This window comes from Hyperolius riggenbachi, chromosome 3, assembly GCF_040937935.1.
Source record: "Hyperolius riggenbachi isolate aHypRig1 chromosome 3, aHypRig1.pri, whole genome shotgun sequence".
In the NCBI taxonomy this organism is placed as follows: Eukaryota; Metazoa; Chordata; class Amphibia; order Anura; family Hyperoliidae; genus Hyperolius; species Hyperolius riggenbachi.
In genome coordinates, this window is record NC_090648.1 from 49,889,584 (window position 1) to 50,033,762 (window position 144,179).

A 144,179-nucleotide genomic window follows, 5' to 3' on the forward strand; every position below is an offset into this window, starting at 1 on the left:
GAGTTCCCGGGGCCCCAGGCTGGCGTGTGCACTATTGTTTTTAATTTTAAGGTATATAACTAGGACAAGATTTCTTCCATGGGGTTAAGGATCGGAAAAAGTGTATACCTTTATTCCAGACAACATTAAATGTATCCTAGAAACATTTTTTTTAGAGTTGTCATTATTATAAGCTTTTCAAGTTTTGACCATCCTTACTGTGCTAATAGCAGAATATTTTGGACTGAGATTTGCAGATTATTTTGGGTCATGATTCAACAGTTCTTTTTCATCAATTCATTGGTGTTGCTAAAAACAGAATTGACACTTTTGTAATAAGCTGGAATCATTGTAATAATATTGGATTCAGCAACTGTTATTCTTTAGTTGTGCTGGTAGATACATGAAGGTAATAGACTTAAAGGATACCTGATATGAGAGTGATATGGAGGATGCCATATATATTTCCTTTTAAACAATACCAGTTGCCTGGCAGTACTGCTGATCTCTTTGGCTGCAGTAGTATCTGGATCACATGCCTGAAACAAGCATGCAGCTAATCCAGTCAGACTTATGTCAGAGCACCTGATCTGCATGCTTGTTCAGGGTCTATGGCTAAAAGTATTAGAGGCAGAGTATGAGCAGGACAGCCAAACGCCTGGCATTGAAAGGAAATAAATATGGGCAGCAACCATATCCCTCTCATTTAAGGTGTGTTCTGAATTTTATGTCCAGCATATCTGATAATATTAAATAATAACAAATGCATATGCAGGATTAAAAAACATCAAACAATGCAACTGTAGACACACCTACTGGTGGTCGACTACTGGTAGTAATTATATTTTCACTAGTGGTGCTAATGGTGGTTTGTTTTGGCGATGATGCTGAAGTCTTAATTGCTTCACCAATGATTGTTGTGGTCATTTCGGTACTTGTATTCAGTTCTGTGGACAATGATTCATTTCCACCTGTGAAAAAAAGAGTAATAAGAATAATGGACAGTGACTGTGTGTGGTTCTATTCTAGAATATGAACCTGAAGTTGATTTTGGGTGTCAATTAGTTATTGCTGCTTTGTTTTTGTTTTTTTGGTTGTTTTTTTTTTTTGGGGGGGGGGGGGGCTGGGGGGGGAGTTTTCTTTTTTTTTTTCTTTTAAGAGATGCTTGAATTAGCACTAGTAAAATACTACTGAAATGCTACTGAAATGCTGTGATGATACATATTTTACTTTCTATCAGATAACTTCAAATGAGACAGGAGGTGAAAATAAACTGTTAAAAGAAACAATTGTATCTATACTTTTTCTCCTAAAGAATTTTTTTTTTTAGATATTTCTCATTCTTATTTTATATTTTAATCTGTTAATTTTTACTGTTTCATTGTCTCTACTCAATGGCACATTTACTGAAGTATGCCTAAAATCTAAAAACTATCGACCTTTATTTATCTCTTTTCTGCTTTGAGGATCCATTTTCTGCCAGAAAAGTATTTTATGGCTGTAATTCCTTATCAATAAGGGTTACGATATATTCCAACCAGATCCCGACCGGACAGATACTGCTACTTGCATTTCTGATGTTTAACTCTTTCAGGCAGAGAAAGAAGTTGCACAGCATAGTTATTTGTGTGCTTGGCACTGTACATACACATGTCTATCTCATCATGTCACATGTCACTTCGGGTTTCCTTTAAGTAGATGCTGGGAATAACCAAATTCATCTTGTTGGCAGAGCGGAGGGTGCGTGGAGGGGCATCAAGTTCCAATAGATATGCTATGGATTTGGGTCTCATGTATCCTTTAACTCTGTTTCTCTTTTTGAATAACAGTCCTTATTGAGTTATTTTGCGGTGGGTTTTCTCAGCTGCCTAAGATAATTAAGGATATCAAGCACTTACAGAGCTGCAAACATATGAAAGTATCTTATCAGGAATTCATATCAACAAGAAAAAAAAATCTTTGTTTGCTTGTGTCAATTTTCTGTGTAAGTCTTTCCAGTATCATTCAGAGCCTAAGGGCTCTATTCACAAAACTGCTCATACTGTACATGATGTATTTCTCAATTAACTGATAAAAAATAACCTTTCAGCAAATTTACAAGCAAAATAATCACTCAAAGTAAGCTGTTCCTGATTAATTTAATTTCAATATTACTGTTCTTACCTTAATTATATTATGTTTTTGCTCTTTGGGAGCTTAAAAATTTAATGGATACAATAAGGTTAAAACAGAGGAAAAAAGGTGAAAAAGATTTTTGAATCATGCCCAAAGCATCCAGAGCTGTGGAAAGACCAGGAACTTGGCCAAGGGACCTATTTATAAAGCAATGATAGGCTGACGTGTCTTATTTTGCAATAACATACTCATTATAGCATAATTAGGCAAACTCACGGTGTGAAGACTTTTAATTAAACAAATTATTGATTATTGATTATTGATATTGATAAATACATTTTTGCAGAGTGTTTTAAAATCCAGTCAAATTAATGATTTGGTGTGTATTGAGGTATTGAATTTCATGGGGTCCATAACCTCGTCCTTGGGGCCCATATCCATGCCGGTGTTTAGGAGAGACTGAGGAATGGAGAAACACCTTTCCTGATTCTGTCCCATCACTTAATTTAAGCTATGCCAAAAAATGCATGAGGATCTCAGCCCTTGAAGACTGGAGTAAGACACCCATGGGTTCATTGAAAGTCCAGAAATATGGCCAGGGAACCTAATGCAAGATTTGTAAATTGAAGAGCATCCTAAATGCTCGTGTATTGCCATTTAAATCTGTATGAGATTTTGCAAGTTGACTAACATAATTGTAACCTTCACTCAACATTTATCTGTAAAAAAAAATGTATAACTCAAAAAACATCAAAAAATGTCTGTAAATTTGGCATAAATGAAAAAAAAAAATAGAGGATTTCTTATGCCAAGATGATAGCTACAAACTACAACTGCCACATGCCCAAGTTAATTTTTTGTTTTTGTTTTTTTAAATGAGTAAGAAGAGGGTGACTCACCAAAAGTACCTGAGACAAGTAACAGGAATAATAAGTGTTGTCCCCACTTGATTTCCATTGTAAGGAATCTGTCAAAGCCCTGGCTGTATCTTGAAGGAAACCCAGTTGTCCTATTTCCTTCAGAAACTTTTAAGCAATCATCTGTGTTTTGTGTGTTGTAAGTTGCATTTATAACAGAGTTTGATAGTGACTAATGGAGGAAGAAACGTGACAAGTAGTGTGTAGTTTCTTAGCTGCAGATGGGAATTTCAGACAAGGATGTAATTTTGTTTTATTGAGCTCAAAGGTCTTCGATGTGGTGAATTAAAGATACGCATCCCCCTCATTTCATCCTTTTTTTTTATGCTATCACAGAAGCATTCTCATAACTTTGCACATTGGGAGTTTTTAAACTCCATCATAAACTCATCATAGGTTTATATTGACTTCTTACAGACCAATGTTTAACTGTAAGCAAGATGGTTTTGTTAAAGGATGTCACCCACCAGCTATAATCATTAACCCTTTACCAGCCAATTTATTTAGAGGCTCGCAAGTGCTCCAGGCCAATTTATTTTAGTTGTTTTATTTATTTTTATTTTATTTTATTGCGACTAATTAGTACTGCTGACATTTCAGGAGCACTTTTACAGCCACTGTTTGAGAAAATCTAGGAGGAACATCAAATTCCTGCAGACTGGAAAAAGGGTGTCCTTGTGAAGCTGCCAAAAAAGGGGGACACAACGGTGTGTGAAAACTGGCGGGGATCACACTGATATCTATTTCCACTAAAGTACTGCAGAGGTCGGACAATCAAGAATTGGGTCAATAAACCTGACATTAGGGTGTAGCAAAAGGAAAAAGTGCCCAACAGTTGTAGAAGCACCACACCATGCATCAATTGCAATTGTTGTAATGCTATCATCAGGGGCAACTCGATCTTGCATCCACAGACCGGCGTGCAGGTGCCTATAGGGGGCAGGTTTTCCTGCTTGAGCGCTTATGTTGTTGTATACGCACTAAAGTATCCCTGTGGGCAGGTGTACATCATGAAAACGGAGTGAACTGTAAAGGAAAGAATTCAAAGGCATAAAAGGGATATCACCCATTTTGTGCCATACAGCGGCCCAACTTAGATGGTGTGTGCTGGATGGAGTGCAGGTGCCTCCGAGAGGGGGTGATAGGAAAAAATTGCTATTGCAGCTTGAAACAAGGTGGATTAGGAAATTTAACTGCATACAGCCTAATGGCCTGAATCAAAATTTGAGTCTAAAGTGCTTTTTGTAATGTTCTTCCTCCCTGTAGGTTCTTCAAGGTCGTCTGTCGATAGCCAATACAGGACTTTGTGGAATTGGTATCGTTATAATGCTTAAAGTTAGACATTGGATATGTAATTGTTATAAAGGAACTTTCATATTGTTGAACTATGCATATTGGGGTGGCCTAACTCAGTTATTTTTTGAGGTAGACACTCGTGTGTAGTTCCTCTGATGTTGTACATATGTGTCTTTTCCTGTGATGTGAATTGATCAGATGATGTTGTGGGTGGGGTATAAAGGTGTCACTGGTGAAGGGTGTGGCACATCTGAGAAAGGGCTATGCCTGAAAAGTGTCTTGTGCCTCTATTTGAGCTGGTTTCTGTCAATACAGTGATTGAACAAGCCTTCTGAGTGCGGTCTCTGTGGGTTTTTGTTTTTGGCATTGGCGGTGCGCAGGAGTGGTGTACCTGTGGGAGACCAGCATCGGCATCCAGGTTCTCTGGCCTGACATAAGGGGAATGGTGGTGTGAATTTTCAATTGCACGTCCAGAAAAAAGGCTGCACGTTTCAGCAGCAGCGTCCGTAGTCCCTGCCAGATCGTCTCCCTGCCCCTTGCAGCCTCCTCTTACATTTTCTGCAGGGAAGAAATAAACAGGGTGGTCCATACCCGTGCTCTCTGCCTGGTGTGTGTGTGTGTGTGGTGTCTCCAGAGACACCACACACACACAACCAGCAGGGAGAGAGCATAGGGGCGGGCTGCCCTGTATATTTCATCCCTGCAGATGTAGGGGAGGGGAGGCAAAGTAGGAGAAGCTGGAGCCAGGTGCACATGCCGCCTAAGCTGTTGGCTCCACCGCCACCTGCTGCAGGGAAATGTTACTTCTGGACTTGGCCAACCAGCTCTTGTCAGCCTCCCACATTTTCATAAACACCTATATAGATTACGTTTTGTTTTTGTATGGTAGAGTGATAGTAAGAGCTTGGATACATACATTTGTTCTTGACATTAATTCCTCACCCTAACATCATTTTTTCATTTGAATGTGACCCACAGGTGGTGTCCATGTTTGAGAGTAAGGGTTACGATCATGAATAGTACGATCAATAATGGTGTTTAGTGAGCCTATATTTAATACATTTTACAGAGTCACATCAATCCAGTGTTGCCAACCGCCCATAAATTTACGGGCATACCGTAAATTTTGTTACAAATTTAGCTGCCCGTGAATTCTGTAAGGAATTCAGTAGCATCCCTAAGGGCGGCCGCCCTTTGAGCAGGAGGGGAGCAGCACAGAGAAGAGGGAGAGCTGTGGACACAGTGGGGAAGGGAGGCCATCTCCCCCCTCTTTCCCTCACCTTAGGGCTCTCTCTCCCTCGCTCTCCCCTCCAAAACTAAGTCTTGTGTGGTGGCTGGCAGGGGGCGGAACTTACCTCCGTCTCGCTCCAAGCGCCTGAAGTTCTGGTGCAAATTCAGAGATCATCCCGCGCCTGCAACGAGACAGAGGTAAGTTCCGCCCACTGCCAGCCACCGCACAACAATTAGTTCTGGAGGGGAGAGCGATGGAGGGAGAGCCCTAAGGTTAGGAAAGGGGGGGAGATGGCCCCCCTTCCCCACTGTGCCCACAGCTCTCCCTCTGTTCTGCGCTGCTCCCCTCCTGCTGGGGGCTCACCTGGCTACCTATTCTGGGGACATATACCCCTGCCTACATATACTGGGCACATATACACCTGCCTACATATACTGGGGGCATATACCCCTGCCTACATATACTGGGGACATATACCTCTGGTTACATATACTGGGGACATATACCCCTGGCTAGTGGCTACATATACTAGGCACATATACCCCTGGCTACCTATACTGGGCACATATACCTTTGGCTACATATACTGGGCACATATAACCCTGCCCTGGCTACATATACTGGGCACCTATAACCCTGGCTACATATACTGGGCACCTATACCCCTGACTACATATATTGAGCACATATACCTCTGGCTACATATACTGGGCACATGTACCTCTGGCTACATATACTGGGCACATATACCTCTGCCTACATATACTAGGCACATATACCCCTGGCTACCTGTTGTGGGGACATCTCTACCCCTGGCTACCTGTTCTGGGGACATCGATACCGCTGGCCACCTATTTTGGGGACACCTATAGACCTGGGGCTACCTATTTTTGGGGAACCACTGCTGTCAGATTAAGTGTATTTTTAGGAACTGCTGCCAGATTATGTGTATGTTGAGGGAATCACTGCTGCCAGATTACATCTATTTTTAGGGAACCACTGCCATATTATCTGTATTTTTACATGGATTGTTGGTGAAATGCTGCCAGATTACATGTATTTTGGGGGAAGGGGAGGGGAGAACACTATGGCAGAGCTCAAACTTCCCCGGCAGACCTTTTACAGCACTACTAAAATCAAGTATATTTGGCCCCACCTATGACCACGTCACATTTTGTTGCATGACCACGCCCATTTTTTGGCGCACCGCGCTCCACGAGCGGCGCAGGGGATTTTTTCAGTCAAAACAATCTTTTATCAATACATTTTTAGGCATTTGTCAGTAAAAAAATAACGTGAAAGGTTGGCAACACTGCATCAATCAAACATGCATACAACTGTTTCTGTCTTTAGGCCCTCATCAGTGCATTGCATGGATTGAATGGCTCTATGTGATGTGGCTTTGACCAAGAGTACAGAATACCCAGAAAGAGTGTGTGTGTGCGTGCGTGCGTGCGCCATGTGCGTGTGTGTGTGTGTGTCAGAGTCAGAGTCCCCACACATAACACAGTTGGTCACTTGGTGACCGAGGTTACAAATCCAGGAAAAGTGGGCGGAGCATAAAACAGCCAATCAAATTTCAGCCGTTCATTTTAAATGGGAAAATGTAAACTGCAGCCATTCTTAGACTGTTAATCACAGAGTTCTCAAACTTGACACAGTTGGTCACTGGGTGAATGAGATTAAGATTCAAGAAAATGGGTGGAGCCTACAACAGCCAATCAAAATTCACCTATTGATTTTCAAGGGGAATATTTAAACTGCTGCTATTCTTACACTTTTAATGGCAGAGGCTTCAAACTTGCTAAAGTCGGTCATTGCGTGACTGGGGTCCAAATTCACTAAAGGGGTGGGGCCACATACAGCCAATCAGATTTCCTTGGTGGATAAACTGCTTCCATTCACACATTTTTGATGCCAGGAACCTGAAAGCTCACAAACTTGGTCATTGAGTGACTGTGTGTGTGTCAAGGTTACAAAAAGTGGGCGGAGCCAAAACAACTTTTACTGGGAAAATATAAACTACAACCATTCTTACGCCGTTAATGGCAGGGTTCTCAAACTTTGCACAGTTGGTCATTGGGTGACAGATTAAGATTTTGGAAGGTGGGTGGAGCCTACAACAGCCAATAAAAATTCACCTTTTGATTTTCAAAGGGAATATTTCATCTGCTACCATTCACTTATACGGGTAATAGCAGATGCCTCAAACCTAGTACAGTTGGTCACTGGGTGACTAGGGTCCAAATTCAGGAAAGGGGCGGAGCCACAAACAGCAAGATTTGTTTATTTTTCAATGGGAATATACAAAGTATTGATACCAAGGACCCCAAAGCTGATAAACTTGATAATTGAGTGACTGTATGTCAAGGTTACAAAAAGTGGGCGGTGCCAGCAACTTCATTTTTTATATTGCAGGGTTCCGAAACTTTACAAAATTGGCCACTGGGTGACTGGGATGAATATTCAGAAATGTGGGTGGAGCCTACAACAGCCAATCAAAATGTACCTATTGATTTTCAAGGGGAGTATTCACATTGCTACCATTCTTACACTGTTAGTGGCAGAGGCCTCAAACCTGATACAGTCAGTCATTGGGTGACTGGGGTCCAAATTCACTAAAGGGGTGGAGCCACAAAAAGCCAATCAGATTTGTTAGATTGATTTCAACCATTCTGTTATTGGCAGGGTTCTCAAACGTGACACAGTTAGCCACTGGGTGACTGGGACTAATATTCAGAAAAGTGGGTGGAGCCTACAGCAGCCAATCAAAATTCACCTTTTGATTTTTAAGGGGAATATTTACATTGCTGCCATTCATGCACTCTTAACCTCCTTGGCGGTAACCCCGTGTGTGACACGGGGTAAGCCGCCGGAGGGTGCCGCTCAGGCCCTGCTGGGCCGATTTTCATAATTTTTGTTTTGCTGGATGCAGCTAGCACTTTGCTAGCTGCGCCAGCACTCTGATCGCCGCCGGCCCCTGCCCGATCGCCGCTATCTGCTGCGGCGCGGGCCCCCCCCCCCCTCCAGACCCCAGCGCTGCCTGGCCAATCAGTGCCAGGCAGCGCCGAGGGGTGGCCCGGGACTCCCAATGACGTCCCGACGTCAGTGACGTCGGTGACGTCATCCCGCCCCGTCGCCATGGCGACGGGGGAAGCCCTCCAGGAAATCCCGTTCTATGAACGGGATTTCCTGATCGGAGATCGCCGAAGGCGATCGAAGCGGGCGGGGGGATGCCGCTCAGCAGCGGCTATCATGTAGCGAGCCCTCGGCTCGCTACATGATTAAAAAAATTTTTTTTTTAAAAAAAACTGCTACGCTCCCTCCTGGCGGTATTTTTCATACCGCCAAGGAGGTTAATGGCAGTGGCCTAACATCTGCTACAGTCAGTCACTGGGAGACTGGGGTTTAAATTCTGAAGGGAGCGGACCAAAAACAGCCAATCAGATTTGTTTAATTTCAATGGTAAAATGCAACTTATGGATGCCAAAGAGCCCAAAGCTCATAAACTTGGTCTTTAAGTGACTGTATGTCAAGATTAGAAATAGTGGGCGGAGCCAAAAACAACTAACTTTTTACATGGTGAAATGTAAACTGCAGCTTTTCTTACACTGTTAATGGCAGGGTTCTCAAACTTCACACAGTTGGTCACTGGGTGACTAGGATTAATATTCGAAAAAGTAGGTGGAGCCTACAAGGGCCAATCAAAATTCACCTATTGATTTTCAAGGGGAATATTGAAACTGCAGCCATTCTCACACTGTTAATAGCAGAGGCCTCAAACCTGCTACAGTTGTTAAGTGTTTGGGGTTCAAATTCAGTAAAGGGGCGGAGCCAAAAACCGACAGATTTCTTTGCTGTATAAACTGCTTCCATTAGCACAATTTTGATGCCAGGAACCCAAAAGCTCACAAACTTGGTCATTGAGTAGTGACTGTGTGTCAAGGTTACAAAAAGTGGGTGGAGTTAAAAACAGATTTTTCTGGGAAATTGTAAACTGCAGCCCTTCTTCACTGTTAATGGCAGGGTTCTCAAACTTAGCATAGCTGGTTACTGGGTGACTGGGATTAATATTCAGAAAAGTGGGTGGAGCCTAAAAATGCCAATCAAAAAAAATCACATGTCACTTTTCAAGGAGAATATTAAAATTGCTGCCATTCTTGCACTGTTAATGGCACAAGCCTCAAACCTGGTACAGTTGGTCATTGGGTCACTGAGGTTCAAATTCAGAAAAGGGGACAGAGCCACAAACAGTGAGTCAGATTTGTTTAATTTCATGGGAAAATACAAATTATTGATGCCAAGGACCCCAAAACTCACAAACTTGGTCATTGAGTAGTGACTTTGTGTCCAGGTTACAAAAAGTGGGCGGAGCCAAAAACATATTTCACTGGGAAAGTGTAAACTGCAGCCCTTCTTACACTGTTTATTTCAGGGTTCCCAATCTTTGCCCAGATTGTCACTGAGTGACTGAGATTAATATTCAGGGAAGTGGGTGGAGCCTATAATAGCCAATCAAAATTCATCTGTTAATTTTCAAGTGGAATATTTAAATTGCTGCCATTTTTACACTGTTAATAGCAGATGCCTCCAACCTGCTACAGTTGATCATTGGGTGACTGGGGTTCAAATGCTGGACAGGGGTGGAGCCACAAACAGCCTTTCTGATTTGTTCAATTTCTATGGGAATATACAAATTAATGATGCCAAGGACCCCAAAACTCACAAACTTGGTCTTTGAGTGTTTTTGTGTTAGGGTTAGAAAGTGGGCAGAGCCAACACCAGTCAAATACATACCTGGGCAACGTGGGTCATCAGTGGGTGGAGACAAATACAAATTTCACTGGGAAAATGTAAACTGCAGCCATTCTGTTAATGGCAGGGTTTTTAAACTTTGCACAGTTGGTCACTGGGTGACTGGGATTAATATTCAGAAAAGTGGGTGGAGCCTACAAAAGTGAATCAAACTTCACCTGTTGCTTTTCAAGGGGAATATTTAATTGCTACCATTCTTGAACTGTTAATGGCACAGGCCTCAAACCTGGTACAGTTGGTTATTGGGTGACTGGGGTTCAAACTCAGAAAAGGGGGTGGAGCCACACACAGCCAATCAGATTTGTTTCATTTCAATGCAGATTATTGATACCAAAGACCGCAAAGCTCACAAACTTGGTCAGTGAGTAATTGTGTGTTAGGGTTAGAAAAAGTGGGCGGAGCCAACACCAGCCAAATACATACCCGGGCAACGCCGGGCAATTAGCTAGTTAGTAATATAAATGAAAAAATAAATACGATTGTCTCTGTGAACCTTTACATCTATATAGTATTGTAAAAATGTCAAGGAAAATGAGGAAATCCACGTGGTACACTCTAAAAAATATTTGTAGCCCATGCTTAACAATGTACATAGTTTATGTGTTATCACTTTTATAGAGCTGTAAAACTTCAGACAAGAGTCCTTATAGGAGTATTTTTACATGAAGTGTTTGTGCAGCCACTGCTGTACATAAGTGGACTTTGAATTCTGTTAAACCTATATGACTGCAATAGATGCCTTGTATGTCTATATCTTTAACTGTTCAGTGGCCACCATGACATAAACAGTATTTGCAGTTAGAACAAGCCAAGGGCTTAGCCCCTCCTATAGGAAATGAAGACAGAAATGGCTGAGAATAACTTAAAGAGCAAGCAGGTTCTCAATATGGACTCACACAGCATACTTATGGGGACATTGTTTTCCCTGTTCATTTGTTTCACACCCATGACCCTTACTTAGTTCACTTTTTTCTACTAAGTATATATTTTTACACCTAATCAATAAAGTGCATATTACGCCACCAGAACCAAGAAAATTCTCAAAATTTTTATTCACCTGTTTGCCGGTACTTTTTTCAATTGCAGAGTGCTAAAAGTTATTTGAAACAAAAGATTACATTTTATTTCCTAGAAGAAAAGAAAGAATAGTGCCCTAAAGAATGAGTGGACTGCATCTGCACTAAGGAATGTGAGAAACTGGAAGCAGAAATAAGTGGCTTGTGATATAAAGTCAAATATAAAAAGTTTTACAAACATATAAGCTCAAAAAGAAAGAGGTAGAAAGTAGAAAAGGTAGAGAATATAGGACTTTTACAAGATCAGGCAGAAACTTGATTGTGGAGGACAGAGCTAAAGCAGACATTTTAAACACTTGATTTGCTTCTGTCTTCACCAAGGTGATGCCTTTAGCTCATAATATGGCCCTGGGATGTTCCTCATTCAGCATGAATTGCCTAACACAGGAAGGTGTGCAGGCTTGGTTAAATAAGATCAAAACAGACAAGGCACTTGGCCCAAATCGCATCCACACCCGGGTATTAAAGGAGTTGAGTTCAGTTACCAATAAGCCACTTTATTATTTTTTGTGATTCTCCATCAAACAAACAAACAAACAAACACAGAACACTTATATCGCGTTTTTCTCCTGGCGGACTCAAAGCGCCAGAGCTGCAGCCACTAGGACGCGCTCTATAGGCAGTAGCAGTGTTAGGGAGACTTGCCTAAGGTCTCCTACTGAATAGGTACTGGCTTACTGAACAGGCAGAGACGAGATTCGAACCCAGGTCTCCTGTGTCAGAGGCAGAGCCCTTAACCATTACGCTATCCAGCCACTGTGGGTCATCAAGTGGGTGGATAGCGTAATCACTGTGTATCCATCAAGTGGGTCAGTTTCTTATGACTAGTTTACGGTTGATATTTCACCTTATTCAAGAAGGGAAAACAATCAGAGCCAGGAAACTAGAGACCTGTAAGCTTAACATGAGTTGTGTGGAAATTGTTTGACCGTATCCTAGGGCATGCTGTACAAAATTATGCTGCACAAAAACATCTTCCATTTCAGTTCAACAGCGTGTTTTTACTAACATGTTTTTTCATCAACATGCTCAGCTTTTATGAAGTGATGAATGAAAATGTAGATTTTGAAAAAGCAAAAGATGTAGTATATTTGGACTTTGCTAAGGCTTTTGACACTGTTCCCCCACAATAGCCTGGTGCAGGAGCTGAGGATACAGGGGCTAGGAGAAATGTTGTGTATGTGTATAGAGAAGTACACTTTTTCTTATGTCTAATTGTTCACCTAACATGTAACTCCGCATCACCACTGGAGGGAAGGTCTCCAAGCGGAGCTGAAGGGTTTAACTTCCAGCACACACAGAGCCAACCCCAGCCTGGATTAAGCATGTGAGCAAGCGTCATTGTGGCACAAAATGGTTGTGGTTGCCTTGCCACCCTTGTACCCGCCTCTTGCACCTGCTTCAAAACATGATGCTGGAATCTACCAGCACGGATTTTGTATGCTGACATTTTTTTAATAAAGCCGATCCGAGAGGACAGTGCCCAGACTACTCCTTTCATCAAACTGTATTACTTCCTGCTTCTCAGTGTTTACACTGCTACATTTACACTGGAACGGCACAATACACAGAAGTGGCAGGTGAGATCTTGGTGATTTGTATAGGCTGGTTGGTCCTCTGTGTTGCCCCATGCTGGGTGCTGGGCTTATTTCCCTGCATTTTGTAAAAGTAATGCATCTCTCGCTGGAGTATGCAGGAACACAAAAAATAAAAAAATGCAAAGTGAAGTGAAGGTACTAGCTAACCGTGTGTACACCTCACCGACAGAAAAAATAGGGCTGTCTTAAACAGCATGTATAGTTCACGTTTGATGTGAATGGCATCCATTCACTGGTAACTGTTCTGCCCTGACTGCTTGTAGGCCCTTATTTAACTCCCCTTTTCTCCTGAGCTTTCACTGAGAACATATTTTTTTCATCTTCTTTTTAACCATTTATGCCACCTGGACGTGATTGCCACGTCCAGGTGGCTGCTCTAAAGCTGGTGTGGGCTCCGGCGCTGCCCCCGGTAGCCCGGAGATCAATGAATGGGAACATTGTCCCCTTTCATTGATCTAAGTCCCCGACAGAAAAACCGACGGCTTCTCCTTGAGAGGCCGCAGTCCTTCTGACAAAAAAAAGTTTTACTTCACCTACAGGGCTAATATATATATATAATATAATATATATACATATCTCTCACTGTGACCATCTTGTGGCCAAATAGTAAAACTACATCTACATACATTTTTAAATAGAATAATCTCACATTATTACATTTAAAATTAACTGTTTACCTCCAACACCAACAATTACCCAAATATAATTTTGAATGAGAAAAAAAAAATTACAATTAAAAAAGAAAAAAAACCTAAATAGTTACCTAAGGGTCTGAATTTTTTTTATTATGCATGTGAAGAGGGTATATTGTGAATTTTTTTTAAATTATAAGCGTGTAAATAGTGATGACGCAAATAAAATATTGGTGCCATACATTTCCAAATAAAATATTGGTGCCATACATTGTGATAGGGACATAATTGAAATGGTGTAATAACTGGGAAAAATGGGCAAATAAAATACATAGGTTTTAATTATGGTAGAATGTATTATTATAAAGCTATAATGGCCGAAAACGGAAAAATAATGAAGTATTTCTACTTTTTTCTTAATATTCCTGGTAAAATGCATTTGAAAAAAATAACTCTTACCAAAATGTACCACCCAAAGAAAGCCTAATTGGTGGTGAAAAAAAAGAAGGTATAGATCAATTAATTGTGATAATTAGTGATAAAATTATTGGCGAATGAAGAGGAGGTGAAAATTGCTTGGATGCATCAAGTGAAAAATACCCGCGGGCTGCAATGGTTAAAATAACTTTCCTTTTTCTTCCAACCCTGTGCATCACTACTACGTATTAAATTGTACAGTGTAGATTCCTCACAGAGTTTAGAAAGTCGTGAAATTAAAAAAAAGGAATCAAGGTAGGGACATGAAATAAAGTATTAATGCTACCTCAGCTGGGTGATATGAGAATAATAGCAGTAGGGGGTGCAGTAATAGATTCTAGGAGAACGTTGGCCATTATTAAGAATTATTCTGCTATAATTTCAGGTTTGAATACTAAAATGTTGGCCATTTTCTGGAACCACGGGAGAGCAAGAATCAAAAGGGATAACAATGTTCATGTCTAACAATCTTACTGCCACTAAAAGCTCACAGGGCTTTATATAATATAATCAATAATCTTTTATATAATATGTTCAATAATCTTTCAGCTTGCATAACCCACCAGTCTCTATGAGCTTTAATCTCACACGCTCTTCCAATGCAGCCCCACTGTGCCATTCTCTCCACTCGTTAACCATTACCCAGAGGATCCAGTTCAAACTCCTGACTCTAACATACAAAGCCCTCCACGATATGTCTCCTCCATACATCTCCTCACTAATCTCAAGATATTGTCCCTCCCGCAACCTTCGCTCCTCCCAAGAAATTCTCCTGGCCTCTAAGCTGATTAACTCCTCTCATGCTCGCATCCAAGACTTTACACGAGCATCACCCCTTATCTGGAACTCTCTTCCACAGCTTGTACGTCATGCTCCAAACCTGGGCATCTTCAAACGCACTCTTAGAACACACCTTTTCACTCAAGCTTATAACATTCTATACCCTTATTTACTTATCTGTCATAATGTAATCAGAGGCAAAGGGTCACTGCCTCATCCATCCTCCACCCCCTTACCTAGTGTGTCCCCCACAACCCATTAGATTGTAAGCTCGCAAGGGCAGGGTCGTCCTCCTAATGTTTACTGTTTTTGTAACAATATTTGTGCTGCTTGGAACTCTGCTGTACATTTGTTAGTTGTATCTATGTTCCCCTTGTCGTCTTATTTTGCTTTGTAAAGCGCTGCGGAATATGTTGGCGCTATATAAATAAAAAATAATAATAATAATCTGTATGATGGTGCTTGCACACTACATGCAGTTCCGATTTGTGATTTTTAGTCGGTACTGCATGCCGCATTTTTTCTGCATTTTTGTTCTTCTTTTCATAGCATCTAGGGAAAATTGGAATCGCAAATCGGATTTGCAGTGTGCAAGGGGCCTAAAACCCTACCAATACTTGCACCTCATGAGACATCATACAATATCACAAACAGAATCATATTGGTTATTTGAGAAAAGTTCTGCTATGATCCATACAAGCTCCTGAGATGTGAACATGCATACACATTATGCGCGTTTACACCCCCCCCCCCCCCAAAAAAAAAAAAAATAACTGGAACAGACAAATAAATGTGAGTGAAATCATAGTTTCTGTAATAATCAATGTATGCAGTTTGAAGTTGTTTAACAAGATGAGGAATAGATTGTCCTTTTTCAGATTCATCGGAGGAGGATTAACATCAAATGGAGCACTAGGCAAGTCAGCATATTTGTATCTCCCTGCTGTCCACCTGGCTTCTTTGGTAAGATAAAATTCGGTCTTACGTCAGAGCTAACCTACAGAACATAGCTTCAATAGCTGAATTCCTTCCATTTGACCGATTTCTAAAACCAAGGGGAGAGAGGCTGTCTCTCTCGGAGATCCAAAGAGCCATTGCAGCAATAGGGATGGAAGAGAAAGCAATACACAATATGAACAGCTGGTTGAAAACATTCCAGATCCCCCACCTAGAGAAAATTATATTAGAGGGCAATAATTCAGTTAGAAGGGTGGTAGTAAGTGAGAAGTGGAGGGAATCACACCTGCTGATGATTTATAAGGCAAAATATGCCTTTAATATAATTTACACGGTTCCAAGACCGGGGTATCTGGACCATTGCCCCAAATGTCACCACCCTCAGGCCAACATGGTTCACTGTATTTGGGACTGCCCCTCAATCCAAACATTCTGGGAAGCAGTCTGTATTTTTGCAGGTAAGTTGGGAAAATGTCCCATAACAAAAGAGCCTTTACTGCTTTTATTTAATGCCGCCCCTGCAGAAAACACATCAGAACAATCTAAAAAACCACAAGACATTATACACATAACAATGTTAGCAGCATGGAAAACAATCTTCAATAGGTGGATATACTCAACATCTCCCACTTTGTGGGATGTTCACGAGGAACTAAGTAATCTAATGCTAATGGAAAAACTGGATGCAACTATGAACATGGACCAAGGAACAAAACAATTCTTCAGTAGATGGAAACCCTTCCTACTGCTCACAATGTCGGATTCGGATCTACACCATCTTGTACAGCCCTTCAAATATACCTCATGGTATGCAAAGGTGGACCTTTCTGCCTCTCTGGGCAGGCTAAAATTAAGAACCTGACATATCTCCATCGAAATTGGCCATAATACCTTTATTATTAGGTCTTAGGAGATGTTTCACTTGAATTTATTCCAGCTAAGCAGGAGTGACCGGGGGGGGGGGGGGGGGGCAGGTTGGGGAGAGGGTGGGGGGAGGTGGGAGGGGTTTAAGATGTAATACCTGTTTGACTTGCAGTATACCTTCACTGTGAAGGTCATTTCAGCTGTCATTCTTTATTGAAAAAGTAATAAAACATAAAAAAAAAGATAAGATGAGAAGGAATTGGGATCAGGACAGGTGGCAGCCAGTTCCCCAGACACCTTCCTGGCTATAGACACCAGCCTTAGTTGCCTTATGGACATAGACAAGCTCCATCTCAGAGACATAGACCAGCTATCACAGCATTTGCTTGATTGAACTGTTAATGTTCTTAATTTAATATTGCAGAAATTGAGTGCTACATTGTCCCTGAGAGAATGAATAACCTCTCTAAATATTCTCTTCTCCCGCTCTTCTTTGTTGGTTTTCCTCTGAAGACATCTCATGCTGAGGATCCTGCTTCCAATGATTAGATTGCACCTGTAGTAAAATAAACACTGAATGTAAAACTTCAATCACCATACAATGGCCCTTGTCACAACAAGTGACGAGCAAAGATGGCCAGATTAGCTTAGCCAGAATTGCTGTGAAAATGTGCATAGGATAATTAGTTCCTTAAAGTACCGTGGAAGATTCCAGTGCAATAAAAAATAGATGGTAATGATAATAAAAAATAATAATGTTTTAACACAGCTAAGACTTTTCTGCATGTTAGCAAAGTTTATTATTATTATTATTATTATTTAGAAGAATTATGGGAAATACAATTGCCAGCTTTACTCATGTAATGGCTCAATGTTAAAGGAATACTATTGATTAAATATTTTTTTTAATTGCCGTATGTTACGGCACACATTACCACAAGTACTAGGAGCAGTTTCCTTCCTCACACAGCTCTGCCTCTCTGCTGTAAAATCCTCCCTCAGTTTTTAGATACAAACGTGTCGGGATCTTAGAGGGCTAGACCATGTTCCTGCACAGGGGGGGTTGCTATCAACTCCTCAGTGTATAGTTTAAAAATCACCTTGCTAAAAGAATCTTATTCAGATGGCGGTAAGGGGTTAAAGATTCCAACAATGTGTGTTCCTTGTCTTTTGTTCTCTGTACAGATTCTGATAATGCCTTTGTAAACAGTCTCTCCTTAATCAAAAGCAAGCCAGTCAGTCAGTCAGTCAGTGAGTCAGGAATAGTGTATACACATCCCCCTGCTAGTTATATTTTAGCAATATTACAGCTCATCTAGTTACCTTTTACCACCTCAGATCAGCCTCCTCCTCATGTCTCCCGCATGCTGTGACACAGTGAAGTATATTTGTGAGCTGTGTGAGGAATGAAGGATGATTTTTAAGCAGGGAGAGAGGGAGGTAGAACTGGGTGAATAAATAAGGTGCCCCTAGCACTAGGTGTAATGTGTACCCTAATATAGAGTATGAAAAAAAGTATTTTTAATTGATCGTGTTCCTTTAAGAGCATTTCTCAGGTTAAGAGTAGCTGCAGGCTTCCACTGCTGATTGTTGCTATACACTGCTCTGTTGGAGTCCATGTTCACAGTGCTGTTTTTTTCTAGCAGCTCAGATGAGCACTACAAACCCCAATGCTACTCAAGCCCGCAGCACTAGCAACTATCGGGAACATCTTCTGCCCCGCCGCTCCTCGCCGACACTTCATCATCAGTTTAATAAACAAATGAAAATCCTCCTCAGAGAGGATTCTCATTGGTCCAGACTGAATCTATGTCCAGTCAGAGTGGCAGCACCACCTGCTGGTTGTAGCTTCCAACTGCATTGGTCCAAAACCAGTTAAAGAACAACAGAGTGCTGGCGCAGAGCGATTGGGTGGTAAATGTTCATGAACGTGCTGGTAGGCAGGTGGCAGCAGGGCCAGAGTGCACAGCTGAGCTGCCAGAAATAGTCGAGGTGGGTTAATGACAAGACTGGTGATTGCAGCAAAGGATCTGTAGGGAGCTCCAGAGGTCTTCTTAGTAAAGGAGTCATCCCAGTGCCAGGTTAATGCAGCAGAAAACATGTGTTAGGGGCATTAGACCTGCTCTACAGCAAGTCTAAGATAACGGTCATGTTTGATGGGAGACATTGCATAAAATGGGAATAGGATAGGGTGTAAGTAATTCAGTGGGCAATAAATCACCCAAGCAAGTTTTGTACACGCTACTGGATATTTTGTATCATTGTATGAGGCAACATTAACATCAACTGATCTATCATAAGGCAATGAGTTAAGAAATAGAATAGGCCTCTATGTGTTCTAATTTGATGATACTTACTTGAACTGGGATCATTGTTTGTGGCTGTACACAGTCTGCTGCAGAATTTTGTAGAATAATTGTTCAGCATGGAGAAGTTGGTAACACATTTGTCTGTCCTGCTTGCACCATATTCAAGGGATTTTTCAGTATTAGGGACTTTTGGCAGTTCTAAAGACAAGAGATAAATTTCCATTCAAGCTCTTGACATCATCCTATGTTTTTAGTGGTCAAAATGTTTACACTACAAGGATTTCTTAAAGGTAACCTAAGGTGGAATAAAGGTGGTCAGTTTAACTTACCTGGGGCTTCTTCCAGCCCCCTGCAGTCCTACTGGTCCCTTGCTGTCATTCCACTCTTCTGCCTTCAGCCGCTGTACCCCTCCAAAAGCTGGCCAACTGGACCAGTCTCAGGTTACTGCACATGCGTGGTCCCGGCTGCGCTCCTCCTCAATTGAACTCTTGGAGCCTGGAGCATTCAGCACATGCACAGTGGTACTTCAGCAGTACAGAGCACAATCAGAAGGTGCGTGACCAAGAGCTTTCAGAGGAGCAGCATTCAGAGGAGCACAGTGGCTGAAGTAAAAACAGTGGAATAACTGCAAGAGACTAGAAGGACTGCAGGGGGCTAGAAGAAGAACCAGGTAAGATAAACTGGCCACCTATATTGCACTTTAGGTTCGCTTTACCATGATGACATGACACAGAACATTTATATTGTGCTTTTCTTCTGGCAGACTAAAAGCGCCAGAGCTGCAGCCACTAGGGTGCGCTCTATAGGCAGTAGGAGTGTTAGGGAATCTTGCCCAGATGCGTATCTGGAGGGATGCAGGCATGGCACGTGCCCCCGGCGACCTCCCTCTTCAATCATCAGGGGGGCGCAGAGCTGCTGACAGCATTCCTGAGTCTAAGGGAATAACAATCATCCAGCAGCCTGCCCTTCTCAGCCTTTGTCATATATCTACATTAGAAGCTATTGAGAGGTGAGCACCGAAGTTTTCCCTCACTCCCTAATGTCTCAGTCCCCTGAGATAGCAGCAGATGCCTCTGGTCTGGAGGTTACAAGATCTCACATCCATTCAGCTCTGTCATTCACACATTCCTCAGCCTTATCTCAGTGTGCTGTTTACTTACTTTTGTTTATGGCACTCTCTGCACTTTAACCATTACGCTGCTGGCATCTCTGTGGCTAGATTTAACAACCTCTCTCTTGTACAGTGTACCTCAGTTGTTAAAATGCATTATATTTCTAGCTCAGTACCTATCTACTGATATTTAATAGGTTGTCAGGCTTTTATTATGTTATAACCATCACTGTAAATGTGTCATTGCTTTCATTTATATGAGAGTGGTGGCTGCCAAATGTATTTCCTTTTAAACAATACCAGTTGCATGGAAATCCTGCTGATCCTTCTGGTCACTAGGGTCTAAATCACACACCTGAAACATGCATGCAGCTAATCTTGTCAGATGTGTCATAGACATTTGATCTGCATACTAGGGTCTATGGCAGGGATCACACTGGTTTTTCAGTTTTCAACTCGGCTTTTTCTGCGCACATTTTCTGCACACCAAGTGTGTTTCTATGCAGAAAAACGTGTGCTTTTTTTCACAACAGCTAATGTAATTGATACAGAAAACTGACAAAATGTGCAGAATTATCATGCAGAATGTCAGGAGGTTTTTTTCTGTGCAAGAAAAACACATTAAGTGTGAACTAGGTGAACTAGCCCTTGATTAACATGAGTTTTCAGTTTTTCTGTGCAGAAAACGCGTATGAAAACAGGCAAGTATGTTCCCTGTCTTAAAGTATTAGAGGCAGAGGATCAGAAGGATAGCCTCATTTATTTCACATTCTAGTAATTGTGTGTGCGTGTGTGTTCTGAATGCATGAAGGGGTTACCCTGTCCAAAAAGGTTAGACAGGATGCTGTTGATTGTAGGTGTGTGTGTGTGTGTGTGGGGGGGGGGGGGCCTGGGGGGCGCAATTTTAGTATTTGCCATGGGCGCCACTGATCTTGCCCAAGGTCTCCTCCATGAATAGGTGCTGGCTTACTGAACAGGGAGAGCCAAGATTCAAACTCTGGTGTCCTGTGTTAGAGGCACAGCCCTTAATCCGTACACTATCCAGCCACCCTTTACTCTTTAAGGAGTAAAAGATGAAAAATTTTGATGGGAAATTAATTCCAAGAATATGTTCAGTCATCCCTTCTTACCCTTAATGTATTTATATTAGGACACACCAGGTTGAAACATTCTTGTGAGCTTGGGACTGGGAAATATGAATTTCCACCACCATGACCGAATTAAACTCCTTCAGATGAATACATGAGCACCACTGTTTTGGAGGGAAGACCTTGCCGGGTCTCCTCTCTATGTCTTCTGTTAGGGCCCATTTCCACTAGCATTGTGGATGTGAGGCGCCCCCCACAGGCACTTCCTGTTGTCTTCCGTACAACTGGATGAGGCGTCATGCGGCTTCCGGTCAACTGCTATGGGGAATTGGATGCGTGCTGCTAAAACCTCCTAATTTCCCCTGGGTCACATTGTGCCGAATAGCATAAGTCAATTCACGTCAAATGAAATTACTCCATTAATGTGAATTGGTTGCAGTTTCTTTGCGTTGTGATGTGGTGCGGTTTCCACATTGCAATGTGTGTAGTGGAAATGGGCCCTTACTGAGTGCTGTGAGCCCAATGGTGTCAGTAATTTGACTTTTTACCACTGTTACAGAAGCTGTACAGGAATTGACACACGATCCCTGTTACTGATCCAGATTGTTGTGTCCTTAGTGCAGGGCCAATTAGATGTTCCAGGAGATTTTTAAGGCTTCTATGGATGTTCCCTCACAAAATGTGATAAAGAAAGAAACCTTGAGGAAGGAGTGACCTGGACAGTGAAAAAAGCATAATCTATTTATATTATCAGGCTCAATTGGTAAGTCCTAATAGGTTCCTGCAATCCAAAAGGCTTACAGAGTTACTGATCTCCTATACTATTATGCCCCAGGAACAGTGGCAAATGCCCCTTTACCAAGCTCCTACAATGCCCAGGGAACAGTAACAATGCCATACCAGGCATGGGCTTCCGAATTCCGCGGAAGCTAAAATTCCGAAATTCCACCGGAATTGGGGTTTCCGAAAGGGTTTCGCGGAATTCGGAAATTGCAATCCGGAATTCGGAATTCCGGCAAAATCGGAATCGGAATGAATTGACCAATCAGGAGATGCGGAATGAGATGACCAATCATAATCAGCGGAAAGTTACCGAGCTAAAATAACGGTTTCAACATTTTTTTTATCCAAATTTACAAAATACAAATCAACTTTATTAACAATAGACTGTTATCAACAATATTGATGATCATCTTACATTTCAGATACAAAAACGATATTTCAAATGAGCGATTGAGTAATTCCTCCTAAATTTACAGAAATCCGTTTAAAAACACGGAAAGTGCACGTGGCGGAATACCGCGGAATGTAGCGGAATTCCACCGGAATGTAGCGGAATTTTGTTATGGCGGTATGCGGAATTATCGCGGAATCGGAAATTGGCTCTTCCGACCATGCCTGTGCCATACCAAGTTTGTATAATGCCCCAGAAACAGTGACCATGCCATTACCATGCTCACATAATGCCCCAGAAACAGTGACCATGCTATTACCAAGCTCCTGTAATGCCCCAGGAACAGTGACCATGCTATTACCAATATCCCATAATGCCACAGGAACAGTGACCATGCTATTAACAAACTCTTATAATACTCCAGGAACTGTGACCATGCTGTTGCCAAGCTCCTATAATGCCCTAGGAATAGTGGCAATGCTATTACCAATTTAACATATTGCCCCAGGAACAGTGACCATGAAATTACCAAGCTCATATAATGCCCCAGAAACAGTGACCATGCTATTATTAATTTCCCACAATGGCCCAGGAACAGTGACCATGCTATTACCAATTTCCCATAATGCCACAGGAACAGTGACCATGCTATTACCAATTTCCCATAATGCCACAGGAACAGTGACCATGCTATTACCAAGCTCTTATAATACTCCAGGAACTGTGACCATGCTGTTGCCAATCTCCTATAATGCCCTAGGAATAGTGACAATGCTATTACCAATTTCACATATTGCCCCAGGGACAGTGACCATGCTATTATTAATTTCCCACAATGGCCCAGGAACAGTGACCATGCTATTACCAATTTCCCATAATGCCACAGGAACAGTGACCATGCCAAGACCGAGTTCTTGTTTAATGCTCAGAGAACCTGCCTATCTGGATTTTTATTTTCTATTAAAACTTTTAGCAAGATTAAAGTGCAAATCAAGAAGTGCAGATTTACACATTTTAAACATATAACACTAGCACAGTTTAACACGTATTCTTGCAGCATTTATTTTTAAGTTGTTTTTATTTACCATATCAAGGCTACAAGTACATGCTCCCTTTAAACTATACTTATAACTAGTGTTGGGCGAACATCTGGATGTTCGAGTTCGGTGTGGTTCGGCCGAACATGCCCCTGATGTTCGGCATGTTCGAGCCGAACCTCGAACCCAACCCGAACATGTCCCTTTGGGGCCCCTATAGGGTCCCAGCATAAAAGGAGAGCATGCCCCGAACGCGGGGGGGGGGGGGGGGTCGGAAATGCCTCCACCCCTCCCCGCTAAGCTCTCCCTTCTGCCGGTACCCTATAATTAAATTTAAGTGCCCAAAAGTACCTGAGGAGGAGGAGGGCAGGAAGAGGGAAGCCGGAGTTCTTGGGCACTAGTACCATCTGGTGCTTCCGCCCTCTCTTGACGCACTTCCTGTTTACATTTGAAGTCGCGTCAAGAGGGCGCAGAAGTACCGCAATGACGCGAACGAGGGTACGCGTCATCTACATGATGACACGGTCATCTTTCATGTTCTTACCTGATATGCTTTACTCCTTGGCTCATTGGTGAAGTGATAAGTTCCTTTTGTGCATTGCATTAAAAATGTATTATTATTATAATATTTTAAAGAAAGCCATGTAGCCAATTTTAGGTAACAGTGCAGCCATGTGATAACATAACAGGAAAGGTGCTTATGTTCATTGGACAAAAATCCTTGAAGATCTACAACCATAGTCCTGTTTTCCTGTGTGTGTGTACGAAAGGTCGAACATTTACCTCATAGACTGGATCTTGACATCAGTAACTTCTGCTACTTTTTCATAAAGCTTTTTTATCTGAAGGACAGAAAAAGGATAAAGGATTTTGAAGACCCCTGAAAACATATTCTGGATTCAAGGAACATTCCATGTATATACAGTACATATATATATATATATATATATATATATATATATATATATATATATATATATATACCGTCTTTCCCGAAAATAAGACAGTGTCTTATATTAATTTTTGCTTTTAAAGATGTGCTAGGGCTTATTTTCAGGGGATGTCATATACTTCTATTAGGTAGTGTCTCTCAGCAACACATTTCATGTTCCGTTGTACTGTGATTTTCATGGATTTAAAAGTATGCTGTGTACGGATTAGGCACCTGCCCTGTCATCCCTGCACACAGCTGATAACCTTGCTGTGTGCTGGGATGACAGGATCAGTGCCCAATTGGCACTGCACCATTGTGTCCCCACTTAATGGCTGCCTCTTCCTCCTCTTTAACTTCCGCTAGGGCTTATTTTCGGGGTAGGGCTTATATTTCAAGCATGCTCAAAATTCTAGCTAGGGCTTATTTTCAGGGTAGGTCTTATTTTCAGGGAAAGAGGGTATGTATGTATGTATATATATATATATATATATATATATATATATATATATATATATATATATATATATATATATATATATATATATATATTTATATAGATTAATAATAATAACAACGACATGAGTTATACAATTTGCATACTTATATCAATTATTAATTTAATATGAAGCTAACCACTTCAGCCTTCAGCGTCGTTTCACCTTATGCATCCAAGCAACTTTCATCTCCCATTCATTCGCCAATAACTTTATCACTACTTATCATCACAATGAAATTATTTATATTTTGTTTTTTCGCCCAACATTTAGGCTTTCTTTGGGTGGTACATTTTGCACTGTCCGAGAGAATACCAGGGAAATGAATCATACACTTAGTCCTTAGGACCAGACCTGTGGGTACATCTAAAACAAGCAATAAACTAGACGTAAAATTAGTAGTTCAGGGTGCTGGATCGGTAATATACTATCACTTGCACAGGTTCCAATGTACTCATATACTACTACAACCTCAATGTAGAGGTCTCAACATAAACATGAATGGAGGTCCTTGCTCATCCCCTACATCCAGTCAGGTGAGGTGTAGCTATTCCATTCAGTCAAAAGAACCTGTTAAGCAAGCTAATGGGTAGTTGTACTGGCTGCCCTGATTAGCTAGTCAGCATATGCTACCAGAGAAGCCATAAATTCATGTACATACTAAACCCAAAGCAGCAGAGGAGCATATATAAAGTGAGGGTGCCTATTTACAAGGTGCTTGTATAATGAGTCTCAACATGTTTCACCTAAACGGCTTTTTCACAGAGTGCTATACATATATACAATGAACGGTGCCACCCCCACCAACAAAGTGTCCCCCCGCAATAGTCCAAATCAGAGCTGAGGCACCTCGTCTGGTGCATGTTTAAATACTGGAGACACATTAGGTACACACGCTATGGGTGTGTCTGTATGTTTGCTACAAACCTGTTTCCAGGACCCCATTCGCCTCCCATGCGTTCGGATACCAGGCGTGCAGGTGCCCTGTATAGCATATGTTCATGCTCCGCATGACATCGCCGTGTGACCCGCCGGAGCACTTCCGGGTTCACGTGTACGTCACTTCCGCATTACGCGTTACCATGGCAGCCCGCCCGCCGCTCTGAACAGAAATGCGGCTGCCATTGGATGTACGCCTGTTGCCATGGCAGCAGTGACGCTGTGACGCTGGCAATTTTTTTTTTGGGGGGGGGGTAAATTTGTAGTGTGGGGGGAACAGTTAGGCATCAGGAAGGGGGGGTTAAGATTAGGAGTCAGAAAGGGGGGCACAGGCATGGAGGGGTTAAGGGCTAGGCATTAGAGGGGGGAGGGTTCTTTGTAAGAGTAGGGTTAGGTTTAGCTGTAGTAAAATATCTGCAGCAATTACCAATATTGTATCAGAATGATCATTGTAAAACAAAATATCTAAATGTTAGTGACATTCTACCATCGGCAATTTCCCGGTGCTCCAAATTTCCAGGCGCCCTAATCTTATGTTACAGATTCATTGTAGGGGTTTATGCACATCTATATCTTTGGCCAATTTAGTCCTCCTCGTTCTCAATCCTAAACCGTGCTTCTTGGGGAAAACAAATATTACTTAAAGGAACACTATCAATTAAAACAACTTTTATCAGTCAGAGAACAGAAGACAAGGAACACACATTTTTGGAATCTTTAACCCCTTACCACCATCTGAATAAGATTATTTCAGCAAGGTGATTATTCAACTTTACACTGAGGAGTTGATAGCAACCCCCCTGTGCAGGAGCATGGTCTAGCCCAGTAATGGCTAACCTTGGCACTCCAGCTGTGGTGGAACTACAAGTCCCATGAGGCATTGCAATAATCTGACAGCTCTACGCATAACTCGGAGAGGCAGAGGCATGATGGGATTTGTAGTTTTGTCACAGCTGGAGTGCCAAGGTTAGCCATCACTGGTCTAGCCGTTTAAGAGCTGTCCCTTTTGTATCTAAAACTGACAAAGGATTTTACAGCAGAGGTGGAGATGTGTGAGGAAGGAAACTGCTCCTAGTACTTGTGGTAATATGTGCCCTAACATATAGCATTTAAAAAAAACCAATGCTTTAATCGATAGTATTCCTTTAATAGAAGAAAGAAATATTGCGTCGAGTTGCAACGGTTCGACTTGACCTATTTTGTGTAAAGAAAGAAAGAAAAAAAATCCATACAGTAAACTAATTAACAGCAATAAAGCCAACAGTTGTAAGACAGTTATTAATTTACCTCCATCAGAAAATTATTTTCAAAATCTTTGTACTTTTGTGAGTTTTTGTCCAGGAGCTCCTCTGAAAAATTCTCATTGACCGTAATTCTTACTTGAGCCATTAGAATTGACTTAGCTGTAATAAGAGAGAGAGAGGGAGACTCATTTTTATTGATATCATACCTGTTACAATTAATACTTGATACAATCATCTCGTAACGGTATTCTGGAAGCTTTGCAGCTGTGATTATAGCCACTTTCCATTGGTTAAACGGAGATTATTGTCTTTATTTGTACTTTGTGAAGTTTTTTGTGAAGTTATATGACCTACATTGTGATTATTTTTTTTTTGCATCCCCCCCCCCACACCCTCTTGAAATAATGCTTCATCATAGTGCACAGTGCTGCATTCCATAAAGGGGCCTGGCTAGGCTGCCCCTTAAAAGAATCATCTAACCACTAATACTAAAAACCGGCCCTCCCAAGTTCACTTCCACAGTACCAGATTTCCCACTTTCCAAATATTAAAATTAAATATTCATCATCACTAGTTATTGAATTTACTGATTACATTGAGTGGTCGTAGAGGCTTGGTAAGCAAGATGCATAGAGCCACAACTGTTTTTCTAGAAGAAAAAATGTTCATATTCAGGCACCCTTTTTTAGGCCTCTTTCACGTTTACCCTTTTTTAGTGCATCACGGTACATTCCTTAGCTGCTCCCCCTTCACAGTTGGCCACACTTCCTGCACTGTGATGTGATGCAACAGAAGTGCTTCCGAGACGCACAGGTAATGCAGAATGCAGTGCGTTGAAGAGTGGTATGATTAGCACACAATTGCATTGGAGTAAATAAACACCTTAAAGGACACCCGAGGTGACATGTGACATGATGAGATAGACATGTGTATGTACAGTGCCTAGCACACAAATAGCTAGGCTGTGTTCATTTTTTTTCTTTCTCTGCCTGAAAGAGTTAAACATTAGATATGCAAGTGACAGTTTCTGTCTGTATCTGGACTGGGTCAGACTATAGCATAACCCTCAGTGATAAGTAATTACAGCCATAAAACACTTTTCTGTCAGTAACTGGCTTCCCTGAGCTGGAAAGATATAAAAAAGGGTCAATAATTCATAGATTTGAGCTCTAGCATACTTCAATAAAGGTGTCATTGAGCAGAGAAAATGAAACAGTAAAAACTTAAAAACTAAATTTAAATATAAAATAAAACTGTGGGAAATCTAAAAAAGTCATTTTTAGGGGACTGAGGATAGATACAATTGTTTTTCTCATCCGTTTATTTTCACCTCAGATGTCCTTTAAAGAGAATCTGTACTGTCCGATTTGTACAATAAAAAACATACCAATCGAGTCACTGTGATATCCTGGGTCACTCTTTGCCGTTTCTACGGCTCCCCACCGCAATCCTAGCTTTTAATTGCCAGTTTTAGGCAGTGTTTACAAACAAAAAACATGGTCGCTAACCAGGAAGTGAAGTTTGTGTATAGGTGTGTGCATCAAGCACCAAGTGAACCCTTACATACCAGGCTTAGCAGATAAGGCCTAATTGGCTTATTCATGAGGCATAGCTCAAGCAAGTCTGCATTTGCTTTCGCATGCCAGGATAGGCAGGGTTTTGCCAACTAACACACCGCAACATTTTTGCCCTGCGGGGGATTCGTTCGCGGATCCTGGGGGGCCTCCACGTGGCGATCCTGGATAAGTGCTAAATGTTGCATGAACTAATCCCCCCGCAGGGCAAAAATGTTGCGGTGAGTTAGTTGGCAAAACCCTGCATATCCTGGCATGTGAACGCGAATGCAGATTTGCTTTGAGCTATGCCTCATGAATTAGCCAATTAGGCCTTATCTGCTAAGCCAGGTATATAAGGGTTCACTTGGTGTTTGATGCACACACCCTTGTTGCAATAATATATATATATCATGTTACAGTATACTACAAGTTTTTATTACATTGTGAATTATCTGCACTCCAGTCTGGGATTAGCAGGTGACAGGCAGCAGCTCCTTCCCCCCTCAGCCTCACAAACTCAGAAAACTGAGAGCAGAGACCTGTCTGTGAGGGTTAAACAAAGCACACACACACTCAGAGCCTGCAGGGAGCATGGAGGAGGTGTGCATAACTTCTCCCTATCACAGCAGAGGAAGCACATTCCTCTCTGGGCCGACAAAGCTTGACAAAGAAAATAAGATTAGATTTATTACAGGGACAGTGCAACTAGAAAAGGCTGCAGTAAGCCAGACCACATTAGAACAGGTATAGGAACTTATAGGATAGAAGAAATAAGGCTGAACATTTTGTTACAGAGTCTCTTTAAGAATATATTTACAGTTTTGTGGTAGCAGTGCCACACGCATGTGTTGATTGTTCAAAATACTTCCTGTCAGGCAGGAAGCACATCACTGAGTGGAGGGCAGAGCTTCACAAATCACACTCTCTGTGCACTCTGCTGCAGAGTTATTTAAACATGATATGGTGCAGTGCTATTGTCCTGCAACAGGAAGGATCACCTGCTGCAGGACAATGGCACCACACCAGGGCCCATATGCAATTCACTTTCTCTCCTGAGTTTTCTCCTAGGTCATATTTACACATCTTGTCATAAAAAGCCTTTTATGTCACCAGCAAGCAAGAAAATACACACAATAATTTTTATAGTAACTTTTCACCTACTTTTGGGTACATTTCCCATTCTAAAATGATTAAAAGTTATTGTAAAAAGAATATGAGAATTATCTCCTAGGAGATAACTCAGGAGAAAGAGTGAATTGTATATGGACCCATGTGTGAAACCGGCCTTAGGAAACTAGTTTTTCTTTTCTTTGTTTACATAGTGTTTGCCTGGACCTCACCCTCACCTGTTGTGCAGTCCTTCGGATCACCTCCTCCAGCACAAGGAGATGGAGTAGTAGATGGTTTTTCTGTAAATAGAAAATGTTGAAGAAGAGAATATGAGCTATGCCAAGATCATTATTCCAGAGGGCAGTCCTTTCCGGAATAATTGTGTATTAAAGTGTACCTGAAGTCATGTAAAAGGTGAAAACTGTATACCTCAGTAGACTGAAGCTTCTGCAAATTCCCCCAACCATTCCAGTGCTGGTTTCTTCTAAACAAATTCCACAAAATTGTTGAATGTCAATCTCATGGCCCAGCTCCTATCTGTGTATGGGCACAGCAATACTGTGCATGCACAAGTAGGGCTGGGAACAATTAGTAAAGAATGAAAGTTATGCACAAGCAGCCTAGTTCTACTGGGATGGCGAGGCCTGTACTAATACAGACTTTATATGGCCAAGCTCACATGCAGACAGGAGAATGTCCGTGAATAAGGATTCCGGACAGCAGTGATGGGATCGGGTGAAGATCTGGGAAGCATCTGGAGCTTTCAGAAACTTATCACTACTTAGGTAAGTGTCTGTTTTAAAATAAAATAAATAAAACATAAACTTGCAGGGAAGCTATACTTAAAGGGGAACTGTAGTGAAAATAATGTAATGAATAAAATGTCTTATTTTTACAATATTAATTTATAGATTATTTAGTCAGTGTTTGCCCATTGTAAAATATTTTCTCACCCTGATTTACAGTCTAATATATCACAGGTGGTGACATGTTTAGTTTTGCCAGGTGATCTCTATGGAATGTTTGTTACTGAGAGCTCTATGCAGAGAGGAAGATACTGCTTGCTTGGCAGTTGGAAAAAGTTGTTATTTCCCACAATGCAACGAGGTTCACAGACAGCAAAGTGTCAGGACCATGGCCATGACATCACACTGTGGGAGGAGTTTCACCTCCTTTCCAATGATTTATTTGAGAAAAGGTAAATATTTTTCATGGATAAAAGGGGGTATCAGCTACTAATTGGGATAAAGTCTAATCGTTGGTTTCATTGCCTCTTTCAGTTCAATTCCCTAACCAATTTTGCAGACTGTAATCTTTTAATGCTAAATTTAAAATTCTCAGGGTTTCAAAATAAGCATGCATATCTACACCCCACCAAGCCAGCAGAGTATATTAAACACAACAAGGAAATTGGGCAGCAAGTTAAATTTGTAATAATTGTGAGGACACTAAAATTGATTTTTAAAACAGGTTATTTATGTCATCAAACAATTCCACTAGAGAACACACAGCGTTTTATATGAACAAATTCACTTTAATTTTTCAATCACCAATCTTCAAAGTTGCGGACATAGGGCCTGATTCACAAAGCGGTGATAACTCAGTTATCACGCCTAAAAGACTTTAGGCGTGATAACCTTTGCACCAGCAAAGTTATCACCGCTTTGTGCTCTAACTCGCGTGAAGTTTCCACGCGTACGCGCGCGCGCAAAGTCCCATAGGGCTTAATGGGAGCTTCGCGCGAAGCGGGGGCCGCTGCGCGCGCGCGTGCGCGGTTGCGCGCGCAAAACTTTGCGCGCGGAAAATTCCAGCGAGTTTCTTCTTATCATGCCTAAACTGAGTTTAGGCGTGATAAAGGGGTTTTCACAGGCGTAAAGTGTTTGCACCGCTTTGTGAATCAAGCCCCTAGTATGCAAAAGCACTTTCAGAACTCCAAATCACAAAAGTGACTGCCTAGGTTATTTATGGCACTGATTTATATTGCCCTCCTCCTTCTTTAACCATTTCTGCCTCCCGGACGCGACGCTCACGTCCGGGCGGCTGCTGAGCTGCGATCCCGCGATTCGGCGCGCTCCCACGTGCTCCCGCGTGCAATCGCGGGCACGCCCCCGTGTCCCCATGGTGTCCTCCGGTAGCCCTGGGATCAGTGAAAGGGAACATGGTTCCTGATCACCGATCCCTGCCCCCCGCAGAAAAATCGAAGCGCTCACCCGTGAGGCTTCAGTTCTTCTGCCCGGAAAGATTTCCGCATCCCCCTTGTACTTCCGCTTAGCGAGAAGTACAGGGAGGGAAAACAAAAATGAAGGTGGCCATCTTGTGGCCAAATAGTAAAACTACAGCTACACATTTATTACAATACAGTTTACACATATAACACCATTAAAAATTAACTATTTATGTCCCACACCAAAATATTACCCAAATAAAATTTTTAATAGAAAAAAAAATGACAATTAAAAAAAATAAAAAAGACAGAAATAGTTACCTAAGGGCCTGTTCAGACTATCTGCGTATGAAGAATGCATTTAAAATCAAAGAAACGCAAGTTGAAAAACGCATGCGTTTTTCTTGCATTCTAATGCGTATTCTATTGCGTTTTGCACACACACGTGACCCAGGGGAAAAAAAGAATTATGGGAACCGCAGAGGAAAACGGACGCTAAAAACGCAATAGTACGCGTTTTTGATACGCGTCCATAGACTTTCATTGCGTCCGTTTCTATGCGTGACGCACAGAACTGCATGCAGCAATGCGGATGAGAAACGTATGCGTCTCATACGCATACATGTGAACTAGCCCATTCAAAAGCATTAGGAGCCGTTCCTATGCGTTTTTGGTACCCAGACACGTTCCCTGAAAACGTCTAGGAACGCGCATAGTCTGAACAGGCCCTAAGGGTCTGAACTTTTTAAATATGCATTTTAAGGGGGTATTCTACAAACATTTTTTTAAATTATAAGCTTGTAAATAGTGATGGACGCAAAACGGAAACAATGCACCTTTATTTCCAAATAAAATTTTCTCGCCATACATTGTGATAGGGACAAAATTTAAATGGTATAATAATCGAGACAAACGGGCAAATAAAATACATAGGTTTTAATTTTGGTAGCGTGGATTATTTTGAAGCTATAATGGCCGAAACCTGAGAAATAATGAATTTGTTCCATTTTTTCTTATTAATCCTGTTAAAATGCATTTACAGTAAAGTGGCCCTTAGCAAAATGTACCACCCAAAGAAAGCCTAATTAGTGGCCAAAAAAAACAAGATATAGATCAATAAATTGTGATAAGTAGTGATAAAGTTATTAGCGAATGAATGGGAGGTGAAAATTGCTCTGATGCATAAGGTGAAAAATCCCCGCGGGCTGAAATGGTTAATATGTAGCATTTTCTCTAAAATGTAAATGATTTTAACAATGCATTGTAGTCTTACAGTGGCTGAATTTAAAAAAAAAGTCTATGCCATTACATTATAAAGAGAGATTGATAAAGTTCATGGCAGGGATATGGGGATAACCATAAAAGTATCCATACTCTAATGTATAATAAGTCCTTTTCAGATCCCTTACCCAATTGAGGTACAGTAAATTAAAAGACTGCAGTGCCAACATGTACACAATGTTCTAGTAAGCAAGAGGAGTTTACCACGTAGCTACTGCAGGAGTAAATAAGTCTCACCGTTGCCAAATGGAACAGGGCTTCCAAGCCCTATCCTCAATTACCACAAATACTTCAAGTTTTATGGAAATCAACAGAGGTACTTAACTATCAGCTCTGCTGAGACACTAAATATCCCACCTGTGATTATATGTTGTTTCCTGAAAAACATGTACTGTTGGTAGACTTTGAGGACAGGATTCGGAAGCACTGAAATAAAATGTGTGTATGTTACAGCTAGAACCCAAAGTCTGGCCACTTTGTGATCTGGGCAGCAAACACGTGAAATAGCCAGCTGATACAACCAGAACAAGAAGAAAAGCTTCCTTTTGGACTATGGCCAGCATAATGCAACATGACCAGATCTGGACAGCCAAGTCCCGAAGCTACAGCTTGCTATAATGTAGGCTATCTTTCGATGCCATGCCCAATAGAGCTGTCTGCCCAAAGAAGCTACCTGCCCAAAGAAGTTGGAGATGCCTGTGCAAGGTAATGGCATTGTCCTACATTGGGGACACCTGGGCTGCTTACTGTCACCTCCCCAGTCATTACTGTGCCATGATGTTCTCTGCCTGAAGCTGTGCCCATGGAGCTGCATCTGTTCATAACTTCATACACTGTTAGTGCATTTATCCACCCCACGGGAAGGCACTAAGATGCCACTGAAAGCTGTGCACAGCACTTTGGGTATTGGTTGGCCAGATCCCAAAGTGGCCACCTGGCCTTAACATATACAACAATGGCTGGTATTCTTCTACAAGATTAAATCTTTACCAGAGGTGGTTGCTGTTGTGGTTGTTGATGTTGAAGTGCTGATGGTCGTACAGTCTCCACCAGGACAAGAAACTGGGGTAGTTGAATTAACAGGAGGAGGTGTCACAGCTGAAACAAGAAAATGTGGAGACCTGAGTGTTATAAAAACTGTGTCCACAGTCCAAACCAGTTTTCTCTATTTCTGAATGCAGAGGTGAGAAGGGAAACCATCTGTACATAGCCAGATCTTGTAAATATCAGGAGACTTAGCGCATCAGTAATAGGGGGCAACATGGGTAGGTTAACCCCTCAAAATAATAATATAATAATATATATAATTCTCTATTTACTGTTTTAAAATCCGGAAAGAATCATAACACCAGGGGGGTTAATAAAGCTTTACCAGAGGTCGGTGCTGTGGTTGTTGATGTTGAATTGCTGATGGTTGTACAGTTTTCACCCAGACAAATGACTGGTGTGGTTGGATAAACAGGAGGAGGTGTCACATCTGAAACAAGAAAATATGGAGACCTGAATGTTTAAAAGGCAACTGTGTTTAAACCAGTTTTCTCTATTTTTGATGCAGAGGTGAGATACGGAGTCCCCTGTATGTAGCTCTATCACCGGAATTTCCTGAACCTCTACAGTTATTGTAAGCTCAATACAATCGCTGAGGTAGTGTCTGTCACAATTATTTACTGAATTGCTGAACTGTTCTCTCTCCATTACCCTAGCTTTACATTCTTTATTAACCCTTTCGGAACAAGCTGGCTCTTGCCCCTTTAGGATCAGCGCCTTTTTTTTGTTTACTTTTTCTGCTGTAATCATTGTGATTGGCTCACACACTGCCAGGAGCCAATCAAATTAGCTAATGACTGGCTTACAGAGCTCAGCTAGTGTGTTGTCTCCGTGTCATGGGGGTCGCCATGCAAATTATGTAAATCACATTAGCTGCATCTGACACTCTTTTTATTAATCTAATGGTCCACTACCTTCAGGAGGGAGGGAAAGAGCTGAGAGGTCTCTCAGATAGGAAATCAACAAAACAGGAAAGGAGGATATCTTAAAGTAGACCTGAACTGACAGGGATTTCAAGGGTAGAATGTAATAATGATGCCTATAAGAAAGGGCGCCCCATTCACATCAATACAAATCTTTTTTCTATGGGTGTATAAAAAGGGTGCCCCATAAATAGAAAATATCTATATTGTTCATAAAAGTATGCTGCGTAAAAATAAAACAACTATATCGCTTGTTATATTTAGCTTTCATTTCCATACCAACTGTATATTTTACAATAACACATTATTTAAAGGACGACTGTAGGGGGTCAGGGGAAAATGAGTTGAACTTACCCGGGGCTTATAATGGTCCCCCGCAGACGTCCTGTGCCCGCTCAGCCACTCGCCAATGCTCCGATCTTGCCGCTGGTTCACTTCTGGAACTTCCGACTTAAAGTCGGAAAACCACTGTGCCTGCACGGTTGTGTCCTCGCTCCGATTGATGTCACCAGGAGCGTACTATGCAGGAACAGACCATACGGGGCCTGCGCAATACACTCCTGGTGACGTCAGCGGGAGGGAGGTTGTGGCTGCTAAGGCGCAGTGGTTTTCCTTTAAAGTCGGAAATTCCAGAAGTGAACCAGAGGCGGGGCCAGAGCATCAGTGAGTGGCTGTGCTGGCACAGGACGTCTGTGGGGGACCATTATAAGCCCTGGGTAAGTTCAACTCAGTTTCCCCCAACCCCCCTACAGTAGTCCTTTAACAAATAATCATTTATAAAGATGTATATTTGTTTGTAAAATTGTTCCCTGTACTTTCTCAAAAAAAAAAAAAATTCAACTTATTGCACCACTAGTAGCTTCTGTGATTCTTACCTATGTTATAAATTATTGTTTTTCAACAAACTAACTTAATCCTTTCCGGATGTTGGTAATTGAAATCTATACCCTGTTTGGGACCTGTTATCACTACCAGGGCATAGATTTCAATTACTGCACTACATGCTACCACCGATCACGCCACTCTCCTGTCACTGCAATCCACTCGCTCTGTCATCACAAGAACTGGTCAGGAGCCAATGAAATCAACTCCTGACCAGCTCATGGAGCTCTTTTGTCATAGTGATGGCAGAGCAAGTGGGCTTAAGCGACAAAAGAGAGTGACGGGTCCACGTGACATGACATCGGTAAGCCCTGTTTTTGTACCAGAAAGTCTCTAGTCCTTAGGAGGCTAGAGACTGCTTGCAATAAAGTGGTTAGGCACCACAGGGGGGGGGGGAGGGGGGTTAAGGTTAGGCAACACTGTGTGTGTGTGGGGGGGGGGTGTTAAGGTTAGGCCCCACCATGGGAGGGTTAAGGTAAAGCAACACTGCGAGGGAGGGTTAGGTTGGGCACCACCATGGGCGGGGGGGGGGGGGGGGTAAAGGTTAGGCACCAATGGGGGGGAAGGTTAAGGTTATGTATCACCAGGGGGGATTAAGGTTAGGCAACATCAGAAGGGGGGTGTTAAGGTTAGGACTAACAGGGGATCGATCTGTGTGAGAGTAGGGATAGGTTAGGTCCTAGTAACATATCGGTAAATATAACAGATATTTTACTTTATGGATTAAGTTGATTAATATCTGTAAATTAATCAATATTTTATCACTTTTCCAGGCACCCATTTTGCTAGGCATAAAACTAGAGGTTCCAATGGGGAGAGGTAGAATATCAGTATTATAAACAATATTTTACAGCATATCCTGGCGCCCATTTCACTTAACGGTAAGTTTAATATCATTTATATCTGGTGCCCTTTATATCAGGAGCCATTATTATACTGTATGCTTGGGTTTCAATTAGGGGCTGCGTCCGATTCTGAACGGCTCCTGTTGTTCTGCTAAGCCCGAATTGCTAAGCCGTGCCATGCATGGCTATAGGGATTTGGTGCATGCTGCAGAAATCCACAGCTTGCCGTCCCGATTCATTCAGCAGTGTGATCTGGATGGCAAAGGAATTGAACAGATAGGCAGCGTTTCCCCGCCCCTCTCGCACATGGGGAAAAGCTGCAGATTCGTGCCAAATTTGGTAATAGTAGAAATGGGCCCTAAACAATACTGGTTACCTGACAGTTCTACTGATCATTGTCTTCTAATACTTTTAGCCATATATCCCAAACCAATTTGGAGACCAGATATTACTCAGTGAAGTCTGACTCGATTATCTGCATGCTTGTTTCCGGTGTGGTGTGTGATTCAGACACAATTGCAGCCAAAGATTAGTAGGAATCCCAGGTGACTGGTATTGTTTAAAAGAAAAAAAAAATATGTCTGCCTCCATATCCCTCTCAGTTCTGGTGCCATTTGAGGGCAGTAAATGAAAAGCAAACATATGGAAAGGCAAACACACGGTATGCATATACTACTGCTACCTATCTAACCTACGCTGGGGGAAGCTACCTATCTAACCTACACAGGGGGAAGGTACCTATCTAACCTACGCTTGGGGAAGCTACCTATCTACCCTACGCAGGGGGAAGGTACCTATCTAACCTACACTGGGGGAAGCTACCTATCTAACCTACGCAGGGGGCAGCTACCTATCTAACCTACACAGGGGGAAGGTACCTATCTAACCTACGCTGGGGGATGCTACCTATCTAACCTACGCTGGAGGAAGCTACCTATCTAACCTACGCTGGGGGAAGCTACCTATCTAACCTACGCTGGGGGAAGCTACCTATCTAACCTACGCTGGGGGAAGGTACCTATCTAACCTACGCAGGGGGCAGCTACCTATCTAACCTACGCAGGGGGAAGCTACCTATCTAACCTACGCAGGGGGAAGCTACCTATCTAACCTACACAGGGGGAAGGTACCTATCTAACCTACGCTGGGGGATGCTACCTATCTAACCTACGCTGGGGGCAGCTACCTATCTAACCAACGCAGGGGGATGCTACCCATCTAACCTACGCTGGGTGATGCTACCTATCTAACCTACGCTGGGGGAAGCTACCTATCTAACCTACGCTGGGGGAAGCTACCTATCTAACCTACGCTGGGGGAAGGTACCTATCTAACCTACGCAGGGGGCAGCTACCTATATAACCTACGCAGGGGGAAGCTACCTATCTAACCTACACAGGGGGAAGGTACCTATCTAACCTACGCTGGGGAAGCTACCTATCTAACCTACGCAGGGGGAAGGTACCTATCTAACCTACGCTGGGGGATGCTACCTATCTAACCTACACAGGGGGAAGCTACCTATCTAACCTACGCAGGGGGAAGCTACCTATCTAACTTACACAGGGGGAAGGTACCTATCTAACCTACGCTGGGGGATGCTACCTATCTAACCTACGCTGGGGGCAGCTACCTATCTAACCTACGCAGGGGGAAGGTACCTATCTAACCTACGCTGGGGGATGCTACCTATCTAACCTATGCTGGGGGAAGCTACCTATCTAACCTACGCTGGGGGAAGCTACCTATCTAACCTACGCTGGGGGAAGGTACCTATCTAACCTACGCTGGGGGATGCTACCTATCTAACCTACGCTGGGGGCAGCTACCTATCTAACCTACGCAGGGGGAAGGTACCTATCTAACCTACGCTGGGGGATGCTACCTATCTAACCTATGCTGGGGGAAGCTACCTATCTAACCTACGCTGGGGGAAGCTACCTATCTAACCTACGCTGGGGGAAGGTACCTATCTAACCTACGCAGGGGGCAGCTACCTATCTAACCTACGCAGGGGGAAGCTACCTATCTAACCTACACAGGGGGAAGGTACCTATCTAACCTACGCTGGGGGAAGGTACCTATCTAACCTACACAGGGGGAAGCTAACTATCTAACATACGCTGGGGGAAGCTACCTATCTAACCTACACAGGGGGAATGTACCTATCTAACCTACGCTTGGGGAAGCTACCTATCTAACCTACGCTGGGGGAAGCTACCTATCTAACCTACGCAGGGGGCAGCTACCTATCTAACCTACGCAGGGGGAAGGTACCTATCTAACCTACGCTGGGGGATGCTACCTATCTAACCTACGCTGGGGGAAGCTACCTATCTAACCTACGCTGGGGGAAGGTACCTATCTAAACTACGCAGGGGGCAGCTACCTATCTAACCTACGCAGGGGGAAGCTACCTATCTAACCTACGCAGGGGGAAGCTACCTATCTAATCTACAGAGGGGGAAGGTACCTATCTAACCTACGCTGGGGGATGCTACCTATCTAACCTACGCTGGGGGCAGCTACCTATCTAACCTACGCAGGGGGAAGGTACCTATCTAACCTATGCTGGGGGATGCTACCTATCTAACCTACACTGGGGGAAGCTACTGTATATTCCTGCGTATAAGACTACTTTTTAACCCTTGAAAATCTTCTAAAAAAAAGTTGGGGGTCGTCTTATACGCCAGGTATCATTGATGTTGGGTGATACTTCCTATCCTGTTACCGTCTCTCAGATCTTGCTGCTGAGGACTGTAGTGAAGCAGCGCAGGCGCATATGTGTGAGATCTAAGAGGAAGAGAGGAAGGTAAATAGGATACAAGGGTGGGCTAGAAGGGTGAAAGAGGCGTGTTTTATGTGCACAGCGCAATCTATTCTTCCATACCGCTCTGATAAACAAGGAGGAAGGGAGAGCTGTCCAATCCACTTAGGGAGAGTTGACCAATCCAACCAGTCAATTGACTATATACTGTTATATACTGGGTACCACATACAGTACAGCACCAGTATATGATTTTTTTTTTATTTGGTGTACATTGGAAGAGGGGTAGTCTTATACGGTGAGTAGATCACAAACTCTATATTTTAACTGAAAAAGTTGGGGGGTCGTCTTATACACCCAGTCGTCTTATACGCCGGAATATACGGTACCTATCTAATCTACGCTGGGGGAAGGTACCTATCTAACCTACGCTGGGGGATGCTACCTATCTAACCTACGCTGGGAAAAGCTACCTATCTAACCTACGCTGGGGGAAGCTACCTTACTAACCTACGCTGGGGGATGCTACCTATCTAACCTACGCAGGGGGAAGCTACCTATCTAATCTACGCTGGGGGAAGCTACCTATCTAACCTACGCTGGGGGATGCTACCTATCTAACCTACGCAGGGGGAAGCTACCTATCTAACCTACGCTGGGGGAAGCTACCTATCTAATCTACGCTGGGGGATGCTACCTATGTAACCTACGCAGGGGGAAGCTACCTATCTAATCTACGCTGGGGGAAGCTACCTATCTAACCTTCGGGGGAAGCTACCTATCTAATCTACGCTGGGGGGAGGTACCTATCTAACCTATGCAGGGGGCAGCTACCTATCTAACCTACGCTGGTGGATGCTACCTATCTAACCTACGCTGGGGGATGCTACCTATCTAACCTGCCCTGGGGGGAGCTACCTATCTAATCTACGCTGGGGGAAGGTACCTATCTAACGTACGCAAGGGGAAGCTACCTATCTAACCTACGCAGGGGAAAGCTACCTATCTAACATACCCTGAGGGGAGCTACCTATCTAATCTACACTGGGGGAAGGTACCGATCTAACCTACGCTGGGAAAGCTACCTATCTAACCTACACTGGGGGATACTACCTATCTAACCTATGCTGGGGACATCTACCTATCTAATATATACTGGGGGTACCTACCTATCTAACCTATACTGGGGGCACCTACCTATCTAACCTATACTGGAGGTACCTACCTACCTATCTAAGCTACCCATCTAATCTACACTGGGGCAGCTACCTATCTAACCTACGCTGGGGGAAGCTACCTATCTAACCTACACTGAGGGAAGCTACCTATCTAACCTACGCCCGGGGGAAGCTACCTATCTAATCTATGCTGGGGGAAGCTACCTATCTAACCTATACTGGGGGAAGCTACCTATCTAACCTACACTGGGGGAAGCTACCTATCTAACCTATGCCCGGGGGAAGCTACCTATCTAACCTATGCTGGAGGTACCTACCTATCTAACCTATACTGGAGGTACCTACCTATGTAACCTATACTGGAGGCACCTACCTATCTACAGCCAAGCAAAGCCCCAGGGCCCAAGCCCTGCAAAGCAGAGCCCTCAGCAAAGCAATTCCCTAGCCTAGCAAAGCCTCCTGGTCCCAGCCTTGCAAAGCATACAGCCAAGCAAAGCCTAGTAAAGTCCCAGCAAAGCTCCCCAAAATGCCTGCAGAAAATTGCCCAGCCCAGCAAAGCCCCCAGCAAGTTACCTAGCAAAGCCAGGCCGGCTCAACATCACTGCCAGCCAAGCAGGCACAGCATCACTGTCAGCCAGGCCGGCACAGCATCACCACCAGCAAGGCCAGCACAGCATCACCATCAGCCAGGCCAGCACAACATAGCATAACCACCAGCCAGGCAGCCAAGCATAACCGCCAGCCGAGTACAGCACACAGGCCAGCCAGCCGAAGGCAAGACAAAAGCCAGGTGAGGGGCTTATATATGTGAAATACTGTCTATTGAATATATTTAAGTTACGCCGCTGCTATGTTCATTTGCATTTGGCCCCACCTATGACCGCACCCACTTTACACAGCATGACCACGCCCATTTTTTGCCACGGCATGCTACGCGCACCGCACACTCGTTCCCTCTTGTTGCCCAGGGGTGCCCCAGATCTCCCAGGAACCTAGAAATGCCCCTGCATCGCATGCACAATTGACCCCGGACTGGACGACTTTCTGGGGCCAATTGCGGATGAACGGGAAGTCAGAGGAGCACCGTGTGGGAGAAATCAGACTGGATCTCTCCTTGTTGTTTTATCCCCATCTCAGGTTCCCTTTCAGTGTTTTTTTTTTCTACCAGAAAAGGTGTATTGTTCAAAAAGAAAATATTAAAAGAATGAGCAGATCAGACACTTACGGCAGTATTGAAAATATACAGATCTGTCCAAACAGTGTAATGTAATGCAACAGGTAAAGAGGACAATAGTAAATAGTACAGGTCTTAGGAAATGATAACTTAAAGAAGAAACATTTGCAGATTAAATTAATGCCAAAACACAAAAAAAGGGCGCAGTGAAAAAAAAAGGGCCCGGCTGGATAACGAAATGGCGCCGGTGGATAACAAAATCTGATAACGATAAACATCGTTGTCAAACTTGGTTAATGATAAATACTGTTGTAAAACCAGACAGGAAACAGTATTGAAAAGTTATTAACATTAAAAATCATTATGTAATGCAGTCATTTATATACAATGTTTAATCTTCTACTACTGCTTCAACTATATGAATTGTATCATTATTTCTTGTATGCTGGAAACAAAAAAAATTGTTACGTAATTCAACAATACAGCTTAACCCAACCCTACTCTCACACAGAACCCTCCCCTGGTGGTGCCTAAAACTAACCACCCCCGGTGGTGTCTAACCCTAACCCCCCCCCCCTCCCCGGTTGGTGTCTAACCATAAGAACCCCCCTGGTGGTGCCTAACCCTAACCACCACCCCCGGTGTTCCCTAAAACTAACCGTCACCCAGGTGGTGCCTAACCCTAACCACTCCCCCTGGTGGTGTCTAACCCTAACCACCCCCCTGGTGGTGCCTAACCCTAACCACTCCCTCTGCAGAAACACCCTTTTCCACATAGAAACGATAATATCTTTGATAACGTAAAATCTGTGCATACAAATGAAATAATATGACAAAAACGATAACGTTGCAAGCTTCTAAAACATAGTTCAAAAACTATAATGTTCTAATGTGTTAACGATATTTATTGTGGCGCCCTTTTTTCTGCTTTTTTCGCCGTATTAACGAATAATTGCATTAGAGTCTATGGCGGCGCCCTTTTCGTCCACCCTCAGCCGGCACCCTTTTTTCCTGCTACCAAAAACTGGAAACTGGAAGTAGGGGGCATGTAAATCACATTTATTTTATTTATTTGAGTATTTATATAGCGCTGACATATTACGCAGCGCTGTACAGAGTATATTGTCTTGTCACATAAGAGAGTAGAGGTTCCCTTTAAGTTAGTTTAAGTTGCATATAGTGGTAGATTGTCTGTCCGAGCATACATTTTATAGAACAATGGCTCAAGTCCTATATGGGAGAAAAAAATATTTATATAATAATCACACTTTACCAGGGTTGGATGCTGTGGTTGTGGAGGGTGAGGTAGTGACAGGTATACAGGATCCAAGGATGCAATAAAATGATGTGGTTCCCTCAGTAGGAGGAGATGTTCCAGCTAAAATGAGAAAATACTGACATTTCAGACCCAGCAATGTTGTGACGTTTACAGTAACACTGTGGTCTCCATGAACCTACCTTGTAATAAGGCTGCACACTAAGCACTAAGACTAACAGGGGACTCAGGGCCAGTTCTAGACTTTTTACCTGCCTGAAGCAAACATTGCGAAGGTGGTACCCCCCCCATCCTGCCCCCACACATTTGAAATGCAATAAGTACCCCTCACATGACACTTAGCAATAATCCTACATATAGACTGCAACAATTGCCCTCCTCCCTTCGTATCATCACTGGTGTCAGTGGGTATAATAGATACAAAAATACCCCAACATGCCTCATATCATCCCCACAACCACAGTGCAGTCACCTGGCTATCATTGGTGTTCAGTGGGCAAGTATGCCTGTTCCTCATCATTCCTGTTTAATGTACATATGTGTGTGTGTGTGTGGGGGGGGGGGGGGGGAGAGTGTCTCAAAGTTACAGAACGTCAGAAACAGTGACGGGGTAAGCCACGCAGTAGGTTTTCTCAGGCCCTGCTGGGCCGATTTGAATAATTTTTTTTTGGCTGAACGCAGCTAGCACTTTGCTAGCTGCGTCAGCACTTCGATCGCCGCTGCCCCGCGCTCGATCACCGCTATCCGCGTTGCAACACAGCCCCCCCCCAGACCCCTGCGCTGCCTGACCTATCAGCGCCAGGCAGCGGCAAGGGGTGGATCGGGACTCCCTTAGACATCATGACGTCCATGACGTTGGTGACGTCATCCCGCCCCGTCGCCATGGCGACTGGGGAAGCCCTCCAGGAAATCCCGTTCTTTGAACGGGATTTCCTGATCGCCTATCACCGGAGGCGATCGGCGGGGCTGGGGGGATGCCGCTGAGCAGAGGCTATCATGTAGCGAGCCCTCGGCTCGCTACATGATTTAAAAAAAAAAAAAAAAAAAACGGCTGCGCTGCCCCCTGGCGGTTTTTAATATACCGCCAGGAGGGTTAAGACCAAAGGATATCCCAGGGTGTTTACACATACACTGCAGTTTAGTAACCAAAGCTTCTAACAGGCAGCCTCTCCATGCTGTGTGTGTACGCAGTGTACCACCCTGAAGCTTGTGATTCACCCTGCTTCTCAATGCAGGCTGCAGCAGCAGGACAGATGGCCAGAGTTTTGGGTGACTACACTGAAGAAGCTTGTCTCGTCAACACACTCCCAGTTTATCTCTGTGCTGGAGGTACACAGCTGCTTCATTTACGATGTCTACCCATCACCAGAGTCTGATTTGCTTTATGTTATGTTGAGGAAATTGTTGATCCTATTAATTTAGCCAGGATGCCTGGGAAAGCCTCCTCAGTAACAGTTAAGGCATCTAATTACATTTATGTTCGCGAAAAAAAATTTCTCCTCTGTATGTCAGTGTATATAAGCTGTGTTTTTCAGTTTTTTTCAGGAACTAAGTCCGACGAAGGCTTTTTATAAGCCGAAAGCTCACTGTTTACTCATCTCTAAGTTAGTTATAAATGGTATCATCCTGATTCAAAACTCCTTGCTTTAACTGATGGCTAACACGGCACAACACTCTACTGCTTCCTCATACATGAGAAAACTGTTACTATGCAACGAATGGCACAATTCATATATATTTGAATGAAAATGCATATAATAATAATGGCAGCAGTACAAAGGGGTAACTGACTCTTGGGTCCATGCAAAAACTACTTTAATATTAAATCATGAATTACTACAAAGCACATAAATAATTAGCAAATACATAAACACTTTACAAACTAACAATTATCTAAAAAGCCAAAAGAATTAAACCACACGAGAGCCAACTCAGGGGCTGCAGTCCTCTGGTCCCAGGTAACAGTTTGTGGTTGGAAAAACTGGTGTGTGTTCAGTAACACTGCTATTAAACTGTATGCATAGGCAAGCTGTAAAACTTGAATCCAAAGGCAAGGCAGCAGTACGTCCTGCAAAAACTTGCACGCTCGTTGGTAAATATCACATTATATTGTATATGAAGTGTCAGTCCTGGACCCAATCACAGAACAGGAGACAAAACTTGTAAGTTAGTCGTTGTAGTATAGCGCTGGACTCAATCACAGTCCCATATAAACACATGTATCCAATGTTATACCAACAGATTCATAAGGAGCAGATGGATCCATACAAAATATGCAGTCACACAGATCTCCAGAAGCAGTGGATGTTAGATTGCAAAACGAAAGGCAGTTAGTAATGCAGCCATGCAAAAATGCCAAGCAGTTCATTCCCAGCAGAATAGTGCAGCAGCTTTAGTAGTAGATATTTACCACACCGATACACCAGCAAAACAGAAGTCCGTAGTCCAAGTTATCAGATGGCTCTGGGGTAAAGTCCATGGCTTAGACGCTTGTAGAGCTGCCGCAGACATTTCAAGTTCAGCTCCTGGAACCTGCCCCTCCGCCACATTCTCACGTACCCAATCACAAGAGTGGCTGGACGGAGACGCTAAACACCGCCCACCACCAAGCATGGAGGAGGGCACATTCGTGTCATGCGCTCCACAGTGGGACGCAAATAGGAAGTCCACGCGTTCCACTGTGAGTGAGGGGAGAGAGGGGACGTATGGACTTCCTATTTGCGTCCCACTGTGGGACGCATGACACACATGCACCCTCCTCCGTCCTTGGCGTCTGGCATCTCCGTCCAGTCGCTCTTACGATTGGCTACATGAGGATGGGGCGGAGGAGGAGGTCCCGGGAGTTGAACTTGAAATGTCTGAGTACTTCCCTAGGCAGAGGGAGGCTTTCCCCATACCTCTCTGCCTCACTGTTCCTGTGCTGGGTATATCTGGAGGTATTCTGTTATAGTTTGCCTTATACAGTGGTATGCAAAAGTATTCGGCCCCCTTGAAGTTTTCCACATTTTGTCATATTACTGCCACAAACATCAATCAATTTTATTGGAATTCCACATGAAAGACCAATGCAAAGTGGTGTACACATGAGAAGTGGAATGAAAATCATACATGATTCCAAACATTTTTTTACAAATAAATAACTGCAAAGTGGGGTGTGCATAATTATTCAGCCCCCTGAGTCAATACTTTGTAGAACTACCTTATGCTGCAATTACAGCTGCCAGTCTTTTAGGGTATGTCTCTACCAGCTTTGCACATCTAGAGACTGAAATCCTTGCCCATTCTTCTGTGCAAAACAGCTCCAGCTTAGTCAGATTAGATGGACAGCGTTTGTGAACAGCAGTTTTCAGATCTTGCCACAGATTTTCGATTGGATTTAGATCTGGACTTTGACTGGGCCATTCTAACACATGGATATGTTTTGTTTTAAACCATTCCATTGTTGCCCTGGCTTTATGTTTAGGGTCGTTGTCCTGCTGGAAGGTGAACCTCCGCAGCAGTCTCAAGTCTTTTGCAGACTCCAAGAGGTTTTCTTCCAAGATTGCCCTGTATTTGGCTCCATCCATCTTCCTATCAACTCTGACCAGCTTCCCTGTCCCTGCTGAAGAGAAGCACCCCCAGAGCATGATGCTGCCACCACCATATTTGCCAGTGGGGATGGTGTGTTCAGAGTGATGCAGTGTTAGTTTTCCACCACACATAGCGTTTTGCGTTTTGGCCAAAAAGTTCCGTTTTGGTCTCATCTGACCAGAGCACCTTCTTCCACATGTTTGCTGTGTCCCCCACATGGCTTGTGGCAAACTGCAAATGGGACTTCTTATGCTTTTCTGTTAACAATGGCTTTCTTCTTGCCACTCTTCCATAAAGGCCAATTTTGGGCAGTGCACGACTAATAGTTGTCCTATGGACAGATTCCCCCACCTGAGCTGTAGATCTCTGCAGTTTGTCCAGAGTCACCATGGGCCTCTTAACTGCATTTCTGATCAGCACTCTCCTTGTTCAGCCTGTGAGTTTAGGTGGACGGCCTTGTCTTGGTAGGTTTACAGTTGTGCCACACTCCTTCCATTTCTGAATGATTGTTTGAACAGTGCTCCGTGGGATGTTCAAGGCTTTGGAAATCTTTTTGTAGCCTAAGCCTGCTTTAAATTTCTCAATAACTTTATCCCAGACATGTCTGTTGTGTTCTTTGGACTTTATGGTGTTGTTGCTCCCAATATTCTCTTAGATAACCTCTGAGGTCAACACAGAGCAGCTGTATTTGTACTGACATTAGATTACACACAGGTGCACTCTATTTAGTCATTAGCACTCATCAGGCAATGTCTATAGGCAACTGACTGCACTCAGACCAAAGGGGGCTGAATAATTACGCACACCCCACTTTGCAGTTATTTATTTGTAAAAACTGTTTGGAATCATGTATGATTTTCGATCCACTTCTCAAGTGTACACCACTTTGTATTGGTCTTTCATGTGGAATTCCAATAAAATTGATTCATGTTTGTGGCAGTAATGTGACAAAATGTGGAAAACTTCAAGGGGGCTGAATACTTTTGCAAGCCACTGTAGTGTGCCTAAATTGTCAGGTTATAAATGTATATAACAATGAATAAATTCACCTGTGAGAAGAAAATTATTTAAAGTGTAACTGAGATATTGCAAAAGAAAAAATGTCTACATACCTGGAGCTCCCTCCAGCCCTCTCCTCTCCAGGCTCTTTACCATCATCCTGCCCCATCTGGATCATCCATAATTTGCCCCATAAACTTGTTCAGTCAGGCGCAGGCTCCCATTTTGCACAGCTGTGGCCAGCAGCGGTTTGCACCTGTGCAAAAGTACTGCACAGGCGCAGAATGCTCCCAGTGAGGGGTTTGGTACGGGCGCGTGCAGCCAGGCTGCACATTACGCCCCAGACAGGAAGACTTACCAGGGCCAATTGTGGATGCTCCAGACAGTGGAGGAGGACGAGAGAGAACAATCAGCCTGGAGGGGGCTGGAGGAAGCCCCAGGTATATATATCGTTTTTTTTCTCTTTTGCACCAGCGTAGGTATCTTTTAAGATAAAATATCAATGCTTTACCAGTGGGGGTTCTTCTTATTGTTGGGGATGAAGTAGAGACATTTCTGCATTCACCATCAGCACACGTTACTGATGTGATATTTTCAGCACTTGGGGTTGTCATTGCTGAAAGAAGAAAACATTGATATATGAGTACAGCAATCTGGTGGCAACTAAAAGTCAATTTCACTCTTATTAAAGGGGGAAAAAAGGTCTGGGGAATACTTCTTTGAGCAAGCTTCATTTTTCTGAAGAAAGAAAATCATTTGAATAAGTTTCTTTACTTTAACCACTTCCCAACTGAGGGGTTTTACCCCTTCAGCATCCGAGCAATTTTCTCCTTTCAGCGCTCTTTACATTCATTCGCCTATAACTTTATCATTACTTATCGCGATGAAATGAACTATATCTTGTTTTTTTCACCACCAATTAGGCTTTCTTTAGGTGGGACATTATGCCAAGAATAATTTTATTCTAATTGTGTTTTAATGGGAAAATAGGAAAACATATGGGAAAAAAAACATTATTTTTCAGTTTTCGGCGATTATAGTTTTAAAAAAATAATGCATGCTACTGTAATTAAAACCCATGAAATGTATTTGCCATTTTGTCCCGGTTATAAAACCATTTAAATTATGTCCCTATCACAATGTTTGGCGCCAATATTTTATTTGGAAATAAAGGTGCATTTTTTTCAGTTTTGCGTCCATCCCTAATTACAAGCCCATAGTTTATAAAGTAACAGTGTTGTACCCTCCTGATATAAATATTTAAAAAGTTCAGTCTCTAAGGTAACTATTTATGTATTTTTTTTAATTGTAATTTTTTTTTTTTTTTTTATTACAAAAAAAAATAAAATGGGGAGTGTGGGAGGTAATGAGTTAATTTTTTGTGTATAAGTAATGTATGTGTGTGTGAAAAATAGTTTAGGGTGTAGTTTACTATTTGGCCACAAGATGGCAACAGTTTAATGCGACCTCCAAGCGTCCTTCCGGAAGCTTGGAGGAAGTACAAAGAGGCTGGGATTTTTTTTTCTTTTTCACAGTGATCGCGCTGCTTAGCGAAAGCAGCAGATCATTGCGGGGGCAGAGATCAACGAACTGGAATGTATTTTCCCGTTCATTGATCTCCGGGCGAGCAGGCAGCAGCGTGCACGATCGCGGGAGTGCGAGCGGGAGAGCGGACAGCGGCGGTAGCGGCGGGGGTACATATATCTACGCTCCGGGCGGGGAAGTGAAGTCCAAAGGAGCGTAGATATACTGTACGCGGGCGGGGAACTAGTTAAATAGGATCTTCATGGGGGTCTTAACAATGTAAAAGTAAATGTGGTTGTTCTAGTAAAGTCTACCTGACTCCCTAATTTGGCAAAAATGTGCCTGAAAAAAATGTACGTAAGATACTTTAGTGAAATATCCTCCAATATTTCAATTATGCATTCAAATTAGTAAGTTCATAGGCCTTAGATCCTGCTGTGTACATAGATTACTTTTGTGTGTATTAAACACATAGTAAGGCCTCGTTCAGACTATACGCGCTGCCGTCCGCATTTTGGCAGCGCGTATAGTGTGCGACACGCAAGAACGGTAGAAGGGCATAGACAGCCCTTCTACCGTTCCCATCATATGCGCTGCGTGGCAGCACGATTGCGCTATCGCGTGCTGCACGCATTTTTGGGAATCGCAGCGCAGATCCCATTCATTGTAATGAATGGGATCTGCAGCGCAGCGCATAGGAGCGCAGATGGCGTGCGATCGGACGCGTTGCGTTCCAATCGCACATCCATCTGCGCTAAATGATGTGAATGAGGCCTAAAGCTGTATCTGGGCACCATTTTTGTGGAACAGAATACATTGTGGAATAGATTATATAGATTTTTTCTTTGAATATATGATGATTTGGATAAATTACAGCCTTTACAGTTAGTTAAAAGCAGTCCATTTCTTCTATAATCCATTTCATGCTATTACAGAACATCTATCCAAAACATCACTTTATACACATACATAAGATAGAATTAAGTCCCATTTAAAACAAAGAAGCCCTAATAAAATAATTATGCTTTACCAGAGGTAGTTCTTGTGGTTTCTGGAGGTGAAGTAGTTGTTGTGTATACATAGCCTTCACTAGCAGTGCCTTCATTAACTTCTGTGGTATTTTCAGCATTTGCGGTTGTCATGGCTGGAAGAGGAAAATATTGATACTTGATTGTAATGCTCTGGGGGCAAAGACAGCCGTGAAGAGGTGGCAGACAGCAGAATGCTGTGTGAGGAAAATTCTTGCAAGTTAATGCTAATAAACTGTATCATATATATGTTTCCTGAACTAGGCCTAATCCTAGCAGGCTGAAGATATATATAATAGGCCTACCTATACCCATTCTGCTGAAAGAGAAGTTTATGAATGCGTTTTGTCACTGAACATTTTTTTTTTATCCTTATGATTTAATACAAATATTTCTTTAAAAGAATTTAATTGGTGTCTGAAGGATTTCTTTACAGTTTAAGCATCCTGGAGGTATTACATTACAGTGCATAGCCACTGAATCTCTTCCCACTATGAGCATTCCTGTTGCGTTACTGCTCAGTATTGTGGTCACAGGAGCTGGAGCTACAAAGCAGAGTTCAAATTGTGTCAAGTTAAAGTGATGTTCTAAGATGAAGTTCTGGAAATATTTAAATGTATTAACTTCTACAGAGAGCAAAAGTAAAACCTATTAGTTGTGGTAAACCATGTATAGGTTGAAAATGAAACCTGTAGTAAAAAAATTGCCCCAAATAAATACTTCCCTAGGCAGAGGGAGGCTTTCCCCATACCCCTCTGCCTCACTGTTCCTGTGCTGGGAATCCCTGAAGCACATGGACAAAGGCTTGTTGACAGAGCTTGGCCACACTGTGCAGGTGCAGTCGACTCATGCCTGCGCACTAGCATGGCGCAAAAGGGCTTGTTTTTTTTCCACCAAGCTTGATAAGCAGCTCCGTGCTACTGCACAGGTGCAACCTGTCCTGAGCTTGCTCAGTGAGGTCTAGCTCATTCTCATACGCGAGCACAGCAGTGAGCTTCGGGTGCCTTGGCACTGGAGCAGTGAAGCAGAGGGGGATGGGGAAGCCTATGGAGAATAGAGGTAGATAGGTCTTCTTCTAAAGGTACTCATGGTATTCTGTTATAGTGTGCCTATCTAGATTGTCAGGTTATAAACGTATATAACAATGACTAAATTCACCTTTGGGCAGAAAATTCTTTAAAATGTACCTGAGATGGTGCAAAAGAAAACACTTATACTCCAGGCTCTCTCGCCATCATCCTGCCCCATCTAGATCATTCATAATTGGCCCCAAAAAGTTGTTCAGTCAGGCGCAGGCTCCCATGTTGCACTACTGTGGCTGGCAGTGTTTTGCACCTGTTCAATAGTACTGCACAGGCGCAGAATGCTCCTATTGGGGGTTTGCTATGGGCATCTGCAGCCAGGCCGCACATGCGCAGGACACCCCAGACTGGAAGACTTACCGTGGCCAATAGGGATGATCCAAACGGTGGAGGAGGACGAGAGAGAGCGATCAGCCTGGAGGGGCTGGAGGAAGCCCAGGTGTATATAATTAGTTTTTTTTTTCCTTTGCACCAACGCAGGTATCCTTTAAGATAAAATAACAATGCCTTACCAGTGGGGGCTCTTGTGATTGTTGGGGGTGAAGTAGAGACATTTCTGCATTCACCATCAGCACACGTTACTGATGTGATATTTTCACCACTTGGGGTTGTTATTGCTGAAAGAAGAAAACATTGATACATGAGTACAGCAATCTGGTGGCAACTAAAAGTCCATTTCACTCTTATTAATGGGAAAAAAAGGTGTGGGGAACACTTATTTGAGCAAGCTTTTTTTTCTGAAGAAGGAAAATCATTTTAATAAGTGTCTTTACTTTAAATAGGATCTTCATGGGGGTCTTAACAATGTAAAAGTAAATGTGTTTTTTCTAGTAAAGTCTACCTGACTCTATAATTTGGCAATAATGTGCCTGAAAAAAATAGAACATGAGATACTTTAGTATAATATCCTCCAATATTTTAGTTATGCATTCAAATTAGTAAGTTCATAGGCCTTAGATCCTGCAGTGTACATAAGATCACTTTTTTGTATATTAAACACATAGTAAATCTGTATCTGGGCACCTTTTTTTGTGGAACAGAAAACATTGTGGAATAGATCATATTGAATTTTTCTTTGAATATATGATGATTTGGATAAATGACAACCTATACATGAAATATGCTCAGTTAAAGGGACCCTGGGCAGACCAAAAAAAAAATGAAACTGGTACTTACCTGGGGCTTCCTCCAGCCCACCATAGGCCAAAAGGTCTCCCAGCATCCTCCTGGCTCCTCTCCCAGTCCAGCTAGCGGCTCCGCTACAGGCAACTTTCGGGCTAAAGGTTGGCCGTTTCTTCCTGAATGGGGACGCTCCACGTGACACGTATGGGATTCCCAAGCAAGCACTGGTCATTTCTGAAGCCAGCAGTTTAACTGCCTGAGTTCAAAGAGACCCTGCAATGCTTTGTAGGATTCCTCAAAGATATTATGGAGTCTGTGCAGTTCAAAGTCAACAGTTTTCCTCAAATGCCATGCAAGTAACAGCAATAAAGCAAGGGTGGTGGATTAATTGCATAAGCAGTATTTTTTAAGCAAGCCTGCAGTTTGCAGGACTAAACAGGTACTCTTAACAGCATGGTCACAAGTACATTTGCCTCTGTGAGGCCCTCACTCCCCAGCAGGCAGTACATCCATTCATGATTCAAAGGCTATGAGGTGAAAAAAGGCTGTTTGAATCGGCCCACACTGTATTAGAAGATGGAGAAGATGGGTGTATATATTTATACCTGGAAGTGAAATTTGTTTATTGAAGGCTCCACATGGGTCACATGATCAGAGCATTAAAGCATGAGGAAATAATCATACTGGCCGCCATTAAAAAAGTAGGAGGGACTACAGTGGATTAGCTGATCTCTTAAACCAATGGAGGATGAACTTTCCCGCACACTGCTTGAGAAAGCCCAGAGCTACGGGCGAAACATGTGGCTGGGACATGCGGCAACACAGCACCACAGCAGATACCAGCCAGGATGTCATGAGACTGAAAAGCTAGCTGATGAGCGGCTTACCTGGGAGATATGTGAGCGGTAACTGTGTCTGAGCTAAACAGTCAACTGAGGCAGGCAATGTACTGTAAAGCTGCAGGGACATTAATAAGAGGTGAATAGCCTTCGAATCACGAGTGGAAGAACTGCCCGCTGGACGATGAAAGCCTCACAGAGATAAATGTACTTGTGACTGGGTTGCCCAAGAGCACCTGTTTGTTCCCGCATCTCTCATGCTTCCTTGAAAATACTACTTATGCAACTAATTCAATGCCCTTGCTTTACTGCTTGATATAGACTGTGTCTTGCATGGCATCTCAGGAAAACTACTGGTTTTGAACATAAGGGGCTTGATTCACTAAAGTGTGCAAAGTGTTAGCACGCCAATGAAAAACCACTTTGCACGTGCTAACATGCTTTGCATGTGCTAACTAGGGTGCTAAGTAGTTTGCACATGCTAACTACTTAGCACCCTAGTTAGCGCGTGCAAAACTTTTAGGCGTGATAACTGAGCTATCACGCTTTTCTGAATCAAGCCCAATGTCTTTAATTTTAGTGAGTTTTTTTGTTTGTTTTTTTTATACTGATTTTTATGAGCAAACTGATTGAAATTAAAAAAAATATACCGTATATACTTGGCTATACGCCTACAAATTTAGGACTGACATACAGTGTAAAAGTGTAAAGGTCACCTTATCTGTAAGTCAGTCCTAAATCTCTCCACTTATAGACTAGAAGGAAAGGGGAGCCAGCCTCTCTTTGCTCCCCCACCCTGCAGTGCTGAAACTATGACCTACTCAGACCCCCATCTCATTATATATTACAATCTAAACTGGGGCCACTTCTCACTATCTCCCCCTCCATGTGATACAATGCAGATCCCTTCATCTCCTCTTTCTCACTCATGCTGGTCTGCTGTAATGTAACTATGATGACATCGGAACCAGGAAGTACACTGATGTTGGCAGACCAGCATCAGTGAGAGGAGAGGACGCAGCATGTGGTGGCAATGGTGAGGGATGAAGCTTTCAATGGCTCTGCATTTCATCACAGTGAGAGGAGGGACAGTAGAAGCAGTCCCCCTTTTAGAATATGATGGAAGGAAAGTGGGCCAGAGTAGGTCACAGCTTCAGGCTGCAGGGAGGGAGAAAGAGAGATTGCACATATGTTATCAGAGGTTACAGCACAGTATAGGTGCATTGCAGCCAGATCCATTACATTATGATTAATTATAAATGAACAACGCTGGGTAATGGATGAAGGAGTCTGGCTGCAATGGACAGCATAAACTTTGTTTGATTTGTTACACTTTTACCAACTGGTCTTTTCTGCCTGTGGTGAGAATCTCTCAGGAGGGTTATTTAGGCTGCATAATTAGGTGCAAAGTTTGCTGGATAGACTTATATTTAGGTCATTTAAAAATTCCAGATGGTCGAATATTGTGGTCAACTTATACACAAGCTCAACTTATATTCAATTATATACAGTAGTTGATACATCTTAATTGAGCTAAGGTCATTTTTTTCTAACTTTACTGGGAAAATGATGGCTGAAAGTAACCTACTTACCTCATTGTAAAAGTGAGGATTTTTAATATACATATATACCTATATTCTGTGTTCTGCAGCAATTTTTTTAAGCAAATACTCCATAAGTACAATATCGGTATTATAAACAATATTTTATGGGATTTCCTGGCACCCATTTTATTAACCAATAAATTAAGATAACAGCTTTATCTGATGCCCTTTTTAACAGGCGCTATTTTTATATGTAAACATTTATTACACTTCTGAAACAATCTGATAATGTTGGAAGACAATGGCAAGCTTATCAATTAGCAGCTAAATACAGTAAAAAAAACTAGCTAGTGCTAACACTTCCAATACCTTGAAAAACAGTCAGATAGTTTTAGCTGTTAATTGTATGCTCTGTTTAATGCTTTACACAGTAGATGATATTTGAACTTTAAACTTGAATAAAATGTTTGGCTATAGTTTTAGCTTTACCAGGCATGTACTGGTCTGAACAAACTATTTCACCCAAGTAAGTAAAGCATAGAGTTGGTTGGTGGTAAAGCATAGAGTTCTATCTGATGGTGGAATTGGTATATTTTATTGGTGGAAAATCTTTGTGTTTTAATATTGTAGTAAACAAATCACTGTAGTAATAACCAGTGGTGTTCCAAGGGGGTAGCGGATGGTGCGGGAAGCCCCGGGTGTCAGCGTGCAGGGGGGTGACAGCCGACCCCTGTGCAGCTGCCAGTGTCTTGGCTGTGCCCGTGCAGAGAATAGTGCGCAGCTGGAAGATGTGCCATTATCTTATCTGCACCCTGGAGTCCAGTGATGTCAGACTTCCTGTCACCACTAAGCTTTCCCTCTAGTGCTGGAATCTCTTCCTGCGGTTGCATAATCACATGATGCAGGAAGAGATACTAGGCAGTAAGGGAGAGCTGGCAACCTATACTGGGGCAACTAGTCTAGGCTACCTATACTGGAGGCAGCTATTCCAGGCTACCTATTCTGGGGACAGCTATACTAGGCTACATACACTGGGGGCAACTATACTAGGCTACCTATACCAGGGGAACCTATACTTGGGTAACCTATACTGGTGTAAACTATTCCAGGCTACCTATACAGGGGGAAACTAGATAAGGCTACCTTTACTGGGGGCAACTATACTAGGGCAACTATACCTTGCTAACCTATACTGACGGCAACTATTCCAGGCTACCGGTACCGGGGGCAACTACTCCAGGCTACCTATACTGGGGGCAACTATTCCAGGCTACCTATACTGGGGGACAACTACACCTGGCTATCTATACTGGGGCAACTATACTAGGCTAACTATACCGGGGGCACCTATACCTGGCTAACCTATACTGGTAGCAACTATTCCAGGCTCCCTATATGGGGGCAACTATTTTAGGCTACCTTTACTGGGAGCAATTATACCAGGCTACCTATACAGGGGACAACTGTACCTGGCATTTCCTGCCGTGGTGTGCTTAACATGTCACACACACTCCTTTCCTTTTTTTTGGGGGGGGGGGGGGGGGGGTCATTCAAAACCCAGCACTGGGTGTCAAATGCTCTAGGTATGCCACTGGTAATAACACATCTATACTTCATTAGCCAACCTGACAGAAGAAAGTGGAGCTTCCACAGCACTGGACTATGTGAGAGTTTTTGCACAGAACATTGCACAACACAGAAGTATTTATATACAAAAGATTCTGCTGCTTTATAGTTTTCAGATTAACAGTAATGCAAGTGTTTTTTCCAGTTACAGAAAATGGGCTCAATTCACTAAGACCTTTTCGGTAAAAAAAAATTAATAATAATAGGGTAGTAAAATAAAACATTCGGTATTTCAGACTTTTTTTTTTCCAAATTAGATATGATTATATCACACATGCGGTAAAAGTTTGGTAATTTACCGAAAAATCATGGTGTCCATTCACCTGTTCGGTAACAAGTAGAAGTATAACCAGCTGTGGAATAGGTCTCAGCAGCAAACTGTGTTCTGCTATTTTGATGCTTCTGTCTGTGCAGTGACAGCATTACAATAGTAAGAGGCATCCCTTGTGTCCCTTTAGATCTGCATGCCCCCTTTTAGCCCTTCTGAATCTGATGTGTGTATCAGTCTTTCTTAACATCTTTTTAGCAGGGATGGGATGACAAATCCGGCGAATCCACAAATCCCTCGGATATTAGGAAATATTTGAGATTCGTGGGATCGAATCCCGACGCCATTTTCCGTTCGCCGAATCCGCCGAATCCCGACGCTGCATCGTCGCACGTCCGCCGCTTCACCCGCACGCAATTGTCCTCCTCCCGATCCCTGCGCAGCCTCCGCTCGCCCTCTGCATAAATAAGAAGCAGCCTCTCACCTTCAGCGTGGAGCCCGGAGTGGCAGACCTCCTGCAGACTTCCATATTTCCCCTAGGGACTGGCTCTTACTAAGCGTCATCAGTAAGAGCCGGTCCGGCGGCCACTAGGGGGAACTAGGAAGTGAAGTCTGCTGCACTGCACTCCCCGCTGAAAGTGAGAGGCTGCTTCTCCTTATTTATGCAGGGGGGCGAGTGGAGGAGGCTGCGGGGGGAGGGAGGAGGATATGTGCCACCCATACAAAGCCCCCCATAGCCTGCTATCTATACTGAAGCCCCCATACTGAAGCCCCCCATAGCCTGCTATCTATACTGATGCCCCCATACTGAAGCCCCCCATAGCCTGCTACCTATACTAAAGCCCCCCATAGCCTGCTAACTATACTGAAGCCCGCCATAGCCTAACTATGCTGAAGCCCCCCATAGCCTGCTAACTATACTTAAGCCCCCCATACTGAAGCCCCCCATAGCCTGCTACCTATACTAAAGCCCCATAGCCTGCTACCTATACTAAAGCCCCATAGCCTGCTACCTATACTAAAGCCCCCATAGCCTGCTAACTATACTGAAGCTCCCCATAGCCTGCTACCTATACTAAAGCCCCCCATAGCCTGCTAACTATACTGAATCCCACCATAGCCTAACTATGCTGAAGCCCCCCATAGCCTGCTAACTATACTGAAGCCCCCCATACTAAATCCCCCCATAGCCTGCTACCTATACTGAAGCCCCCCCAAGCCTGCTACCTATACTGAAGCCCCCATAGCCTGCTACCTATACAGAAGCTCCCTATACTGAAGCCCCCATAGCCTGCTACCTATACTGAAGCCCCCCATAGCCTGCTACCTATACTGAAGCCCCCCATACTGAAGCCCCCATAGCCTGCTACCTATACTGAAGCCCCCCATAGCCTGCTACCTATACTGAAGCCCCCCATAGCCTGCTACCTATACTGAAGCCCCCCATACTGAAGCCCCCATAGCCTGCTACCTATACTGAAGCCCCCCATAGCCTGCTAGCTATACTGAAGCCCCTCATAGCCTGCTACCTATACTGAAGCCCCCCATAGCCTGTTACCTATACTGAAGCACCCCCATAGCCTGTTACCTATACTGAAGCCCCATAGCCTGTTACCTATACTGAAGCACCCCCATAGCCTGTTACCTATACTGAAGCACCCCCATAGCCTGCTGCCTATATTGAAGTCCCCTTACCCAGCTACCTATACTGAAGCCCCCTTACCCAGCTACTTATACTGAAGCCCCCCATAGCCTGCTAACCATACTGAAGCACCCCCATAGCCTGCTGCCTATACTGAAGCCCCCTTACCCAGCTACCTATACTGAATCCCCCTTACCCAGCTACCTATGCTGCAGCCCCTCATAGCCTGCTAACTATACTGAAGCCCCCCATAGCCTGCTACCTATACTGAAGCCCCCCATACTGAAGCCCCCATAGCCTGCTACCTATACTGAAGCCCCCCATAGCCTGCTACCTATACTGAAGCCCCCCATAGCCTGCTACCTATACTGAAGCCCCCCATACTGAAGCCCCCATAGCCTGCTACCTATACTAAAGCCCCCCATAGCCTGCTAGCTATACTGAAGCCCCCCATAGCCTGCTACCTATACTGAAGCCCCCCATAGCCTGCTAGCTATACTGAAGCCCCCCATAGCCTGCTACCTATACTGAAGCCCCCCATAGCCTGTTACCTATACTGAAGCACCCCCATAGCCTGTTACCTATACTGAAGCCCCATAGCCTGTTACCTATACTGAAGCACCCCCATAGCCTGTTACCTATACTGAAGCACCCCCATAGCCTGCTGCCTATATTGAAGTCCCCTTACCCAGCTACCTATACTGAAGCCCCCTTACCCAGCTACTTATACTGAAGCCCCCCATAGCCTGCTAACTATACTGAAGCACCCCCATAGCCTGCTGCCTATACTGAAGCCCCCTTACCCAGCTACCTATACTGAATCCCCCTTACCCAGCTACCTATGCTGCAGCCCCTCATAGCCTGCTAACTATACTGAAGCACCCCCATAGCCTGCTACCTATACTGAAGCCCCCCATAGCTTGCTAACTTTACTGAAGCCCAATATACCCTGCTACCTATACTGAAGGCCCCTATACCCTGCTGCCTATACTGAAGCCCCCCATAGCCTGCTACCCTACCTATACTGAAGCCCCCTATACCCTGCTAACCGGCCCCTATACCCTGCTACCTATACTGAAGGCCCCTATACCCTGCTACCTATACTGAAGCCCCCTATACTCTGCTACCTATACTGAATGCCCCTATACCCTGCTGCCTTTACTAAAGACCCCTATACCCTGCTGCCTATTCTGAAGGCCACTATACCCTGCTACCTATACTGAAGGCCACTATACCCTGCAACCTATACTGAAGGCCACTATACCCTGCAACCTATAGTGAAGGCCCCTATACCTTGCTAGCTATACTGAAGACACCTTTACCTAGCTACCTATACTGCGGGCAACTATACCATGGATCACACAATTCTTATGTGCAGGATTCGTTAGATTCGGGATTTGAAAGGTTAGAGATATTCGAGAACCTTTTTAGATTCGGATCCGGATTCGGATTCGAAGAAATTGTGGATTCGTCCCATCCCGACTTTTTTTAATTGACTGAGTTTAGATGACCTTTCAGTAAACATAAAATACACTACATGCATGGATGTCCTCACCTGTTTCTCCTCTGCATCTTGGAGCAGGAGTCTAAAGGGTTAAAGGGGAACTGAAGTAAGAGGTATACAGAGGCTTCCATATTTATTTCCTTTTAATCAATACCAGTTGCCTGGCAGCCCTGCTGGTCTATTTCTCTGCAGTAGTATCTGAATAACACCAGAAACAAGCATGCAGCTAGTCTTGTCAGATCTGACTTTAAAGTCTGAAACACCTGATCTGCTGCATGCTTGTTCAGGGGCTATGGCTAATAGTATTAGAGGCAGAGGATCAGCAGGGCTGCCAGGCAACTGGTATTGCTTAAAAGGAAATAAGCATGGCAGCCTCCATATACCTCTTACTTCAGTTCCCCTTTAACATCTGAGGACCTGCAGGGGAAACTGCATCCTGTACCTGCTGTCTTCTCTGCTGCCTGGGGGAGAGAAACTTGTCCCGCCCAGCAGTATATCAGAATGAAAGGAGGGAGAAGCAAGACTGGGTGACTCCTATTGAGCAGCAAGGTTGTGTCTTTTGGCTGTAATGGTTTACTTAATACTAATTGTTTGTTACCGACACCTCAAGGCTGGAAGTAAATACCAAACATCTCACTTGGTCTTACCGCATGCTCTGATCTGTGTGAACTGACATTTACTGAGCTATTTACCACAAAAGTCGGTAATTGACCTCACTAGTCGGTAATTTCAGCTTGCCATGCTGTAACAGCTTAAGTGAATTGACATTTGATAAGATGTTTGGTAAAATCAGCTGTTTTTTGTATTACCATATACGGTAATGCTTTGTGAATTGAGCCCATACGACCAACATAATGTGTTGCCTCAAAATCTATAATTTGGGCAATGCTTTGACCTAATTTTTCTTTTTATTGTATTTATTGTGTAATAGAATAAAAAAAAATACCTGTTAGATCAGATGTTGCAATTATAAAGTCTGTGACATAAAAGCAGAAGGCATCTGTATCTGTAAAATAAAATGTTGAAAAAGCATCAATGTGAGTAGTTTGACTATTTGTCATGAAGGAGGCACACTTCCATACTTTGATCAAGTCCTTCTTTAGCTGCCAAAATGGTAGAAAATATATGTTGCTGCAAGATAAAAATCAGTAAATACCCTTATAGTGATGCAAAAACATTCACCTAGCTAGCAAACATCTAATCCCGCAGTCTTAGGCCTCCTTCACACTAGGGACGTTGCTGTGTGCTTTTTGCTGTTCATTGCGCTCTGCACTTTGTTAGGTATTGCTTTTTCCATTGATTCTAATCTACCACGGTCACATCTATGCGCTTTGTTACTGTTGGTTTGAGAAATGTGGTGCTGCATGCATTTCTGTGTGTTGCGCTGTGAGATGCACAGCAATGTAAGTGAACGGGTGCGAGTGGCGAGGTCGTCATCTGCAGCAGAGGGGACACCGGAGCTACGGCAAGGGACATATTGGCTGCCAGGTGCTGGATGAAGCCCCGGGTAAGTAGATCTTGCTTTATTATTTTCCTCGGACGTATCCTTTAAACGCACTTGAACGTGTATTTGTTCAGTATGTTTTGTTCACCTACTTTCTTACATTCTTTTTCAGTAACCATATTGTGAAAATACATGACATTTTCACGAATATACGTTAGAAAATGAAAATAGAATTTTTAATGCAAAAATGACTTTGGTGAATATTTGCAAGCAACACTGTATGGATGAACAGGCCTGCACACTATGATAGTTAATTTGCTGTGCTGTGTAAGTACTTGTAAAAATTCAGCTGTGGCTGTGTAACTGTTTTAGCTGTAGTAGATACTTATTAATGAAGATCAGTTATTATCTTAACAAGAAGGTTCAGTCTCACACATTTGGCTAACTACTTAAAGTACCTCTGACCCGGTCCACCCCTCCCCCCCTTTGAACTTTTAATAGTGTTTTTTTATTGGTGCTGTGACTTGGTCACAGCATCATCCTCCCCCCTTCAGTGTCCCTTGTGGCCCCTGTTCTGCTCAGTCGTAGTCTTTGACTGAGCAGAACGTTGAATATGAGCGGGGAGGAAGTGGCAGTTCTTCCTCCCCTCTGCACGTCCATAATTCCACCCCCTCTACGTGCCATTTTAGTTCTGCTTTATGATTCACTGCACACAGCGAGCAGAGGAGCTGTGCTGTGTGCGGGCTTGTGATAATTGAAGTTGGATATCATCCCGACCTAAATTAACACAAGCCAGCACACAGCGCAGCTACCCTGTGGGCTGTGTGCAGTGAATCATATACAAACCTAAAGCCACAAGTGGAGGGGGCAGAGTTAAGGATGTGCAGATGGGAGGAAAAACTGCCACTTCTTTTTTGCTCATAATTGATGCCAGAACGGGCGTGTGTTGTTTGCTTTTTAGAAACACTCGGGATGCAAGTGCCTTACAAGCCTTCCAAAAAGTCCTGAAAGCAACAAATTTGAGTGGTGAAACAATGTGACACAGAGAGGACTATGAAAGCTCCGTGGGATCCTGAGCCACCCCCCTAAATGTATTTCACTTTTTAAAGCTTGCTTCAGGGATGTTGTAAGTTTTCATGCATGGAACGATTTAATTGAGTAAAGATGTTAATATAAGTCTCTGAACATGATTTCTATCATGTATGCGTCAGAGTAGACTTTAAGCCATGTGTTAGTTTGTGCAGAATGTGTACAAGATCTAGAATCAAATAAGTTGTTGACATTCATACGTACCTGTGTTATTGAGGGTACAGAGATCTGTACTATTAAAAAGTACATTCTGAAGTTCGCTATTATATTTGTGGACATCATTTTGAACATCTGAAAAATTGCTTGGAATAACAATGTCATGTTCCACAACGATACTTCCTTCTCTAGAAGAGGAGGAAAAACGCTGTTATCATTGTTGAAAACCACGAAATTGCAAGTTGCAAGTATAATTGAAAGGAGCAGAGCAGCACGTAAACAGTGTATTTTAGGATTGTGGAATGTAAGGAAGAAGAGAGGGATTTCAATAAAGTCAACTGAAGTATTCTAACCTGTATGGCTGTGGACTGAGGACTGGTCATTCCTAAACCATTAGCTATTCAACAACCACATTATTTGGAAGAACCTCAGAAGGGAGAAAGAAGGGGGATACAAACAGGGAAAGCTGGAATCATGTAGTTGCAGAAGTATGTACAGTTAGCAAACTTTTGGTAAGTAATTCCGTTTAATACTATTCACATTGGGTGGCTGCTCAATTGCATCTGGATTTTGCACATGTGGAGAAACTAATTTCTACCTGTCTTTTGTTCTTCTGCTAGTGGTTCATCTGTACCTTCCTTGCTTGTCAATAGAGATGGCCCGAACGGTTCGCCCCACAATGGTTCAAGGCAAACTTTGGGTGGTTCGCGTTTGCCAGCAAAGGCGAACTTTTGTGGAAGTTCGATTAGCCCCATAATGCTCCATTAGAATTAACTTTGACCCTCTACATCATAGTCAGCAGGCACATTGTCGTCAATCAGACTACACTCACTGTTGGCGCCCCACCCCCCTTATGAAAGGCAAGGTTCTCCTGCCGTTTTACTCACTTGTCTGCCTACAGTAATTAGTTAAGGGACAGCTGCTGACAGACTCTGCTAGGGAAAGCTTAGTTAGGCTCTTGTAGGCTTGTTAGCTTGCTCCTGGCTGATTGTTATTCATTATATTGCACCCTCACTCCCTCCTCCTCAGAAGGAGGAGGGTCTTGTAGGATTTCACAAGCCAGCTTACATACCTTGGCTGGGAATTGAACCCAGGTCCTAGTGCTTGGTAGGCAACTCTCTTCACCACAATACCACCACCAACACTACATGCTGAAGCCAGCCTTGCATGTACCATTATGATATATCCAAGAGAAAAATGAGCTTGCTTAGGGATTTGTAGGATTTCAAAAGCCAACTCACATGCATTGGCCAGGAACTGAACCCAGGCCTACCGCATGGTAGGCTGCTATTCTAACCATTATACCACCAACACAACACACTACAATGGTACTTGCTGAAGCCAGCCTAGAATGTACCATTATGATATATCCAAGAGAAAAATGAGCTTGCTTAGGGATCTGTAGGATTTCAAAAGCCAACTCACATGCATTGGCTAGGAATTGAACCCAGGCCTACCGCATGGTAGGCTGCTATCCTGACCATTATACCACTAACCCAACAAACTACAATGCTACATGCTGAAGCCAGCCTAGCATGTACCATTATGATATATCCAAGAGAAAAATGAGCTTGCTTAGGGATTTGTAGGATTTCAAAACCCAACTCACATACATTGGCCAGGAATCAAACCCAGGCCTACCGCGTGGTAGGCTGCTATCCACACCATTATACCACCAACACTACATGCTGAAACTTCTTGGAGCAGACTTACTTCCTCCCTCCAAAAGACACACATACATCCCCATAAAATCATTCAACAGCAACTGCGTGCACAATCTTTGTGGTACACGGTCTCTGTGGCACAATTGGTTAGCGTGTTTGGCTGTTAACTGAAAGGTTGGTGGTTCAAGCCCACCCAGGCATGGCCTTGCCTTTTGTGTTCAACAGTTGTCCAAAGAGAACCCAAGATAGCCGTGTAGATTCATATCTCTCTCTCTCTCTCTCTCTCTAGTAGGGATGGTCACCGCTTTCCGCGGAATTGTATTTTCCGCAATTTTGGGTGGAAATTGGTCATTCTATTCCGTTTGGTCAGAACGGAATTGCTTTTTCAATCCGGGGGAGAATTCCGAAATTGCTTGTGTAATTCTTCCGGTATGCTAGGCTGGCTTCAGCATGTAGCATTGAAGTGTGTTGTGTTGGTGGTATAATGGTTAGGATAGCAGCCTACCACGCGCTAGGCCTGGGTTCAATTCCTGGCTAATGCATGTGAGTTGGCTTTTGAAATCCTACAAATCCCTAAGCAAGCTCATTTTTATCTTAGATATATCATAATGGTACATGCTAGGCTGGCTTCAGCATGTAGTGTTGGTAGTGGTATAGTGGTGAAGAGAGCTGCCTACCAAGCACTAAGACCTGGGTTCATGTCCCGGCCAAGGTATGTAAGCTGGCTTTTGAAATCCTACAATTCCCTGGAAGGCAAGACCCTTCTCCTCCTCCGGAGGGACTGAGGGAGGAGGAGGAAGAAAGAAGAAGGAGGATTACACTTCCTGATGTTGTAAAGTAATGTAGGCCTGCAGTTGAACTTCAAATGAGATTTCTGACCTTAAAACACTGCTTTGTGTGAAATCTAGATTTTTTTGGGCACTTTTGATGTCTATTCCACTCAACCATGTCTTCCTCCGGGTATTAGACCCCTTGAAACATCTTTTCCATCACTTCTCTGAAAATTCAATATGGGTCAGGGACCTCCTTAGCGGTAACCACGTGTCAGGCTTGGGCTGGAAATCCACAGCTCAAAGTGGTAACCTTCAGCCTGACTCATGGTAGCCAGTAGGAGATATAGGCAGTGCATTGCCCGCAGTGAGCATTTCATCTCACCTCCCACAGGATCCATATGCTGGCAGCCATTCTTCTTCAGTGCTCGAAGGCTCTGGATCCTTCTGGTGAGATCAGGGCCGGATTTGTATTTTCCAGTGCCCTAGGCCTGCTGTCACCAAGCGCCCCCCCCAAAAAAAAAAATATTTTGTCCAACACACTTACTAGCGATCATTGGTTTGAATGGGCTCATTTCAGTTGTGCTGCTCTCGCCCCATTCAACAAATAATTCCTGTAATTTGCGCTCCTGCCCGAATGTGCACAGCAGCCGATAGTGTTCTGGGCATGCATACTTGAGAAATGACGCTGATGTAGGACAGGTACTTGTCAAGAATGCATAACACTGTACCGGCCATGGGCAGGAGCGAAAAATTACAGGGAGCGCGAGTGGACAGAGCATGCGCTGCTGCTTTGTCCTCTGTGCAACTGGCTGCAGTCGGAGCCACAAAGAGGTGGCAGGGCAGTTCAATGCCAAGTGCCACGTGAAACGTGGCAAGTGTCCATGTAACACAAGTGACGCGTGGCAAGTGCCGCGTGACAAGTGGCAAGTGCCATGTGACAAGTGCCATGTGACACGTGGCAAGTGCCATGTGACACGTGGCAAATGCCATGTGACACATGCCAAGTGCCACGGGACACATGTCAAGTGCCACGTGACACTTGGCAAGTGACATGTGACATGTGTCACGTGGCAAGTGACACGTGACAAGTGACAGTCAGACAGCAGAGGAGAAGACACTAGTGCACACTAACTGTCACACTGCCACCGCTCACAGCACAGCAGTTCTGTAGAAAGCTAACACAGTAGTACTACTACTCTAACAACTACTAGCACACTGACTGCAGTACTACAGTACTAACTACACAATAGAATAGTAATCCTATCCCCTAATCCCTAACTTAACCTATACCTAAGGCTAATAGCTGGCCAGCAGGCAGCAGCTGGCCTGGTCTGTGCACAGCACGCACAAAGACACATAGCAGCTGCCTGCAGCACACACTCTGTCACACAAATGACATCAATCTAATTAATGATATAACAATAGTGTAGTGATAGCAAACACTCTGACTGTCATACAATGACATCAATCAAGCTAATTAACGATTGAACAATAGTGTAGTGATAGTAGTGAAGGGGTTAATCACTGAACAGCTTTAGGTTTATAACTTAAAAGGCTTACAGCCCTTGCTAGGCCACCAGCACCAGCACTGGAGCATGCCTCTCAGTGAGCATTAAGCAAGAAAAGATGATATGTCTCATCATGGCAGCAATCCTTATTATACAGAGGGGCTGGCCAGTGTTCCTTTCTGTGATTGGGTGCCAGGGTTTAGGCTGGGAGCCCTCTGATTGGCTCAATGAGGTCAGGTGGGGCTGGCCAGAGTTCCACCCTGTGATTGGTTGTTAGGGCTTCTGCTGGGAGCCCTCTGATTGGCTCCAGGACATCATCTCCTTAGTTACAGTATTTCGGATCCGGATATTTGCAATATCCACGGATATCTGCGAAATGCTGCCAAATATCCGCAGATAGCTAGCCGGATTTTTTATTTAAATCCGGAATCCGAATCTGAATCGGATAACGTAAAAAAATTTGGAATCCGGATGAGCATCCCTGGCCAGCAGCACTGGAGCACACACTCTGACTGTCATACAATGACATCAATCATGCTAATTAACGATTGAACAATAGTGTAGTGATAGTAGTGAAGAGGTTAATCACTGAACAGCTTTAGGTTTATAGCTGTGCACAGGCTTACAGCCCTTGCTAGGCCACCAGCACTGGAGAATATCTCTCATTGAGCATTAAGCAAGCTAAGACGATATGTCTCATCATGGCAGCCCTCCTTATTATACAAGGGGGCTGGCCAGTGTTCCTTTCTGTAATTGGGTGCCAGGGTTTAGGCTGGGAGCCCTCTGATTGACTCAATGAGGTCAGGTGGGGCTGGCCAGGGTTCCCCTCTGTGATTGGTTGCTAGGGCTTTTGCTGGGAGCCCTCTGATTGGCTCCAGGACGTCATCTCCTTAGTTACAGTATTTTGGATCCGGATATCTGCAATATCCACGGATATCCATGTTATGCGCCCAAATATCCACAGATAGCTATCCGGATTTGGGCCCAGGTATCCGGAATCAGAATCCGGTCGGATAGCTGTAAAAAGTTTGGATATCCGGGTTACCCGGATATCCGGAATCCTGATGAGCAGCACTGCTCATGCACTAAATGTGCTATTATTACAACTAGAAACGCTTGTAAGTTGTTTAGAGCACATTAACAACCTCGCCTCTAAGGGTTTTTCCTATTATACACCAGAACAATTTTCCCATTTCAGTGCTCTGTCCATTCATTAGGCAATAACTAGAAATATGTTGGCTGTTAAATCTCCTAATTTTACATGCTTCTCAGACAGTGGAAGCAATTTAAAGTGCTTAGGCAGATACATGCCAAATTCTGTAAACCTCTCAGACAGTGGCTGCAACTACCAATGTTTAGACATTACCATTCATCATGCCCGCCCACAGCTATCCTCCACCATCACTCACTAAAAAATATGGTCCTACTCGAATTTTATGAACATTATTTAATATTAGGCTGGCCTGGCACATGCCACTTTTTTCAGGACTCTCATACAGTGGCTGAAAGTAAAACATTATTAGGCCTCTGCTACAGTGCCTGTAAATACCATGAAATTTCAGTAGAAATAGTTGATTTTTTTTCTTCTTCATCATAAAATTTTATTGGCATCAGGGAACATGACAGGCAAATAATCACATCAGAGTATCCATTTGTGCATTGAACAGTAGAAGTAGTACAATACAGCTTGAGGTTTCATATTCAAACGTATTCTAGAACATACGATGGTTAGATAACCATATATGTTAAGTACTTGGTAGACACAATAATCACTGCTTGCTCTGCCACCAGAAGTACTAGTTGCCAGGGATGGTTGTAGTCAGCCAACTTCGCTACTGTAACGATCGGTGTAACACAGAGAGGATCTGATTACCGGTGATCTGCAGTATCACCGAAAATACAGATATATACCCGATTATTGATGATCTGCAGTATCACCGATAATCAGATATATTTCTAACCTCTGGACACCTGAGTAATATGAGTGTTTGGTGCAACAGTAATACTTTGAGGAGAGCACCCCTATGGAGGGTGCTAGGCAGTACGAGATACTGCTCAGAGAACAGGTTCCTTCCAATGGTCTGATGCTCCCCAAGGGGCGGAGCCAGGCTGAGAATGGGAAGGACCAGAGTGTGAGTAACACCAATGGTGAAGTGTCACTGACAGGTCTATGAACTATCTCCCAACAGGGAAGATAGTTCTCGAGGTCGGACAGGCCAGGTCGGTAACAGACAAACAGCTCAGATACAGAGACAGGAGACAGATACGGAATCTTAAGACAAGCAGGGTTCAGCGACAGAGTATCAGATATAGCGAAGTACCAAATCAGAGATCAAGAGAGTGGTCAGGAAAGCAGAAAGTCATAACAGATAATAACAATGCCTAATCTTAGGTGTGAGCTCCGTGATCATCAACACCCTGGAACTAGTCTGATATATAACAGAATGGTAATACAGTTCCCTAGTCTTGGGTGTGAGTTCCTTGATCATCAACACCCTGGAACTAGTCTGAAGTAATAACAGAATGGTAATACAGTTCCCTAGTCTTGAGTGTGAGTTCCTTGATCATCAACACCCTGGAACTAGTCTGAAGTAATAACAGATAATATCACAGATACTGACAAGGTCTGAGTGCTACCACGTAGTGATCGCAACGCAAGACACCAGAGAAATGACCAGCACCCAGTATATATACACCAGCGCTCTCCTGCGCCTCCCCTAAGTGCTGGACCAATGAAACCTGGTAGAATTGTCAGCTGACTGGCTGGATCAGCTGACACCCTTCTGACTGTCACAAAGACTCTGCCTCTCAGCGCGCGTGCACGTCCTTCTGAACCCGCGTGGACAACCAGTCCCAGCCACACCAGACATGTGGTGCAATGTATCTGCTGGTTTGAACGCGGGGCCAGGCGCACCGCTGTCAGAGCATGCGGCGGTTTCCCCGCGTTCAGCCTCACTGATAGTGGTAGGCCCATGCGTGCAAACCACCGCGTCGGACGCGGATTCCGCCGCCCTGTTCACTGGGCATACGGCGGCTTCCCCGCGCTCCGTCAGGCTGGTGGACGCAGGCCCACGTGCGCAAGCTGCCATGCTGGACGCGGAATTAGTTGCCTTACTCTGAGTACTCGAGGCGGCTTTTCCGCACCTTCTCACAGCTACGCTGGAACTACGCGTAGTTCTACGCAATTACGCTTCACCAAACTACGGCTTTGAAAACAAATATCCGCTTCGTATGCATTTCATAGAATATGCGTTAAAATACGCAATTATACGTAGGGCGAAGCGTAGAGATGCGAATGCTTATGCCCGTATGCAGAACATTTTACGCATTAATTCCTCTTTAATTGCTTATACTGGGAACTCTTCTATGCGTACATTCCTCTTTAAATTTGTAAGCATACAATCACATGCGGAAAATTAGCCGTGAGTAAGGCATTCATAGTTCACTACGCAATACACATGTTAACTACACATAGTGGGCGTAAGCTACGCATAGCAGTACTTCGCTACGCATAAATTCATAAGTGTAGTTTTGAAACTTGGCCTACAAACTACGATGCGTAGATGCGAACTACGATGCGTAAATTCTCACTGGCGTAGTTTCTGCTCATCCCTGCTAGTTGCCCATTACAAAGTAATTTATGACTGGGCAAACTAGGCTTCTAGAGCAATATGCTAGTAGACTATTGGAACAGTGGGACATAAATGTTCCCACGATATCTTCAGTTAAACAAAGTCGTCCAGGCAGATATCTTACTCCGGACCTAACCAACTATTGGTTGTAAGCTTGGGCATGTAGGAAGCTTGTTGCATACAAGAAATTAATATGCACATGCTTCACTATCTATTTAAATGTAGCTGCGATAAGCAGAAAAATTAGGACATTAATGTTAGAGTTGGGCTGAACGGTTCGCCTGCGAACGGTTCCATGCGAACTTCCTTTGCGGAAGTTCGGTTCACCCCATAATGCACATGGAGGGTCAACTTTGACCCTCTACATCACAGTCAGCAGGCCCAGTGTAGCCAATTAGGCTACACTAGCCCTGGAGCCCCACCCCCCTTATATAAGGCAGGCAGCGGCGGCCATTACGGTCACTCGTGTGCCTGCATTAGTGAGAGTAGGGCGAGCTGCTGCAGACTGTCTCTCATAGGGAAAGATTAGTTAGGCTTAGCTTGTTCCTGGCTGCATACCTGTTCTGTGAACCCACCACTGCATACCTGTACTGTGAACCCACCACTGCATATCTGTTCAGTGAACCCACCACTGCATACCTGTTCAGTGAACCCACCACTGCATACCTGTTCTGTGAACCCACTACTGCATACCTGTTCTGTGAACCCACCACTGCATACCTGTTCAGTGAACCCACCACTGCATACCTGTTGTGTTCAGTGAACCTGCCACTGCATACTTGTTCTGTTCAGTGGACCCGCCACTGTATACCTGTTCAGTGAACCCGCCACTGCATACCTGTTGTGTTCAGTGAACCTGCCACTGCATACCTGTTCTGTGAACCCGCCACTGCATACCTGTTCTGTTCAGTGGACCCGCCACTGTATACCTGTTCTGTTCAGTGAACACGCCACTGTATACCTGTTCAGTGAACCCGCCACTGCATACCTGTTCTGTTCAGTGAACATGCCACTGCATACCTGTTCTGTGAACCCGCCACTGTATACCTGTACTGTTCAGTGAACCCGCCACTGCATACCTGTTCTGTTCAGTGGAACTGCTACTGTATACCTGTTCTGTTCAGTGAACCCGCCACTGTATACCTGTACTGTTCAGTGAACCCGCCACTGCATACCTGTTCTGTTCAGTGGACCCGCTACTGTATACCTGTTCTGTTCAGTGAACCCGCCACTGCATACCTGTTCTGTTCAGTGAACCTGCCACTGTATACCTGTTCTGTTCAGTGAACCCGCCACTGTATACCTGTTCAGTGAACCCGCCACTGCATACCTGTTGTGTTCAGTGAACCCGCCACTGTATACCTGTTCTGTTCAGTGAACCCGCCACTGCATACCTGTTGTGTTCAGTGAACCCGCCACTGTATACCTGTACTGTTCAGTGAACCCGCCACTGCATACCTGTTCTGTTCAGTGAACCTGCCACTGTATACCTGTTCTGTTCAGTGAACCCGCCACTGTATACCTGTTCAATGAACCTGCCACTGCATACCTGTTGTGTTCAGTGAACCCGCCACTGTCTACCTGTTCTGTTCAGTGAACCCGCCACTGCATACCTGTTGTGTTCAGTGAACCCGCCACTGTATACCTGTTCTGTTCAGTGGACCCGCTACTGTATACCTGTTCTGTTCAGTGAACCCGCCACTGCATACCTGTACTGTTCAGTGGACCCGCTACTGTATACCTGTTCTATTCAGTGAACCCGCCACTGTATACCTGTACTGTTCAGTGAACCCGCCACTGCATACCTGTTCTGTTCAGTGGACCCGCTACTGTATACCTGTTCTGTTCAGTGAACCCGCCACTGCATACCTGTTCTGTTCAGTGAACCTGCCACTGTATACCTGTTCTGTTCAGTGAACCCGCCACTGTATACCTGTTCAGTGAACCCGCCACTGCATACCTGTTGTGTTCAGTGAACCCGCCACTGTATACCTGTTCTGTTCAGTGGACCCGCTACTGTATACCTGTTCTGTTCAGTGAAACCGCCACTGCATACCTGTTGTGTTCAGTGAACCCGCCACTGTATACCTGTACTGTTCAGTGAACCCGCCACTGCATACCTGTTCTGTTCAGTGAACCTGCCACTGTATACCTGTTCTGTTCAGTGAACCCACCACTGTATACCTGTACTGTTCAGTGAACCCGCCACTGCATACCTGTTCTGTTCAGTGGACCCACTACTGCATACCTGTTCTGTTCAGTGAACCTGCCACTGCATACCTGTTCTGTGAACCCGCCACTCTATACCTGTACTGTTCAGTGAACCCGCCACTGCATACCTTTTCTGTTCAGTGAACCTGCCACTGCATACCTGTTCTATGAACCCGCCACTGTATACCTGTACTGTTCAGTGAACCCGCCACTGCATACCTGTTGTGTTCAGTGAACCCGCCACTGTATACCTGTACTGTTCAGTGAACCCGCCACTGCATACCTGTTCTGTTCAGGGAACCTGCCACTGCATACCTGTTCTGTGAACCCGCCACTGTATACCTGTTCTGTTCAGTGAACCCACCGCAGCAGTGCGCATACCTGTGCAGTTAAGTGAACCCACCCACCTACCTACGTGAGTGCACGCAGTGTGATATACCACTCCGTGCATACCCGATATGGACAAAACAGGTAGAGGAAGAGGTAGTGCCAGAGCCAGAGGAAGGCCACCCGGCAGGTCTGCGCGAGGTCGTGTAAATGTAATTTCGTGTGGACCTGGCCCACAGTACAGTGCTCGGAAGAAGGCACATCCCATCACCTCCCAAGATTGTCAGGACGTGGTTGAGTATTTAGCGACACAGAACACCTCATCTTGCTCAGCCACCAGCGCTACTACTAGCACCACTTCCGCTGCATTTGACACTTCACAAGAATTATTTAGTGTTGAAATCACTGATGCACAGCCATTGTTGTTACAGCCAGATGAATTTTCACCAGCTCATATGTCTGAGTTACGCGGCAACACTATGGATGTAACGTGTAAGGAGGATGAAGGACCTACTGATGGTGCATGTTTGGATTTGTCTGAGGCAAGGGAAGCTGGGCAGGATGATTACGATGATGACGATGATAGGGATCCTCTGTATGTTCCCAATAGAGGAGATGAAGAGGGGGACAGTTCAGAGGGGGAGTCAGAGAGTAGTAGGAGGAGAGAAGTTGCTGAAAGAAGCTGGGGCAGCTCTTCGTCAGAAACAGCTGGTGGCAGTGTCCGGCACCATGTATCGCCACCTATGTACAGCCAGCCAACTTGCCCTTCAGCATCAGCTGCTGAGGTCCCCATAGTGCCCACATCCCAGGGTGGCTCAGCGGTGTGGAAATGTTTTAATGTGTGTGCCTCAGATCGGACCAAAGCCATCTGTTCGCTCTGCCAACAAAAATTGAGCCGTGGAAAGGCCAACACTCACGTAGGGACAAGTGCCTTACAAAGGCACCTGGAGAAAAGGCACAAACAGCAATGGGATGGCCACCTGAGCAAAAGCAGCAGCAGCACACAAAAGAAAAGTCACCCTCCTTCTCCTCTTCCTCCTTCAGGTGCATCATCTGCTTCTGCCACTTTCTCCCTTCCACCTTCACTGGCACCCTCATCCACTCCGCCTCTGCCCTTGAGCGCTTCCTGCTCCTCTGCCCACAGCAGCAGTCAGGTGTCCGTGAAGGAAATGTTTGAGCGGAAGAAGCCAATTTCGGCCAGTCACCCCCTTGCCCGGCGTCTGACAGCTGGCGTGGCGGAACTGTTAGCTCGCCAGCTGTTACCATACCGGCTGGTGGACTCTGAGGCCTTCCGTAAATTTGTGGCCATCGGAACACCGCAGTAGAAGATGCCAGGCCGCACTTATTTTTCGAGAAAGGCCATACCCCAACTGCACCGTGAAGTTGAGAGGCAAGTGGTGTCATCTCTTGCGAAGAGCGTTGGGTCAAGGGTACACCTGACCACGGATGCCTGGTCTGCCAAGCACGGGCAGGGCCACTACATTACGTACACAGCCCATTGGGTCAACCTGGTGGTGAACGATGGCAAGCAGGGTGCAGCGGACCAAATTGTGACACCTCCACGGCTTGCAGGCAGGCCTCCTGCCACCTCCTCTCCTCCTGCTACATGCTCTTCGCTGTCCTCCTCCTCCTTGGCTGAGTGGCAGTTCTCCTCTCCAGCTACACAGCCCCAGCTCCGCAGGGCCTATGCTGCATGCCAGGTACGACGGTGTCACGCCATCTTAGACATGTCTTGTCTCAAAGCGGAGAGTCACACTGGAGTAGCTCTCCTGGCTGCTCTTAAGAAACAGGTGGATGAGTGGCTGACCCCGCACCAACTGGAGATAGGCAAAGTGGTGTGCGACAACGGCAGAAATCTGCTTGCCGCTTTGCATGTGGGGATGCTGACACACATACCCTGCATGGCACATGTCATGAATCTAGTTGTTCAAAGATTTGTGGCAAAGTACCCTGGCTTAGCGGATGTCCTGAAGCAGGCCAGGAAGTTCTGTGGGCATTTGAGGCGGTCTTACACAGCCATGGCACGCTTTGCGGAAATTCAACGGAAAAACAACATGCCGGTGAGACGCCTCATTTGCGATAGCCCGACTCGCTGGAATTCGACCCTGCTCATGTTCTCCCGCCTGCTAGAACAGAAGAAAGCCGTTACCCAGTACCTCTACAACTACAGTAGAATGAAACAGTCTGGGAAGATGGGGATGTTCTGGCCCGACAACTGGACACTGATGAAAAATGCATGCAGGCTCATGCGGCCGTTTGAGGAGGTGACCAACCTGGTGAGCCGCAGTGAGGGCACCATCAGCGACTTAATTCCCTACGCTTACTTCTTGGAGCATGCTGTGCGTAGAGTGGCGGATGAAGCTGCGAATGAGCGTGACCAGGAACCGTTACGGCAGGAACAGGCATGGGACTAATTTTCATCAGACCCAGCTGTTTCCTCAACACCTGCGGCAGCACAGAGGGGGGAGGAGGAGGAAGAAGAGAAGTCGTGTGCAGAAGATGAGTCAGACTCAGAGGATGATGAGCAAGGTGTTTCTTTGGGGGAGGAGGAGGAGGAGGAGGGGACGGCGGCAGGAGAACACCCGCAGCAGGCGTCGCCGGGGGCTTGAGCTGCTCAACCTTCCCGTGGTATTGTTCGCGGCTGGGGGGAGGAGGTTGACTTACGTGACGTCACTGAGGAAGAGCAAGAGGAGATGGAGGGTACTGGATCCGACTTTGTGCAGATGTCGTCTTTTATGCTGTCCTGCCTGTTGAGGGACCCCCGTATAAAAAACCTCAAGGGGAATGAGCTGTACTGGGTGGCCACACTACTAGACCCTCGGTACAGGCACAAAGTGGCGGACCTGTTACCAACTCACCTGAAGGTGGAAAGGATGCAGCACATGCAGAACCAGCTGTCAACTATGCTTTACAATGCCTTTAAGGGTCATGTGACAGCACAACGCCAGCAAGGTACCACTGCCACTAATCCTCCTCTTGTGTCCACGCAGTCAAAGACAGGACGCTCCAGCGATCTCATGGTGATGTCGGACATGCGGATGTTCTTTAGTCCAACGCCTCGCCGTAGTCCTTCCGGATCCACCCTCCACCAACTCCTGGAACGGCAGGTAGCCGACTACCTGGCCTTAAGTGTGGATGTAGACACTGCTGTGAACAGCGATGAGGAACCCTTGAACTACTGGGTGCGCAGGCTTGACTTGTGGCCAGAGCTGTCCCAATTTGCCATCCAACTTCTCTCCTGCCCTGCCGCAAGCGTCCTGTCAGAAAGGACCTTCAGCGCAGCTGGAGGCATTGTCACTGAGAAGAGAAGTCGCCTAAGTCACAAAAGTGTTAAGTACCTCACCTTTATCAAAATGAATGAGGCATGGATCCCGGAGGGCTGCTGCTCGCCCCAAGACTAAGTCAGTACCCGCACACACAGCATCTCTGCCTGCACGCCGTGTGACTGGCTGCCTGGCCTGCCCCAAGAAGACTAAGTCGCTCCCAGTCCCTCCACACAGCATGTCTGCCTGCAGGCCGCTTGACTACCTTCTCCGCCACCACCAACAGGGTCCGGGGCTCCAGGCGGATTGCTGAATTTTTTAGGCCGCTGCTAGCAGCGGCTGCTGTAATAATTTTTCTGGTGTACATGACTGCCTAATTTTTCTGGCTGCACTGCGGGCAGCGGCAACAACAAAAGAAAAGGCATGTACATGCGCCCATTCCCCTTTGTGATCATTACCTTGCCGTGGTGAAGGGGCTTGCGTATCACAATGAAGCAATGACCGGTGCCTAGATGAGTGTCTCGGGGGGCACACAAAAGATAATAAGGTCGTTGCTTCATTGTGGTCAGACCAAATTTGATCAGCTGGACAGTCACTGTTCTGTCATTCAGCTACATCAGCCAGGCGACCATATGGGCTGTAAAGCCACCAAAACCTGCACTCTCGCCATGGTGCGCACCAGTCCAGCACGGCCGTCACTACACAAACAGCTGTTTGCGGTGCGTTACACGGTGAGTTTGGTGTGTCAGTGTTAAGCAGTACCTTAATTACACTACCTGATTGATGTATACACATGCAAGATGTTTTAAAGCACTTTAGGCCTGTCATTTAGCATTCAATGTGATTTCTGCCCTTAAAACGCTGCTTTGCGTCAAATCCAGATTTTTCCCCGGGACTTTTGGCATGTATCCCACTCCGCCATGCCCCCCTCCAGGTGTTAGACCCCTTGAAACATCTTTTCCATCACTTTTGTGGCCAGCATAATTTTTTTTTCAAAGTTCGCATCCCCATTGAAGTCTATTGCGGTTCGCGAACTTTAACGCGAACCGAACGTTCCGCGAAAGTTCGCGAACCCGGTTCGCGAACCTAAAATCGGAGGTTCGGCCCAACTCTAATTAATGTACTAAGACAGAACATTATAACAAAACACAAAACAAAACAGAACAATTGTCAGTAGGAACTTTAGGAAAAGGAGGATGTACTATAGTAGATCCCAGATGTGGCTAGAGTTGTCTATTAAGAGTTTAAAGTTAACCAGGACTCAGGCAAGACAAACAGGGATGAAATATTTGAAACGTAAATATTTTATGCCACCAAAACTTAAAAATATAATAGATACATTTTTTATGCCACATCTTTCAGGCCTCTGCTACAGTGTCTGCAACCAACAATTTTTTAGGCAGGTTAACATGACAGCCATTCTAAAGAACATAATTTGTAAAAATCTAGGAACTAAATGTGTTTACGAATTTAAAAAAAGCCTCTGTGAAAAGATTGGTATTTTTGGAAAATGTTGCCATTGATTCCCCTCTGCTGGGCTACTGCCCGTGTTTTAGGAAATTTTGTACCCCTTTATATAAGAAATTGTGGCTGCAAATATGCCTTGAAGACGTCAATGGGGCTTGCAGAAAACTTCTGGCTTGCGAACTAGCACAGAAAATCTATGTAAATCTGTATTTGTAATATTTAATCGCTCTAAGGCTAGTTTTACACTGTAATAACAGGATCACAATGCAAGAGAGGAGAAGGTTCACATCACATAGTGCCCATGTGATGTTATGTATTGTATACCTGAAATATACAGTATGCTTCACTGCACCTTTAAACCTGTATGTTTTCCATTGCTTCACAGCATGCATTGCGGTATTCTGATGGATTCCATCAATCTGCTAACAGGCCAATGTGCTCACGTTTGCTATGCAATTATATTATATAGAATGCACAACATGTTACTGTGAAACTAGCCTAATTTAAAAAAGTATTTGTTTTTCATCTTATGGAAAAAAAAAATTTGCCTTCTTAAAGAGAATCTGTACTCTAAAATTCTTTCAATAAAAAGAATACCATTCTATTCATTATGTTCTCCTGGGCCCCTCTGTGCTGCTTTTGCCACTCCCTGCTGCAATCCTGGCTTGTAATTGCCAGTTTTAGGCAGTGTTTACAAACAAAAGACATGGCTGCTAACCAGCTTGTGATAGGCTAAGAGTAGCTCAGTCTGTGACTCATACAGAGCCTGGGGGGGGGGGGGGGCTTGGAGAGGGTGTGTATAGCTTCTCCCTATCACAAGCAGAGCAGCACATTCTTGCGTGAGCCAACAAAGCTGACAAAGGAAAGAAGATTAGATTAGATAACAGAGATATTACAGCGACTGTGCAACTAGGAAAGGCTGCAGTAAGACAGGCCACTTTAGAACAGGTATAGGAACTTATAGGATAGAAGAAATAAGGCTGAAATTTTTGTTAGAGTCTCTTTAAAACAGAAGGTATTTGTGATAATTCAGGTTGGAGTGAGCATATGATGTCTCCCACAATAACATTCTAGCAGTTCTGGAGGTGTGGCTAGTTTACAGGGACAACAAGGGATGATTTGCATATTTAGCAGTGATGCATTGTGGGAGACATCATATGCTCATTCCAACATGAATTATTGCAAATGCCTTCTGTTTTAAGAAGGCAAACTTTTGTTTTCCATATCATTTTTAGTAAGAGGACTTTTGGGTCCTTTGTAGCCCCTCATACACTCCAATGAGTTCTGATTCACCATGAGCTTGCTGGGTAGTCTGTAACTCTTTTTCATCTTAAAGAACCCTTTCACCAGGCTACATTGATGACAGTGTTGTTTAAAGATACTTTAAGAGAACCTGACATGAGAGAACAGGGCCGGCCTTAGGTTGGTGCTTCATCCTCTTCACATCCCACCAAACGCTCAGATCTCCGTGACACATCACATATGTATAATAGAAAAACACTAATAACCACAAAATGGATGGAAAGAGTGCATTATCTTGAATACACTTAAAAAAGTTTCAGGAATTTTAATAAAAACAGTGAGACAGTTCCCCCCCCCCCCCCCAAATTTGGATTGATAGCACAGCACTGACGATTTTCTCCATGTGTTAAAGCTGCAGTGCGCCCCCCCCCCAAAAAAAAAAAACGCCCTCAGACTCGGCATAGGTAGGTAGCCAGGTACAGGTGCCCCCAGTATAGGATCTCATGTGTAGGTGCCCTCAATATAGGTAGTCAAGCATTGGTGCCCCCAGTATAGGAAGTCAGGTGTAGTTCTCTCCCCATAGGTAGCCAGGCGTCAGTGCCTCCAGTATAGGTAGTATAGGTAGCCAGGTGTTGGTGCCCTTAGCATACGTAGCCAGGAGTAGGTGCCCTCCCTCAGTTAGATAGCCAGCTGTAGGTGCCCCCTTGGAAGTCGGCACCCTAAACGACTACTTGGGTTGCTCAGGTCAAAGGCCGGCTTTGTGAGAGAAATACAGAGACTGAAATTCTCTGATTAATAATACCAGTCCTACTTTAGTCAGTGATGATGTACTGCCTCTAATACGACAAGTCACTGGCCCAGAATGAGCAGCACATCAGATGCTGTGACTCTTGTCTGACTCCACTGGCTGCATGCTTGTTGCAGGTGTGTGACTTAAACACAACTAAAGCTAAAAGATCAGCACAGCAGCCAGGCAACTAGCATTGTGTATAAGGGAGTGAAGATGGCAGCATTTGCATTCCTCTTAAAGTTGTCTTGCAAAAGAAAAACAGTAGGGTCTTGTCAACTAACAGAGACTTTTATCTCTACTTTTTCTACTTTGTTTTGGAGTAATGCTACCTCTGAGCGAAAGGTTTAAGACTTACCTTATAACTGTTATTATAATTGTAAAAGAAACTCCAGGAAGGGCAAGTTTGTAGAACGCTGTCATCTGTAAGAAAGAGAGTGAAAGGGGATATTTTCAGTAAAATATGCAGGATTTCAAATAATAGTACACAAGGGAATTTTAAGGATCAGAAAACATACAGGCCCATATGCAATTTAATTTTCCTTTTAGGTGATATTTCTACACATCAGCAATAAAAATGCATTTTAAGCCACCAACAAGCAAGGAAATACTCAGAATACTTTTGGTGGTACTTTTCCGCCTACTTCTTGTTACTTTTTCAATTGCAAAGTGCTGAAAAGTTACTATAAAGAAAACCTGTAACAGAAAAAAGTGCCCTTGGGCGGTACTCACCTCGGGGGGGAGGAAGGCTCTGGATCGTATCGAAGCATCCCCGTCCTCCTCGGTCCTCCTCCCTCCCACGGTGGTCTTGCGGGGACCCTGTGAATGGCGGCCATGTAAATATTTACCTTCCCCAGCTCCCGCGCAGGCGCAGTGGCGGCTCTCGGTTCGGGATGACGTGGAAATAGCCGATCCCAGTCAGGTCCGTTCTACTGCGCAGGTGCAAGTCGCCTGCGCAGTAGAGTGGACTCGATTTGGATCGGCTATTTCCGCATTAGCCCATTGGGGAGCCGCTACTGCGCCTGCACTGGAGGCGGGGAAGGTAAATATTGCAGGCACTACTGCACCTGTGCCACAGCTTGACTAATTGTCGGCTGTGGCTTCGGAGGGGCCCAGCAAGACCACCATGGGACAGAGGAGGATAGGGGAAGCCTCGTTAGGATTGAGAGGCTACCCCCTCCCGTGGTAAGTATTGCCCAGAGGCACTTTTTTTTCTTACAGAGTCTCCTTAAACAGAAGATGAAAAATGATCTCCTAGGAGAAAACTCAGGAGAAAAAGTAAATTGCATATGGGCCACCAACTTCCTTTTTTGCACTGTAGATATATTTCTAATATCAAAATAGAATAGAATAGAAATATATCTGGGTGTTATTGAAATGAAATGGACGCTTTTTTGCAATGCAATATATTTGACCATGCCAAATATATTGCATTGCATTCTCCTATGATTTTCTTTTTAAGTCAAGTTCTCATAAAAATTATTGTTGAGGTGATGTAATCAGTTCTTATATTTTATACATTGTGATATTGCTGTGAATTTACTTTGAAATGTTCTCACGCTGTGAATGACTCATAACCATAGCTGAAATATTTTGGCCAGCACAAGTGTATTAGCTCATAACTGGCAAGGCTCTTCTAGTATGATTTATAGTTAGAAGTGAAAGGGAAAGCTAAAATCCGGCCACAGATGATGTCATTCTGCAGTACAGGTTTGCCTGAAGAAACATAATATGTTAATTAAAGTTTACCTGAGATGTAAGAATATAAAAGTGTTAGACATACCTGGGGCTTCCTCCAGCCCCCTCCACACCAATCGCTCCCACACCATCCTCCTTCACCTCCTCAATTGTTTGGCAGAAGCCCCATTAGCTTGGCCAGTTGGTGCAGACACCACCGTACAGAGCCTAGAGCTAGTGGTGCTCATCCAATATTCGGGTATCCGAACTACCCAGATAATCTGAACTTTTTACCCCTATCCGAATTTTGGATTAGATTCCGGATATCTGTGTAAATCCGAATAGCACTATCTGAGTTAACTCAGATTTCTATTTAAAATCCAAAATCTTGCTCCGATTCTATATTTTGGTATCTGACCAAAGGCTTTTAACTGCAAAATTCAGATCGAATCCTAGAGAGAGAGAGAGAGAGATTTTCTACCCAGATATCCGAATCCGACCAGATATCCTGGATAATGCATTCGGATATCCGATTCTATTCAGATATCAAAAAGTTTGGATTCGGATATCCGATTCGGATCTGGATATCTGGGTATCCGGATCCAAATCAATTCGGAATTTAAAAAGGGGTATCCAAGCAACACTACCTAGAGCTACATTCTGGGCTATAAAATAGATGCTCAGAGGGTGAGTACAGGTACTTCCCTGGAGATGGCAACATGCTAGGCGTACCCTTATCTATCATCAGAATTGTGTTCTCCTGCACAAAAGTTTAGACCTTACACTGGTAGACTTTGACCTCTATTTTATTCCCTTTTATTTTGATAAGTGAATGTCCTGTTGTGTGTCTTTGTAATTTTACTTTTGTTTTTGTAAATATTTTTGTATGTATTTTCTTCTGCTTTTGTTCCATCTTTTGGAATATTAAATCCTTATTTAATAAGTTGGCCTTGTGTGTGCTAAGCAGAGATTTACATCTGCTAGAGAGTGACTGCAGTGTGTTTGTGTTACAGTTCAGTGCCAGGCTGTGTGTGCACGGATTGTTCATTGCTACCATGTGAGATTGCATTGTGTGTGTGTGTGGCACTTGTAGCTTGGCCTAAAGCAGACCCAAGATAAGTGAGCACCAGCCTGAGTGTGTGCAGCTGGACAGCAGGGCCTGGAATTGTCCTAAGTGCCATAGACAGGGACAAATCTTCTTCGGTACAGGAATCTGTGTGTATATTGTTTTCTAGCATTATCATCATGGACAACTGTTAGTGGTGGCTGAGTCTGGCAGAGTGTGGTTGAGGGTGACAGCCTTGTTCTAGCTTAAATAAGGCTTCTCCCCCATCTACTTCTTGGTTAAACCCTATTGGGAGCCATCTCTGCAGGCGTGGCCCGGACCCAGTTCCTAACAAATTTTGGTGGACAGAATTGGCTGCTGACCAGCAGAGTCATGGGACCATATGAATAATAATATTGACTGTGGACAAAAGTGGCAGTGACACAAATGAAGCAAACAGCTTGCCAGAACTAGGACTGAGAGTGGGGGAACATTTTGTTCTGTCTTCTCGAAGTTACTTATTTTTATCTGTTGCCTCAATCAAAACTGGAGGTCCATACTTTGTATATGTTGGAGACTTTTACACTGAGCAAGGGGGTGCATATTATTTCAGCGCCACTCAGTTCGGCAAGGTGAGAGCCGAATGATGGCTCTTACCGCTGCCGCTAAACACAGAGGCGGCGTTAAATACTATTCCCCCTCCGAGTTGTCGCAACTCGGAGGGAGATGTAATTTGTGGTCTGGCAGCCTCCAGAGCCCTGAATTACCGCTACGCACCCCGCGCAGCATAGCATTGCTGCTATGGGGTGCCCAGTTTCGGCGCTCGGCTCTCAGAGCCGCGCGCCAAAATAAGCTGATCTGTGAGCAAGGATGTTTGGAAAGACTACCAAGGCATCCATGTGTCAAATGTTCGATCCAAAAGGCTTTCCCGATAGGGATGGTAAAACATGTTTGCCAGTGTTTCCAAATGGTCAGTATACAGTAGAATGTGCAACGCTTTGGAAAGGGATCACTGTACAGCTGCAATATTTTTGTATGATGATCCCTGGCAAATTTAGCTAAGCTTTGGCTATTACAAGGTTAATAAAACATGTGATGGGCTCCACATGCTGGCTATCACAGCCTGAATGAGTGACAAGGGGTTAAAAAGGCTCCAGATGGATTGCCCCGCATCATTATTTTAATATAACATATTAATGGCCAAATCATTGTAAAATTCTCCAAGGATCCTTTCACAGCAATATTGTGATTGTACAAGTTCGACTAGGGTTCCCAGGTGGTCATTTCACACTGTGTACTGACCACTAGAAAACCCCGCATGAAATTCACTGCTCTTCAGTTTAATGTATGTAAATTTACACAACCGATAGGTTGATACATTATCTGTACATTAGAGATGGCCCGAACGGTTCACCAGCGAATGGTTCCAGGTGAACTTTGGGAGGTTCGCGATCACATGCGAACGCGAACTTTCCCGGAAGTTCGGTTCGCCCCCAAAGTGCACCATTAGGGTAAACTTTGATCCTCTACATCACAGTCAGCAGGCCCATTGTAGCCAATCAGGCTACACTATCTCCTGAAACCCCCCCACCCCTTATATAAGGCAGGAAGCGCCGGCCATTACAGTCACTCGTATCCTTGCAGTAATTAGGGAAAGCTGCTAGCAGACTCTTAAAGGGAAAGATTAGTTAGGCTCTTGTAAGCTTGTTAGCTTGCTCCTGGCTGATTCTTATAACTAAAATAGCACCCCACAACAGCTCTTTTGAGAACTAATCTTATTCTTATGATCTATTTTTTTCACCTCCCCTCCTCCCTTGTCTTCCAGGGATCTTGTCTTCCAGGGATTTGTAGGATGTCAAAAGCCAGCTCGCATACATTGGCCAGGAATCGAACCCAGGTCAGCTGCTTGGAAGGCAGCTATGCTCACCACTATACCACCAACACTACAGGCTGAAACGTCTTGGAGCAGACTCACTTCCTACCTCCAAAAGACACACATACATCCCCATAAAATAATTCAACAGCAGCTGCATGCACAGTCTCTGTGGCACAATCGGTTAGCGCATTCAGCTGTTAACTGAAAGGTTGCTGGTTCAAGCCCACCCAGGGACAGCCTTGCCTTTTGCATTCAACAGTTGTCCAAAGAGAACCCCAGATAGCCATGTAGAATCAGCTCTTTTTCTCTCTGGGCTTGAGCCACCAACCTTTCGGTTAACAGCCGAACACACTAACTGATTTCACCACAGAGACTGTGCACTCAGTTGTTGCTAAACGATTTTATGTGGATGCATGTGTGTCTTGTGGAGGGAGGAAAAAAGTCTGCTCCAAGAAGTTTAACGCCACTTTAAACAAAACCTGTATATATGAAATTTATACATATATTTCTATGATCCTTTCATGATGACAAAGGCCAGAAAGAAGTAGGCAAAAGAGTGCCCATTTTTCCATGCGGCTAAGCGGTCTCACTCACTTTTTCCTACAATGTAGCATCTGCTGTACAGCAGCAGAGTGGTGCAGCGGAAGCGTGCTGAGCCCAGAGGTCGATGGATCGAAACCATCCTCTGCTAGGAGTACTTTGGTTTTTACACCTTGCTTGCTTTACCACATGGGCCAATCGGTGGCCATAGCCCCGTAAGAGAAAGTGTCATTAGAGCCTTGCTGTAACATAGATAGTCGTGTAACTATTTCAACTAATGTAACCTTCTTAAACTTGAAGGTTATATACAAATGTAAGCAGAGTGGTGCAGCGGAAGCCTGCTGGGCCCATAACCCAGAGGTTGATGGATCGAATCCATCCTCTGCTAGGCATGATTTCATTTTTGCACCTCACTTTATCGCACGGGCAAAACGGTTTCCATAGCCCAGTAAGAGAAAGTGTAATAACTGCCGTAACATAGATATTAGGGTAGCTAAGACTACTCCTGGGCCTTTCTTGTAGTTGAAGAGATGAGTGAACTGTGACACCACACTTAAAAAAAAAAGGAAAAAAAAATGCAAACAGAGAAGCTTCCCCATATTGGAGCATTGGATTTGGTAAAGTCTTAAGCCAAAGGTTATATACAAATGTAAGCAGAGTGGTGCAGCGGAAGCCTGCTGGGCCCATAACCCAGAGGTTGATGGATCGAATCCATCCTCTGCTAGGCATGATTTCATTTTTGCACCTCACTTTATCGCACGGGCAAAACGGTTTCCATAGCCCAGTAAGAGAAAGTGTAATAACTGCCGTAACATAGATATTAGGGTAGCTAAGACTACTCCTGGGCCTTTCTTGTAGTTGAAGAGATGAGTGAACTGTGACACCACACTTAAAAAAAAAAAGGAAAAAAAATGCAAACAGAGAAGCTTTCCCATATTGGAGCATTGGATTTGGTAAAGTCTTAAGCCAATGTGTTGTAAGACACAAGTAAGATTTAGGTTAGCAGGAATGGTTGCATGGCCACCTAGCTTTTCATCCTTCCCACCCTTGCCCTGGAATCTTCCAGACTTCAAATTGCTGTCTTTTGCTGTGTGTGTTACACCAGCATCATCCAGGGGGGCACATGATCTTTCTGAAGTCTTGAATTGAAGCCTGTAAGCAGTATCACCATGTGTCCCACTGCTTTCATCTAGTAAATTAAACAAATAAGCAAGCTTATTTTTCTCTTGGGTATATCACAACGGTACATGCTAGGCTAGCTTCAGCATGTAGCGTTGGTGATACAGTGGTGAGCATAGCTGCCTTCCAAGCGGTGGACCTGGGTTTGATTCCTGGCCAATGTATGTGAGGTTGCTTTTGACATCCTACAAATCCCTAAGCAAGCTAATTTTTCTCTTGAGTATATATCACAATGGTACATGCTAGGCTGGCTTCAGCATGTAGTGTTGGTGGTATAGTGGTGAGCATAGCTGCCTTCAAGCAGTTGACCTGGGTTTGATTCCAGGCCAATGTATGTAAGCTGGCTTTTGACATCCTACAAATCCCTGGAAGACAAGACAAGGGAGGGGGAGAAGGAGGGGATTACACTCCCTGTTTGATGTATACACATGCAAGATGCTATAAAGCCGTTTAGGCAGTTTAGGCCTGCAACTTAGCATTGAATGTGATTTCTGCCCTTAAAACGCTGCTTTTCGTCAAATCCAGATTTTTCCCCCGGACTTTGGCCATGTATCCCACTCCGCCATGCCCCCCTCCAGGTGTTAGTCCCCTTGAAACATCTTTTACATTACTTTTGTGGCCAGCATATTTTTTTCTAGTTTTCCAAGTTCGTCTCCCCATTGAAGTCTATTGTGGTTCGCGAAAGTTCACGCGAACCGAACTTTTGCAGAAGTTCGTGAACCCGGTTCGCAAACTGAAAATCGGAGGTTTGGGCCATCTCTACGGTACAATAAACGCGTTTAACCACTTGAGGACTGCAGTGTTACCCCCCCCCCCTAAAGACCAGGGCAATTTTCACTAAATAGGCCACTGCAGCTTTAAGGCTTCGCTGCAGGGCCGTACAACTCAGTACACAAGTGATCCCCCCTCCCCCTTTTCTCCCCACCAACTGAGCTTTCTGTTGGTGGGGTGTGATCCCCCCTTGTTGTTTTTTTATATAATTATTTATGTTGTGTTTTTTTTAAATAAAATGTCCTATTTATGCATTTATTATCCCCCTGCTCCCTCCCCCCAGCCAGCCAATGACATAATCGGCTGTCATAGGCTTCAGCCTATGACAGCCGATTGCTCTCCTGTGTGGCAGGGGGACAGCCGTGTCACATGGCTGTCCCCAGTACAGCACTGCTGCTAATCGCAGCGCTGTACTCAGTAGAAAAACGACGTTTTCGCCGTCTAACAGTCTCCCGAGTGGCGATCGCTAAAGGCGACTGAAGGTGGGGCAGAGCTCCACCCCAGAGCAGAAGATGTACGCAAACTCCTGCAAACTGCAGCCCCAGGACTTGATGCCAATTGGTGTTAGGCGGTCCTGGGGCTACCGCCGCGGCCACGCCCATTGGAGTGGAGCGTTCTTTAGGTAGTTAAAACAAACAAACACTTTTATGTAAACTATGTATTTTATCTAGATAGTGTCTTAATTTGCTATATTAATTTAACTCTATTGCACTCCACTCCAGATTTTAGATGTGGCCTTTTGAATTCCCCACCCTCAGGTGGGAGTGGTTTTGTTTTTAGGGGTGGATCATTTTGTGTTGTTATATGATGAACATGTCTGTATCTTTTTTGGGCCATGGATAAGGACACATGCTGTACGTAGATGCCCAATAAAGCCTGGATCTCACTACTGTCACTTAGTGCGATGTCCACTTCTGTGTAAATTTGGTGAAATCACTGTAGCAAAACCGATTTTTATTTTAACCCAGGACTGAACTCCATCCCAATTAGTATCGTATACCCCCTTTCCCACAGTCAGTTTTTGCTTTTGTGTAATAGTTCATCAGGTACATCTGACTGTCTGATATTGAGGCTAAACGGTTAAACCCCCATGGCTGTTACTCCATTTTAGCCTATCATATTGTTAATGAACTACACATGCTTATAGATAAGGGCAGTTGGTGAGTTGGTACATTTCTTTTTATTTCATATATGCCAGAAGTAAAGATAATGACCTACAGGCACACAGTGGATCTATGTGAATGAATTATGTGGCAAGTATGAATCATTTCTTAATCTATCTTCTATTTTATTAATGGCCCACTTTGCTATGTCTTAAGAAATTTTTCCCCACTACAATTTATGGGTAAAGTTCATCTTAACCACTTGAGGACCACAGTCTTTCTACCCCTTAAGGACCAGAGCCTTTTTCTCCATTCAGACCACTGCAGCTTTCACGGTTTATTGCTCGGTCATACAACCTACCACCTAAATGAATTTTACCTCCTTTTCTTGTCACTAATACATCTTTATTTTGGTGCTATTTGATTGCTGCTGCAAGTTTTAGTTTTTATTATATCCATCAAAAAAGACATGAATTTTGAAAAAAAAATGACTTTTTTAACTTTCTGTGCTGACATTTTTCAAATAAAGTAAAACTTCCTATACATTTGAGCGCTAAAGTTATTCTGCAACATGTCTTTGATTAAAAAAAAACCATTCAGTGTATATTTATTGGATTGGGTAAAAGTTATAGCGTTTACAAACTATGGTGCCAAAAGTGAATTTTCCCATTTTCAAGCATCTCTGACTTTTCTGCCCACCTTTCAGGTTTCATGAGGTGCTAAAATTCCAGGATAGTATAAATACCCCCAAAATGACCCCATTTTGGAAAGAAGACATCCCAAAGTATTCACTGAGAGGCATGATGACTTCATAGAAGATTTTTTTTTCGTCACGAGTTAGCGGAAAATGACACTTTGTGACAAAAAAAAAAAAAAAAAGTTTCCATTTCTTCTAACTTGCGACAAAAAAAATGAAATCTGCCACGGACTCACTATGCTCCTCTCTGAATACCTTGAAGGGTCTACTTTCCAAAATAGGGTCATTTGTGGGGTGTGTTTACTGTCCTGGCATTTTGGGAGGTGCTAAATTGTAAGCACCCCTGTAAAGCCTAAAGGTGCTTGGACTTTGGGCACCTTAGCGCAGTTAGGCTGCAAAAAAGTGCCACACATGTGGTATTGCCGTACTCAGGAGAAGTAGTGTAATGTGTTTTGGGGTGTATTTTTACACATACCCATGCTGGGTGGGAGAAATATCTCTGTAAATGACAATTTTTTTTATTTTTTTTACACACAATTGTCCATTTACAGAGATATGTCTCCCACCCAGCATGGGTATGTGTAAAAATACACCCCAAAACACATTATACTACTTCTCCTGAGTACGGCGATACCACATGTGTGACACTTTTTTTGCACCCTAACTGCGCTAAGGGGCCCAAAGTCCAATGAGTACCTTTAGGATTTCACAGGTCATTTTGAGACATTTGTTTTTAAGACTACTCCTCACGGTTTAGGGCCCCTAAAATGCCAGGGCAGTATAGGAACCCCACAAATGACCCCATTTTAGAAAGAAGACGACCCAAGGTATTCAGTTAGGAGTATGGTGAGTTCATAGAAGATTTTATTTTTTGTCACAAGTTAGCGGAAATTGATTTTAAGTGATTTTTTTCACAAAGTGTCATTTTCCGCTAACTTGTGACAAAAAATAAAATCTTCTATGAACTTACCATACTCCTAACGGAATACCTTGGGGTGTCTTCTTTCTAAAATGGGGTCATTTGTGGGGTTCCTATACTGCCCTGGCATTTTAGGGACCCTAAACTGTGAGGAGTAGTCTTAAAAACAAATGTCTCAAAATGACCTGTGAAATCCTAAAGGTACTTATTGGACTTTGGGCCCCTTAGCGCACTTAGGGTGCAAAAAAGTGCCACACATGTGGTACCGCCATACTCAGAAGAAGTAGTATAATGTGTTTTGGGGTGTATTTTTACATATACCCATGCTGGGTGGGAGAAATATCTCTGCAAATGACAATTGTTTGTTTTGTTTTACACACAATTGTCCATTTACAGAGAGATTTCTCCCACTCAGCATGGGTATGTGTAAAAATACACCCCAAAACACATTATACTACTTCTCCTGAGTACGGCGATACCACATGTGTGGCACTTGTTTGCACCCTAACTGCGCTAAGGGGCCCAAAGTCCAATGAGTACCTTTAGGATTTTACAGGTCATTTTTGTTTCAAGACTACGCCTCACGGTTTAGGGCCCCTAAAATGCCAGGGCAGTATAGGAACCCCACGAATGACCCCATTTTAGAAAGAAGACACCCCAAGGTATTCCGTTAGGAGTATGGTGAGTTCATAGAAGATTTTATTTTTGCCACAAGTTAGCGGAAATTGATTTGAATTGTTTTTCTTCACAAAGTGTCATATTCCGCTAACTTGTGACAAAAAATAAAATCTTCTATGAACTCACCATACTCCTAACGGAATACCTTTGGGTGTCTTCTTTCTAGAATGGGGTTATTTGTGGGGTTCCTATACTGCCCTGGCATTTTAGGGGCCCTAAACCGTTAGGAGTAGTCTTGAAACCAAATGTCGCAAAATGACCTGTGAAATCCTAAAGGTACTCATTGGACTTTGGGCCCCTTAGCGCACTTAGGGTGTAAAAAAGTGCCACACATGTGGTACCGCCGTACTCAGGAGAAGTAGTATAATGTGTTTTGGGGTGTATTTTTACACATACCCATGCTGGGTGGTAGAAATATCTCTGTACATGACAAATATTTGATTTTTTTTACACACAATTGTCCATTTACAGAGAGATTTCTCCCACCCAGCATGGGTATGTGTAAAAATACACCCCAAAACACATTATACTTCTTCTCCTGAGTACGGCGATACCACATGTGTGACACTTTTTTTGCAGCCTAGGTGCGCTAAGGGGCCCAACGTCCTATTCACAGGTCATTTTGAGACATTTGTTTTCTAGACTACTCCTCACGGTTTAGGGCCCCTAAAATGCCAGGGCAGTATAGGAACCCCACAAGTGACCCCATTTTAGAAAGAAGACACCCCAAGGTATTCCGTTAGGTGTATGGCGAGTTCATAGAAGATTTTATTTTTTGTCACAAGTTAGTGAAAAATGACACTTTGTGAAAAAAAAACAATAAAAATCAATTTCCGCTAACTTTTGACAAAAAATAAAATCTTCTATGAACTCGTCATACACCTAACAGAATACCTTGGGGTGTCTTTTTTCTAAAATGGGGTCACTTGTGGGGTTCCTATACCGCCCTGGCATTTTACGGGCCCAAAACCGTGAGTAGTCTGGAAACCAAATGTCTCAAAATGACTGTTCAGGGGTATAAGCATCTGCAAATTTTGATGACAGGTGGTCTATGAGGGGCCTAATTTTGTGGAACCGGTCATAAGCAGGGTGGCCTTTTAGATGACAGCTTGTATTGGGCCTGATCTGATGGATAGGAGTGCTAGGGGGTGACAGGAGGTGATTAATGGGTGTCTCAGGGGGTGATTAGAGGGGAAAATAGATGCTCTCAATGCACTGGGGAGGTGATCGGAAGGGGGTCTGAGGGGGATCTGAGGGTTTGGCCGAGTGATCAGGAGCCCACACGGGGCAAATTAGGGCCTGATCTGATGGGTAGGTGTGCTAGGGGGTGACAGGTGGTGACAGGGGGTGATTGATGGGTGTCTCAAGGTGTGATTAGTGGGGGGAATAGATGCAAGTAATGCACTGGCGAGGTGATCAGGGCTGGGGTCTGAGGGTGTGGGCGGGTGATTGGGTGCCCTAGGGGCAGATAGGGGTCTAATCTGATGGGTAGCAGTGACAGGGGGTGATTGATTGGTAATTAGTGGGTGTTTAGAGGAGAGAACAGATGCAATGCACTTGGGAGGTGATCTGACTGCGGGTCTGCAGGCGATCGGATGGTGTGGGTGGGTGATCAGATTGCCCGCAAGGGGCAGGTTAGGGACTGATTGATGGGTGGCAGTGACAGGGGGTGATTGATGGGTGGCAGTGACAGGGGCTGATTGATGGGTGGCAGTGACAGGGGGTGACAGGGGGTGATTGATGGGTGATAGGTGATTGGCAGGTGATTGACAGGTGATCAGTGGGTTATTACAGGGAAGAACAGATGTAATTAATGCACTGGTGAATTGATAAGGGGGGGTCAGAGGGCAATCTGAGCGTGTGGGCGGGTGATTGGGTGCCCGCAAGGGGCAGATTAGGGTCTGATCTGATAGGTAAAAGTGACAGGTGGTGATAGGGGGTGATTGATGGGTGATTGATGGGTAATTAGTGGGTGTTTAGAGGAGAGAATAGATGTAAACAATGGATTTGGGGGGTGATCTGATGTCGGATCTGCGGGAGATCTATTGGTGTGGGTGGGTGATGAAATTGCCCACAAGGGGCAGGTTAGGGGCTGATTGTTGGGTGGCAGTGACAGGGGGTGATTGACGGGTGATTGATGGGCGATTGACATGTGATTGACAGGTGATTGACAGGTGATCAGGGGGATAGATGCATACAGTACACAGGGGGGGATCTGGGGGGGGGGGGGTCTGGGGAGAATCTGAGGGGTGGGGGTGATCAGGAGGGGGCAGGGGTAAAAAAAATAGCGTTGACAGATAGTGACAGGGAGTGATTGATGGGTTATTAGGGGGGTGATTGGGTGCAAACAGTGGTCTGGGGGCTGGGCAGGGGGGGGTCTGAGAGGTGCTGTGGGCGATCAGGGGGCGGGGGGGCAGATCAGTGTGTTTGGGTGCAGACTAGGGTGGCTGCAGCCTCCCCTTGTGGTCCCTCGGACACTGGGACCACCAGGGCAGGAGGCAGCTTGTATAATACACTTTGTATACATTACAAAGTGTATTATACACTTTGTAGCGGTGATCGCGGGGTTAACATCCCGCCGGCGCTTCCGTATGGCCGGATGTTGCGGTGGGTGGGCAGAGCCAGTTGCCGGGGGAAGCGCGCGTCATCAATGACGCGATCGCTCCCCCGGCATGCGAAAAGGACGCAACGCCCTTGGGCGTATTGCGGTCCTTTAGGGATCCACTTTGCCGCCGCCCATCGGCTGTGGGTGGTCGGCAAGTGGTTAAAGAAATAAAAATAGAGACACTGATTGGAACTTCAATTTACACTTACATACCTCAGCCACAAATGCCTTTTCAAATGCTTTGTATTCTGGGGTCTCTTTATCCTTGAGTTTTGGTGAAAATATTTGCTTGATGCTAATAGTAACAGAAACTGTTACATTTACTACTCCTGTAATGAGATAGACAGAATTATGTTAACGTAAACAGCAAGTATACACACACACACAAGAAAATATTTACTAGGGTATCCGTAGTGAGGATACCATAAAAAATCCAGCAATCCTGTGTAGGGTTTTTCAAACTGTTAGATATTTGGAGGAGAAATATAGCATCCCTCAGCTTATTCACACTACAAACTAGTGAGCACTGATGAAATGTTAGAAGGTTATCCATTGCTTGCAGTCTCAGGCTGGGACCACACTAGGCGGTGGGTGAAAGGTTGTGTATTGCTGCAAATACGTCTGTGCGGTTTTAAGCAGAATAAAGTGTGTTTTGAGTGCCTTTGCATTTTGCACATGTGTTTAGCACATGCACTTTGCTTGTGTTTTACTGCACTTGCATTTCGCATATATGAATTGCAAATGCAGTTCTGTGCATTTTTTTGTGTTTTGTATGTATATCTGATATGCATTTTATGCAATTTTTTGGAATGTGGCCAGTATAAAAACATATTTTCGACATCCTCTCTGGCTCATCACTAGGAAGTCAACAGGAAGCAGAAATACATCATCAAACCTGTTTTTTTTTATACAAAAATGCATAAAAAATGCTATTAAGATGTAATATATATACTATTTTGGAGAAATATGCAAGTTTCTGCATTTGTAAAAGCACATTGCAGAATGCAAACATATGTGTTTTTCCAATTGCTTTACATTATGCGTGTTAACATTATGCGAAATAAAACTGATTCTGATTCTGATTCTGATTAACGCTAGCGTTAGTATTTTTGCTTAGTGTGTTCCTACCCTCAAATGTTTGCAAAACAGTTTTTACACTGTCCTGAAATTATAAGAAAAAAAAACTCTTTATGCAATTACTGAACCACTACTTCACTTACAATTATAAAGATGGCCACACATGATACAATAAAATGATCCAATTTTATGGCAATTCGATTAACATGATCGGATCTTCCGAAAAAAATCTAAAACTTTTTTTATAATTTGGCTGAAAAAGCTGATCGGAGCATGTAAGCAGTTTGATCAGCTGATAGTTTTGTGAGGGTCTGATCTCCTAAAGGACCACTATCGCGAAAAAAGTAGGCAGTTAAACTCTGACAGAACTGACAGGTTTTGGGCCAATACATCTCTTCATGGGGGATTCTCAGGGTTTTCTTTGTTTTCAACAGCATTTCCTGAACATATTAGTGTATGTGTGTGTGTATGTATGTATATACAAACATCACTTCCTGGTTAGCGCCCATGTTTTTTGTTTGTAAACACTGCCTGAAACTGGCAATTAAAATCCAGGATTGCGGCAGAGAGCTGCTGAGATGGCAAAGAGGGATCCAGGAGATCACAGTGACTCAATTGGTATGTTTTTATTGTACAAACCGGACAGTACAGATTCTCTTTAAAGAGGAGCTGTGTCAGCCATACTATGCCAGATAAAAAAACGACATATATAAGTAGATAAACACTAGCTCTACTTACATAACTTGTGTATTGCACGATCCAAGTGTTGATTTCAGTGAACTTTATAAAATAAAAAAAGGTAAATGGAGAGAATTAAGTTCACTGGCAGGGGCCATCTTTGCTCCCTCCAGCTGAAGCCAATGGTGAGGTCATTTCCTCCCTTATTCCACCCTCCTCCCCACACCAATAGCAAGCATTATGTCACAGGCACCTGTAAATGCAGGGAATCCCTAAGGAAATGGTAGCAGGGACGGGGGTCCCCATGGATACGATGCGATGCGGTCATGGGAGGCAGCCAATGAGAGGAAAAGGAATGAGAGTGACACAGGCTGCAACCAATCAGGCTGAACTAGCTGTGTCTGTGCAGAAACTCCCCCCGCCCCAGCCTGCACTGCAACTTCACTGCGGCTGATTACTGGCTGCGTACTAAGGAGCTGGGGACATGAGGATTAATCTCTGCAATAAAAAAGTAAGATTGATTTTAAAGTTATGCATTTCCTTTTTAGCATTTCTTTTACATGATCAACAGATAGAAATAGAGAATTGATTTTGTTTTTCATGCCTAACAGTTACTCTTTAAGCTTCAATTCATCAAAGGCTGTTCAATAACAATAACCAAGTGATTAAAATACTGCATGCGATATTTTAAACTTGTGTGTGCTAATTAATTAATATTTTCCCATCTTTGGTAGATGTTTGCTAATTTACCAAAGTGGTAACAGCAGTTCTGTGTTGTTACTGCTGTTCTCCCTGCAGTGAGGGCATTACAATAGAAAAGAGGCATACCCGACATCCCTTTACATGTACATGTTATACTGCCTCTGCTTGCTCTGAATCTGTCCCATCAGTCTTAAGTAGAGTTGGGCCGAACCTCCGATTTTAGGTTCGCGAACCTGGTTCGCGAACTTCCGCGGAAGGTTCGGTTCGCGTTAAAGTTCGCGAACCGCAATAGACTTCAATGGGGATGCGAACTTTAAAAAAAAAAATAATTATGCTGGCCACAAAAGTGATGGAAAAGAGGTTTCAAGGGGTCTAACACCTGGAGGGGGGCATGGCGGAGTGGGATACATGCCAAAAGTCCCCGGGAAAAATCTGGATTTGACGCAAAGCAGCGTTTTAAGGGCAGAAATCACATTGAATGCTAAATGACAGGCCTAAAGTGCTTTCAAACATCTTGCATGTGTATACATCAATCAGGTAGTGTAATTAAGGTACTGCTTCACACTGACACACCAAACTCACTGTGTAACGCAGCGCAAACAGCTGTTTGTGTAGTGACGGCCGTGCTGGACTGGTGCGCACCATGGCGAGAGTGCAGGTTTTGGTGGCTTTACAGCCCATATGGTCGCCTGGCTGATGTAGCTGAATGACAGAACAGTGACTGTCCAGCTGATCAAATTTGGTCTGACCACAATGAGGCAACGACCTTATTATCGTGGGTGTGCCCCCCGAGACACTCATCTAGGCGCCGGTCATTGCTTCGTTGTGATACGCAAGCCCCTTCACCACGGCAAGGTAATGATCACGAAGGGGAATGGGCGCATGTACATGCCTTTTCTTTTGAACAGGTATACAGTGGCGGGTCCACTGAACAGAACAGGTATGCAGTGGCGGGTTCACTAAACAGAACAGGTATACAGTGGCGGGTTCACTAAACAAAACAGGTATGCAGTGGCGGGTTCACTGAACAGGTATACAGTGGCGGGTCCACTGAACAGAACAGGTATGCAGTGGCGGGTTCACTAAACAGAACAGGTATACAGTGGCGGGTTCACTAAACAGAACAGGTATACAGTGGCGGGTTCACTGAACAGGTATACAGTGGCGGGTCCACTGAACAGAACAGGTATGCAGTGGCGGGTTCACTAAACAGAACAGGTATACAGTGGCGGGTTCACTAAACAGAACAGGTATACAGTGGCGGGTTCACAGAACAGGTATGCAGTGGCAGGTTCACTGAACACAACAGGTATGCAGTGGCGGGTTCACTGAACAGGTATACAGTGGCGGGTCCACTGAACAGAACAGGTATGCAGTGGCGGGTTCACTGAACAGGTATACAGTGGCGGGTCCACTGAACAGAACAGGTATGCAGTGGCGGGTTCACTGAACAGGTATGCAGTGGTGGGTTCACAGAACAGGTATGCAGTGGTGGGTTCACAGCACAGGTATGCAGTGGTGGGTTCAATGAACAGGTATACAGTGGCGGGTCCACTGAACAGAACAGGTATGCAGTGGCAGGTTCACTGAAAAGGTATGCAGTGGTGGGTTCACAGCACAGGTATGCAGTGGTGGGTTCACAGCACAGGTATGCAGTGGTGGGTTCACAGCACAGGTATGCAGTGGTGGGTTCACAGCACAGGTATGCAGTGGTGGGTTCACAGAACAGGTATGCAGCCAGACAGGAACAAGTTAAGCCTAACTAATCTTTCCCTGAGAGACAGTCTGCAGCAGCTCGCCCTACTCTCACTAACGCAGGCAGCACACGAGTGACCGTAATGGCCGCCGCTGCCTGCCTTATATAAGGGGGGGTGGGGCTCCAGGGGCTAGTGTAGCCTAATTGGCTACACTGAGCCTGCTGACTGTGATGTAGAGGGTCAAAGTTGACCCTCCATGTGCATTATGGGGCGAACCGAACTTCCGCAAAGGTTCGCCTGCGGGTAGCGAACGCGAACCACTGAAGTTCGCATGGAACCGTTCGCAGGCGAACCGTTCGGCCCAACTCTAGTCTTAAGGCCCATACACACGTCGGATTTCCGCGAACGACGGGTCGTTTGAACGTCCCGTCGTTCGCCCGCTAAATCGGGCGTGTGTACAGACTATCGTTCGCGTGATAAGACTGGTTTCCAGCGATCCGCCGGATCGCTCAAACTCACTCTTATCAAACGAACGATAGTCTGTACACACGCCCGATTTAGCGGGCGAACAACGGAACGACGGGATGTTCAAACGACCCGTCGTTCGCGGAAATCCGACGTGTGTATGGGCCTTTAACATTTCTATTTACTTGCCACAGCTTTGATCAACTGCCAAGAAAGATTACACATGTCTTGCTTAGGTCATTTCCCCACCAGCTCCCACTAGTATCTCTGCATATTCAAAGAGGCACTCAAGGGGTTACACTACCGAAGGGTGCCAGGAAAATATTTTGTTCTTTTCTCTCTGCTAAGCAGCCTAGGGGGGGGGGGGGGGGGGGTCGAAAAGCTCGTTCAACCTGAGAAGCCTGTGCAACCTTTCAGCGGCACTTGCAGGAGACAGGGACTCTTTCTATTGGCTGCCTGCTCTTATCAATCATGGGGACATCCACACGGAAGGTATTCAAAGCTATCTACCGACAGAGGAGAGCTGGAGGTAATCCCCGCACATGATTCTGTGTGTTACCGAATGCTGTAACATTAATGAATTGACATTTACTGACATGTGTTGAGGTATTTACCGCACAAGTCGGTAATTTACCTTACTGCTCGGTAATTTCAGCTTTTTCATCCGGTAACAGCTTTGATGAATTGACATTGTCAACAAGTGCTTAATAAAGTCAGCTGTTTTTAGCATTACCGAATGTAGTAATGCTTGATGAATTGAAGCCTTAAGGCCCATACACACGTCGGATTTTTCTGAACGACGGTTCGTTTGAACGTCCCGTCGTTCAGTCGTTCGCACGTCAAAATTCGACTTGTGTACAGACTATCGTTCGTGTGATAAGACTGGTTTCCAGCGATCCGCCACTCTTATCACGCGAACGATAGTCTTTACACACGTCGGATTTGACGTGCGAATGACTGAACGACGGGACGTTCAAACGACCGGTCGTTCAGAAAAATCCAACGTGTGGATGGGCCTATAGTCATTTAAGGTATTACTTAACAACCTTTGTTGTTATGTCTTCGGATTCTCTCCATGACTCACACCGGGCCCGATACAACGGGTTGTGCCTGTCTAAACAGTCAGTTTATACATGTTTGTGACAGTGACTTAATTAACATTAAATAGAAAAAGTCTTCAACTAAACAATGCTTTACCAGAGGTGGTTATTTTAATTGTTGGAGGTGAAGTGGTGACATTTGGACAGTTGCCGTCAGCACAAGTAATTACTGATGTGGTATTTTCAGCACTTGTGATTGCCACAACTGAAAGAAGAAAACATTGATATGTGAGTACAATGTTCTGTTGGCAACTTACCTTCTATTTCACTTACCTTCTTGATCATAAAACCGTATGAAATTCTAGCTTTTTTTTATTAAAACAAATAATAAATGCAAATGGACACTGCTCGCTGAACATTTGTATAATACGTTGCCACTTTCCTTAACTATACTTGTTGTGAAAGTGTGATTGGAACATGTTTGATTGATGTTGGCTACATATGACCTGAGTGAAAGTGTTCCTGGGTTGTAGCACATCTCAACATACTTTTAATCAGTTCCAAATTGTGCCCCTTATTCAATACACTTTTTTTCCACAAGACAAGAACATTTATATTGTGATTTTCTCCTGGCGGGCTCAAAGAGCCAGTGCTGCAGCCACTAGGGCATGCTCCATAGGTAGTAGCAGTATTAGGGAGTCTTGCTCAAGGTCTCCTAACTAAATAGGTGCAGGTTAGGAAGAGACGAGATTTGAACCCTGTTTTACTGTGTCATTGCAAAGCCCTTAAGGTGATGTTTTCACCCCTTGTAGATAAAATGCCCTTTAAACCCCCAGAAAATAAACAAAAAAATACTTAATACTCAAGATTCTCTGTATGTATTAGAAATTCTGTGAATGATAACCTGGTGTATTAGATCGAAATGTATTGAAAGCTGTAAGGTCATAAGCAGTGAATTCTGTAATGTATACAAGATCATTTGCATTATGTTATTAAAAAAATAAGTCAGATGTAACTGGACACCTTTTTTTATAGAACAGAAAACGGAGTAGAGTTGAAGCTACTTTAATTAAATTTGTATATGCCATGACATGTATAAATTGCATCCTTTACAGAATTATAATTTCTGTTATAAGCAGTTCATCATCCTCTTTAATTACCCACTTCTTATTGTTTTAGTTCATCTATATATATAAACTGTCATATATAAATGTATATGTATTTGGGGTTGTCATGGCTAAAAAAAGATATCGACAGGAGGTGAATTCAAAGCTCTGCTGGCAACTGATTTTTTTTTTTTGTCACTGATCTTCTTGCAACAAAAAAAAAGGGGGTGGGGGTGGCGATAAGAGTATCCATACATCACGAGCAGACCGATAGTTTGAAGATATCTCCTTTATTCCATCTCAAGCAGTAGTAAACCTTCATATCACGCACTAGTAACACTCCAAGACTCCATCAAATAATATATAGCAGATCTGCCCATCCACAACCCCAGCACAATTCTGACTAAACACAGCCACCTGGCTCTTATAGGCATTACACAGAAGCTTCCAGAACAGCCTAGATCACAATAGGTCTTATCTGAGGCAACAGAAATTTCCAGCTAGGCCATTGTTTCAGTAAGTAAACAAGTCCATAGACAACTCAGCAGGTATCACCTTCAGCTATCTAATGCTGGGAATACACGATTTGTTTCTGCTGCAGATCGATGGTTCGATAGATAATGTCTGACATGTCCGATCTCCTGTTCCATCGTTTTGCCGCTCAATTTGTGATAGAAGTGGTGAAAAAAGATAAAAAAAACGAGCGGAAAATAAGAGAATCGAGTAGAGAATCGAGCGGCAAAAATGATCGAGCGGAAAATTGAGTGGCAGAAACGCATCGTATATTCACAGCGTAAGACAGCAACTATAGAAGATCTTCATTAAATTAGCTGGTCTCAAAACAGAGTATACAATTAACATGATACTTTGCAGAAACACTCAATTTTACAATACATAGCATAGTAATATTATAGGTGTTGCCCCGGGGAGGTTCTTTTTTGTAAACATGGTTTGTCTCAAGCATAGAAATCAATATAATAAGAGTAGGGATGGTCAGAAATGCCCATTTTCAATTCTGTGGAAATTCAGATTTTTGCCAAGGCCAATTTCCAATTCCCGTTTGTTTCCATTTCTGATTTTCCGATTTCCTATTTTCTGTTTTTCCCATTTCCAATTTTCCATTTTTTTCAATTTCCAAGGAATATTTTATTTATCATGTTTTGCGTCAGAGAATGCAAAAAAATTACAAAAAAACCCCCCAGAAATCGGAAAAATAGAATTCGGAAAAATAGAATTTTGTGATTGGACTAAACTTACTACGGGAATCTGATTTTTGCTAAAAAAGAGATTGCTTTTCTAGCTACAAGCTGGTAAAATTAAAGAGATAAATATTGCAGCTACTTTCATAACAAGTTGAAGCAGATGGAAAAAAAAAATTCTGAGCTTTGATGTAAATAACTAATAACCCCATAATCTAATAACCCCCAAAATAACCACACAACCCCATAATCAGTCAGTTATGTGCCCAAAACATGGGACACTAGATACTCAATGAAACATAATCTTTACTTGTGCACTTGGATACATGTTTTTTCTCACTTTTAATTTTTAAATATACACCAAACTTGTTCATGAAAACTTACGATGCCACAAGTTTTTGGGGGAATAAAGCAAGGGGAAAAGATATTTGCCATTGTGAATGCCATAATGTGCAATACGTTGTCACATTCCTAATCTACTATCACTATAGATTTGACAATTCCAGAAACTCTCGCACACAGAAACCTCTGAATTGTTGCATTTATAGTGATTGCATTTGTCAAGTAACTTAATATATTTTTATGAGTAGGGTACCCCACTTCAATGCGAATATTTTCTTGTTAGTTTGCAATAGGAGCAAAGGAAGTTTGGATCAGCACCCATGTAAGGAGACAGATGTGTGCCCAAGCTTACAGCATTCCACACCACTGGAGCTGTTACTTCAGAAAATCCACTTGGAGCAGGCACCACTGATGTAATAAAACATCCCTTTATTAATCACATCAATAAAAGCAGCAGTACAACAACGACAGACCGCTGTTTTGAGCTACCATGCTCTTTCTCAAGTTGTCAAATCTGCAATACGTGCATTAACATTCCACCACTCAATATATACAATACAAACACCAATCAGTGGTCAGCGTTTGAATAAACCAATGAACGTGCAGCAACAGCATAGATGGGGAACTGTGCAAAGCCCAGTAAAACTCACCCCTTGAGGACAAACCACTCCCTCTATATTGTCAAAATAAATACATTATAGAAGCTCACTTAGCATTAATAAAAGGTTGCCATGTCTCACCGCAGTTGTCGCTGTGCACAGGAGGGACCCCAGCTCCGTTATCAAAGCGGAATAGGTGATACTCTCTCGAGTCGCCGCCGACCAATCAGCAGTCATTAACCATCCGCCTATCCGCATAGACATCAGGTCGAATGGCGACCAATCAGCATTCACTAACATCGCAGCCACTCAATGGCTCGGACGTCACACAGCCTCCAAGTATGCATCCAATAGGCGGCGCATGTGTAGCATGCCGCCGCCAGCCAATAATATCCATCACCTCTCAGCAAATAGCCACGCTCAGTGAGAGGGCCACGCCTCCTCCCGTCCGCAACCAATGCGCATCAAATACAATGCTAAAGCGTCCAATAAAGACGATGTCACACAAAAAAAATGCCTATCAACAACAAGGAAACACTTCCTTGTGTGATCACCTAGGCAACCATAAACAAAATGTAAGGTCCTCCATAAGCACAGCCACAACTGCAGTTTGTAAATCGCCTACCTATCTCAATATACTAAAAGGGGGGGCATGTTAACAATCAGGCAACCAGACCCCAATTCTTCTATATTTTGACTTAAATATAATGCACCTTCAAATGAACCAAAATCAAACGCCTCACACTGGCCTTAAAATGTAAAATTAACACAATTAAAAAAGATAATCTTGAACATGCCACCTGAACACCAGCGCCTTTCAGACACAGAAGGACAGATCATAGTCCAGATTTAAACCTCCACTACCCAGAGTATCTAATTTTCTAGTCCAGAATGCCTCACGTCTAGACAGTTCTTTGTCCCGATCATGCCCTCCCCCCTACCAATGGGAACCCCATCAATAATTTGGACCCTCAACTGTGAGACATTATGGCCTGCCTCGGCAAAGTGTCTAGCTACCACCTGTGTCATATCCCTGTTCCTAATGGCTGACTTATGCGATGAGAGTCTCACCTTGAGAGCCTTTGTGGTTTTACCCACATAGGCTTGTCCACAAGGACACTTAAGTAAGTAAATAACATACGTTGAATTACAATCATAATGTTCTCTGATCACAAAAGGTGTGCCCTTAGAGGGAGGTCTATAGACATCTCCCTTGATTATGGAATTGCAAAGGTGGCAGCTAAGACAAGGGTATGTACCCTTCTTGCCTTCTCTAGGTTTAGATGTCCTGGCCCTCGTGTGTACTAATTTGTCCCTAATCGTGGGTGCTCTCTTAAAGGATGACAAAGGGGGGTAGCGGAACTCTGGAACCCTGGGGAAGGCTTCCCTAAACAGATGCCAATGTTTTCGAATCTCACCAGTGATTTGTGTAATACAGGTGTTAAAAGTGGAGACAAAGGGCATTCTGAGTGAATTTGCTCTATTTGAGAACGCATTTTCAACAAAGCTTCTTTTGACGCCATGTTACATATGATTAACACAGTTCATCATGAGTTGCCAGCTCTAGATGTGAAAATATTGGATATCACTAGCCAATTGAGAGCTCTGCTTCCCGAGGAGGAGATGAAACTCTCTATAGAGAATTTTGAGAAAAAGTTAGAGGCTCATAGGAAATCGGTTGAGGAAACCAAGAGATCTAAATATAATCGGGATGTGTCAGACTACCAAACAGGCTATGTGTATTCTTGGCAAAAAATGGCCCCAGCCAATTCCAGACGACCAAGAGGAAGGCCCAAGATTCCCAGAGGTGGTAGGCCAGAGTCTGGCAATTCTGCTCCTAACTCATCAGATACAGATTTTTTACCGGAGTAGAGGGATTCATCTCCGGGAGGAGGAGGAAACGCAGAGGCGGGGCCAGCTACCAACGCCAACAACAAAGGGACCGGCAGAAAAGGTCAACTAAGTCAGAACTGTCAGATGACCTTGCGTCAGAGGAAGTAAATTCACCTCAGAGTTTAGTGGTAAAGATCTCTGGGCAACAACTGTCTGTTGTAGAGGAGAAACTTTTGAATTATGGACTGGGATTTAGTCCCACGAATCAACCCAATTTTTTTCAGCTCGAGCAGGAGTTATTTAGATTCTATAGAAATATTAGACTTAAGGCCTTTTTTAGTACCTTACCAGCTCCTTCCATTGAGGGACAATGTGATGATGCGGACAAACTTACGCTGTCCTCTAGTGGATTGCGTGTGAAAAGTTCATTTATGCCTCCAGCTAATGCTTTGGTGGATCTTTTTATATCAAAAGTAAATGATGATGTGAAGAGCATTGAATCACGGTTCCCACAATATAGGGTTAGTTTGAACTTAACCAAGAAGGAATTGGGGGCTTTGAAGGCTTTGGAAAATGAAAAGACATTATCATTCACCCCGCGGATAAAGGAAGGGGCAGTAGTAGTGCTTGATGCTGACTACTATAGAAATTAGATCTTGGGACAATTAACTCAGATAGCAGTGTATAAAAGGGTTGACAGGGATCCTGTTGGGGCAATTGCAGTTAAAATAAAAGCATTGATTGAAACTGCCCTTGTTGATGACGTAATTGATGATAAGCTTGCTAAATTTTTGGTCAAGGAACATCCGGTCACTCCTAGCTTCTATACGTTGCCAAAAATTCACAAGAATCTGTAGTCCCCGCCGGGCCGCCCGATTGTGTCCGGCGTGGACTCTATTTTTGTTCCATTGGCACAATATCTCGATAAGGTGTTGCAGCCTATCATAGTGGGTTTGGATTCCTATGTTAGGGATACCTCCTCTTTTCTTGAGAGGTTGAGAGGGGTTGGTGACATCGATGGTGACACTCTTTTGGTCACATTGGATGTTGAAAGCCTCTACACCTCCATCCCACATGATGGGGGTGTAGAGGCTGTTGATTGGTACTTAATGACCCATCTTGATCTTTCAGTTAAGCAAAGGTTTTTTCTTCTTGAACTTCTGAAAATTGTACTGCATTACAACTATTTCAAATTTGAGGATAACTTTTATGTTCAGCAGAGGGGAACGGCGATGGGGTCGAACGTGGCCCCGTCCTATGCAAATCTTTTTATGTGTTTGTTTGAGGAATCACTCATTTATACCGATGTACTTTTCCACCAGCATGCTAAATGCTGGTGGAGGTACATCGATGACATTTTTTGTTTGTGGGCAGGGCCACCACAAAGGCTCTCAAGGTGAGACTCTCATCGCATAAGTTAGCCATTAGGAACAGGGATATGACACAGGTGGTAGCTAGACACTTTGCCGAGGCAGGCCATAATGTCTCACAGTTGAGGGTCCAAATTATTGATGGGGTTCCCATTGGTTGGGGGGAGGGCGTGATCGGGACAAAGAACTGTCTAGACGTGAGGCATTCTGGACTAGAAAATTAGATACTCTGGGTAGTGGAGGTTTAAATCTGGACTATGATCTGTCCTTCTGCGTCGTTTATGGTTGCCTAGGTGATCACAAAAGGAAGTGTTTCCTTGTTGTTGATAGGCATTTTTTTGCGCGACATTGTCCTTATTGGACGGTTTAGCATTGTATTTGATGCGCATTGGTTGCGGACGGGAAGAGGTGTGGCCCTCTCACTGAGCGTGGCTATTTGCCGCGCTGAGAGGAGATGGATATTATTGGCTGGCGGCGGCATGGTACACATGCGCCGCCTATTGGATACATACTTGGAGGCTGCGTGACGTCCGAGCCATTGAGTGGCTGCGATGTTAGTGAATGCTGATTGGTCGCCATTCGACCTGATGTCTATGCGGATAGGCGGATGGTTGAGGCCGCTGATTGGTCGGCGGCGACTCGAGAGAGTATCACCTATTCCGCTTTGATAACGGAGCTAGGGTCCCTCCTGTGCACAGCGACAGCTGCGGTGAGACGTGGAAACCTTTTATTAATACTAAGTGAGCTTCTATAATGTATTTATTTTGACAATATAGATAGAGGGAGTGGTTTGTCCTCAAGGGGTGGGTTTTACTGGGCTTTGCACAGTTCCCCATCAGGTCCTCTATGCTGTTGCTGCACGTTCATTGGTTTATTCAAACGCTGACCACTGATTGGTGATTGAATTGTATATATTGAGTGGTGGAATGTTAATGCACGTATTGCAGATTTGACAACTTGAGAAAGAGCATGGTAGCTCGAAACAGCGGTCTGCCTTTGTTGTACTGCTGCTTTTATTGATGTGATTAATAAAGGGATGTTTTATTACATCAGTGGTGCCTGCTCCAAGTGGATTTTCTTGTTAGTTTGCAAAATAAATACATACACATTTGTATTTTTCCCAGTATAGTGATAGTACATAAGTCTGCATTTAGCAAGAATGATAGTACATGAGTCTGCAGACTGCATTTGGCAAGGATATATCTATGCTTTCAAAGCCTATGTTTGATTTCATCGATTTGTAATAAATGTTAACTTTTAATTGCTTCAAAAGTCAATGGACATGATTGTGATATGTACTGGAATTATTAAACTCATAGGTTACATATTCTGTTGTGCAAATAAAATTACTAATTGTAGGTAGGTGAGCTTCCTCTTAAGTTACCCATAGAAAGAAATATTTATAAAATAAGGATGTTTTACCAGAGGTGTCTGTGGTTGTTGGAGATGGAGTAGTGAAATTTGTACAGTCTCTATCAGAACAAGTAACTAATGTGGTTGTTTCAGCATTTGGGGTTTTCACGGCTGAAAAAAAAAGAAATGTTGAAATGTAAGTATAGGGCTCTGGTAGTAACTGACATTCCATTTGACTCATCCATTTGTAGAGAAAGGGGGCACTTTTAGGTGCAAACCTGATTTTTATGAAAGTGGTTTAATTTACAATGTAACCATAAATGTGGCTGCTGCATTAGGATTAGGATTAAATAAAAAAATTGAAATTCAAATAACTAGTTAAGTCTCCCTAACCTCATCATCATGCAGTATTATGCCCAGAAAATGGGGTAGTAGATACATAAAAGAAATATTCTCCCCTACTTTCCAGTACATTTTTCTTCCATTTCATTTGTAAATATGCACCACATTTGTGTTAATATATTTTGATCATACTTACGAATTAAACTTGAGGTGCTTCACAAATGATTTGTCATGCAAAATCCAATAGATTGCTTCTCCAACTATGAGCTGGTAAAGTTAAAGCCTGTAGCCAGTTTTTATTGAGAGCTCAACAAAAACTGTATAAACTCGCATATAAGCCTAATTTTTAAGCATACAAAATGTGCTGAAAAGTCACCCCCTCGGCTTGTATGCGAGTCAGTGGAGCAGGTTTTGTTACTGGCAGAGGAGCGTAAGGATTGTGCACTAGTGATCCTGCTCCTGCCAGCTGGCTCCCTGCTATGTCCGTGCCCCCCCCCCCCCCAATCCCCTGCAGTATAGTGTGCAGAGTGCGCTGCTCAAGACTATCTGTGTCCTTGCTTGTGGAGTGGAGTGTGTAAGCAACGTGTCAGCGGTGCAATGATCGGGGATTCTTCCTGTGTGGCATTCACTGTGTCTCATATCTATGATACCATCTAGTAGCTTCTTGAGACACAGTTGTATGATCCTGGGGAGTGGAGCTGACTTGTACTGGGCGCACATCTGGCTACAGTGGTGGGGACTATACTGAGGAGGGGGCTTATAGATGAGTAAATCACTTTTTCCTGGTTTCTGGTTGAAAATGTGGGTACCTCGGCTTATACACGGGTCGGTTTATATGTGAGTGGATATGGTAATTTTGAAGGGGCTATCTAAAGCTACATAGCCATACTGGTCTGATCTCGGCTGTGATGGACGATAACGGCCACCTTGGCCGAGAATGAGGGCACCAGATCAGCAGTGGCCACACGGTGATCCCTAAAAATCTGGAATATCAGACCGACTCCTGATCACCATACAAATGAAGTGTTCTCCTCTTTCCCCTGTCCAAGGGAAACCACTCCATTGCACCTCCCTCATCATCATCCCTCTACCCCCTCCATAGCAACAGATGTGTCACAAGCCATTGACTGATGATGCATCTGTACAGCGTCATCAGGGATCTGTCTCCTGGCAGGGATCGGTACAAGAAGATCCCTCGGGCAACAGAGATTGCAGGAAGATCACCACGTGAGAATTAGCCTTCATTTTCAGAAGTGGAGAATCAGTCAGAGAAATAAAACAATGCAGTTTACTCTAATCATGCACACTCAAAGAAAAAAGTTAACTTTAGCTTCCCTGTGAAATTAAATGTGTCCAATAAGTTGTCTCATTCCTTATCTGGATTCTGGACATGTTTTATGCAGTTTGCCTGCAAACACATTTTGACTTCTGTCAACTATTTTTGAGCTGGTGGGAAGTGTATGTTGTAACATATCACAAAATATGTATTACCCTGGGCACCGTCGCTGTACGGATGACACTACCTTAGCTTTCTTTGCATTCAATAAGGTCTAGGTAAATGACAAAGTGAAAGCTTTCACGGAAATGTGACAATCAGTAAACATACACAGTTATCTTCCTCACAAGCGATTCCTTTACTTTGTAACTAGGCATCTGCCTGAACTGTCAATGTATACATGTACATATCAATGACTTCATAAAAATTTGATAGCAAGAAATGTTTATAAAAAAGCTGTACCGGAGGTGACATTTGAAGGTAATAAAGTGACATTTGAATAGTCTTCATTAGCATCAGTAACTTCTGTGGTATTTTCAACATTTGCAGTTGTCATGGCTGAAAGAAGAAAACATTGGTACCTTAATACAGTGCTGGGTACCAAATTGAATTCCATCTTTTTGGGAAAAAATTTGCATTTTTGTACAAAATTGATTTTTCCGAAGAGAGAAAATTATGTTTTCATTTTAATGCAAATCTTCGCAAGGATCTTTACAATCCTAAAATAAACATGGTTCATATTTTAAGAAGTAACATTTTAAGAGTGTGTGTACATAACTAGTGAACTCTTCATCAGCCTGTAGCTAGGCACTCATATAACAAGAAAATAGGTTAGTAGATACTTCAAAGAAAAAATAATCTTTCAGTTTGGTGCATTCTTTTTTGTAAATATGCACAACATTTGTTCATGCAAATCACATGTTCTTGTTAAAAAAATAAATTACTGTATTTTTTGGACTATAAGACTCACTTTTCGTCCCCCAAAAGTGTGTGGGGGAGGAAGTCACTGCATCTTATGGTCCAAATGCAGGGAGTTCCTGACATGATAACGTCTGTCAATATGAACCTCCAAACCGCCGCAATGTCGGGGACTCCTTGTACTGTGCCCATGCAGAGGAGGACACAGATAGACACAACTGGGCATAGAGGATGACACAGGCAGGACACAGTCGGGACAGAGGAGGACACAGGGAGACACAAGAGGTACAAGGGGGTGTGAGATACAAAGGGGGCATATTCCACAAGATGCCCCTTCACCATGGATGCACCAGGTTTAGTATATATATTTTTCCCCCTGGTTTTTGTCCTCTAAACCTAGGTGCGTCTTATGGTCAGGAGCGTCTTATAGTCCGAAAAATACGATGGTCATAATAATGAAAGTAAAAACACACTCTTCATTGTCAAATTAAATCTACACAATAAGCTATCTTATTTGTAAACCAGACATGTCTTGTACAGTTTGCCTTGGGACGTGTGCCATTGATGTTGGCTATTAACTGTATGTTTTATCACATCCCAGAATTATGCCTTTTCAGTTCCAGATCTAAGATTTATTGGTAGAGGGTGCAGACATGTTGGTACAAACGATACAATAATAAGTATCACATTCCATATTCATTGGCTGGGAAAATTTCATCAGCTTCTGACCCCGTAATTACTGTGATGGCGATGTTAAATCATGGTGATGACAGCTTGATTTTTAGAAAAATAAAAAACCTCTAGTCCTTAAAAGGTACCGAAGGTAAAGTAAAGATGGCCAGTTTAACTTACCGGGAGCTTCTTCCAGCCCTCTGTATTCACCCTGGTCCCTTGCTGTCTTTACGCTCATCCCTCTTCAGCCGCTGTGCCCAGGGCCACACCTGCAGCTTTCAGATGGGCATGTTGGCACAGAAGCCCAAGGTAAGCTAACCACAGGAGGCCACAGAAGCCCAAGGTAAGCTAACCACAGTAGGCCACACCTGCAGCTTTCAGATGGGCACGCTGGCACAGAAGCCCAAGGTAAGCTAAACTGGTGACCTTAGTGTAACTTTCGTTCCCTTTAAGGGGCTACAGACACTGTATCCTCAAGTGGTTAAATTACCCGAGTCATATTGTTTTAGTGAATAAATCTGAAATGTCGTTGTTTTACACGTTTAAAACAGTAACTGAACGCAAAATATTATAGGAAGACATCTTTATAAATTAGCAATACTTTCCCCAAGTTGCTACTGTGGTTGTTAGAGTTAATGTTGTAGTAACATTTGCACAGGATCCATCAGCACAAGAGATAAATGTGGTATTTTCAGCAATTGGGTCTGTTACCGCTGAAAAAAAAAGGAAAATATTAATATGTGGTCTGCTGGCAACTGAAGTTCTATTTCACCAATCTTTTTACATAAAAAGTTGCTGAAGGGCATTACTTGTAAAAAGTTATCTTTTTAAAAAAATGTATGTTATCATTAAAAATAAAATTCTACAGAGATCTTCCAAGGATAGATACCAGCGGAGGTCAGCATTACAAAATCTCCACTCCTTTTTGATAAACAATGATGTTTACTGCAACCAATATTTTCACTTAAAGGAGACATGAGGCAAAAAAAAAAGATTTCTGGGGGCTTTCTCCAGCCCCCAGAAGCTTTCTGGGGTCCCTTCCATAGCATATTCTCCTAATGAAGGTGTAGGCCTAGTGATAAGCAGAAGCCTTCACTATGGTGAGCCACACGGGAAATGAGAGGTCTGCTGATTTTTGCTGGAATCACTGGTAAGGTAAGCCATGCTGCTGCTAATTGTTTTTAAATAGGAGGGCAGGGCAGGCACGTGGAGTCTGAAGGACCACACAGGGGGATCAGAGGGGGCACACAGGACTACACAGGAGGATCGGAGGGGACACAGGCAGGGACACAGAACCACACAAGGCAATAGGAAGGGACATAGGGGGACAAGAGGGTGCCACAGGGCAAGGGCAGCAGTAGAGGACACAGGGGGACACACAGGACAACACAGGGGGACCGGAGGGGACACAGAGGGATACACATGACCACACAGGGGAGCAGAAGGGGACACAGGGGGACAGGAGAATGGCACAGGAGAACAGAGGGAGGCACACATGAGGACATGGGGAACAGGAAGGGACACAGGGGGACACACAAGAGGACACAGTGGGACAGAAGGGGACACATGGTGGACAGAAAGGGACACAGGAGGACAATGATTGGGGGAGAACAGAGAGAGAGAGATTTTTTTTCATGTTTTTTGCCCTCTAAACCTAGGTGTGTGAGCGACTTCCCAAAAATATGGTAAATTGATCAGAAAAATACAACACTCCCGATCTTCTTTTATCAAATAAAAACAGGAAATTTGATCAGATTACTCGAATGAATAAAAAAAAACAAATCCTATCAATTTTCTATACAATGGATCATTTTTATCAAATATAATATATAGATAAAATCTTATAAAAAAAATAAAGAAAAAACAAACAAACAAACAAACAATGCTTTACCAGAGATGGTTGTTGGGGTTGTTAGCAATGGAGTAGTAACAGTAGTAGTGGCATTTGTACAATCTCCCTCAGTACAGTTAACCGATGTATTATTTTCACCATTTGGGGTTGTCACATCTGAAAGAATAAAATATTAATAAGTGAGTACAGGGCTCTGGTGAAAACTGGAATTTAATTCTGTTTATCTTTTTGCTTAGAAAGGGACGGTTTTTGTAAGTTTTGATTTTTGCAAAAAGTGAAAATAAATATAATAAATGAGAGGTCAGGGTTTCCATATCTTCACTTCAGTAAAAAATAGGTGCCTGAGGGATGAGAGTCAGAGGCATATAGCAATACAATTTACTCCAATCACAAAAACTCTACCTATTCTAACTAATCTGTTACCGCATTAAATGATGTCTAAATTCATATGTAATTGACAACCTTGCTTATGTTATAGTAAAAAAAAGCTTTACCAGTTGTAGATTCCATGGCTATTGGGGGTGTAGACATTATAGGTCCACAGTCTCCATCAGAACAAATAGTTGATGTGGTATTTCCAGTATCTGGGGGATCCATAGCTGAAACCAGAACAAATTGATAGATGAGTGGAGTGCTTTGGGTTTCTTGCAGTGTGAAAAGAAGGAAGGGCTTCCCCCCACTTCAACATCTTCAAGAAGGCCCTCAACTTGTGAGGATGCATCCCCCCCCCCACCCCACCACCCTTCCCTCGATTGGGTATAATCGCACAACACCCAACAATTTACTCTGCTTCATTTACTGTTCTCACATGACATGCTGCAGCTCAACACAATAGCACCCTGACTGGCTGTGAGTCTGTGACAAACAAACTGCTTACCCTCAGCCACTCCATTCCTCCTCAGTCAGGTCAAGCATGGTGTCTTTAACCACTTCAGCCTTCAGTCGTTTTCACTTTATGCATCCGAGCAATGTTCACCTCCCATTAATTAGCCTATAACTTTATCACTACTTATCACAATGAACTGATCTATATCTTGTTTTTTCTGTCACCAATTAGGCTTTCTTTGGGGGGTACATTTTGCTAAGAGCCACTTTACTGTAAATGCATTTTAACAGGAAGAATAAGAAAAAAACGGAAAAAATGCATTATTTCTCAGTTTTCAGTCATTATAGTTTTAAAATAATACATGCCTCCATAATTAAAACTCACGTATTGTATTTGCCCATATGTCCCATTTATTACACCGTTAAAATTATGTCCCTATAACGATGTATGGCGACAATATTTTATTTGGAAATAAAGGTGCATTTTTTCCGTTTTGCATCTATCACTATTTACAAGTTTAGAATAAAAAAAATATAGAAATATTTCATCTTTACATTGATATTTAAAAAGTTTAGACCCTTAGGTAAATATTTACATGTTTTTTTTTTTATTGTAATGTTTTTTTTTTTTTTATATTAAACATTTTATTTGGGTAGTTTTGGGAGGGTGTGAGGTAAACAATGTGTTTATAATGTAAATGTGTGTTAATTTTTATTTTTTTAACTTTCAGATGTAGTATTACTTTTTGAGTTTGTTTACATGACGTCACGCTTAGAGGGACGCACGGGGGACGCAACAGCCAGAAAAAGCAGAGCTTCTGAGAGAAGCTGTCGCTTTTCTGCGGGTGAGAGGAATCAGTGATCGGGCACCATAGCCCGATACACTGATTCGTGGGCTAACGATCCGCGGCCGGGAGCACGTGTGCACGCACGCGATCGGCCGCGGGAGCGCGCGGACGTGCACATTGCCTCCTGGGCGTAGCTAGTACGTCCAGGAGGCCAAAGTAGTTAAACAGTACACTATCCAGCCACCGCTCCTTTGTAGTTTGCAGGTTGTGTCCGGTACAAGGCAGGGATTCTTGGTGCATGGTGCGCACCACATAGCACATTAATTGCGCTTCACTACAGCCACAATGGTATACTCTGTGGCCTGCATAGCCAGAATTCAGGGTTTTGTTGATTGCCGGACCCCACATTTTTTCTCCCTCTGAGTTGCAACAACTTGGAGGGGAAATAGCAATTAACACCACTCGGAATTTTAATGGCAGCAGGGTGAGCTCCTTCAGTTCAACCTGCACCAGAGTGACCAGGCGGCAAACTGCCATGTACACCTGTGGTACGCTGTCCAACTGCCTTATTTTTGCTAGATAAAATCTGAATAAAAAAACAAAGAAAAAAACAAAAAAACAATGCTTTACCAGAGATGGTAGTTAGGGTTGTTGGCAATGTGATTGTTGGTGATCTGCAGAATCGCCAAGAATGCAGATATACCCGATTATGGATGATCTGCAGAATCATCAATAATGTGACTATGAACTAACCTCTGGACACCTAAAGTGTAAGTGCTTGGTGCAACAGTAATGATGAATACATGTAGAAGAACGGGATTTCCTGGAGGGCTTCCCCCGTCACCATGGCGACGGGCGGCACGTCATTGGGAGACCCGATCTACCTCTCAGCGCTGCCTGGCACTGATCGGCCAGGCAGCGCACGGGGTCTGGGGAGGGGCGGGTGGCACGGCTCGGCAAGCGGCAGGCAATCGGCGCAGAAATTCGGTGCAAAATTATCAAAATCGGCCCAGCTGGGCCTGAGAAATCCCCCTGCGTGGTATAGCCCGTGCTCAGTACGGGCTTACCGCCAGGGAGGTTAAAGGGGGATCTGTCTATATATATTAAAGGGGGATCTGTCTATATATATTAAAGAGGATCTGCCTATATACAATAAAGGGGGGAATCTGTCTATATACACTAAAGGGTATCTTGTACATGGGCGTGTGTGTGTGCGTGCGGGCGTGCAAAGAAAATGAATGGGGGGGGGCACCATAATCCGGTTACGCTCAGAGTGCTGTGAAACCTAAGGCTGGCCCTAATAGTCTATAGATTCTACTGTGCAAATAGGATCATAACTTCCAGGTAGAAAAGATCACAATATTTCTACAGTTATCTTAGCAATGCACATTAAGCAGAAAAATAAATGTTTACAAACATTAATGAAATTGTCCAAAAATGCTTTTTTTTGCAAAAAAATTAAATGTACATAAAAATTCCCAAATTTGATTAGATGTCAAAATATGTACTCAAATTTCAACAGGTCAACAATGATCATATTTGATCAACACTTTTTTTGTAAATAGGAGGTTTATGTCTCTAAGTTATCGATTGTCTTTTGTTATAGTGTGTCTGTCAGAACTGGCAGTTTAAATGCATAAAGTGCCATGATTGCATTCATATTTAATATTAAATACTCTCTCTCTCTCCCTCTCTCTCTCTCTCTCTCTCTCTCTCTCTTCTCTCTTTCTCTCTCCCTCTCTCATAATAATTATTGCGGATTCCATGGTATTAAAGGTTGAGGAGGAGTTAAAAAATTCACATTGTTCATCAGAACAAGTTACTGGTGTGGTATGGATGGAGGACCACACAGGGGGACCAGAGGGGGTACACAAGAATACACAGGAGGAACACAGGACCACACAGGGCGATAGGAAAGGACATACGGGAGACAAGAGGGTGCCACAGGGAAACAGAAAGAGACCAAGGGGGACACAAAGGACAACACAGAGGGATACACATGACCACACAGGAGAGAATGAGGGGACATGGGGACAGGAGGATGCCACAGAGGAACAGAAGGATGCACACATAAGGACACAGGGGGAAAGGAAGGGACACAGGGAGACACACAGGAGGACACAGTGGGACAGAAAGGGACACACAGGGTGCAAAAGGACACAGGGAGACAGAAGGGGACACATGGTTGACAGAAGGGAACAGAAGGGGACACAGAAGGACACATTGGGACAGAGAAGGACAATGATTGGGGGGGGGGGGGCATCTACAAGATGATCCTGGAACACGAGCGCACCAGGTTTTGTGTGTGTGTATATTTTTTTCTCTAGTTTTTGCCCTCTAAACCTAGGTGTGTGGGCTACTTAACCACTTGATGACCACAGCGCGAACCCCCCCCCCCCCCCTAAAGACCAGGCCATTTTATGTTGTGCTAGGCTGTGCAGGCTTTTCAGCCTTCTGCACAGCCCAGCTTGGGAGCCCAGCGATCGGACTCGCCTCCTTTTTTTGTCCCTAAGGGGACATGCCGCCGGAGGGGTCCGATCGCTGCAGCAGTTTGTTTGTTTTTTCTTGTGCCTCTATGAGGCTCTCTCTCTCTCCCTCCCCTTCCCTCCTCCCCTATGGTGATTAAATTGGAACAGGACGGTGATCCGTCCTTTTCCGCCTCTCATAGGCATCAGCCTATGAGAGGACGGCGCTCCCTGGCCAATTAGAGGCCGGGGATCGTCAATCTCGTACAGCGCTGCGGCCCCCGGCAGGGCTGTATGCTTGTAAACAAAGGGGATTTCTTTCCCCTTCCATTTACATGCAGCCTGCTAGCCGTGACCGGCGGCTAGCAGGCTATTCACGGAACTTCGCTCCGTGAACGGGCAGGGAACAATCGTGTATGCGCGTGGCCGTTCCCTGGGAAACTGCAGCCCCAGGAATTGCCGCCGCGGTCACGCCCATTGGCGTGAGGTGGTCGTGAAGTAGTTAATGCTCAAAAATACAATTCCGCGGAAAGCGGTGACCATCCCTACTAGAGAGAGAGAGAGAGAGAGAGAGAGAGGTGAATCTACCTGGCTATCTGGGGTTCTCTTTGGACAACTGTTGAACACAAAAGGCAAGGCCATGCCTGGCTACAAATCCTTAAGCAGTGGCTGGACGGTGTAATGGTTAAGGGCTTTACCTCTGACACAGTAGACCAGAGTTCAAATCTCGGCTCTGTCTGTTCAGTAAGCCAGCACCTATTCATTAGGAGATCTTTGGCAAGTCTTCCTGCTACTGCCTATAGAGTGTGCCCTAGTAGCTGCAGCTCTGGCGCTTTGAGTCTGCCAGGAGAAAAGCGTGATATAAATGTTATTTGTCTTGTCTAATTTTTCTCTTGGATTGAGCATAAATGGTACATGTTAGGCTAGCTTCAGATAGTAGTGTTGGTGGTATAATGGATATGTTAGTTACCTACCATACACTGAGACCTAGGTTCAATTCCCAGCCATGGTATGTAAGCTGGCTTTTGAAATACTATAATTCCCTGGCAGATGAGACTCTCCTCCCTCCGGTTGGAGGGAGGAGGGAATAGGTAGGAAGGTGATCCTCCAGGTGTTAGATCTCTTGAAATATGTTTTCTATCATTTTTCCAGCCAGCAGAAATGTTTCTAAATTTTGAAGTTCACGAACTTTTTCACGAACCGAACTTTCCGCGGAGGTTCGCAAACAGGGTTTGTGAACCGAAAATTGGAGGTTTGTGACATCACTACACCTGGGAAGTTTGGGTGCCCTTGGTAATATTAGGAGAAACGTGGGTACCCACGGACAACAGTCAAATATTAGCAAAATATTCGTAAAATATAAGAAAATGTATTAATATTCACCACTGCCCAATGACAGAATATTGGTAATTTCACTGGTATTATACTAGCACCTATCTCCTGAGCCCTAATTTCCATGGTGCCAAAATTGCATAAGGGCTACTCTGGAGATTTTGAGAGGCTCGTCCAATGTCTCTCTTCTGAATAAGTTCTGTTGCTATCCAAGATTCAAACCCCCGTCACCTACATCAAGGATGGTGTGTTTAAACAGTATACTATCCAGCCACCGCACCTTTTTAGTTTGCAGGTGGTATCCGGTACGAGGCCGGGCTTCTTGGTGCATGGTGCGCACCACATAGCACAATAATTGGGCGCCACTACAGCCACAATGGTATACTCCGTGGCTCGCACAGCCATAATTTAGGATTCTGTTGATTGCCGGACCCCAAATGACTTCTCCCTCTGAGTTGATACAACTCGGAGGGGGAATAACAAATTAACACCACTTGGAATTTCAGTGGCAGCAGGGTGAGATGTTATTCAGTTCATCCTGCACCAAAGTGACCAGGAGGAAAACTGCCATGTACACCTCTGGTACGCTGTCCAGCTGCCTTATTTTTGTTAGATAAAATCTTATTAAAAAAAAAACAAAGACAAAAGCAAACAAATAAACAATGTTTTACCAGAGATGGTTGTTGGGGTTGTTGGCAATGGAGTAGTAACAGTAGTAGTGGCATCTGTACAATCTTCCTCAATACAGCTAACCGATGTATTATTTTCACCATTTGGGGTTGTCACATCTGAAAGAATAAAATATTAATAAGTGAGTACAGGGCTCTGGTGAAAACTGGCATTTAATTCTGTTCGTCTTTTTGCTAAGAAAGGGACAGTTTTTGTAAGTTTTGATTTTAGCGAACAGTGAATAATAAATATAATAAATGAGAGGTCAGGGTTCCCATATCTTCACTTCAGTAAAAATATGTGCCTGAGGGATGAGAGTCAGAGACATATAGCAATACAATTTACTCCAATCACAAAAACTCTGCCTAGTCTAACTAATCTGTCAACACGTTTAATGATGCCTGAATTCACATGTAATTGACTACCTTGCTTATGTTATAGTAAAAAAAGCTTTACCAGTTGTAGATTCCACGGCTATTGGGGGTGTAGACATTATAGGTCCACAGTCTCCATCAGAACAAGCAGCTGATGTGGTATTTCCAGTATCTGGGGGATCCACAGCTAAAATCAGAACAAACTGTTATATGAGTGGAGTACTGTGGGTATCTTGTAGTTTCAAAAGAAGGAAGATGACTGAGCTGTTGATGAAACTTTAAATACCCACTTATCCCTGATCACTAAGCACTAAAGGTGAGTTGAATCCCTCTATTGCAGCCCACATATTGAATCTCTCTGTTTGGCCTGGTGCACACCGGAGCGGTTCTGCAGCACTTTTTAACACGGTATAAAAATGTAAATGGGATGGTGCACACCAGAGCGGCTCATTTTTTCCAGAAACGCAAACTCCCGGGTGGCAGCATTTTTTGGATTTCTGAGGTAGTTTTGCCTCAATGCAAAGGATAGGAAAAACGCAAACCGCTCTGAAAAACGCTACTTCAGAGCGGTTTGCCAGGCGTTTTTGTTACAGAAGCTGTTCAGTATAGCTTTTACTGTAACAATTTGTGTAATCTACTACATAAAAATGCAGCCAAAACCGCTAGGTATGTTTAGAAATCCTCTCTAAACATGCCTAGAATCGCTCTGAAATCTGCTCCCAAAACCGCTAGTGTTTTGCAGATCTGCTAGCGGTTTTGGTGTGCACTGGGCCTTTCTGTTTTGAATTAGGTAGAACAGAGATTCACTTCCGAACGGTCATTCCTATTGACCACATACTAACTTGTGGAGGATGTCTGCAAAGCTGTAGCTCATCACATGCTTTATCAGCTCCAGATTCCAACACACACACACACACACACATAAACACACACGCACGCACGCACGCACGCACACACACACACACACACCTTCAAAATCTTTGCTGACAGAGCTGTCATGTTGCCCTTACACTTTTGATCTTCCTGCCACACCCAATCAGGACATCTCCATCCCTGAACATATTTCAGTCCAAACTGAGAAGCCACTTGTGTAGACCGTCATTTATGAACACCTCATTATTTTATCTGTAACACAGTCCAACCTGCAACCCTGTATTGATCTGAAACATATCTATGTGCTTTAAGTCCTATGGGAGGAAAGCACTTTACAAATATTATTGTATTGTCTTGTACCATCTGGTACTGAGACATCTCCATATGGTATCGGCACAGAGGCTAATGTAGTGGGGGAGATCACTGCTGGGGCATAACTGGCTTTGGCCAACAAACCGGTGGTCAACTAAAGGAAGAGTTTTTTTTCTCACTAGTTGAGAAGATACTTAAAGCGGAATATAACCCAGCATTTCAACTTTGCTCTAAAACATTATTTACAGCATATTATATGCAACCAGCATTTTTTTTTACTAGACCAGCATTGGAAGGGTTACACACAGAGCTTTAAAGTTCCGTGGAGAGAAATGCAGACGCATCCGAAGTTTAAACACAATGTAACAAGTGTGGAATGTGACACACACTCTTTGACTGTGCAGGAGCGTGAGGACAGCCAGAGAGTGTGTAACATTTCACACTTGTTACATTGTGCTTACTTAAATGTATCTATCTAAACTTCGGCTACGTCTGCATTTCTCTCCACGGAACTTTAAAGCTCTGCGTGTAACCCTTCCAATGCTGGTCTAGTAAAAAAAAATGCTGGTTGCATATAATATGCTGTAAATAATGTTTTAGAGCAAAGTTGAAATGCTGGGTTATGTTCCGCTTTAAGAAGTTAAATCCCTGAGACATGAGCAGAGTTTCTGTGCAGCGATAGACACCATGTATAATAATGCTTTATTAGGTTCAAATCTCCATCACACCTACTTGTTGTACAGACACTTTCTTCATCCTCCTCAGTGCAGGAATCTGGTGCAATAGTGGGTGTCTGATCTGAAAGTAGAAAATATTAAGCTTTCAATGTAGTGTTAAAGTCAGAAAATCGGAATGCAGTCCTGAGTCATGTCATCACTAATGTAAGGTACCTGAGCGTGAAGTTTTTTTTATGATATAGATATGATTTTTTTAGTTTTGATCCAAGTAAAATGCACTGCTCTCCTTATTATTATGAAAAGTGAGATGAAGAAGATGGAGAAAGGTGGGTGAGGTGAGGCAGACCATTGCAGCTATTTTGCCATCATTTATAAAAAATTCAGGTTACTGGGTTCATCTTCAGTGACACCTACCTTGTATACAGTCTTCAGAATCTGCCTCTTCAGCACAGAGGTCTGGTACTAAAAATAGAAGAAATTAACATTGTAGTGCAGGGGTCCCCAAACTTTTTCGGTCAAGGGCAGCATCAACATACTTCAGACTGCCGGGGGGGGGGGGGGGGGGGGGCGGAAGATATATAAAATGATGTTTAAAAACATTACATTGGATCTAGGTATTGATTCCCCCCCCCCCCCCCCCCCCCCACAATCATGCCTGGAGGAGAACTCCCAGCAGCAGGCATTCAGTCATGAGGCGCCCCAAAGAACGTCTTTGTGCACCAGACAGTGAAGCATACCCAGGTGACAACCTGCCGACCAGTTGGACAGCAGTGTCACCTGATGCAGAATTGCATTGAAAGCCAGCGAATGACTGCTCACTGGCTTCTACAGTATGTGGATGGGTGGTACCAACACTGCTATTCTATATGCGGACCGCTGATATTGAGGGGTGCAGTGGGCAACATCTATAAGTTATACATTTTGGTTTGGGGGGCCAGTGAAAAAGCCTTGGGGGGCTGCATTCGGCCCGCAGGCCGTAGTTTGAGGACCACTGTTGTAGTGCATTGGGGAAGTGACTGCATTGAAAAATGTATTATAGCCAAATCAGGTTTCTCCATTTCAGATTTAGTGAATGAAATTCAGCCCCATTATTCCTTTTCTTTTTCTTTTTTTGGGGGGGAGGGGGGAGAAGGTTAGACACGGATACACCTCCCACTAACAATATTACTAAAGCAGGATTTATAAATAAACACCACATATTTCAAAATCCAGTGTTGTATACTGATAGCCACATTACATTGTAGCATCATCTGGATGGGTCTAGAAACATATTGGTTAAAGCCTCGTACACACGCCTGACTTAGAGAGACTCTAAAGACTCTTTAAATATAAGTTTTTAGCTCTTATTTATGTTAAGGATCTATGCCCGACCTAAAACGCTGATATCCCATGGTTGAACAAGGGTTTTATCACCCTCAAATCCCCAGGGCAAAAACGGGGGAGTATCTGCAGTAGCTCTGCCTCTCCTCGCATCAATCGCCACCTCTTCCCACCCCTCTCAGTCTTCTTTCACTGAGAGCGGCGGGAGAGAGGCGGAGATCCGCAGTGTAATGACACAAATGGAGGCAGAGCTACAGCGGTAAGCTCTGCCTCCCTGGGCAGCAAAATCCACGACCAGCACAGGAATTTCAGACTCATCCATTTTTCTCGCTGCTCCTCTTCCACACACCCCTTCTGTAAATCCCTGCACTGGCTCCCAGGGGCATATATGGGTAAAATGGAGCCTATGGCAAAGTCTCAATAACTTTATCCCTGACCTGTCTTGTGTGTTCTTTGGACTTCATGGTGTTGTTGCTCCCAATATTCTCTTGGAAAACCTCTGAGGCTGTCACAGAGCAGCTGTATTTGTACTGACATTAGATTACACACAGGTGCACACTATTTAGTCATTAGCACCCATCAGGCAATGTCTATGGGCAACTGATGGCACTCAGACCAAAGGGGGCTGAATAATTACGCACACCCTACTTTGCAGTTATTTATTTGTAAAAAATGTTTGGAATCATGTATGATTTTCATTCCACTTCTCACATGTACACCACTTTGTATTGGTCTTTCATGTGGAATTCCAATAAAATTGATTCATGTTTGTGGCAGTAAGGTGACAAAATGTGGAAAACTTCAAGGGGGCCGAATACTTTTGCAAGCCACTGTATAGGCCAAATGTGTCCCCCATAGAATAGATGCCACACCCCCCCCCCACCGTATATTAGGCCAAACATGTCTCCTATAGTATAGATACCCCCCTCCCCACAAGTATAATGGGCTGAATGCGTCCCTTATAGTATAGATACACAGCCCCCCACCCAAGTATCTCCAAGTATAAAGGGCCGATTCTGCCCCCATAGAAAAGATAGTCCCCTACGAATATGCAATAAAAGACTCCCCACCCTGTGCTGTGCCATTCCTATCTCCAGCACACTAACAGACCCTTTCGTTTGCGCTTTTCTCCCCCTCCCCCACTTGCTGTCTTCGCCCCTGCCCGCCATTCGCCTCCTCAGCAGACTGAGCTCCTCTGTTCAGCGCGACCAAAAAGACAGGAGAAGAGCATCCACTGGCTCAAAGTGATCGTGGGTGTGCTTCAAATACAGGAAGTGACTAATTATGGCACTTCCAGTATTTGAAGCGCACCCGCGATCACTGTGAGCTGATGGATGCTCTTCTCCTGTCTTTTTGGTCGCGATGAAAAGAGGAGGTCTGTCTGCTGAGGAGGCAATGGGTGGGCAGGGGCCAAGATTGCAAGTGGGGGTTGGGGGTCAAGACGAGACGGTCTGTTAGTGTGCTGCTGGGGAGCAGGCGGCAAGACAGCGCAGACGTGACATGCGGCACAGTGTGGGAGTGAGGAGGGGGCTGCGGCCATGAATGGCGATGCGGGTGGCACAGCACGGGAGAGGTGCGGGACAACTGGGCACATTGGCACCCATGGCATGAGCCATACTTGCACCTCTCCAAATACGCCACTGCTTGCTCCCTATCCGATTCAGGATAAGTTTCAAGATTCTCTGCCTCCCTATGCCTAAGCTGCGTGATATGTTGGTGTTTTATAAATACAATAAATAATAATAATAATAAAGTGAGCAGTAGGTAAAGAGAGATAATGGATAAGATTTGTTTTGTGAGGCAATGTCAATGCCCCTTGTGTTACATTTTTTTTCTTTTGATAAATGTTGTGGTATGTAGGAAATGCATACATTTTACCTCAAGTAATTATATTTTATCTGGTACTGAAACATCTCCATATGGTATTGGCAGAGAGACAAGGAGAATGGTGGAGATCACTGTTTTGGCATCAGCTTTTTTGGCCAACAAACAGGTGGTCAACTCAGAGCCGGCCTTTGGGGGGGGGCAAGTGGGGCAATCGCCCCAGGCCCTGCACCTCAAGAGGGCCCCGCACCTTCTGCGGGGCCTGTGCAGCCAGCCCGACCAAATCTGCAGCAGCTCTGCTTCAGAATTTGCTGCAGACGGCCACGGACTGCCGTTTCAGGCAGTTGGGGATGTAAGGAGGCAGTGGGAGGTGATGACGCTGCAGGCTGATCAGTCAGTGATGTCTATGCCTGCAGCCTGTCGCTTCGAGTCCTCCCCCTCCTCTCTCTCTTCTGTACGGGACTGTATTCTGCAGCCAGCCACACCCCCTTCCTCTACAGGCTGCTTGTCAGACACAGAGGCTCTTCCGGGAGATTCAAGAGCCAGAGCTGCTATCAGTGGTAAATATCGGAAGAAGCTTGCCTGTCACAGGTAAGTAATAAACCAGAATAGATAACAGTGAGATAGCTGCAATAAAGGTACATCATCAGGGGCGTAGCAATAGGGGTTGCAGAGGTTGCAACCGCATCAGGGCCCTTGGGCCAGAGGGGCCCCAAAGGGTCCTCCCTCAACTATAGTATTAGCTCTCTATTGGTCCTGTGTTCATAATAATCACTTCTATAGATACTTTGAATAGTGGTAATCATTAACAAACTGTTCCCCATCCCTTTCTTGTACCTCTGACACTGTAGTTGCCATTGGCAAGTTTTGGTGCGCCGTATCAATTGTTACGTATAGAGTGCTTGGGGGGGCCCATTGTAAGAATTGCATCAGGGCCCACAGCTCCTTAGCTACGCCACAGCATCCACTAATGGGAGGGAATGGGGGGGGGGGGTGTATGGGGGCTGCTGCTGATTGGTTACTTGTCTGTCCTCCCCAGCATGTCAAAGAGTACTGCTCAGGCTGCAATCCTGGAAAGGAATGTCTCTTTACTTCCTCTGTTTCCACTATCCTCATCATCACATTCTCTGTATTTTCCTCTCCCCTCTCTGCCATCTAGTGCTTTCTACTCCTTATCTTTCTATCCTATTTTACAGTCTGTATCACCCTCTCACACATGTTCTGCAACACTTTACAGAGTACATAGTCATGTCACTAACTGTCCTCAGAGGAGCTCACAATCTTATCCTATCATAGTCATAGTCTAATGTCCTACCATATTATTATTATGTATTTATATAGCACTGACATCTTCTGCAGCACTTTACAGAGTATATAGTCATGTCACTGACTGTCCTCAGAGGAGCTCACACTCTAATCCTACCATAGTCAGAGTCTAATGTCCTACCAAATTGTTAATATGTATTTATGTACCACTGACATATTCTGCAGCGCTTTGCAGAGTACATAGTCAAGTTGCAATCTAATCCTATAATGCATAACCGAGTGCCCGGAGGAAAACCATGCAGACACGGGGAGAACATACAAACTACTTGCTGATGTTGACCTGGCTGGGATTCAAACTGGGGACCCAGCGCTGCAAAACGAGAGTGCTAACCACTAGGCGTGTGTGTGTGTGTATCTATCTATCTATCTATATATATACAGCATATCTCTGTGTTTGTATCCACAGCATATGTGTCACCTCTAGGGCCCGCATATGACACTTGCCCCAGGCCCGCGTACTTTAGGGCCGCCTCTGGGTCAACTACAGGAAGAGTTTACTCAACAATGATGTGACATAAGGTCAGGGCCGGGACAAGGTTCTCCAGCACTAGAGGCGGAGATTCCAAGTTGCACCCCTCCCCTCCCCCCCCCCCCCCCAAAAGGCAAAAAAAAGCAAAAAAAATTGCCCACCCCAGCACAGGTAACAAATTTGCCCCCAGTATTAGGAAGCCCCTAGCCCTAGCCTTCCCCCCTTCCCAGTAATAGCCGGATGTGCCCCTTGAATAAGGTAGCTCACATACCACACCACCAGTAAAAGCCAGTCGTGGTTCCAGAATAAAGTAGCCACCCCCCACCTAAGTAATAGCCAGATATGCCCCCAGAATAATGTAGCATTCTCCATTCGACCCCCCAATAGCCTGACATGCCCCCAAAATGAGATAGCCTCCCCTCCCCCATTAAAAGACGGATTTGCTTTCAGAGTAAGGTGACCTTCCTCCTCCACCCCAGTAACTGTCAGACCCCCTCCAGAATATGGTAGCCTCTCCCCCTTCCCCCAGTAATAGCTACACATGCCCCCAGAATAAGGTAGCACCCCACAATAGAACCTCCCAGGACCTGCAGATCTGTCATGTACAGAAATAGTAATAATTATTATATATAATATATAAAGAATTATAATTTTATTAGTTTCCCCCCTCTAAGCTAAACTCTGAGCAGATGATTAGAATACTGAAATTCCCGTGCTATCCCGTGTCAGTCCATAAGCAGTGGTGTTGCAGACATATAGATGCACTTCTCTAGAGTGACCAGATTTTTGTGGGTCCAACCTGGGACAGGGAGGGGGGGGTGCGGGGAGGTGGGGGGGGGGGCGAAAAGTGGGGAGGACTGAGGAGCGCGCAGCGATGAAGACCGGGGGGGAGGCTGCGGCGAAAAATGGGCGTGGCCATGACATTGTATGGGCGGAGCTAACGTAATGATGTAACAGCGAGGCATAAGAAAGCAGTGTTTACGCCATGATGTGGACAAATGAGACTTTGCATCATGGGTGTGCAGAAACTGTGTGATGCTAATAGTATACCGTAACCACAATGCAGCAAACATAGCCATCTATGACCATTAAATAATAAATGCAGTAACAGTTACCCCGGACACCAGAAAATAAATACAATGGGCAACATGTCAGCACAAAATAAACGCAATGCGGGCAACATGTCAGTATAAAATAAATGCAATGCGGGCAACATGTCAGTACAAAATAAACGCAATGTGGGCAAACATGTCAGTACAAAATAAACGCAATGCGGGCAAACATGTCAGTACAAAATAAACGCAATGCGGGCAACATGTCAGTACAAAATAATCGGAATGCGGGCAAACATGTCAGTACAAAATCAACGCAATGCGGGCAACATGTCAGTACAAAATAAACACAATGCGGGCAAACATTTCACCAGAAAATTAATGCAATGCGGGCAAACATTTCACCAGAAAATTACTGCAATGCAGGCAAACATTTCGCCAGAAAATTACTGCAATGCGGGCAAACATTTCACCAGAAAATTAACGCAATGCGGGCAAACATTTTACCAGAAAATAAACGCAATGCGGGCAAACATTTCACCAGAAAATAAATGCAATGCGGGCAAACATTTCACCAGAAAAGAAACGCAATGCGGGCAAACTTTTCACCAGTAAAAAAACGCAATGCGGGCAAACATTTCCCCAGAAAAGAAACGCAATGCGGGCAAACATTTCCCCAGAAAAGAAACGCAATGCGGGCAAACATTTCACTAGAAAGTAAACGCAATGCGGGCAAACATTTCACCAGAAAAGAAACGCAATGCGGGCAAACATTTCCCCAGAAAAGAAACACCATGCGGGCAAACATTTCCCCAGAAAAGAAACGCAATGCGGGCAAACATTTCCCCAGAAAAGAAACGCAATGCGGGCAAACATTTCACCAGAAAAGAAACGCAATGCGGGCAAACATTTCACCAGAAAAGAAACGCAATGCGGGCAAACATTTCACCAGAAAAGAAACGCAATGCGGGCAAACATTTCACCAGAAAAGAAACGCAATGCGGGCAAACATTTCAATAGAAAGTAAACGCAATGCGGGCAAACATTTCACCAGAAAAGAAACGCAATGCGGGCAAACATTTCACCAGAAAGTAAACGCAATGCGGGCAAACATTTCACCAGAAAAGAAACGCAATGCGGGCAAACATTTCACCAGAAAAGAAACGCAATGCGGGCAAACATTTCACTAGAAAGTAAACGCAATGCGGGCAAACATTTCACCAGAAAAGAAACGCAATGCGGGCAAACATTTCCCCAGAAAAGAAACACCATGCGGGCAAACATTTCACCAGAAAAGAAACGCAATGCGGGCAAACATTTCACCAGAAAAGAAACGCAATGCGGGCAAACATTTCACCAGAAAAGAAACGCAATGCGGGCAAACATTTCACCAGAAAAGAAACGCAATGCGGGCAAACATTTCACCAGAAAAGAAATGCAATGCGGGCAAACATTTCACCAGAAAAGAAACGCAATGCGGGCAAACATTTCACCAGAAAAGAAACGCAATGCGGGCAAACATTTCACCAGAACATAAACGCAATGCGGGCAAACATTTCACTAGAAAGTAAACGCAATGCGGGCAAACATTTCACCAGAAAAGAAACGCAATGCGGGAAAACATTTCCCCAGAAAAGAAACGCAATGCGGGCAAACATTTCCCCAGAAAAGAAACGCAATGCGGGCAAACATTTCACCAGAAAAGAAACGCAATGCGGGCAAACATTTCACCAGAAAAGAAACGCAATGCGGGCAAACATTTCACCAGAAAAGAAACGCAATGCGGGCAAACATTTCACCAGAAAAGAAACGCAATGCGGGCAAACATTTCACTAGAAAGTAAACGCAATGCGGGCAAACATTTCACCAGAAAAGAAACGCAATGCGGGCAAACATTTCACCAGAAAGTAAACGCAATGCGGGCAAACATTTCACCAGAAAAGAAACGCAATGCGGGCAAACATTTCACCAGAAAGGAAACTGTAATGGGAGCAAATATCACCTGGAAAAGAAAGCATTTACTCACCTGGCAGAAGTCTCCGGCCTCCGGCGCGCTGCTCCCGGGGCCACCTTCCTCCTGCTCGTCTCCCGCGCTGACAGGGCTACAGCAAGATGGCGCCTGAAGCCCTGTACTGGAAATATAGAGCATAAGAGATAGATGGGCTCCGGTGCTCCTTGTCTGTACATGTAGGCTGAATGAATCGCACACAGGCAGAAACACCAGACTTCGCTTGGATCCAGGAGGAGGTGAGTCAGGTTTCTGCTGTAATCCTTGCTGCTCGCCCTCTGCGCTCCATGCTCTGTCAGGGAGAAGGGGGGTGAGAGGCACAGTGACAGAAGGGGCATGAAGAGTGGGAGGGAGGAGAAGTCGGGACTCGGGAACCCCTTCTTGCGCCCTGGCAGCCAATCGCCCTGAGACTGTAGCCTTTCCAGTCTCTGCCTGGCTCTGCATAAGGTGGACTCTTTCTATCACAAGCACCTCTACATACTACAGAAGACCATTTTTTCACTAGTTGAAAAGATAGTTAAAGAGGAACTCCAGTGAAAATATTATAATAAAAAGTGCTTATTTTTTACAATAATTATGTATAAATGATTTAGTCGGTGTTTGCCCATTGTAAAATCTTTCCTCTCCCTGATTTACATTCTGACATTTATCACATGGTGACATTTTTACTGCTGGCAGGTGATGCCACTGGAAAGAGACGGTGCTTGCTTTTTTGGCAGTTGTAAACAGCTGTTATTTCCCACAATGCAACAAGGCTTCACAGTATGATGTCAGTACCTCAGTGCTGTGAGGCGCTGACATCATTTGTGGGAGGGGTTTTACCACAAAATCAGCCATACAGACCCCCCCTGATGATCCGTTGGTGAAAAGGAATAGATTTCTCATGTAAAAGGGGGTATCAGCTACTGATTGGGATGAAGTTCAATTCTTGGTTACAGTTTCTCTTTAAGTTAAATCCCTGAGACATGAGCAGAGGTTTTATGCAATGATATAGCATACGAGAGATAACGGCGCCAGTAGACTTGGGCGCAGGACACAGCCGTTATATGGCTGATCCTGCTGCTGCACAAGTTCCTGGCCGTATTAAATACTATTCCCCCTTCAGGCTGCCATGGATAGTGGGGGAATGAAATAATTCGGCTTTCAGCAATTGCTGGAAGCCGAATTATTGTTTTAAAAGCAACTTCTCCTCCATCTTCTGATGCCGCCGAAGTTACTCACTGTGTCTGCTATAGCCGTAGTTCCTATTACGGCCTATGGTGGCGCCAGCTGGGCCCAAGTCTCCTGCGCTGGATTCAGCGTGTTCGGTGATAGACACCAGGGGCTTGAGTCACAAAAGCGTGCTAAAGCATAGCACGACTGTGCTATACGTTTAGCGTGCAATGTACCGCGCGTGAAGGTTTGCGTGTACAGATTTATGTGCACACGCTAATGAAGGTTGTCGTGTGCACTTTGCCACGTTAGCGCGTGCACATAAATCTGTACGCGCGAAAACTTTTACATGCGGTATGTTGTGTGCTAAATGCATAGCACAGTCGTGCTATGCTTTAGCATGCTTTTGTGAATCAAACCCCATGTATAATAATGCTTTGTTAGGGTGGCCACTAATGATCCAATCTTTTTCATCCAATCTTACCAAAACTATGTAGTATAAAGGTAAACTGAGTGAATGTACTGAATGGATCATGTAGGCAGTTACCTTATATTAAATAGAAATGGTAAGATTGGATGAAAAAGATTGGATAGTTAGTGGTCAGCTTTAGACTCAAAGCTCCATCACACCTACTTGTACAACCACTTTCTTCATCCTCCTCAGTGCAGGAATCTGGTGCAATAGTGGGTGTCTGATCTGAAAGTAGAAAATATTGAGATTTCTATGTAGTGTTAAAGTGAGAGAATCGGAATGCAGTCCTGAGTCATGTCTTTTCTAATGTAAGGTACCTGAGCATGAAGCTTTTTTGCATACACTACCCGAGAAAAGTTAGGTACCAGGGAATTGTAAATATGCACACTCAAGTCTGCAAGGACAAGCCCTATAAGGCCTCGATTCACAAAGCGGTGATAACCCAGTTATCACGCCTAAAAGACTTTAGGCGTGATGACCTTTTCACCACTGAGTTATCACCGATTTTTCCTGCTCTTCGCGCGAAGTTAGGGCTTAATGGGAGCTTCGCGCGAAGCGGGGACGCTGCGCGCGCACGCGCGCGGTTGCGCGCGCAAAACTTTGCGCGCGGCAACTTCGCGCGAGTTTCTTCTTATCATGCCTAAAGTGACTTTAGGCGTGATAAGGGCCTTTTCACCACGGTGCTAACACTTTGCACCGCTTGGTGAATCGAGCCCTAAGTATTGAATGTCTTGCTGACATGAATTCAAAATGACAGTGGGCTCGATTCACAAAGCGGTGCTAACCCAGTTAGCATGCCTAAAAGACTTTAGGCATGATAACCATTGCACCATGCTGGTGAAAAGCCAGTTTAGGCGTGATAAGTTTAGGTGTGATAAGTTTAGGTGTGATAAGTTTAGGCATGCTAAGTTTAGATAAGTTTAGATCGCTTGCAAAGTCCCGCACGCAAAGCAGCGCCATTAAACTTTATACAAAGTGCACCAGTCTTTGCTAGCGTAAAACTTTTGATCAGCTGTGCACTGCGGTGCTAACCCAGTTGGCGCTTAAACTTAGCATGCCTAAACTTATCACACCTAAACTTATCATGCCTAAACTTATCACACCTAAACTTATCACACCTAAACTTATAATGCCTAAACTGAGTTTAGGCATGATAAAGGGCTTTTCACCAGCATGCTAACTGTTACCACCGCTTTGTGAATCAGGCCCATTGTGTGCTAAGTAAGAACCAGTATGCTTAGCCATTTTCAGCGTTCTTGGTCTTCTTGTCCTCCAGCACCATGTGTAATTCAGGAGAGGGACATACAAGGTGCTCCTAACTATGTACAGTGCTGTAACGGTCACCTAAACATGTTTCACCAAGCGGCTTCCTCAGTAAGTGCTTTACATATATACAGGGGTGCTCGGATACCCCTTTTTAAAATCCGAATTGATTCGGATCCGGATACCCAGATATCCATATCCAAATCGGATATCCGAATCCAAACTTTTTGATATCCGAGTAAAATCGGATATCCGAACCCCGGATTCGGATATCCGGGTAGAAAATCGGAAGTGGCCTTTAAAATGCTTCCAAAATGTTTTGGAAGGTAAAAAACCTCTCTCTCTCTCCCCCCCTCTCTCTCTCTCTCTCTCCCCCTCTCTTCCCCTCTCTCTCTCTCTCTCTCTCTCTCTCCCCCTCTCTCTCTCTCCTCTCTCTTTAGCACTGAATGCCTCCGAAAGGGATTTTAGCCTCGGATAGTGCTATTCGGATTTACAAAGATATCTGGAATCCAATCCAAAGTTCGGATAGTGGAAAAAGTTTGGATTGTCTGGGTAGTTCAGATACCCGAATATTGGATGAGCACCACTGCATACATACAGTACAGTAAAAATACATATATACACAGTCCCACCACCCTAGTGCAGCATGTCCCCCATAATAGTAGCCTCTGTCAGAGCTCTATTTATGGGGGACATGCTGCACTAGGGCCTGTCTGTGATCTGTGCACTACTTCCACAGGTCCCGACAGGGCAATTCTCGTAACCACAAGTACCCACCAACACATCCACCATTGTTTTGAATTCATGTCAACAAGACATTCAGTACTTATGGGGCTTGTCCTTGCGGACTTGAGTGTGCACATGAAGCATTTTTCCATGAGATAAATATGCAGTGCATATAAGTTTTTCAACAGAACAACAGTTTTGATCTAAGTAAAAGGCACTGCTCTCCTTATTATCCTGAAGAGTCATTTGGAGTCAGATAAAGAAAAAGGAGAAAGGTGGGTGAAGTTAGGCAGACAATCTCTGCTATGTTGCCATCATTTATAAAAATGTTGGGTTGTCAGGTCCATCTTCAGTGACACCTACCTTGTATACAGTCTTCAGAATCTGCCTCTTCAGCACAGAGGTCTGGTACTAAGAATAGAAGAAATTATAATTGTAGAGCTTTAGGGAAGTGACTGTTTTGAAATATGTATTATATCCAAATCAGATTTCTCTATTTCAGATTTAGTGAATAAAATTCAGCCCCATTAATCATCCCTTCAGCGCTATCGTCCGCAGCCTGCATAGCAACACAGCGCATTGTCAGCTACACGGAGCCCGGCTCAGCTATGCCTTCCCAAGGGAATCAGGTCCTGATCCCCAAGTGAAGGAACTCAAAGAGGACATATGGCTGCCTTGCAAGGCTTCCTCACCTGCTGCTGATGGCCATAGCAAGATGGTAAAGAGAGTTGAGGATAACCTATGATCTTTAAACTTGCTGGGTCTCTGTCTACAGTACTTCTTACCAGCTGCTACAGCTGCGTACTGTGGCTACAATATGGGGGGGGGGGGTAATGTTTAATCAGCAAACAAAAGCAATGAGCTCCGAGCTTATAAAAATGTTATTTTGCATAACTTAAGAAAATCTCTGCAGTTACCAGTGATTCCTGTAGCTGGCCATGAGGGCTGTCATGACATTTTTGTTAAAATAGAATTAGACACATATGATTGTTACAGTAATAATATAATTTAAAAAATAAACACAGAACTTTTCATGGGTGTTAAATGTTAACCAATTGTGAGCCAAAGAGAAGTCAGCAAACATATAAAACATGAAATAAAACTAAAGGTGTTCAGTTCATCAGGTGCATACACATGTAAATAGGGAACCATGGTAAAAAAGGTGCCAGAAATACACACTAGTAGAATATTGGTACTATTTTGTAATAACGGAAGCAAAATATCAGTGATTTTTAACAATGTTTTACTATTGCATATCTTACCCTAATCGACCCCTCAATAGATGCCCAATCCTAACCAAACCCCCCAACCAACCCTTAACCGACCCTAGCCCTACTGATGCCTAACCCTAACTAATCCTCTGCCACAAAATGCCTAACCACAACCGACCCTTCCCTACTCGATGCCAAACCCCTAACCATACTCCACCCCCCACCGCACTCACTGCTGATTCTGCACTGATTTACCTCTTTATGCCCACTACTTATAGGTGCAGCTCGTATAGCATGTTTCCCCGGCACCCACTATGTTATTGGGCACCTCTGGTGCCCAAGTTACCAGGTATAGCTGTTAATCCCACCTATCAACATGGATGCCGATGGTGCTGCTAATCCCAACTATCAACACTGCCAATGGTAGCATTAATCCCACCTATCAACATGGGTGCCGATGGTGGTGCTAATCCCACCTATGAACATGGGTGCCAATGGCAGCATTAATCCCACCTATCAACATGGGTGCCAATGGTGGCACCCTAACTACCATAGTGCTTCCAGCACCCCTTTTTTACCTGTTTTGCATCAGATCCCTGGTGTCTGAGATTGATAACATTTAGAGCCTAACACTACACAGCCTCTATAAACATCTAATTCTAAGCAAACATGTACCTGAAGCCCAAAACTTTTAGATTATTTTATTTAACTGAAACCAAACCTATCAAGCAACTTTAACTACCAAAGATATTTACACTGACACCATAAGCTGAGAATGCAAAGCTAGTCCTGAGACTTGTACATTAGGAAAGTTCTGATCCCTATAATCTATATACTAGGGTCAAAGTGAACCAGAAATGATAAATAAAAAATATGTTATACATGCCTGGGGCTTCCTCCAGCCCCATCCGCCTGGATCGCTCCCATGGCGCTGTCCGCAGGTACGAGAACCAGGTCCCCGCACTTCCATCAGTCGGAGCCAGTCTAGCTAGGGATGAGCGTAATGACCTAATTACGAATTTCCGAAATTTCGCGAAATTACTACAATTACGATTTTAGCAGTAATCGAAATTTCGTAATTTTCGCAAATTACGCAAATTTTCGTAATTACGATTACGAAATTTAGTATTTTAAAGTTTGCAAAGGTTTCTATCCCTCTAGATGCCTTCGTAATCGAAATTTCACTCCCGTAATGACGAATTTCGTGTCTCCAACCGAAATTTTACTGTTTCAGGTTTGTAAGGGTTTCTATCCCTCTAGATGCCTAAAATGAATAGCACAGCCAGCCAGCCAGCCCTCCACCTCCACCTCCCTCTCTCTCTCTCTCTCTCTCTCTCTCTCTCTCTCTCTCCAGAGATCTGTAGTATTTCAAAACCATACTCACATTCATGACATGTCCAGGGATCAAACCCAGGCCAACCACATGGAAGACAGCTATGCTCACCACCATACCACCAAACACACACTAAATAGACTGCTAACCTAAATCTTACTTGTAGACAGTCATATGAGACACATGCTGGGTGCAGGGCTTTGTGATTGGACCATGCGATAGAGTGAGGTGCAAAAATGAAATCATGCCTAGCAGAGGATGGTTTCACAGTGCTAAATGCTAGGCTGGCTGTGGTGCAATTGGTTAGTGTGTCTGGCTGGTAACAGCAAGGTTACAGGTTCAATTCCATCCAGGCATGTCTTTTCCTTTTGCGTTCAACAGTTGTCCAAACAGAGCCAACAGAGCCCCAGATAGCCATGTAGAGTTAGGTCACAGCTAGCCTGGCTGTGGTGCAATTGGTTAGTGTGTCTGGCTGGTAACAGCAAGGTTACAGGTTCGATTCCATCCAGGCATGTCTTTTCCTTTTGAGTTCAACAGTTGTCCAAACACCGAGCACAAAGTTTTGCATGCGTAAAGTTTTACGCACGCAAAATACCCCATGGGGTTCAATGGCGCAGCGCGCGCACGCAAAAGGAAAAGACATGCCTGGATGGAATCAAACCTTGCTGTTACCAGCCAGACACACTAACCAATTGCACCACAGCCAGGCTAGCTGTGACCTAACTCTACATGGCTATCTGGGGCTCTGTTGGCTCTGTTTGGACAACTGTTGAACGCAAAAGGAAAAGACATGCCTGGATGGAATCGAACCTGTAACCTTGCTGTTACCAGCCAGACGCACTAACCAATTGCACCACAGCCAGGCTAGCTGTGACCTAACTCTACATGGCTATCTGGGGCTCTGTTGGCTCTGTTTGGACAACTGTTGAACGCAAAAGGAAAAGACATGCCTGGATGGAATCGAACCTGTAACCTTGCTGTTACCAGCCAGACGCACTAACCAATTGCACCACAGCCAGGCTAGCAGTGACCTAACTCTACATGGCTATCTGGGGCTCTGTTGACTCTGTTTGGACAACTGTTGAACGCAAAAGGAAAAGACATGCCTGGATGGAATCGAACCTGTAACCTTGCTGTTACTAGCCAGACGCACTAACCAATTGCACCACAGCCAGGCTAGCTGTGACCTAACTCTACATGGCTATCTGGGGCTCTGTTGGCTCTGTTTGGACAACTGTTGAACGCAAAAGGAAAAGACATGCCTGGATGGAATTGAACCTGTAACCTTGCTGTTACCAGCCAGACACACTAACCAATTGCACCACAGCCAGCCTAGCATTTAGCACTGTGAAACCATCCTCTGCTAGGCATGATTTCATTTTTGCACCTCACTCTATCGCATGGTCCAATCACAAAGCCCTGCACCCAGCATGTGTCTCATATGACTGTCTACAAGTAAGATTTAGGTTAGCAGTCTATTTAGTGTGTGTTTGGTGGTATGGTGGTGAGCATAGCTGTCTTCCATGTGGTTGGCCTGGGTTTGATCCCTGGACATGTCATGAATGTGAGTATGGTTTTGAAATACTACAGATCTCTGGAGAGAGAGAGAGCGAGAGAGCGAGAGAGCGAGAGAGCGAGAGAGCGAGAGAGCGAGAGAGCGAGAGAGCGAGAGAGCGAGAGAGCGAGAGAGCGAGAGAGCGAGAGAGCGAGAGAGCGAGAGAGCGAGAGAGCGAGAGAGAAGGAGGAGGGCTGGCTGGCTGGCTGGCTGTGCTATTCATTTTAGGCATCTAGAGGGATAGAAACCCTTACAAACCTGAAACAGTAAAATTTCGGTTGGAGACTCGAAATTCGTCATTACGGGAGTGAAATTTCGATTACGAAATTGTAAATTACGATTTGAAAATTAATTACGAAATTACGAATTTGGGTCGTAATGTTAAATTTCGCATTCGTAATAAAAGCAGTTCGAAATTTCGAAAATTTCGGCTCATCTCTAAGTCTAGCGTAAGAGAAGTGTGCTTTTTGCGTATCCCTCCAGCAGCCGCTGGAGAAATACGTAGAGGGCGCATTTCTCCTGCGTAGGCTGGCTCCAATGAGTCTGACATCAGTTTCGGGACCAGGTTCTCATAGCTGTGGCCAGCGGAGGGCAACGGCATGGGAGCGATCCAGGCAACAGGGGCTGGAGGAAGCTCCAGGTATGTATAAAATCTTTTTCATTTATTATCTCTGGTTTCCTTTAGGGGCTCTGTGAGTACTATATGACAAGAAAAATAAGAGACTTCTAGGTGCCAGCACTACAAGCATACCCACAGAATCACCTGATGTGCAGTCTTCTGAAAAGTCTTCTTCGGGACAAGAATCTGTAAGAAAATGTTGCGATTTTAAAGCAAAGGTAATGTGTGTCTCCACTTTCACTAAGAAAACAATTGTTATCCAATCAGCTCTTTTTTTTTTTTTTTTTTCCTTTTTATAGTATTTTAGAAAGCTACAGCATACGGATGTACTTGTCTCTACTCTGGAATTTTCCCCGAACTCTTCTCTGAAGCTCTCCATATGGTTCACAGTCTCATACAACTCACCCATCCAGCTCACTATGCTACATGCACACAGCCAGGCTGGTAATAGCCAAGGGAGCATAGGGAGCTGAATTGTCAGGCTGGATATAAGTCTCATCATCCCAACCATCTAGCCCTCTATGATCCAGATATGGTGAAATCAGCATGGATCCAAGATGATGTGTGCAGAAACTCTGATCAAAAAAATGGTGGAAGAGGCAATGGCTGGGTTGGCCATGGGACTGATAAGCTTGAAACATTATTTCCCAGAGGCTTAACCTTTTGAGCCATGTGGACATGCGTCTCACATCCGTGGCTGCTGCTGCTTCAGCATATGACAAAGCAACAACCAGATTTATATTCTATGTTTGAAAAAATGTAAATGTCACCTGGTACTGATACACAATCCTCTGAATCACCTTCTTCAGGACAAGGGTCTGTAAGAAAATTTTGAGATTCTAAAGCAATGTTAAATTGATGGCATTCTATTATTTCAGTTGGGAGAAGTGGGAAAATGTATAACTTGTGTAATCCTGACTAAACTCTGCTGCTCGTCTCATTACTTCTCCCCCTGCTTCCCCTCTCCCTTTGCCAATCCCTCCACTGACCTAGAGGATATAGTCCTAGCATCCTCCTTCCTGATCTCCGTTGTTGTTGTCTTTTTTCACTCTCACATCCAGAACTTTTCACTAGGGATGGTCAGAAAATTTCAACAGAATACCGACTTCTGCGTTTCCGATTGGAAATGGGCTTAACGCATCAGTAATCGGAAATCAGTTTCGGAAAATGATATTATGCGGAAATACCGCATTTCCGCAAGTCATAAATTTTAGCCTAATCACAGAGCTTGAAATCATTGAAACCACTGGACCAAATAGGATTTCTCCTTTGAAATCAGTGTTGAAAATCGGTATTACGTGGAAATGCTGCATTTCCGCAAGTAGGAAATTTTAGCCCAATTTACAGAGCTCAAAAGCATTGGACCAATCAGAATTTCTCTTTGGATATCAGAATATTGTGGAAATGTTAGACCAATCACAAGACTGAGGTAAAACTCGGTTATATTTAGAGTGGTCTAAAATTTCCGTGGTATTCTAATTACCAAGGTAAGCCTCTGGTTGGTCCAATACTACTGAACATTTCCGAATTTTGACTGCTGTGATTGGCCTAAAATCGTAAATCACAACACAACTTGAAGTACTTGGTAGTATTGGGCCAATCACAGAATGTGGAGGTTTGCTTCGGACCACTACTGCAGCCTGTGATTGGAAGTATTTGGCCAATCAGAGAATTTGGTAGTGTATCAAGGATGTCCTCATAATAGCAGACATAATATATAATGGATTCAACAAAGCTTTTTTTTTTTCAATGACACAACTTTATTAACAAAAATGATAAAAAAGAACCTTTCCGCAGAAATCAGAATTGGAAATTTGGATTTTCAGTACTCAAAATTTCTGCTTAATTTGGAAATCGGCATTTCTCCCTATCCTTACTTTTCACTAGTGTTGGGCGAACAGTGTTCGCCACTGTTCGGGTTCTGCAGAACATCACCCTGTTCGGGTGATGTTCGAGTTCGGCCGAACACCTGATGGTGTTCGGCCAAACCGTTCGGCCACATGGCCGAACTAAGAGCGCATGTTCGGCTAGCGCTGTGATTGGCCGAACGGGTCACGTGGTTCGGACCCGAACGCGCTCTGATTGGCCGAACGGGTCACGTGGTTCGGACCCGAACGCGCTCTGATTGGCCGAACGGTCACGTGGTTCGGGTAAATAAATACCCGAACCACGTCATATCTCCGCCATTTGTCTGTGGGTTTAGCTTTGGGTAGGCAGGCAGGCTAGTTCGCGCTCCAGCCACGCTAGCCAGGGTCCCCCCAGTCATTGTGTGTCGCTGCTGGGAACAGTAGTACACTGCTCGCTCAGCCACACTATATAGCATTGTGTGTACTGCCACTGTGTACCTCGCTCAGCCACGCTATATATAGCATTGTGTTTACTGCCACTCTGTGTACACGGCTCAGCCAGACTATATAGCATTGTGTGTACTGCAACTCTGTGTACACCGCTCAGCCAGACTATATAGCATTGTTTACTGCCACTCTGTGTACACGGCTCAGCCAGACTATATAGCATTGTGTGTACTGCCACTCTGTGTACACCGCTCAGCCAGACTATATAGCATTGTTTACTGCCACTCTGTGTACAAGGCTCAGCCACACTATATAGCATTGTGTGTACTGCCACTGTGTACCTCGCTCAGCCACGCTATATATAGCATTGTGTGTACTGCCACTCTGTGTACACGGCTCAGCCACACTATATAGCATTGTGTGTACTGCCACTCTGTGTACACCGCTCAGCCAGACTATATAGCATTGTGTGTACTGCAGCTCTGTGTACACCGCTCAGCCAGACTATATAGCATTGTTTACTGCCACTCTGTGTACACGGCTCAGCCACACTATATAGCATTGTTTACTGCCACTCTGTGTACACCGCTCAGCCAGACTATATAGCATTGTTTACTGCCACTCTGTGTACACGGCTCAGCCACACTATATAGCATTGTGTGTACTGCCACTCTGTGTACACCGCTCAGCCAGATTATATAGCATTGTGTGTACTGCCACTCTGTGTACACCGCTCAGCCAGACTATATAGCATTATGTGTACTGCCACTCTGTGTACACCGCTCAGCCAGACTATATAGCATTGTTTACTGCCACTCTGTGTACACGGCTCAGCCACACTATATAGCATTGTTTACTGCCACTCTGTGTACACCACTCAGCCAGACTATATAGCATTGTTTACTGCCACTCTGTGTACACGGCTCGGCCACACTATATAGCATTGTGCGTACTGCCACTCTGTGTACACGGCTCAGCCAGACTATATAGCATTGTGTGTACTGCCACTCTGTGTACACCGCTCAGCCAGACTATATAGCATAGTGTACTGCAGCTCTGTGTACACCGCTCAGCCAGACTATATAGCATTGTTTACTGCCACTCTGTGTACACGGCTCAGCCACACTATATAGCATTGTTTACTGCCACTCTGTGTACACCGCTTAGCCAGACTATATAGCATTGTTTACTGCCACTCTGTGTACACGGCTCAGCCACACTATATAGCATTGTGTGTACTGCCACTGTGTACCTCGCTCAGCCACGCTATATATAGCATTGTGTGTACTGCCACTCTGTGTACACGGCTCAGCCAGACTATATAGCATTGTGTGTACTGCCACTCTGTGTACACCGCTCAGCCAGACTATATAGCATTGTGTGTACTGCAGCTCTGTGTACACCGCTCAGCCAGACTATATAGCATTGTTTACTGCCACTCTGTGTACACGGCTCAGCCACACTATATAGCATTGTTTACTGCCACTCTGTGTACACCGCTCAGCCAGACTATATAGCATTGTTTACTGCCACTCTGTGTACACGGCTCAGCCACACTATATAGCATTGTGTGTACTGCCACTCTGTGTACACCGCTCAGCCAGACTATATAGCATTGTGTTTACTGCCACTCTGTGTACACCGCTCAGCCAGACTATATAGCATTGTGTTACTGTTTACTGCCACTCTGTGTACACGGCTCAGCCAGACTATATAGCATTGTGTGTACTGCCACTCTGTGTACACCGCTCAGCCAGACTATATAGCATTGTGTTACTGTTTACTGCCACTCTGTGTACCTCGCTCAGCCACACTATATAGCATTGTGTTTACTGCCACTCTGTGTACACCGCTCAGCCAGACTATATAGCATTGTGTTTACTGCCACTCTGTGTACCTCGCTCAGCCACACTATATAGCATTGTGTTTACTGCCACTTTGTGTACACCGCTCACCCAGCACACTATATAGCATTGTGTTTACTGCCACTCTGTGTCTGCTGGGAACAGTACACAACCACTATATGAGCTCACCATGAGTTCCTCAGAGACCATCGCTGTGAGCAGCACTCCCAACAACAGCAACAGCCAACGCCCCACACAAGCTATAACATCCACCCCAGCAGCCAGTGGTCAGCAGCAGCCCTCCCCGGAGGAGAACGTTGTGTCCATCGGTCCGGCGCCAGAGCGATTATTGAGGGCTGCCATTGAGGAGATGATGGGGCCTGATGTGGAGGAGGAGGTCGGGCTCAGGCCAGCATCCCAAGTTAATGTTGAGGACGATGAGGGGTCTGTGTCTGGGGATGTTGGGGTGGCAGAGGTGGTGGGTGGGTCAGACTCAGGAGAAGAGTTGTATGATGAGGATGATGATCGGGACCATCTGTATGTGCCTCAGAGTCCGACCCCGGAAAACATGTTGTATCGTGTGTTTAGGTACTAAAATCTGCGTTCCCACTTCCCAGTACTGCCCGGGTCCACGGATCCATATAATTTTTGGTGCAGCACTATCAAACTGTGGTACTATGAGTGAGTTGCCATGGTCCTTCTGTGCTGCCTGTCACACTCACCGTCTGTCTGCAGATGGATTGTTCAACACAGCTACGCCATCTGACATGTAGTCCTGGACCTTGACCATCTTCTCCAGGCGATTGGTGTTGGAGGACGTGGAACTGCCCGATTGCTGTTCTGTGGGCTGCTGCATGGGTGTCAGAAAATGTTCCCACTCCAAGGACACTGCCAATACCATTCCCTTTTCGGCACTAGCAGCAGCTTGTGTTCTTTGCTGCCCTCCTGGTCCTCCTGGGTTTGCTGAAGTCAGTCTGTCGGCGTACAACTGGCTAGAGAAGGAGGAGGATGTCAATCTCCTCTCTAAAGTCTCCATCCTCAAGGGCCTGCTGGAATTGTTCCATTTTTGACCTGTCTGACACTTTCTTCAATCAGTTTTTTAACATTGGCCTCGATTCATAAAAGTGCCTGCGAGCGGGGAAAGTCGAGCGGGGAAACACCGCTGTCGGTATTTCCGCCTTCAGGGTGGTAATTCATAAAAATTTAGCTAGTTGTGACAGGCGTGCGGAGATACTTCGCTGTAGGCAGGCGTTAGGCTGTCGGGAGACATGCGGAAACAGGAGAAGCAGGCGGAATCCCTCCGTGCGGTGTTCTCTCTGCAGCTGCTTGGGAGGTCTGTCCCATTCACTGCAACGGATTCCGCACGCTTCTCGCCACATCAGAGGTAGCGGTAATACCCGTCCGCATACCGCTACCTCTAATCTTTATGAATTGACATTTGTTACTTTTGCTGTGATAATCACCGCGCAAGGCGGTGATTTATCACTCTGCTCGTGGATGTCGGCTTTTTCATGCGGAAAAAGCCTTTATGAATACAGATTTGGCTGTGTGGTCGGTAAAGTGAGCCGTTTTCAGCATTTCCTCATGCGGAAATGCTTTATGAATCGAGGCCATTGTGTTTGTATAAACTGGGTATAAACCCAGTAATTGGTGTTGTCCAGATTCCAGAATAATGAATAATAATGAATAGTGAATAATGCGCGGGCCGCGTTCAATGCAGTCTAGCATGAATTGAGCCATGTGTGCCAGAGAGTCCTGCCAGACTCCTCTGTCTTCATGTTCTTGTGAGCGTTGTGATTGTTGTGATGCACCATATTCGTCACCAGCATCACTTTCTTCCTCTTCTGCTGTCCATTCCCGCTAAATTGTGGAAGTCCAACGTGCACCGCTCTGTCCCTCGGCAGTGGGGGCATCCAATTCCTGCTCCAACTCCAGCTGTTCCTCGTCCTGTTCTTTGTCATAGCTGGGACCAGCGTTTCCTGAGGCAGGTTGCCTGATGTTGGTATCATCACGCTGATCGTTTTCATCTTCAGAATCCCCCACTTGCATCATGCCAGCGGTTTCCATCTTCAACATTGATTTCTTCAGTAAACACAGCAGTGGTATTGTAATGCTGACTGTAGAGTTGTCACTGCTCAGTCACGCAACGTGGATTGCTCAAAATTTTGGAGGACTTGGCAGAGATCCAACATGGTGGCCCAATCAGATCCACAGAAGCTTGGTAGCTAGCTGCTGGAATGCGCCTCGGCACTGCGCAAAAGCGTGCTAGCATGTGCAGCGTAGAATTCCAGCGCGTAGGGAGGGACATCACCCAGCGAGCGATGGTGCGCTACATTGAAGCGCTCCTGCATCTCTTGGTGAGTCCTTCAGAAGCGGTACTGGACTTTAAACAATGTTTGTTTTTTTTCCTTCAACAGAAGATCTGCCACGTTGGAGTGAGGAGGACGCCGCCGACCCCGACACCAAGCTGAACCCCGGCGAACTCCAAGCAGAGGATCTTCAGGAACCCTCAAGGCTTTGAGCAAGCTGAGGAGGATCAGCAGTCCCGACGAGACCTCTCCTCATATGCGACTGAGTGCAGTGGAGCTCCCCAGAACAACCTCTCACTTGTCACTTTGTCACTGGTCACTTTGGCACTTTGTCACTTTGTCATTTTGTCACTTTGTGACTTGTCACTTTGTCACTTGTCACTTGTCACTTTGTCACTTGTCACTTTGTCATTTTGTCACTTTGTCACTTGTCACTTGTCACTTTGTCACTTGTCACTTTGTCACTTGTCACTTGTCACTTTGTCATTTTGTCACTTTGTCATTTTGTCACTTTGTCACTTTGTCACTGGTCACTTTGTCACTTTTCACTTTGTCACTTGTCACTTGGTCACTTGGTCACTTGTCCAGATGATCTCGGTACACCTCCTGCGATTCAAATTCCTGCACACATTGCTCTGGGATTTGGGTGTGATGAATGATGCATCTAACTGGCCACCGGAGGCAATTAAGGCCTTCAAAACATTGAAAGCAGCTTTCTGTTCCGCCCCCATTTTGCGTCATGTTGAGTTGTTGACGTCATGTTCATCCTCGACCTCGCCTTGCATTTTAGTGCGAGGTGCATTTTCCACAGAAAAAGGTTGTGAATCCGGGCACAACATTTGTGGCTGTTCCATTGACCTTTCACAGGTAGAAGATTGTGGGGGTGGGAATAGCTCCTCCGAATAGCCCATTGTGTCCTGAAAACTACTCATTGCATTGCTTTGCGCACACATTTTTTTGTCCTCATGCAAGGCCTGAGTTGCACCTGAAAGCGTGGCCTTCTCCTCCTTCACCTCCTCCTGTTCCATCACGTCTGCTGCTGCTGGGTTAGCGTTGACGCCCGGTCCCTGTTTATTGAACCTCTTATCTTTATTACATTTATGACTGCATGGCGGTAAAAAGCATGCTATCCGCACGCTTCTTGTCCTCATGCAAGGCCTGGGTTGTTGTGTCTCAAAAAGCATGGCCTTCTCCTCCTGCGCCTGCTCCTGTTCCATCACGTGTGCTGCTGCTGCTGGGTTAGCGTTACCGGTCCCTTTTCCTGGAACCTCTTCTCTGTATTACATTTATGACTGCATGGCGACAAAAAGCATGTTACCTGTGCAAAGAAACATGACATTTTCCACATTTAAAAGACAGTTTTTCCTTTGAAACTTTACAATCAATTTTCTCAAAAACTATAAGCTCTTTTTCAAATATTTTTTTTCCTCTTGTACCCACTCCCAAGGTGCACATACCCTGCTAATTTGGGGTATGTAGCATGTAAGGAAGCTTTACAAAGCACGAAAGTTCGGGTCCCCATTGACATCCATTATGTTCGGAGTTCGGCACGAACACCCGAACATCGCGGCGATGTTCGGCGAACGTTCGCGAACCCGAACATCTAGGTGTTCGCCCAACACTTTTGGATCGTCCTTTCACACCTTGTCCACCTTAGTCTTAGCCTAGAAACTTTCAAATGCACGTCTCCAAACAAGTTTATAATCTGTCATAAGTTGCCAACTCATCCCTATTAATACTGACACATCTAAGTTATACAGGTTCTGGGGCTTCTAACAGATAATCAGTGCCTAAACTGCATCTAACTAGCCACAAGACATGTATAATTCATAAGCGTCCGTATTTAAAGGGATGAGTTGGCAACACTGCTTCTAAGACATAGCCATATCTGCACC

At 44.2% G+C, this 144,179-nt stretch overlaps 1 protein-coding gene across 1 annotated transcript; it reads right to left on the reverse strand.

Moving 5' to 3' along the window:
• Nucleotides 1-17,172: 17,172 nt before the first annotated feature.
• LOC137560956 (integumentary mucin A.1-like) lies at nucleotides 17,173-92,924 on the reverse strand. Its single transcript, XM_068272143.1, has 14 exons — nucleotides 92,885-92,924; nucleotides 79,940-80,004; nucleotides 62,756-62,895; nucleotides 60,965-61,024; nucleotides 51,986-52,090; nucleotides 50,394-50,507; nucleotides 43,268-43,372; nucleotides 34,551-34,655; nucleotides 34,169-34,276; nucleotides 29,970-30,032; nucleotides 27,111-27,226; nucleotides 24,240-24,298; nucleotides 19,095-19,244; nucleotides 17,173-17,293 (listed from the first exon to the last, which is right to left on the reverse strand). Exons 2-13 carry the CDS (start codon nucleotides 80,002-80,004, stop codon nucleotides 19,226-19,228), a joined length of 1,059 nt encoding a protein of 352 aa, XP_068128244.1. The 5' UTR covers nucleotides 92,885-92,924; the 3' UTR covers nucleotides 17,173-17,293; nucleotides 19,095-19,225.
• Between the last annotated feature and the right edge of the window lie 51,255 nt (nucleotides 92,925-144,179).

Excerpts from the sequence above, each read along its gene's own strand:
- LOC137560956 (XM_068272143.1), bottom strand. The coding sequence starts at position 80,004 with ATGACAGCGTTCTACAAACTTGCCCTTCCTGGAGTTTCTTTTACAATT. Across the intron at positions 43,373-50,393 it reads AACCACAAGAACTACCTCTG|CTGGAACATCTCCTCCTACT; the intron begins GTAAAGCATAAT and ends TTCTCATTTTAG. Across the intron at positions 34,277-34,550 it reads AACCACAGCACCGACCTCTG|CTGTGACACCTCCTCCTGTT; the intron begins GTAAAGCTTTAT and ends TTCTTGTTTCAG.